The sequence below is a fragment of the Biomphalaria glabrata genome, chromosome 6 (assembly GCF_947242115.1).
Source record: "Biomphalaria glabrata chromosome 6, xgBioGlab47.1, whole genome shotgun sequence".
Taxonomy (NCBI): Eukaryota; Metazoa; Mollusca; class Gastropoda; family Planorbidae; genus Biomphalaria; species Biomphalaria glabrata.
Genome location: NC_074716.1, coordinates 16,534,932 through 16,679,110, shown reverse-complemented (window position 1 = coordinate 16,679,110; position 144,179 = coordinate 16,534,932). Strand labels below are relative to the sequence as shown.

The following is a 144,179-nucleotide window of genomic DNA, read 5'->3' as shown; positions in this document are numbered from 1 at the left end:
CATAACGCGAGTAATTTCCTGCAGACAATTGAAAGCTGTGTTGATTCATAATGGGATGTAGTTTATAACTGTCAATAAAAAAAAAATATACAAATGTCAACAGATTCTAGCATATTATATTTAAAAAAAGGATAAGTGTATTCTATTAAACATCTAATTCAATGCTAATCATTGTGTGTACATAATGTATTGAGACACCTAGTACATATTGACTCACTGCTATAAAATATTTAGCATCCAATCTGCTCCGTGGAACAATCGATGAGCTTCCTTAACGATTGATCTTTCTTTGGTCTACTTTCAACTCACCATTAGCAGCTCATGTTATACTTCTGTGTTGCATTGAACCTGTTGTTTGAAACGCTTTATAAAGATTGGGTCCCGGTATTTGAAGACACCTATTCAGCAAGAAATTAGCAAAATATCTAGATTATCTTTTTGGTTCTCTGATGAGATTATTGACTACCGAAGTTAACTAAAATTTAGATTATCTTGGATATGCCAGTTGTCTCTCTCTTTCTCTCAGACACGTAGGTTATCTTTCTTTGTGTGTATGTGTCTCTCTCTCTAAGACACATTGGTTATCTTTCTTTGTGTGAATGTGTCTCTCTCTCAGACACGTAGGTTATCTTTCTTTGTGTGTATGTGTCTCTCTCTCTCTCAGACACGTAGGTTATCTTTCTTTGTGTGTATGTGTCTCTTTCTCTCTCTCAGTCACGTAGGTTATCTTTCTTTGTGTGTATGTGTCTCTCTCTCAGACACGTAGGTTATCTTTCTTTGTGTGTATGTGTCTCTCTCTTTCTCAGACACGTAGGTTATCTTTCTTTGTGTGTATGTGTCTCTCTCTCAGACACGTAGGTTATCTTTCTTTGTGTGTATGTGTCTCTCTCTCTCTCTCAGACACGTAGGTTATCTTTCTTTGTGTGTATGTGTGTCTCTCTCTCTCTCAGACACGTAGGTTATCTTTCTTTGTGTGTATGTGTCTCTCTCAGACACGTAGGTTATCTTTCTTTGTGTGTATGTCTGTCTCTCTCAGACACGTAGGTTATCTTTCTTTGTGTGTATGTGTGTCTCTCTCTCTCTCAGACTCGTAGGCTATCTTTCTTTGTGTGTATGTGTCTCTCTCAGACACGTAGGTTATCTTTCTTTGTGTGTATGTCTGTCTCTCTCAGACACGTAGGTTATCTTTCTTTGTGTGTGAGTGTCTATCTCTTTGACACGTAGGTTATCTTTCTTTGTGTGTGTGTGTCTATCTCTTTGACACGTAGGTTATCTTTCTTTGTGTGTGTGTGTGTCTATCTCTTTGACACGTAGGTTATCTTTCTTTATGTGTATGTGTGTGTCTATCTCTCAGACACGTAGGTTATCTTTCTTTTTGCGTTTCTCCCATCCTCCCTGTGTGTGTGTCTCCCCCCTCCCTCTGTCAGATATGTCTTTCTTTGAGTGCTCCTCTTCCAATGTCCATCTCTGACATGTCATTTTTTATTTTGTGCCACTCTCTGTTTCTGCATGGTCATGATAATGCATTATGGAAATCCAGATTGAGCGCAACTTCTATACAAAGTGCATTGCATGAGGACCTTCACATGCTCTGAATGAGATACCCCCCCCCCCCCAGGGCCGGTCCTAAAATATCGCATGCTTTTAGATATGAGTAGGCTATTTCAATAATAAGTGGATCCTTATTAAATCTTTAGAAAAAGTGTAGGGGCATCCGCAAAAATCCTGCCTCAGGGCCTCAACATACTTAAATCCGGCCCTATCTCTAGATCTAAATATGGAAATAAAAAAAATAGTTTTTGATTTTTGTAACACAGCGGTTCTCAACCTTTTTAGTACCGCGACCCCTTTTTACAGCTGGTCACTATGCGGCGAGCCCCAAACCGTATTTTCTTTTGGGGGGGGGGATGTCAAATATAATATCAAAATCAAAATGTAAATAACTGATATGAGTTGCCAAAGCTGTATGTTTAATCCAGAAGTACTAAATATTTCTGCTTATAGCTAAATAGCAAATAAATGAGGTTGTACCTTTATGACTATTTAACTTTTCAATTGCGTATTCACTATATTCATGATTTTATAATTATGTGACAATTTGGAAAACATGGTAATAAACTCCAGCCATTGAGTCCTACATTGCTACAAAAGTGTTGCGATAATTTGTGAAAAATGCCTCAACGTCTTTTCGATGGTTGAGTCTTTGTTTCTGCTTGACAAGATCAGGAAATTTAGGGCAGTCTTTGCAAGCCCAGAACAAATGTCATCTTCTGCATCAAACTCTACTTCTGTATTCAACAAGTTTAAAAATACTGTTTCGCAAAGAACTTTAAACCCGTTGCTCTAGTTCACATACACCGTTACAGAGCGCTTCAACCTTCCAATTTGTTTTCTTATTTAAAACTAAAACAAAAATCGTTTTCGAACTTGACCTCAGCTAACTTGAGTGTGAAATAGCAGAAACATTTTTGGATTCATCAAATTCATTTAAACACTTTGACAACAATCGAATGTTTTTTTAAAACACTGGAATTTACAACATTCAAAGGGCTAACGTATTAGTGTGGAAATCACTAACATACGTCGATGAGTTAAATATGTTCCGGTGACTTCTGGGTGATCATTCCATATCAAAAGTTGAACACCCTAACTAAGGACCAAGCATACTTTGAACAGCATCTTTGCACAGTGGCGTAGCAAGGTACCCGTGGGCCCGGGTTCAAGAACATCTTGGTGGGCCCCCCCTCCAGTCAATAAGACAAATTTAGTGTGTGACAAAAATGAGTAATCTAAATGCAAAGACATTCCAATGTAAAGATCGTACTTTGAAAAAAAAAAAGTTATTCGAATTGATGGTTTTAAGGTCATACGATGTGAATGAGTGGGCATTGCATCGTATTGGTTTCAAAATCAACCACCGCAAGAAAACAAAGAAGCAAACTTCGAATGGATGGTTTGGAGGTCATACGATGAGAATGTATGGGCATTGGCATCGTATTGGTTTCAAAATCAACCACCGCTTGGAATCCGCTGCGGAATAGTTTAAATAGGCATTCGCTGAACCTCCAAGAAAACATTTAACATCTATATTTCATTTAGTATGGGGATCCAACCCAGGACTTGTGTGACAGGCTCGAGCTAAATGGGAGATGGCATAAACACGGCTTGGTGTTGGACCGAATTGATGTTGGAAATCAAGTGCCAGTGCTTCTTGTGACTGAATTAGAGACAGTATTATAAGCGAACATTCCTAAAAGCACGGGATAAAACGATATTATTAATTAATATCTATTCGTTTTAAAACACATTAGGAAGTAATATTTAAGCATGTAGTTTAAATATTGGACTATTAGTGTTAAGTTAAATATTAATTTAGGTGATGGCCAGAGACTGTAGATGTATATGACGTAACCCCTGCCTGCTACACAAGTAAAAATCACACCAGTACTGCGAGGACTACAGGACGTCACCATGCACTGCCTGCTACACAAGTAAATATCACACTAGTACTCCGGGTTCAAGAACATCTTGATGGGCTCATCTCCAGCCAATAAGACAAATTTAGTGTGTGACAAAAAAAGAGTAAACAAAATGTAAAGACATTCCAATGTAAAGATCGTACCTTTTTCTTAAAAAAAAGTAATTATGTCATAACGTCTGATTCAGTAATAGTGTCTTAAAAGTCAATGTTTTTACAGATTCTTTTACAACAGAGTTAAACTACTTAAAAGTGTTTCAAATGAACAAACAAATGTTCTCTCAAAGTTCTAATGTGGGCTCCAGCTGGCCTTGAGGCATGGGCCCAATTTAAGCGTAACGAGCTCCTTCGCGCCATGGTTGCTACGCCACAGCGTGTGGGCCCCTATTGCTTGTGGGCCCGGGTTCATTGAACCCCTTCGCGCCATGGATGCTACGCCACTGTCTTTACAGACACTACACATTTTTTGGATGAGATTTTATTTTTTTTTCCAGAAAAAGTAACGTAGTCAAGTGCTGTAGTAGTCAAGTGCTGTAGTAGTCAAGTGCTGTAGTAGTCAAGTGCTGTAGTAGTCAAGTGCTGTAGTAGACGTTTCAACAGGTTTACAAAGAAAGAACTGGTTTGTAAAATCGCCATCATTTCTATACCCTGGCTTTCTTGTCATCTTTACAACTAGACTACTGTATGTCCTTGTAGGAAAAACTGGGAGTGTTGGTAAACAAAATGACGTTTCAGTGTGTATGGCCTTATTGACTTTGAAAAAAGAAATTCGTTACAAATGAGGCCTTAAGTTTTTTTCAATGCCTGCTTCAAGTATTGAAGTCAAACAATAGAATAAGAAATCCTCAATATATTTTCTTTTCTTGACGTTCTTTTGTTCGAGGTCCATTTTGATGATTTGTTCCATTATGAAAATATTTCCTTCAACAACATAATGGCGTATTGCTAATTATAAACTGATGTGCTTCTCGTTAATTTTCACCCCTATAAATAATTGAAAAAAAAATATTACTCAATGTTTATGCTGCGACATTATAATGTTTAAAATGATTTAGATTAAGTTGTTTTTCAACATCTATCCTTGAATAAGCCTACAATAATAGTTTTTTTTTTTTAAAGTAAATAATTTTTTTTTTAAATGTGTACAATGTCGCTTTTCTAGAAGAAAAATGTATTTTTCTAATGGTCTTAGGCGACCTCTGGTAAATCGCCAATCGACCCCCGGGGGTCGCGACCCACAGGTTGAGAACCCCTGTTGTAAGAGATCAAGATAGATTTAGATCTATATTTATATGCCAGTGACTATTAAAGTAAATGAAGTACTGGAACTTTCGGTATTGGTTAAAATTCGCCCAATTATTATATTTTTTTTTAATGAAAGTTGACAATTCCATTTTTTTTATCATGCGTAGGATTAGAGTTTCCTATATTGAATATCTCCCCAAAAGGACAATTTTGTCTATTTTTCAGGAGATTTGTATGAGTTTTCAGAAGATTTTAATCATTTAAGATTTCTAGGACTTTTTCATATATTTTGCAATTTTCAGGAGATTTCCAGGAACTCATTTATAATAGTTTCATTTAACTGTTTACACTTAGCATTAGCGAGGGGCCTATGAAAGTGCGGGGCCCACTGCGGCCGCATAGGTTGCAGTGGCCTAAGGCTGGCCCTGTCCCCCCCCCCCCGAGACAGTCTATTCTCTGTTCGAGACTGGCGTTCCCAAGCAGCCTTTCAGACTTAACGGAGTGGCTCTCAGCATGAAGAAGCTACTCCAAGTAGGGTACATTGAGACCACTTTAAAAAGTAAAGTAAAAATATGTGAGCACCTCTAGGAAAGTTACAAGAAAGGCCTCGGGAAAATTTTGCATCGTGCGGAAGCTGGCATCCACGAAGTGGGGAGCCCGAGCAAACATAGTACGATCACTGTATTTAGGAGCAATCCGATCACATGACGACTACAGTCTAATTGTGCTAATCTATGGCTCTAGGACGGCTCTCAAACAGCTTGATAAAATGCAATAAAGTTTGTCTGTGGAACTTTCAGAACAAACATGTCGCTGGAATAATAACAAATGAAGGCCCAGTAAACTTAAGAAGGAAGCGGTTGGAACTAACTTGCTCTAAACGGTGTACACGACTTAATGAATACCCTCCAGCTAGAAAGCTATCAGGTGGTTGCAGAAGAGTTTTCCAATGCAGTCTTGTATGCATCATGCCACTAGACTGTCTGATAAAGCTGGCCTCTCCACCAACAAACAAAACATTCAACGTTTTCACCACCTTCCCCCTTGGTGCCGACCAACGTCCCTAGACATAAGCTTGGAACTAGTTGACCCTAATGTCATCAAGCTAAGGCATTCATAACCAGACCTGCACACATGATTACGTTGGAAACCATCAATGTCTTCCTGCGCAGTGATATATTTTTTTGCATACCGTATATGTACTAAGCAGGCTATAAAGTCTACATTGGATTTAGCGGCTCCGATTTAGTAAAATGTTTCGTCCATGTGCCTATTTGCAGTTTCGATGCGGAGGCCATGCGATGGACACACATGGTCGTGGTCACCGAATCGTAACCTGTATTACACACTTTGCAAATGCCTAGACTGTGCCCCCCCCCCTGCCCCCAATATTGACAATGTCATCATACCTCACATGAATGATGATAAAAGCCAACACTCTTGAAACAATGGTAACAATGCAGTGAGTACCAGGGCACTTACATGAATGGTGTGACAGCAACATTATTGCAGGCTCCGAGGAGAGTAGCTCCACCTAACGAGAAGCCTCCTTGATTTACCAGGGAGTGCTAACTCCACCTAACGAGAAGCCTCTTTGACTCACCAGGGAGAGAATTCCACCTAACGAGAAGTCTTCAGACTCACCAGGTAGTGTAACTCCACCTAACGAGAAGTCTTCAGACTCACCAAGTAGTGTAACTCCACCTAACGAGAAGTCTTCAGACTCACCAGGTAGTGTAACTCCACCTAACGAGAAGCCTCTTTGAATCACCAGGGAGAGAATTCCACCTAACGAGAAGTCTTCAGACTCACCAGGTAGTGTAACTCCACCTAACGAGAAGTCTTCAGACTCACCAGGTAGTGTAACTCCACCTAACGAGAAGCCTTCAGACTCACCAGGTAGTGTAACTCCACCTAACGAGAAGCCTTCAGACTCACCAGGTAGTGTAACTCCACCTAACGAGAAGCCTCTTTGACTCACCAGGTAGTGTAACTCCACCTAACGAGAAGCCTCTTTGACTCACCAGGGAGAGAATTCCACCTAACGAGAAGCCTTCAGACTCACCAGGGAGTGTAACTCCACCTAACGAGAAGCCTTCAGACTCACCAGGTAGTGTAACTCCACCTAACGAGAAGCCTCTTTGACTCACCAGGTAGTGTAACTCCACCTAACGAGAAGCCTCTTTGACTCACCAGGGAGAGAATTCCACCTAACGAGAAGCCTTCAGACTCACCAGGGAGTGTAACTCCACCTAACGAGAAGCCTCTTTGACTCACCAGGTAGTGTAACTCCACCTAACGAGAAGCCTTCAGACTCACCAGGTAGTGTAACTCCACCTAACGAGAAGCCTCTTTGACTCACCAGGTAGTGTAACTCCACCTAACGAGAAGCCTCTTTGACTCACCAGGGAGTGTAACTCCACCTAACGAGAAGTCTTCAGACTCACCAGGTAGTGTAACTCCACCTAACGAGAAGCCTTCAGACTCACCAGGTAGTGTAACTCCACCTAACAAGAAGCCTTCAGACTCACCAGGGAGTGTAACTCCACCTAACGAGAAGCCTCTTTGACTCACCAGGGAGTGTAACTCCACCTAACGAGAAGCCTTCAGACTCACCAGGTAGTGTAACTCCACCTAATGAGAAGCCTCTTTGACTCACCAGGTAGTTAACTCCACCTAACGAGAAGCCTCTTTGACTCACCAGGGAGAGAATTCCACCTAACGAGAAGCCTTCAGACTCACCAGGGAGTGTAACTCCACCTAACAAGAAGCCTCTTTGACTCACCAGGGAGTGTAACTCCACCTAACGAGAAGCCTTCAGACTCACCAGGTAGTGTAACTCCACCTAACGAGAAGCCTCTTTGACTCACCAGGTAGTGTAACTCCACCTAACGAGAAGTCTTCAGACTCACCAGGGAGTGTAACTCCACCTAACGAGAAGTCTTCAGACTCACCAGGTAGTGTAACTCCACCTAACGAGAAGTCTTCAGACTCACCAGGGAGTGTAACTCCACCTAACGAGAAGTCTTCAGACTCACCAGGTAGTGTAACTCCACCTAACGAGAAGCCTTCAGACTCACCAGGGAGTGTAACTCCACCTAACGAGCAGTCTTCAGACTCACCAGGTAGTGTAACTCCACCTAACGAGAAGTCTTCAGACTCACCAGGGAGTGTAACTCCACCTAACGAGAAGTCTTCAGACTCACCAGGTAGTGTAACTCCACCTAACGAGAAGCCTTCAGACTCACCAGGTAGTGTAACTCCACCTAACAAGAAGCCTTCAGACTCACCAGGGAGTGTAACTCCACCTAACGAGAAGCCTCTTTGACTCACCAGGGAGTGTAACTCCACCTAACGAGAAGCCTCTTTGACTCACCAGGTAGTTAACTCCACCTAACGAGAAGCCTCTTTGACTCACCAGGGAGAGAATTCCACCTAACGAGAAGCCTTCAGACTCACCAGGGAGTGTAACTCCACCTAACAAGAAGCCTCTTTGACTCACCAGGGAGTGTAACTCCACCTAACGAGAAGCCTTCAGACTCACCAGGTAGTGTAACTCCACCTAACGAGAAGCCTCTTTGACTCACCAGGTAGTGTAACTCCACCTAACGAGAAGCCTCTTTGACTCACCAGGGAGAGAATTCCACCTAACGAGAAGCCTTCAGACTCACCAGGGAGTGTAACTCCACCTAACGAGAAGCCTCTTTGACTCACCAGGGAGAGAATTCCACCTAACGAGAAGCCTTCAGACTCACCAGGGAGTGTAACTCCACCTAACGAGAAGATTCTTTGACTCACCAGGGAGTGTAACTCCACCTAACGAGAAGCCTCTTTGACTCACCAGGGAGTGTAACTCCACCTAACGAGAAGCCCGAGTTTTCATCTTGCTCTGGCAACCATCCAAACGATAGAAATGAAATTTAGTTTGAGTGCTGGGACAAGTCCTAAAAAAGCTGTCAAAGTTTGACAGTACGTACCCCCCAAAGTGGATAACTGTCAAGGCATGCACAAGTTATTATATAATAGCACAGTTTAGGAGGGGTGACTGTCCAGTTGGTTTCATATTTCTCAAAGTTTATCCAAAACTTGGACACACGGTGTTCCAATGCTGGGAGGAAGAAAACGTTTGTTTTCTTAATGTTTTAATGGCTCATCTACTATTAAGCTCCACTGCTTTAATGGCTCATCTACCACTAAGCACCACTGCTTTAATGGCTCATCGTCCACTAAGCTCCACTGCTTTAATGGCTCATCTACCACTAACCTCCACTACTTTAATGGTTTATCTACCACTAATTAATGGCTCATCTTTCACTAAGCTCCACTGCTTTAATGGCTCATCTACCACTAACCTCCACCAGTTTAATGGCTCATCTACCACTAAGCTCCACTACTTTAATGGCTCATCTACCACTAAGCTCCACTGCTTTTATCTATTTTCTTCTAGATAAAAAAAAATAATCATTTTTTAATCATTAATCAAACTTGCTTTACCATTTAACCACTTTCCTAGGGTAATATGTATGTAATAATGAAAATGAGGTAACAATTTTATTTCAAACTTTCTAGTCTTTTGACTGACAGACTTCGTGTAATTATTAGCAACAAGAAAATGAAATAAATTTTGGATGACACTTGCAGGATTAGAAACAATTTCCTATTTCTCACCACAGATAAACAAGATTTTTACAGAATTTATCAATCATAATACTAGTACCCAACTCGAAAGCAACTTTAGAACTTACAGAATTAAACAAAAAAAATGTTCCTGATGTTTTAAAACATTTTGTGTTCTTCTACTGCCCAAACATTTTTGGAATAAAAACAAAAATTTGAAATAAACTATGTAATAATAAATCATGTTTAATATACCAGGTAATTACAAACTTGTCACAGGATCATTCACATATAAATAATAGTCTATAGCCATTCAGAAATTTTCTACTTTATAACCACTGTTAGAAATCTGAACAATTCTACAAAAAAAAAAAAAGTCACAAGTCAATAGACTTCTTTGAATGATCCATTGAGATAAAGTTCAAACAGTTTGACATTATCTTCAACAAAAAGCACTTTGTCTAGTAGAAAAATTTGTCTTTTCTGTCTTTATACATCACTTCACCATTTCTGTACATCTTTTCTTTTTCATCCTGTCCAGATAGAACATAATAGAAATGTAAGTGGAGTTGAAAATATTTACTAAATAACTGACAAGCACTAACATTTGTTTAAATAGATAAATGTTTGTTTATTAATGGCTTGCATGAGAAAAAAATACTCCACAAATGTCATGGCCAAAGAAAGTGTCAGGAGGGCAGGTTTTGAACATAAAATTTCATATAAAAATAAAAAATATTCCAGATGACCAGGGAAGCTTCAAGTTGAAACTATGACAAGTTGTTTTGAAAATATATATACAACAGTGAAGTACAAAAAAATATTCAAAGAAAAGGTCAAGAGTTCAGGCGGTTTTTAGAAAGTCTGTTTAAAATATAAGAAAAAAAAAAGACTGAGGTGTATGTGTGTCAGGGTCATTGTTCATCAGTTTAATCAGTTGAACTTCATAATCAGTTAATATAGATACTTAAACAGTTCATATTGCATTGATCATTGTGATTTCAAATTCATTTCACTTTCAGATTTGTAATTGTATTCTGTGGATTGAGTTGGAAAAGTTTTAACTCTTATCAACCTGATAAAAGGTCACTTTAGAATTCCATGGATCTCCATGTGTGCAGTTGTACTGAGAGATACAATGCTTCAACTTTCAAAGAAATAATGCCAATGGAAGTAATAACTAATTTTTGCTACTTCATGTGATCTTTCATTTACCGGTACTATTGGTAACAAGAGATTTTGTTCTTATATGTAATATACATTCAATGAATTGATAAAAGAATATTAAAGGTCTTTCTCTAGATATCTTTTTCAAATATCTCAACTCTCAGAAAGTACCGGTAATAACTGTTAGCAACTCCAAGTGATCTACCATTTACTTACCACCACAACTAGAAATAAGGTTTCAATTTGCAATATATATATATCCTCCTTCATGATCAAAGATGAGGACATTTCTCATATCCTACAAACTCCAAGATTTGCAATTTGCAATATATATTTGTTAAATTTGTTTGCTGTTGACAGCACATATTAAAATAAAATTGTGATATAACAGACATAAGTGCAATCCAGTAACCAAATAGACACACAGTCAAGTAAATTGATACAAGAATGTACATATGTCTTTCTCTAAGTATGCTTTTTGTAACAAGTAAATTGATACAAGAATGTACATGTCTTTCTCTAAGTATGCTTTTTGTTGTGTACAATAATGTCAACGTCTATTTTTATACATATCAAATTTGTAATTTAAGAATTGATTTCAACATCATTTCTATATGATCTCTGGATTGTCTGGTTTTACAACTTTTTGTACAAATAAAGTTAGCTGTATTAGCCTGCGCAAGCCAAAATCACAATAAAATTACTCAGCCAAGGAGTAAGTTTGAAATTGTCAGCAAGTTGAAAAGTGTAAAACAACAGACTGGCTAAAGCTAACATGCTTTTAGCTGCCTCTAAATGAGTACAATGGAATATATCGTTTAGACTGCAAATCAAAATCTTTGTATAATAAACAGTGATTCTAATCTTCTGTCTGGCTGAATGATAAACAAGAAATAATCACCATGAAGAACATATGATGGAATGACCTTAATAGCATAACAAATGGCAATATTCTGGTGCAAGCCAGTGAGTGCAATATAGAGATGCTGCTTATTGTTTGACAACTTCACTGGACAAGGCATCTATTTCATTTGGAGACAATCTTTTTTTTTTTGTCAAGTTTAAAGGAGGACGACATAACAGAGTTGCCATTATAAAAGCTATACCAGCTCAGAAACCAGCTTGACTGAACTCCCAAAGATAAAACACCTGGCAGATGATGACTTCTGTTATAGACTACTTGCAGGAGACACATTTTTTTACAACAAACGTGAGACCAAAAGGAAAGCTAACACCAAAGACAGGCATAGACGATGAAAAGAGCACTTAAATCAGACACAAGCTGACAATAGTTTTGTCTGCAATGAGTGTGGCAAAATATGTAGGTCCCAGCTATGTCTGGGGTGGTGACATGACTTACAGCCCTCCTCCTTTATCTTCAGACATGATGAGAAGTCTTATTTAAGGACAAAGTTAAAACATCAAGTTAAATCTGAACAGTAAATGTACAAGTCATCAAGGCATACACTTATTAATTGAAGTACCCACTACTGACCCTATTTTTAATGGCAGCATAACAAAGTACACCCACAGGTACTATAAAGAGACCCACAGCAGCAACAATAGATTTGAAAGATCCTTTAAACCGCTCAGCTTGAGTTGCTTTCAAGGAAATGAACCTCTGGACAGCTGGGTCAAACTGTAACAAAAGAAAATATTTTATTTCATTGAAGTACATAGTTCTGTAATATTTCTTACAAATAAAATTATTTAAAAGCAAGAACTGATTTAAATCCTTCAATATGTTAATAAACAGTTTAGCTCTCTTGTAAGAAAATGAAGTTAAAATGTTGATTAAGGTGTAAGCTTTAACTAGCAGTAGTGCCAACAGGGAATGTGCAGGATTTAAACTGTGGACCTTTGTTATGACAGTCGTATAGCTAGTAGTCTCTTAAAACTTACAGCATGTGGTCTTTTTGATTACATTGGCCAAGGGTCCCTATTACCAGTGTTTCCCAAACTGTGTTCCTTTTCTGCGAATCTTGAATAGGTCTTCTATTAACTATTACAACAATTACAGGCTTAGACATGAATTGATTTTAATAGTTCTAAGTAACAAATACAACGGCATGACTATAAACTTCCAACTGATCTAGATTCTGTTTTTAGTTTGAAACAAAGATGCAAAGATCAACCTTTAAATTTTTCATTGACTTTATCTGAAGAGCACTTTAATATTTGAAAACAAGCTTTTATGTTATTTTACTTCTTTTTCCAACAATCATTTGTGAAAAGCAGGATTTTTTTTATTATGTTCCAAAAAAGTCAAAGTACAGATCTAGAAACAGCTTTGATGCCACAACAGATATTAGAATATAATTGATTTACATCGTGTCTGATGTCAAGATTTTAAGTTTTTCAAGAACATAATACCATCAGTCACTGAAGCTTAATTTTTTCTGATGCATATATATGTCTCAGACCTGCCTACCAAAAAAGTCCAAATGTGTAACGCTGATGATCAAAATGCGTATTTTGGCACCAGAATGCGTAACACTTACGCGATCTACTATTTTGTCATATATATATATATATATATATATATATATATATATATAATATATATATAAATATTAGATGTCATGATTAGATCTACAATCTAAATCTAGATCAATAGAGATGATATCTAGACTAGATCTGGATCTATGTCTATATAATGAATATAATATACTCTAGATCTGGGCTAAAGAGTGTTACAGATGCCGTGGATCCGCTACAAACGTAGGTCTACTCCAAACTTTCGTAGGCCTACCTTCATCCTTGATCTATTCTATACTAAAACTTATAATCTAGTCTAGATATAGACTAGATGGTAGTAGATGTTATCGATACAGATCTAGTCAATCTAAATCATACTATAACTAAATTGGATCTAGATTGTATAGTTATGTAGAGAATCATGACATAACGTAATGACTAGCTAGACTCTAGCTAGATCTATTCCAGTATAACAAGTTGTCTAGATTCTAGATCTAGAATGTCACTCAATGTGTTTTGAATCGATAGCACTTCAATATTTTTTTCATTACAAATGAATACGGGAATCAGGGATTCAACATTTAATTAATTTCTACTAATGAACTTACAAAAACAAAAGTCACGTTGGTGTATCAGCTAACTGATGGTACCAACCTGCCACTTCCTCATTCTCAATTTCTAGACTTAATCTAATTGCTATTAAGAACCAATCAACGTATAGATCTGGACACAATGTGCCTCTCCCCCCCCCCCCCAACAGGATGGCTTAGCGTGACCTCTGTGATCACTCGTAAGCTAGTCAAGAGAGGGAAAAAAAAAGGATACGAAATGCGTAACGCGATGGATTAAATTCGTATTTGCGTACTGACGGTCATTTTTGGGAGATTTTGCATAACGAATACACTTTTTGCGTAACGGTAGGCAGGTCTGATGTCTGTCTATCTTAGTACAGTTTTCTACTGAAAATAAAAGAAAGATAACAAGATTTTTTTGTTTATGTTGGCCACTTTTGTGTTTGTTAAAAACTGCTGCTTTTTAATTTAATTTTTTATTTCCTGTTGTGAGGGGAGAAAAAGAATATTAATTTGTTTTTTATTATAACGTATTATTATATAGTATTTTGGTAGCATTGTTTCCTTTCACAGCCTGGCATAGAATACACAAACTTAAATCTACATTCATAATGCTAGTTTATGGGACTAAAAGTGCTATTTAATGTTTTCAAAAAAAAAAAAAAAGATAAATTTATTTTTTATATCATCTTGCAGAATTTGCCTTTAAATCTTGGTCTAAAGCAATAAAAAAAATTCATTTTGGAAAACTTGACCATTGAAGTCATTTCTAGTAGCCCATGAGAGTTGTCTGGTTATTCCAAGTAATTCTTGATTCTCTCACTGAAGACTTAGTGAGTGCATCAAGAAGAGAATCAAGGTTTACTGGTCTGTTTCGTTTTTCAATATTAGATTAAAAATATGACACTTAGCCTGACTGAGGCCTGTGACAACTAGTTTTAGTTTTAACTTGGAGTGTAGAGCTATCCATTTTAGGAGGTGCAAACTATTTAAGTCCTAAGGAGGAGGTATGGACTAGATGGTAAGGGGAAACTGCAGGACTTCATGGTAAATGTAGGAAATATATAAATATAATGGATTTAGGATTATGTGTTCGGACATGTATATATAAAGAGGGATCTAATGTTCAGCAGTTTCAGACTTTTGATGGTTATGTGTGAAGATTAAATAAAAAAAAACTTGGTGTAAACTGAAGCTAAGCATGGCGTGCGATGTAAACACCACCACCACGTGACTTTGGTAGAAATCCGGAACAACCCCCTGGCCATTGTCACATGGATCATCATCTCTAGTCTAGATAGATTCTTCTACTAGCTAGATCCATCATCTATTTTGAAGACACATTTTAGAAACATAAGATTTAATAAGATAATTTACTGAATTTACTATTTAGACAGTCTAAGTTTAGATATAGAATATACTAATATAGATCTAATTAATTACTGGTGTTACTTCAAGAAAGATGATTATGAATCATTATCAGTATCATTATGTCCTGCCTATGGCTATGCGTCATATACTCAGGTGGTTATCTTTAAAAATAGATCTAGATTAGATATCTAGAGTCTAGTCTCACTCTATCTAGTTCTAGATCTAGTTTAATTCATTATGTTTTTTAATTTCCTTTTTATTTTACCAAAAAACCTCCACTCTCTGGCGATGCAAACGGATTTGTTGACTTTTTTATCCATTCAGCTTTTAGCGTCTGTCGCATTTTAGCTCTTTCTTTTATAGCTTTCAACTCTTCTGGAGAGACATCGTACATTTTCCAAGGGTCCCATAATTTAGGCATTTTTCTTGTTCTGGAGTCTGGTTTTATTAATAATCTAGAATCTAGATCTAGACTAGAGTATTATTATTATTCACCTAACTCCTTGGTTTACAAATACCAGGGTCAAACCAACGGAAGTAGATCTTTTCATTTGGTGAATAACAAAAGTTAAAGAAAAAATTGTTGTACACTTTCTTTAGGTACAATAAAAAATTAAAAAAACAGCATAAAGAATACAATAATTATTACTGAGGAATCACATAAAACCCATCATACTGATATAAAGCTTTTTGCGCAGGGTATACTAAAATACTAACGGTATATATATACTATGACTACGCGCCCATGATATATATATATATATTGTTACGAATCTCCTTATCCAGGCTCGCTGCAAATGGTACCAAACGACACCACCAACTTAAAGAACTCGACAACTCTGGGCTTCAAAGTAACGTAATAGTTTAATGTCAATAAATAACAGCCAACACTGTACAATTGGCAGCACGTAACACAAGACTGTACAAATATCTCTCCGCCGTATCAACTCTTGCACTGGTCTCTCTGTCTCGTCTCTCACTGGCCTTGTACTGAGCCGTTGTAACGAACTGTAGATCGGGAAGTTGTGACTGACTGGTCTCTGATACCTTCGCTCTTTATATAGGGTCCCTACTGGCCTTCTCGAATCGGACAGAACGTCGCTCGACCATTCTGGGTGGTCAGATGACTACAATTCTCGTGACGCTCTTGAGCTGTGTTCACGACGCCGATCCTTCCCGAACCGTCATGTTGAAACTCGTCTCGGCTGACCGTCGTAACTCGTCACGCTCGACCGCTCATCTAGCGCTGACCTGGGGCGATTGGCGTTGGCTGACTACACACACACACACCACCCCCGTCTGTGCCACCACCAGGTTTATAACACTGCCCCCTCCTTAGATCTGTCCGTCCCGGGCAGATCCGGCTTCACCATGGTACTTGTGGAGTCTGTCGATGTGGACGACCTTCAGTTTGGACCTTGGGCTCTTTTGTATTCGATACACGACATCGTTGATTCTTGTTACCACGCGGTAGGGTCCTTCCCAGTCTGTTTGAAGTTTTGGGGACTTGCCTTTTCGTCTTTGTGGGTTGTACAACCAAACTAGATCGTTCTCATGAAACCCAGCGGCATTGGCCCGTTTGTCGTACCTTGTCTTCACCTGGTCACTGTTGATCTTGATGTTTCTGCGGGCTAGAGCGTGAGTTTTCTCCATCCGTTTTCGGAGATTTGCGACATAGTCTGTCGAAGAGGCTGGCACATTTCCCGGAATCCCGAATAACAAGTCACATGGTAGTTGCAGCTCTCGGCCGAACAACATCTTTGCTGGAGTGTAACCGGTGGTGCTGTGAATCGATCCTCTATATGCCATAAGGAACATTGGGATATAGGTGTCCCAGTCATGTTGATGTTCATCGACGACTTTCGACAGGTGTTGTTCCAGTGTTCGGTTAAATCGTTCTACCATTCCGTCTGACTGGGGGTGAAGAGGAGTTGTGCGTGTCTTTTCGATGCCGAGTACCTGGCACATTTCTTGGAATATCTTGGATTCGAAGTTTCGGCCTTGGTCGGAGTGTAATTCTCTAGGAGCACCAAAACGGCTAATCCAATTCTCCACGAGTGTTTCCGCTATGGTGGTGGCTTCTTGGTTTTGTATTGCATATGCTTCGGGCCACTTAGTAAAATAATCTATCACTACTAGAATGTACTTGTTTCCTTTCTGGGACTCAGGAAATGGTCCGGCTACATCGATCGCTATTCTTTCAAAGGGATTTCCGACGTTGTATTGCTGCATACGTCCCCTCGTTCTCCTGTGTGGGCCTTTTGCTGCTGCACATGTGTCGCACCTTTGGCACCATTCTTCTACATCATCTCGGTAGCCGAACCAGTAAAACCGCTGGCGTACTTTTTCAAAGGTCTTGTTGACGCCTAGATGTGACCCACTGGAATTATTATGGATTTCTTGCAGCACCTCAGCAACTCTCACTTTGGGCAGCAACATCTGTAAGCGATTGCATGTTCCATCTGCCGTTTCCCAGACTCTCTTGAGAACTCCATTGTCGATTGTCAGTGAGTCCCATTGCGCCCAATATGCCTTGGTTGCAGTTCCCTTATCAGAAAGGTGATGCCATTCCGGTCTTTGCCCGTCTTCCTTCATAAGCAGAATGGGAGCCAGATCTTCATCTTTTAACTGGTCTTCTCGAATTCTTTCGTCGGACCATGACTCGGAAGCTTGTACCCCAAGACGTTGGCAATCAATGATAAATCCCTTCTCTTCAACCTTGCTGCAGTGTTTACATTCCATTCTGCAAGGTCGTCGAGACAGCGCGTCAGCATTCTGGTGAATTAGTCCTTTTCGGTGCTGTGTCTCGAAGTCATAGGTTTGCAAACGTTCAATCCACCTGGCGACTTGACCTTCAGGATTTTTAAATGACAACAGCCATTGAAGAGCAGCGTGATCTGTCCTAAGGATAAATTTTTGCCCATATAAGTATTTGTGGAAATGTTGTATGGCATCCACAACTGCCAGTAGCTCACGCCTTGTGACACAGTAGTTTCTCTCGGCGTTGGACGAGCTCCGACTAAAGTAAGCTATAACCCTCTCAGTTCCATCTATCTTTTGGGATAAGACAGCACCTATTCCAGTATTGCTCGCATCGGTGTCAAGTATGAACGTCCCGCCTGGTATCGGGTAGGCCAGAATGGGTGATGAAACAAGAGCCTTTTTAAGTCGCTCAAAGGCCTCCTGACATTCCGTTGTCCAAATAAACGGCCGCTTCGGTTCAGTCAATTGATGAAGGGCGCTACAGAGGCTGGAGAAGTTTGGTACGAAACGTCTGTAGTACGTGCAGAGTCCAAGAAAGCTTCTTAACTCCTGGATATTAGCGGGGATCGGCCATCCCTTTACAGCTTCAACTTTATCCGGGTCTGTGCTGACTCCTTCCTTCGACACGATGTGCCCAAGGTACTTGACGCTCCTTCTGAACAAGAAGCACTTCTTTGGATTCAATTTCATTCCAGCGTTTCTGATTCGTTCGAATACTTCCTTCAGGTTTGCGATATGTTCCTCGAAGGTTCTGCCTATGACGATAATGTCATCTAAGTACACAAGACACGTGGTCCAGTTAAGTCCTCTTAGCACATGCTCCATAAGTCTTTCAAAGGTTGCAGGGGCGTTGCAGAGTCCAAAAGGCATAACGGTAAATTGCCAGAGACCATTACCAGCAGAGAAGGCTGTTTTATCTCTGTCCTCGGGGTGTAGTCCCACCTGCCAGTAACCGCTCTTCAGGTCAAGGGTGGAAAAGATCTGTGACCCAGCAAGTGTGTCCAATGTGTCGTCGATCCTAGGAAGCGGGTAGCTGTCCTTGTGTGTGGCGTCGTTTAATAATCTATAGTCGACACAAAATCTCGTGGATCCATCTTTCTTCTTTACCAAGACGATGGGTGAACACCATGGACTGTTGGATGGTTCAACAACCCCTTGCTGCCTCATTCGTTCTATGATATCCATAGCTTCTTGGTGTTTTGCTAGCGGCAGGCGACGTGGTTGCTGTCGTATAGGCCTAGTGTTTCCTGTGTCTATTCGATGCTGGATTAGATTTGTTCGCCCGAAGTCCATTTCATCAGATGGCAATATGTCAGAAAACTCTCTGAGGAATTGTTCTGCCTTGGTGTACTGTTCTTTTGACAAGATCGTTTTGACTTCTGTCAGAAGTTTAGTAACCTGCGGTTCACTGGACTTGAGTCTTTCGTCGGGGTTTTCACTGCTACAGTTTCTTATCATCTCAAGAGCATGGCAGCCAGCGATGGTGCTACCTTCCCGCAAATGTTTCTCTACTGTACTGAGGTTCATAATTCTTACGGGCACCATTAGGTCTTTCCCAATCCTGACTAGTGTCTTTCCTACTGCTATCCCGTTGGGGTTGGTGTCCAAGCTTTCTACCAGCGCTGTTCCTGTCGTGGGATAGCCGTCCTCAATTTTCCCCCAAATGATCATTTCTGACTTAGCAGGCAAGGTTGTATTTTCTACCAACTTAATCCTTCTGACACGGCCATCTTCTTCATTCTCGTCGCCAAGCAAGGGTACTTCGAGGTCTCCACATTGTAAAGTGCCTCCGCCGATATTTAAGGAAATGCCATATTTCAGCATGAAGTCGAGCCCTATTATGCAGTCATCTGTGACGTCAGCAATCAGGAATTCGTGTTTGAATGACTGATTTCCGATCTCGACTGTTGTGTCGATCAGGCCTTTTATGGGCATCAGTTCTCCACTGGCTGTTTTCAACGAGTAGGCCCTAACTGGCGTTTTCTTGCTACTGTCCACTTTATCCGTCCGTATGACTGATCGTGAAGCACCAGTATCTAGGAGGAAGTGATAATTTTGACATCCAATTTTTCCATTGATTTTCAGACTCTTACTCTGCCCTAGCACGGCGACCGGGATGATGGTTGCGGGGGCTCTCATTGTCTGTGTCGCCGGGTTCCGCCCCTTGAAGCCGGCGCGTGCTAGTTTCCCTGGTAGCCCCGGGAACTTGGTCGTGCATACCTTTCTGATCTGTAATGGGTTCCAGTTTGTGGGAATCTTCTAGTGCAGCTTCTTTGTATATGACCAAGTTCACCACAATTCCAGCATCGTACAGGAGCCCTAGGTTGATTTTCTGGTATCTGGTTTGTTCGTCGTTCATCTAGTGCCTCTGTCACCCTTCTCACAAGTTGTGCAAATTCTTCCTCTTTGACTTCCAACTTTCGGCCTTGATGAGTGCTCCCTGATGCGTCTTTGGCGGCTTCATATGAGAGAGCGTATACGAGGGCTTCACTGGCCTTACGTCTACCACTAACTCTGGTGGCTTTCTTCAACTCGGGGTCTCGAAGCGCATCAATGAAGGCGTCTGTAATAATGACTTCCAGAAAATCTTGTGCGGCTGTTGGGTAGGCCAAATGTGCGAGACGTTCGATGTCTGTCTCTAGCTCCTGTAGTGTTTCATCGAGGCGCTGTTGTCTGGTCTTTAGTTGCACACGATATACTTCTTGCAGATGTTCATCCCCGTATCGGAGTTCCATAGCCTGGACAAGGGCGGCGAAGTCTTGCTGGTTCGGTAGAGACTGTAGCAATTCGGAGGCTTTTCCTCTTAGGGATAACACGAGGGCTGTTGCTTTCTCCTCCTCACTGTTCCAATTGTTAACTTTGGCTGCTGCGTCAAATTGCTTCTTGTATACTGACCAGGACACGGAACCATCAAATACGGGGGGCTTCATTTTCGCGGAGACTTCAGTTACAAATGCTGTCATATCTGCTTCTGGTACATTGGTGTGCTTGCGTTGGGCTTGTAGCTTCATTTCGTCGATGGCCTTCTCCACTGCGTCGACCCTCTGATTCATCTGCTCGTCAATGTTGGTGATTCTCTCCTCCACAGCATGTATGCGTTGGTTCATTGCCAATAACTCCGTTTTGATTCCCGAGTCCATCGTGTCTATCTTGGAATTGGTGTTTTCTAGCCCCGAGTTCATCTGTTCTCGCATAGAACCGATCTCCTCACGAACAGCTGCCATCTGCTCCTGTTTGCTACTGGCGATCTGTCCCAGCAAGTCCGGTTCGACTTCAAAAAGGTATGTGTCCGGATCTTCTTTTTCCTTCACCAGTTCTTCCCGAAGGCGTTCTTGTAAGGTTTCTTTGTTTCCGCTCGTCTTCAGATCTCGATTACGGAGCTCTTGCCTCAGTTCCTTCACAAGGAGTTGGTCTAGCGTTTTCGTAGTAGCCATTGCAGATCCCACTTCTGACACCAGTGTTACGAATCTCCTTATCCAGGCTCGCTGCAAATGGTACCAAACGACACCACCAACTTAAAGAACTCGACAACTCTGGGCTTCAAAGTAACGTAATAGTTTAATGTCAATAAATAACAGCCAACACTGTACAATTGGCAGCACGTAACACAAGACTGTACAAATATCTCTCCGCCGTATCAACTCTTGCACTGGTCTCTCTGTCTCGTCTCTCACTGGCCTTGTACTGAGCCGTTGTAACGAACTGTAGATCGGGAAGTTGTGACTGACTGGTCTCTGATACCTTCGCTCTTTATATAGGGTCCCTACTGGCCTTCTCGAATCGGACAGAACGTCGCTCGACCATTCTGGGTGGTCAGATGACTACAATTCTCGTGACGCTCTTGAGCTGTGTTCACGACGCCGATCCTTCCCGAACCGTCATGTTGAAACTCATCTCGGCTGACCGTCGTAACTCGTCACGCTCGACCGCTCATCTAGCGCTGACCTGGGGCGATTGGCGTTGGCTGACTACACACACACACACCACCCCCGTCTGTGCCACCACCAGGTTTATAACAATATATATATATATCATGGGCGCGTAGTCAGGATTTTTTTCGGGGGGGGGGGGGTAAAGATTTATTATGTACACACACACACACATATATATATATAATTTTTTTCCTCCCGGGGGGGGGGAGGGGGAATCCCGCCACCCCCTCCCCCCGGAGGAAAATAATTATATATATATATATATATGTGTGTGTGTGTGTGTGTGTACATAATTAATCTTTATTACATTCTTACCCTTTCGTTTGAACCCCTCGGAAGACGTTTACTGTGCCCAAGAATAAGTTCTTCCTGGAATTAGTGGAAAACTTGTAAACTCCCCGCCCTTGCTAGCAAGGGGGTCCCGCGCGGGGCTTCGCCCCGCCGCCGAGCACTATTTCTGGTATTGAAAGCCAACAAAATGCATATTCTGAGGTATCTACAGTGCATTATCTTGCTATTAAAAAGTTTTATTTCAAAAACCTAATATGCTATTCTTACTGACTTAGACCCTCTCGCGCCGTTCGGCGCATTTTCCGGCAAGCTGTTTCCGCAACTCTTATTATGCGTGATACATTTTGTCGGAAAACATGTCCCGCAAAACCTCATGCGACGCTCTGTCACAACCTTACTAAGGGTTCGACTCCCAGTTCGACATATGATTTCTTTGATTTAGACCCGATTTCTATAACTGACTCCTAAAAACCGTCTTAGCCATCTTTGTTGAGACACATTTATTGTTCTTCAATTTCGGCAGATGACTATTCACACTTTATTAATGGAGCCAAGCCACTGGTAGAAATTTGTAACCTCTCTTGACTACGCTCTTGGAATTACATGACTGTATTTCGCTTTAGATTTTATATCGAAAAGGAAAGTTTTTATCGTCAAAATCATCTGTTGAGGGGTTTTAAACTAAAAAATCTCTGGAGTTTTTTTTTTTTAATTCAAAACCACATTTAGCTACGGTCATAGAATTTGGTGACTAGTTTGCTTTAAAATAATATTGAAGAGAAAGGTTTTCAACTCAAAACGCTCTGTAGAGGAATTTTAAACTCAAAACCTTCCGGAGGGGTTTTAAATTAAAAGCCATCTGGAGGATGTAGATTTAAACTCAAAACCCCTCATTAGCTTAGCTACGCTCAAAGAATTTTAGTGTAATTTACTTTTTTTTATATTGAAGAAGTATTTTTTAGTATCAAAACCCTTAAACTCAAACCCCCCTTTGGCTACACTCAGCATTTTGAGTGCGTAATTTGCTTTTTTTTTTTTTTTAAATATTGAAGAGGTATTTTTCAGCTTCAAGCCCCGCTGGCTGGGGTTTTTTAAACTCAAAACCCCTTTGGCTACGCTCATAGAATTTATAGTGTGTAGTTTGCTTTTTTTTTTATATTAAAGAGGTACTTTTTAGCTTCAAACTCCAACTGGAGGTGGGTGGGGGTTAATCTCAAAACCCCTTTGGTTACGCTCATATAATTTTGAGTGTGTAATTTGCTTTTTTTATATTGAGAGGGGGGTTTATCGTAATTTTTGGAGGCGGTTTTAAAGTCAAAATCTTCCTTAGCTGTTTCCTTGGAATTTGGGGATTGTCGTTTGCATTTTTAAAAATTTTGTTTATAGAAGAGGGGGATTTAACTGCAAAACCCCTGGTAGTGGGTTTTAAACTCAAAACCCTCTGGTAGGGGGGTGTAAACTCAAAGCCCCTGGTAGAGGGTTTCTAACTCAAAACCCCCATCGGCTGTGCTGTGGTGAATGATGATTTAGCATTAAAATCTCACCTAAAATAAACAAAATGAAAGCAAAAAATCAGTCACTGAATTCCGTTTCCATTTCATTTCAGAGTGTTCCCCTTCCCCTGGCTACGTCCATTATATATATATATATATATATATATATATATATATATGTGTATTAGTTCGTCCATTGTGGTTCGATGATGACCTCTTTAAAGTTGTCATCCAGGGGGCTGAGTGCTTTGCGCTGGGGTTTTGTGACTCCTCATGTGGCTAGTGAGACCTATGTGAGCCAGAATGTTCGGCTGCACACTGGGCAGGTTATTCCAGCTGGAGCTAGTGTCAATTGCCTTTGCTTTTTTTTCTCTGGCAGCGCTGTTTTCTTGTCCTCAGCAATTTATGCGCCAGTTTCCACAGCGCTACTCCATGATGCTGTGTCATGTGCTTTTGTCTGCCGGGTGCTGGGCTAATGCTGAAGGTTTTCAGAGAAGCTTTGAGGTTGCCCCTAAAGCGTTTTCTTTGTCCACCTTGTGAGCACTTTCATTCCCTTTATTGGCCATACAGGAGTAGTTTAGGTATTCGCCGGTCTTCCACTCTGCAGATGTTTCCTGCACATCGCAGCTGGAACTGCATCAGGATTGTGTGGATGCTTTGCAGACACGCTCTTTGAATGACTTCGATATTTTTTCTTGCCATTTAACATTCAATATTTTTCTGAGACATGTCACGTGGAAGTGATTCATTTTTTTGGTATGTTTAGTTTATAAAATTAATTATGCAAATGATTTTTTTCATAAAAATACACCAATTATAAAACAATTACGTAAATGTAAGGGAGGCAATGTTACAATATGTTAACAAAGAAAGGTGATTTTTATGTATTTTCAGTATCACTAAGTCAAATATATTTATAAAATGTACAAGAAATGTTCACAACTAATATAAATATTAGTTAAAGGTGTTTTTTTCTGGTCAACTAGCTGTTAAAATTAAAAGAAAACATTTATTTTTGTTTATAAGGGCTAATAATACACTTTGTATGTAAATATCACACACATTTTTAGCGGCCCCCGAAAGGGGAAAAGACACTATTAGTTTTGTGCGAAATGTCTGTCCGTCTGTCCGTCCGTCCCGTTTAGATCTCTTAAACTAGAAAAGATATTGAAAATCCGACATCACAATATTTTCGACCATTCAAAGTTATGATGCAACGACAACTTTTTTTTTTTCTGAAAGCGAAAAATCTCATTTTTAAAATCAGTTATGCAAGTTTTTTAAGAGAAAAAGCTAATTAGTATGCATTATAAGTTAGACCTAATTTAAAACAAATAGTAATCTTGTAAAGTGAACTTTTTTTTTTTTGTTGTCCACATCACATTGCACAAATAGATCAATTTTAAGACATCAGTTAGGCCATGGGAGGCGCGGTGGCTGAGCGGTAAAGCGCTTGGCCCCTTCAGACCTTGTGGTCTATAGGGCAGATGATGTAAAGTTCATCTGTTTTTGTGGTCTACGGTTAACGAGGGTGTCATGTAGCCAGCACAACGACCAACCGCCGTTACTTTTCCCCAACTAATATCAGGTACCCATTGGAGCTGAGTGGACTCAGAGGCGCATAAAGATTCCAAAGTTGAAAATCCCAGTCTTCACCAGGATTCGAACCCGGGATCCCCGGTTCGGAAGCCAAGCGCCTTACCGCTCAGCTACCGCGCCTCTCCTGGCCTAACTGAAATCTTATAATAGATGTAATTGTTTTGCAAAGACTCAATCTCTTATTCAAATGCTCAACAAAAGAAAATTAGAGGACAATTCCGCAATAAAATTTGTTCACGAAAATGACATTTACAAGAATACTATTCGTTTTAACTTAGGTTAAACTTATAATGCATACTAATTAGCTTTTTCTCTTTAAAAAACTGCTTGCGTAACTGATTTTAAAAATTAGATTTTTTCGCTTTCCGAAAAAAAAATTAGCCGTTGCATCAGAGCTTTGAATTGTCTAAAATATTGTGATGTTGGATTTTCAATATCTTTTCTAGTTTAAGAGATCTTAACGGGACGGACGGACAGACGGACAGACATTTCGCACAAAACTAATAGCGTCTTTTCCCCTTTCGGGGGCCGCTAAAAATGGGCTAACAAAGAGATGTCTATTTATATTTCACATCTAATCGCCCTACACTATACATATAAATCGATTTGTTTATTTGGTTGTAATCTGCTATCTAAACTTTTATTTCACAAAGATTAGCGCTAGGTCCTGTTGTGTTGAAATCTTCTCAATTCGGCAATAAGCCGATATCTTAGTCGTGTAGAGAGAGATCATTTCAATCTAGATTACTGAAGATTGACTTTATGGAATTGGGTTTTATCTTAGCTGTTCAGTATGTACGAGTGATTCATGCCAATTCGGGTATGTACGAGTGATTCATGCCAATTCGTGTATGTACTATTTAATATAAGACTCAAACCTTGGTGTTTCTTTTAATATTCTCGGTGTTTTTTGTTTTTTATTTTGTGCATTTTTTATTTTGTTTAAAGTTTGAAATTATTTCTATTTCTCTTTTAAACCCAACTATCTAAAAGATTTTGATTCCTTTCTAAGCGTATCTAAAAATGTATGTCTCTACATAGTAATTTCATCATTTATCTATCTGAGGTTATGAAGTCATCTATCAGTAGCTTACTTGGACAAATGGAACCAACAAAAATATCTGCGTACGTCTCCGTTACTGCAATGGTGGAAACAGATAAACATAAATTGGTTTCCAGTTGAGATATTACGTACTACATTTGAACTATTCTCAAGCCTAACATTTTACATTCATGGCTTAAAAAATGTCCACAAGACAAATCATTTATTTAAACTTTGAAATCACCAGATCTGTTTCCTCCAGATAATAATTGGTACTTCCCCCTCGCCCCCCCCCCTAAAAAAAAATAAAAAAATTAATAAATAAAAAGGTAATATTTGGTAGGGTAATTTTTTATTACTTTTTAAAAGTTAAGCAATTTCAGTGTATTCATTTAGAAAAGAATAAAATCCTTATATTCAAACGTATGTGTACATTTATGCTTTGAAACGTTTGTGTTCAAAGTCAACTCGATGAAAAGTGAACATACATCAAGAACTTTATATGTGAATTTTAATTATAATACCAGAAGATGGGCTACCTAGTTTTCCGATATTTTTAGCGGCCTTCAAAAGGGGAATAGCCGCTATTAGTTTTGTGTGGTATGTCTGTCAGTCAGTCCGTCCGTATTGAAAATTCGATGTCGACCACGCTGCCCACACAAACCTTGTTACAAAACTTATTACGCTTTAACACGTTTTTTCTCCCACTTCTCATTCTCTCATCAAGATGTCTCATTCTCTCATCAAGATGTCCCATTCTCTCATCAAGATGTCCCATTCTCTCATTAAGATGTCCCATTCTCTCATCAAGATGTCTCATTCTCTCATCAAGATGTCCCACTCTCTCATCAAGATGTCACATTCTCTAATCAAGATGTCCCATTCTCTCATCAAGATGTCCCATTCTCTCATCAAGATGTCCAATTCTCTCATCAAGATGTCTCATTCTCTCATCAAGATGTCCCATTCTCTCATCAAGATGTCCCATTCTCTCATCAAGATGTCCCATTCTCTCATCAAGATGTCCCATTCTCTCATCAAGATGTCCCATTCTCTCATTAAGATGTCCCATTCTCTCACCAAGATGTCCCATTCTCTCATCAAGATGTCCCATTCTCTCATCAAGATGTCCCATTCTCTCATCAAGATGTCCCATTCTCTCATCAAGATGTCCCATTCTCTCATCAAGATGTCCCACTCTCTCATCAAGATGTCTCATTCTCTAATCAAGATGTCCCATTTTCTCATCAAGATGTCCCATTCTCTCATCAAGATGTCCAATTCTCTCATCAAGATGTCCCATTCTCTCATCAAGATGTCCCATTCTCTCATCAAGATGTCCCATTCTCTCATCAAGATGTCCCATTCTCTCATCAAGATGTCCCATTCTCTCATCAAGATGTCCCATTCTCTCATCAAGATGTCTCATTCTCTCATCAAGATGTCCCATTCTCTCATCAAGATGTCCCATTCTCTCATTAAGATGTCCCATTCTCTCATCAAGATGTCCCATTCTCTCATCAAGATGTCCCACTCTCTCATCAAGATGTCTCATTCTCTAATCAAGATGTCCCATTCTCATCAAGATGTCCCATTCTCTCATCAAGATGTCTCATTCTCTCATCAAGATGTCCCATTCTCTCATCAAGATGTCCCATTCTCTCATTAAGATGTCCCATTCTCTCATCAAGATGTCCCATTCTCTCATCAAGATGTCCCATTCTCATCAAGATGTCCCATTCTCTCATCAAGATGTCCAATTCTCTCATCAAGATGTCCCATTCTCTCATCAAGATGTCCCATTCTCTCATCAAGATGTCCCATTCTCTGATCAAGATGTCCCATTCTCTCATCAAGATGTCCCATTTTCTCATCAAGATGTCTCATTCTCTCATCAAGATGTCCCATTCTCTCATCAAGATGTCTCATTCTCTCATCAAGATGTCCCATTCTCTCATCTCATAATTATTTATAGGCGATGACTTAACCAATCAGTTAATCGATTAGTTAATTGTGTTATATAAAGCAGGCAGGAAGCTAAACCCTGCTATTTTCAGATAAATTAGCGGTTCTTTCCCTTAGATAAGCTTTGTTAAAAAAATCTTTTTTGTCTATTTCTTGTTTTTAAATGCTTTTATTTAACGCAGCTTTCATATTTATAGCTTGCTCACAGCTCTATGGTCCAATTTCATTTGCGAAGCAGTTGGGGGTGGGTTGGGAAAAAGCTGCCTTAGGTGCTCAGTAATCACATTTCTGCTCGACTCAAGTATCGAGTCTCAATTCCTCCTTGATTAGTAGCCTAATATACTTAGCCATATATCCCATTTCAACATACAGTCGCCTTTTTCATTAAAGAGCATTGTCATTGACATCAAATAGATAGATCTAATATATTTGTCCTCCAAAGTCATTTAACAATCTTCAACATATTTGTCCTCCAAAGTCATTTAACAATCTTCAACATATTTGTCCTCCAAAGTCATTTCAATATCTTCAACATATTTGTCCTGCAAAGTCATTTCAATATCTTCAACAGGTAAACTATTTATCAAGGCTAAAAATCTTTATACAGAAGGTACAATCGTCAGTGAGGATCGAGTTGCATCATGGGAACATTAATTGGTCATGTCATACCCGGAACATTTATGCTTTTTTGGGGTTGGTGGTGGGCCGTGGGTTGTATTCTGCGGTACTTCTCCTGCAAAAAGTCAGGCGCCAGATACGTTTCCACCCCTACCTTCCAGAATGTCTGCTGCAAAGGAATTATCAGTCGTCTGCCTGTGGAAAGCGTCATGAAGGTCATTTTGTCCGCTGTGGCGTCGCTCAACGAACTTATAGTTTTTCGACCTGTGTCTTCAATTTCTATAGGTAAATATGTTTGTGTTGTCAATGGTATAAATATATAGAAAAAAAAAGTTGATCTGAGAGACGATGACAAGAGAAGGACTAGGTGTAAGGTCTGAGAGACGATGACAAGAGAAGGACTGGGTGTAAGGTCTGAGTGACGATGACAAGAGAAGGACTAGGTGTAGGGTCTGATAGACGATGACAAGAGAAGGACTAGGTGTACGGTCTGAGAGACGATGACAAGAGAAGGACTAGGTGTAAGGTCTGAGAGACGATGACAAGAGAAGGACTGGGTGTAAGGTCTGAGTGACGATGACAAGAGAAGGACTAGGTGTAAGGTCTGAGAGACGATGACAAGAGAAGGACTAGGTGTAAGGTCTGAGAGACGATGACAAGAGAAGGACTGGGTGTATGGTCTGAGAGACGATGACAAGAGAAGGACTGGGTGTACAGTTGGAGGGGAAGATTCCGGAATACTTCAGGCAGATCATTTTGGATTATTTAAAAGTTTCAAAGGAAGAAAGAATGTTACAACCCATCGGGTCTGTCTTAGACCAGGGGTCGTCAACAAGTGGAACGCGGGTCATATGTGACCACAGAAGGTTCTCGTTTGCCCTAGAAAAAAAATTATCACACTTGACAGAAGTCGTACTTGACAGATGTGGTATAAGCTGGTATAACGATTGGTCTCGCTTTCAGACGCAGTGCCTGTATTTTCTGTAACGAACGTGATAATGAGACTATCGCCTGCGATGTTAAGCAAGACTATTTGAAGTGGGGCCTGTTTTGTTCACGCAAATGAAGCCATCAGGGGCTAGGTAACCGTATTTTTTGGAAAAATTAAATTCGTCATTGCGTGAAAAATATCGCGTTTACAATTGTCTTCCACTTGACAAAACATGAGCTGCTTGATCTGGACAAATAAAAATAAACAACAATAACCTGCTTTGGTTAGGCCGTGATTTCCTAACAACAAAACCTGTGCATACTTGTACTGGTTATATGTTGTATCCACAATACTTATTTATTGTATACTATCTCCACTTTATTTACACCTATTATATACTATGTTTAGTGCAGTTTTGTTAGTCTAAGAACATTTCCCATTCAATATGCCTTGATGAATTTGTACCAGTGCTCCTTCTTCCTTAGTGTCAAAACGAGTGACTCAGCAGAGTTGAAGTATCTTATTAACATGATACACTTAGGGCGTATTTATCCTGTTTCTTTTTAAGAAATGTCTGTAATTTATGAGATAAGAAGATACACTATACTACGTCAATTGTACTACTTATTAGCCAAGTCAGTAACAATAAGACCTGACAGCTCAACGTACACCACCTTTGAGATGTGCGAGTTTCAGTGGAGGTGGTCTAGCAATACTGTACAGAGATAGTCTAGCCAAGTCAGTAACAATAAGACCTGACAGCTCAACGTACACCACCTTTGAGATGTGCGAGCTTCGCCTTTCCCACCACAGTAGAACACTGACTTTTATTTGCCTGTACCGCCCACCACCAAGCAAGAGAAATACATTGACAACAAAAGTTTTCATCGAAGAATTTCAAGATCTCATTGACAGTCACATAGCAACAAAAGATCTTTTTGTCATAGGCGATGTGAACTTGCATTTTGACAGTGAAAATGAGACATACGCGATGTCGCTGAAAAATGCGCTAAACGATCGCAACTTAGACCAACTGATAAATGTTCCGACACACGTCAAAGGCCATACTCTTGACTGGATTGTTACAAATGCAAGTGAGCTTATAGCCAAACTCAGTGTCTCATACCGCGGCTTGTCAGATCATTTTCTTGAACACTTTGAAATGTGCCTATCAAAAGCAAAAAAGCCAAAGAAAAACGTGACTTACGTAAACTTAAAGCCATAGATTTGCCTCCTTCAAAATGGACGTGACCTCTTTGCTATTGAAACAGAGCAACACAGACGTTCTCAGCAATTACAATTCTTGCTTAAAAAAGTTGCTAGACAGCAATGCACCTCTTGTCACTCGTACAGTCTCAGTTAGGCCATCTGCACCCTGGTTGACGGAAGACATAAAGAATGCCAAACTTATTCGCCGACGTGCCGAACGTACATTTCAAAAGACAAGTCTGACGATACATCGACAAATATACATCCTAGAAAAAAACAAGGTTAACGGTATGATAAGAGACGCAAAAGCTAGTCATATTCGACACAAAATCGAAACTTCTGACTCATCAGAGGAGCTATTTAGGATCACCGCTGAAATGTTAGGGGGAGCTTATAACGAACGTTTGCCGTCATCTCTCCCAGTATCTGAACTCCCTGATTTCTACAATAGATTCTTCATTGGCAAGATTGAGCAGATCAGAAATGACATGCCATCCCTCTCATCACAGCTTGACCACTCTCCAATCTTTCAAAATTCTCTTTTTGCGAATATGTCAAAAGTACTATTTTAAAGATGCCAAATAAGTCATCTTACCTTGATCCCATTCCAACCTCCTTGCTCCTTGAATGTTTAGATGAGCTTGTACCCACAATTACTAACATTGTGAACTCTTCACTGACTTCAGGCATTGTACCACAGCAATTTAAGCATGCACTTGTCAGGCCCTTATTAAAGAAATCCAGTCTTGACCCGGAATGTCTAAGAAACTATCGCCCGATATCAAATCTTTCCTTCCTGTCAAAGCTTCTGGAGCGCATCGTGTTAGCGCAAATTCTTTCTCATCTTGAACAGTGCTATCTCTTGGAAGAATTTCAATCTGCATATAGGAAGTGCCGTAGCACAGAGACAGCAGCGGTCAGGGTACTAAACGACTTACTTTACAATTCCGACAAAGGCCACATATCAATTCTTTCCATGCTGGACTTGTCCGCAGCCTTTGATACGATAGACCATGAAATTATGATGGCCAGATTCTCTGCAACTTTTGGTTTAGCAGGAGTCGTCCTAAAGTGGCTTGGATCATACCTGACGGAACGCACACAAAGTGTCGTTGTTAGCGGGACAGAATCAACAAGCTTACTTTTGAAGTATGGAGTACCCCAAGGATCAGTTCTAGGCCCAGTACTGTTCACTATGTATACATATCCACTCAGCGGTGTCATACGGCCAACCGGCATCTTATACCATTTCTTTGCCGATGACTCACAGTTATACGATTCATCAGTACCCTCAGAGGTGTCGCATCTGGCAGAGAAAATCAGTGGTACCGTTAGAAGGGTGAGCGATTGGATGGTTGAAAATAAACTCAAGATGAACGAAGACAAGACAGTAATAATTAAGATTGGCACTAGGAACAATGTCTCAAAAGTTGAAAGCACAGATTCTCTCTTTATCACGAACTGCCATGTTCCTTTTGTCCATGTAGTGCGGAATCTTGGAGTTTTCTTCGACTCAACATTATCTTTCGACCCACACATAAGTCAGCTCTGCAAAGGTCTTTATCTGCAACTGCGCAGATTAGGCCAGATCCGACCATATTAAACAACGGAGTCAACAAAAACGCTAGCTGTGGCATTCATACTCTCCCGCCTTGACTACTGTAACGCCGTGCTCGCAAAATAGCCAAGCTGAAACGTATACAGAACAACGCCGCTCGAATAGTCCTTAAAAAACTAGTCAAGATTCTGCTACTACGCTCTTGCGCACGCTCCATTGGCTTCCCGTAAAAGCGAGAATCGATTACAAGGTCGCCACACTTTGTCATCAGTGTATATATAACAACGAGATGCCCTTGTTCCTTAGCGAACTGATTACTCCATATGTCCCCCAGAGAGCCCTGCGCTCAATGGACTCAAGGCTTTTAGTAGTTCCACGTTTCTCCCTCAAAAGCTACGGTCTGCGGGCTTTTTCAGTTCACGGACCAAAGGTTTGGAACTCACTCCCCATTGATCTCAGACAGACAACATGCTACACCACTTTTAAGAAGAACATTAAGACCTATCTGTTTAAAACTTTTTTAGATTAACTGTCATTTTAGCTGTCGTGTTTGTGTTTGTAATGTTATTACAGCGCCTTGAGCCTACATTTTGTTTGTTAACAGCGCTTTATAAATAAAATTATTATTATTATTATTATTACATACTATATCTACAGAACAACATGCTACAATGTACTTGTTTTTTCTACTGTCTGGCGTTGTCGACCTTTGCATTTACTACGGCCTGCATCTGCCAAGTGGCTCTAGCTATGGCGCCATGGTGCTTGCTTTTGTCATGGAAGGGCTCTTGTTCACCAGTCACGTGCATGGAAGACCTGAACTGGACGCTTACATACACCAGCTGCTAGTCTATATCATATTCCTAACTGCCCTGGTCATAGCACTTGAAATGAAGTAGGTCAATGCTTAGAAGGTAGAAGGTATTACTTTCAAATAGGAAGTACTACTTTAGAATAAGAAGAATTACTTTAGAATGGAAGCATAACTTAAGAATAGAAAGCTTACTTTAGAACAGTAAGGTAGCATTACTTGAGAATAGGAAGCAATGTTTTTAGAATAGGAAACATTACTTTAGAATAGGTAGCATTACTTGAGAATAGGAAGCATTACTTTAGAATAGGAAGCTATGTTTTTAGAATAGGAAACATTACTTTAGAACAGGAAGCATTACTTAAGAATAGGAAGCATTACTTTAGAATAGGAAACATTACTTGAGAATAGGAAGCATTACTTGAGAATAGGAAGCTATGTTTTTAGAATAGGAAACATTACTTTAGAACAGGAAGCATTACTTAAGAATAGGAAGCATTACTTTAGAATAGGAAGCATTGTTATTATAAGAGGAAACATTACTTTAGAATAGGAAGCATTACTTTATAATAGGAAGCATTACTTGAGAATAGGAACTATTGCTTTAGAATAGGAACTATTACTTTAAAATAGGAAGAATTACTTTAGAATACTAAGCATTTCTTTAGAAAAAAAAAGCATTACTTTAAGAAAATGATATTTTGAAAAGTGCAGTGTGTACTGAAGTAGAATAAACGCAGAAGATGGGATCTATCTATCTATCATCTATCTATCTATCTATCTATCTATCTATCTATCTATCTATCTATCTATCTATCTATTTATCTATCTATCTATCTATCTATCTATCTATCTATCTATCTATCTATCTATCTATCTTTCTATCTTTCTATTTATCTATCTTTCTTTTAAAGAAGTAAGAACATGGAGATATGGAGAAGGTCCAATCCTATTAAAAAGCAATAAAGTGGTTCTCAAACTTTTTTTTCTCGTAGACCCCCCTTACAATGTTTTCTGATCTACGGTAGCCCCCCCTTCCCCCCCCCCCGCCCTGCTTAATTTATATTGCATTTTTTGCAAATTTACCTATTCCATTTTTTAAAACTTATTTCTAACTGAAGTGAGTCGAAGTATGAACAAGCAATTTAAAGCTACATTTGAAGTAAGAGAGCTCTACCTTTAATAATTGATAAGATTCAAATTTAAACCAATAAAATTATACGGATATCATGTTTCATATAGGAATTTGTTGTTCTATGAAGAAGTCTTTAAACATTATATAATAATTAATTTATTAATTAGCCTGAGGTATCATTGTTAATATTTTCGCAAAGAGCAGTTTCTCGTGCATTTCTTGATCTTTCACGTCTGGCTCAAATATTGGGTCCACACCCCTTCGTCCGGGTGAATGCAAGAGGCAAGTAACAGTCGACCAAACCATTAAGCTTCGAGCAGGAAGGGCTCATTAGCCTTCACTTGCAGCCACCTAGCAGATGGAAAACTGAATTCAAACATCTGCTGCCTTGCAGCTATACTTAAACGTGGGAAAGGATTCGTGGGTCGACCCTGAGGAAAAATAAGAAGCTGGCGTTCTTTAGGCAGTTTTCAGCACGCAGAGCTACACCCTGTGAGAGCCTGTGATGCCGCTGATCCCAAACTGAATATGTCGTTTGCAAAGAATTACATAAGAAGCTTTTAATGTTATAACTAATGTCATCGATGTGCCCTTGAACTGCATTGTTTCTTAAATAATACTATCAGAAGTAGGTTTGTGTAAAACATTATTTAAACTACTTCAACGGCTGGTAAAATCAATGTTTTATCTATGGTGTTTTCTGTATTGGTTATAAGTAAAGAGATATCGTAAGACGCTACAAACCATCACCTTCTCTATATGATGTTGAATAGAGATTTTATGGTGTTTATTCTGAACTTTATCTTTGAGATTTCGAAATTTGTTCAAACCTTTATCTTTTTATCAGGGTGGCATCATCTCAAATGATCCTCCAATGTAATTAGTTTCATATTGGCATAAAAGACACATAAACAACCGCTTGTTTGACAAGGAAGGAATGAATCCCAATTTGAAATTATTAACGCTGTACAGTCTACGTTTCTTTGTGTTAAAAATTAGTTACAAGTAGACAAAATTAAGCTTCTTAAATCAGTATTAAAATTAAATACAACAGTTTTTTTTATTCATTTGCAGGACAAATATTTTAGGTACAAATCATACATAAGTATACGAAAGAATTACATGGGGTCTGAAAATTAAAGTCACGGCCTGTTGAAATGACATCCATGATTACAGACCCCCGTGGACATCTCACAGACCCCCCCCCCCCCCCCCAATTTATTTTTTAACTTTCGTAGACCCCATGGAAGTATTCGTAGACTCCTGGGGGTCTATATAAACCATTGTGGGGATCACTGATCTAGATAAAGAAAAATGTGAATGTTTAGAACAATGAGAGAGAGAGAGAGAGAGAGAGAGAAAGAGAGAGAAAAAGAGAAAAAAAAGATGGAGCTGTGGAATAGAAAGAGATACAAAATCCCTTCTCTTCCCTCCCCTCCCCCCCCCCACACAAAAAAATAAAACCTACTTACAGATGTTGTGCTTTAGGTTTAAAACGTCGATCCTGCTTGGAATTACGAGATCATATCTAACCATGTTACAAGGAAGCTGGTTCTTTGGAGTTGGCATCATTTTATATGGACATAAGCAACCGAGCTTCTGGGATCATGAAAGTCACACTCTTATAATGTACGCCACTCTCTACTTTTGGTAAGTCTTCATTCGTTCTGTTGGCTTTCAAACAAACATTTTCTAGCATAAAAGAACAAGTATCAAACGTTAAAGAAAAACAATTAAAAAATTCTCTTTCATTATCTTAGAAGTAGTTGTAAGAGTGACTTCCTTGCTTTTAATAGCTAATGAAGAATAGATTTAAACAAGCAATAGCAAAAAAAAAGACAACTTAAAAAAAAAAGGTCATCTAAGGGAAAGAACTGCTAATTGCTGCCATTTAGTGGAAATTACAGGGTCTAGCTCTTTTTTTTTTCCTACATAAAACAAAAATAATTAATCAGAGCAAAATGATTATATAATTGATTATTTCTTTGGATTTATTCCTGTGTTGATTGATTTATGTCTTTTCAGGTTCAATGAATAATTGTGCAAGTTTTAACTTAATCAGAGAAAGGGAAATGGGAGAAAAACATGCTCAAACTTTTTAGAATACAGACAGACAGGCAGACAGATTGAATTGATATAACCTGCCTGGTCGTGCGGTTTTCGCGCTGGACTGTCGTTAGATTTATCGATGGTCCAGGGTTCAAACCATGCCCGCTCCCATCCCCTGTCGTCCTGCGGGAGGTTTGGACTAGGAAGTAAATTATCTTCAACTCTGAAGGAACATCCGAAACATGTAAAACATTTTACAAACAACCTTAGTAAAAAAAAAGAACATTTTTACCTGTCCGGGATTCCCCCTCTCTCGTCAAAAATAAATCCTGGTTGAGCACATGTGTAAATAAATATATACTAGTCAGAGTATATTCTTATGATAGGTCAATAGATTTAGACGTGTCGCAAAATGTATTTATTTATTTACCTCTTTAATGATGCAAGCGTCCGGGAATACCCGCTGACATATGTATGTTTAAGATATGGAATCAACAGACTACCAGACCAAATTAAATTAAATTTTTAATAATACATAGAAAAATTATAACAGGTAGCCCTGTGTGGCCAGTTAGCTACTTGGCTACTCAGTCTCAGCTGTGATCTAAATATTTTCTACACCGAAGGCAGATTTCTCGATTGTAGCTCTTTTCCCACCATCTACTGTTTCTGACAACAGCTTTATTTCTGGTCTCACATGTGTTACTTATGTGTAACTTGTGTGTTACTTATGTGTTACTTATGTGTTACTTATGTGTTACTTGTGTGTTACTTATGTGTTTCTTGTGTGTTACTTGTGTGTTACGTATGTGTTACTTATGTGTTACTTGTGTGTTACTTATGTGTTACTTGTGTGTTACTTGTGTTTTACTTATGTGTTACTTATGTGTTACTTATGTGTTACTTGTGTGTTACTTATGTGTTACTTATGTGTTACTTTTGTGTAACTTGTGTGTTACTTGTGTGTTACTTGTGTGTTACTTGTGTGTTACTAGTGTGTTACTTGTGTGTTACTTATGTGTTACTTGTGTGTTACTTGTGTGTTACTTATGTGTTACTTATGTGTTACTTATGTGTTACTTATGTGTTACTTTTGTGTTACTTGTGTGTTACTTTTGTGTTACTTGTGTGTTACTTATGTGTTACTTATGTGCTACTTATGTGTTACTTGTGTGTTACTTGTGTGTTACTTATGTGTTACTTATGTGTTACTTGTGTGTTACTTATGTGTTACTTATGTGTTACTTTTGTGTTACTTGTGTTACTTGTGTGTTACTTGTGTGTTACTTGTGTGTTACTTATGTGTTACTTGTGTGTTACTTGTGTGTTACTTATGTGTTACTTGTTTCCTGCCAGGTATTCACTTTTATGTCATTTATAGGGCAAACTGTGGACAGAATTGTTTTTTTTTAAAGATGGCTTGCCTAACTATAAAAGCTTGACCCTAAACCAGGAAAATCTTACATCTAAAATCGAATTATATTCTACAATTAAAATTTAAATATTCAATTATCTACAAAAAATAAATAAAAAAAAAATAAATAAATAAAAAAAGGGTAACATAAAAAAAAGTTGATGGTCTAATCATTTCTCTTTCTATTTCTTTCTTGCTTCATTATTGCAAAAAGTCTTTCCAGTGATCTTTGGATAATCAACTTATTATAACGTACATTTCCATCTACTATTCATTCATTCAATCTACATTGAATATACAGAAACATTTGTGCCGAGTGCGGTAATTCCCGCTCAATCTGTGCTTAAAAAAAGATGTAAGACTTATTGAATTTTAAGATGATTATTTTTTGAATTTACTTTTAACGTATTTAGCGACAGTTTGCATTGCTTCGTTACAAAACTAGAATGTAGAACTGTTTCCGTAGAAAGCTCTTGTAGGTCAAACTTAGAAAAGATACAGACATGTTTATGTTAACAGACCTATTTTTACTTTTAATGACCTTACATTCCATGTTATATCTTTGGATAAATGGATAGAATGTACAATCACGTCAAAAAGTAACATGATCTCAGTGTGTTAGGGCTCAACGAGAGAGGAAACCAAAAAGGACTATATTTTTAGGGGGGGGGGGGCGGGAAAAAGTGGGCATCCTTACATGACCGCACCGACTGACACCCATCCTAGTGACAACACTTGCTCACGATATTCGCTTTATTGGCACACCACGCTCTATCAAAGTTACTACCCAGCCTTAATTCTATGTTCTACATTTTAGCTTGGAGAAATGATTCAAGATTTTGACTTATGTCTTCTAATTATCTTCCGCGCACCATCCATCCACAACAAAAGTGTTTGCTAATAGTACGAACTGAAAAAAAACAACAACTTCCCTATTGTCCTGAGAAGCCAGAGAGTCCCCAGAGGGAAACATCAACCTCGCTTGTTAGTGGCTCCAAGAAGGATTTTAAAAAAATAGTTAGGCTACAGTTATATCTAGAGCCATGTTTCTCAAGCTGTGCGCCTAACCCCCCCCCCCCCCAGCCTAACCAAATTAAACGTATATAAGATTTAGGTCTAACTTAAACTCTACTGTGGACTTTTAATGCTTTCAGCTGGCACTGTGCAGTTCATTTGATTCTTCTCGTCCTGTTTACACTGGGCGTGTGGTACTACAACAGGAAACATGGCGACTTGGAGTATACATCCCATGATGCCACAGAGGACGTTGAACAAAACGCTTCACTTTTGGAGAGCTCAACCAAAGAAGAGGATTCAGAGCTTAAAGTTCATTAAAACAAGACTTCATTACTACATTGGCTTGAAGCTTTTCAATGTTACAAGAAAACGTTTTTAAAATCCGTTTAATGAATATTTTTTTTTACTAGATTGTTATAGATTTTAGATCTACTGGAAAAAACTTAATCCACGCTAGTAGTAAAGTAGAATTCCCTTTTCATACCTTGCGATCTATAGAGCAGACGATGTTAATGTCATATGTTTTTTTGGTCAACGGTTAACGTGTGACCAGCACAACCACCAACCGCCTTTACTTTCCTCAAGTCTAGTACCCAGCCTTCACCGAGATTCGAACCCATGAACCCAAGCGCTTAACCACTCAGCCACACCTTCTGATCTATGATAGTGATCATTTTTAGGTAGATCTAAATAAATACGTAATCGTGTGTTCTTGTTTACTTTTTAAAAAGTTTGGCCTATTAGACATGTTATACTAGTAGAATTACAATAAGCTTGAGAATAATCTGTAGATTAGGCCAACATTGGTTTCATTTTTTTTTTATTTCTCAATTAGAAAGAAGCATTTTGGCCAAGCTTCTATCCACTAACTCTGCTGTCTGTGTCTGGTACACATTTTCTACACGTTATTTCTCCCACTTCCCATTTGCGCAATTATTCATTGTTTTTAACAAAACATGAATCAATAAATATATTATTTAATTAAATAGTGGTAATAATTAATTAATTTGTTTTATATCGTAAAAGGAAAATATATCATACATTATTGAGAGAAATAGCTGCAATTTGGGGGATATTTCCCACAGATATTTTCTTCTAAAGTATTTGTATTTAACTTGTTTATTTTAGAGTAATAATATTTTTGGAACATTTGAAGAAAATAGAATAGGATATTGTTTACTAAATATAAATAGATTTTTATCGTAAGTAGTTGCTAAGAGAGTTAATTAGTAATTGATTTTTTTTTTCAGTTTTCTAAATTACTATGTCAATTTGATTTTTTCTATCTGATTAGGTTTCCATAAGTCTATATTGTTGTCAATTTTCATTTTTGCTAATAGCTATATCTTGAAGACTATTTAAGAAAGAAAGTACCAAACTTTTAACTCATGAAGAAATTTACGCTTGAAAATACGGTAAAATATTTTAAAATGGCAAATGTAAAGGACTGTTGTGCATTCGACAGAGTTGTGATTTAACTACGTTGTCTATAGACATTATTCCTAAGTTGAAACTCTTTATGTGTCGTGCCCCTGGATGAATGGTGCTGCTCAATGCCAATACTTCAATGCTCAAACAGGTAGGAGGGGAAGGGACGGGCTCTTGTAGATTGGACCTGGTCAAAAGGTCAAGGATCTGGAAGCGTATACCATTATTCCAGATAAAAAAAAGAATGAAAGATTTTTTACGTTGCTGAAGGCGACAGGGCTATCTCAATCACATCTTGGGAAAGAAGAAGGTCTGAGAAATTGTAAAAGAGCTTCTGGTTGGTACCTTGAGAGTGTTTATCTTATACCTCCATAACGGATTGGTTTCAGTGCTGGAATGTCTGCAGTAGACCAAGTCAACAGTTTGGTAGAGATGGACTCCAAAGTACTGAACAGGATATGATGACGTAGGGTCACAACAACATTGTTTGTATTTAGTCCACAAGTAATGTTTATATTTAGGAGGAGTAACTCTCACCAAATAAGATTCAATAGCTGAAACAGTTTTTAAATATCTGATATATACATTTTTGTCTAACCTTCAATATCAAGGTTGGTAACGTTTCTAATAAGAAGGGAGCAGACCTAAGACAATGTTTCTCAAACTTTGAATAGTGGCATTACTCCTACCCAAATGTTTCTCAAACTTTGAATAGTGGCATTACCCCTACCCCTCCAAACAAAATGTACGTTCACGCCTTCCTTCTCTCTTCCTCAGCTAGTGGGTCTGTAAGCTACGAGACCAAGCGTTTTCTTGCATTGTAAACTTCCGAAATGTACAATCTTTTGGTCTATTCCACATTTAACTCTAAGAAAAGCGCAAAAGTGAAATGAAAGGAATTTTAACATTTACGTTCGGAAATGACCAGTTAGAGCCCAAGCTTGCATGTGTCTGCTAACGTTCAAGTCCGAGAGTTTTTGTATCATGAGGTGTGGTTGAATGGTGTTGAAAGCTGAGGAGAAGTCAACGGATAGAACTTTAACATAGTGATTCTAAACAACTCTAACATAGTGATTCTAAACAACTCTAGCATAGTGATTCTAAACAACTCTAACATAGTGATTCTAAACAACTCTAACATAGTGATTCTAAACAACTCTAACATAGTGATTCTAAACAACTCTAACATAGTGATTCTAAACAACTCTAGCATAGTGATTCTAAACAACTCTAACATAGTGATTCTAAACAACTCTAACATAGTGATTCTAAACAACTCTAACATAGTGATTCTAAACAACTCTAGCATAGTGATTCTAAACAACTCTAACATAGTGATTCTAAACAACTCTAACATAGTGATTCTAAACAACTTTAACATAGTGATTCTAAACAACTCTAGCATAGTGATTCTAAACAACTCTAACATAGTGATTCTAAACAACTCTAACATAGTGATTCTAAACAACTCTAGCATAGTGATTCTAAACAACTCTAACATAGTGATTCTAAACAACTCTAACATAGTGATTCTAAACAACTTTAACATAGTGATTCTAAACAACTCTAACATAGTGATTCTAAACAACTCTAACATAGTGATTCTAAACAACTCTAACATAGTGATTCTAAACAACTCTAACATAGTGATTCTAAACAACTCTAACATAGTGATTCTAAACAACTCTAACATAGTGATTCTAAACAACTCTAGCATAGTGATTATAAACAACTCTAGCATAGTGATTCTAAACAACTTTAACATAGTGATTCTAAACAACTCTAGCATAGTGATTCTAAACAACTCTAACATAGTGATTCTAAACAACTCTAACATAGTGATTCTAAACAACTCTAACATAGTGATTCTAAACAACTCTAACATAGTGATTCTAAACAACTCTAACATAGTGATTCTAAACAACTCTAACATAGTGATTCTAAACAACTCTAGCATAGTGATTATAAACAACTCTAGCATAGTGATTCTAAACAACTCTAACATAGTGATTCTAAACAACTCTAACATAGTGATTCTAAACAACTCTAACATAGTGATTCTAAACAACTCTTAACATAGTGATTCTAAACAACTCTAACATAGTGATTCTAAACAACTCTAACATAGTGATTATAAACAACTCTAGCATAGTGATTATAAACAACTCTAGCATAGTGATTATAAACAACTCTAGCATAGTGTATCTGAGTATCAAGATGACGGTACAGACTATCCAGCATGAATAGTTTTGCATCTTCAATACATCTTGAAGGTTTGTGTGCAAACTGGTGTTTCCACTTCTTTCAAAAAATGTTTCAGATTCATTTTTCCAAGCACTTCACGGTACGTAGGTCTTTGTAAGAAGCTTTGAACTTCTTTTTGAGTACTTGTATTATCTCTGGTGTCTTCCGAATGGTAGGTATGCTGTGCGTTTGCCAGGACTTGTTGAATATAGCACAGAAGAGAGAAGACATTTGTTCCGCACATAGTTTTACAAGCGTTCCACTTAATTTGAATACATGCGGAATTACCAGCTGACGTCAAACAAGATTGTCTGGATCATTGGTAAAAAAGAAAGTCGGCATCTGGAGAGGTTTCTGTGCTGCCTTTTTAAAAGCTAAATTTAAAAACATTGCGTGAGTCTAAATTTAAACTGTATATTTCGAACATATATAATGGAAGTCTAACATTTGAGTTTTTATGACAATGAATAGAGTTATGGTCTTAAAGGTTATATGGTCTAAAAAGGTTTACAGGCTAAAAGCTTTTATGGTCTAAAAGGTTTTATAGTCTAAAAAGGCTTATAATTTAAAACTTTTAGGAAATAGCCTAATTCTATACAAGATTTACTTAACTTACTTAATCCTGTGTACTCCCAGGGGAGCATAGGGCCGCAATCACACCTCTCTAGCAAACTCGGTTCTGAGCAGCTTTCTTCATCTGCTCCCATGTCATTCCAAGACTTAGTACGTTTTTATTTAAATCATAATTAATTAATTACGATCGTCTTACTTCTTTATCATCTGCAAATTAAAATCATTCATCTTTTACCTTGGTCCCTTGATGAATTGCCCCCTTACAATATTTTAAATAGATATCCACCAGAATGACTGCGACTCATATAGATAAATTACAGTAGTGAAGTACAGTCTCCCTCCTACAATGTGCTGCCACCTTGATGACACCGAAACATAAGGCTAAGCCGGACATCAACTGTTTTTTTAAACAGAGAAAGAATCTCAAGCTTGGGCAGTGACAATGATCCCATTGAGTTCAACGTCGAAGTCTTGTAGATCTAGATCTAGTTGAGAAATAAGTCCAAAAGTGGCAACAGAAAAAAACTTTTGGGAAGGCGATCAACAAATTGTGATGTAAATATATGCAACAATACCAAGTAGAAGAGCTCAGATCTATCCCAGGTGAATTATTCACATTTGCCTAGAATAACACTATTTGTAAAATCACAAATCTTCGAGAAAATACAGGATAGACGACACAAAAAAATGACTTAACGGCAGGGTCAGATTCGAAAGTAGGGAGGGTGGGGCTACCCCATGGGAATCATCGAAAGCCTAGCTGGCCATAATGTGTACGACTCTAAACTATAAGTTACAAATTAAACAAGGTTACAATAGACAGTTTGTGTGGAAACGCAAACTCAAAATTGGCCCCCGAAGTGGTCCACCCAGGCAAGTTTCAATATTTTCAGAAAGAATATCAGAATACAATTCTATCAAAGACTAATGACAGAGAAGAATGGAGAAAGAAGGTTGACAGATCTTGTGTGGTGCCCAAATCGTGCAGCAGACCAAGCGATAGGTGAACGTGAAGTTAGATGTAAACCTGGCCTAACTAATTTCATAAAATGATTATCTTATTGATCTAATTGTTTTGTATAGGGTCAATCCTTTATTCCAAGCCTCGTATAAAATATTTCGTAAAAAAAAATATACATAAAATTCTTATTTAAATGTACCTGCGATATCACTGCCCTGCGGTTCACGCGATAATGTGAAAAAAACTACTTATTAATTATTGTTTTAAATTATGATCCACTTATATGCATATAAAAAGATTTTTCTCTTTGAAATAATAGTAACCATTTTTTATGTAGCAGTTAGTAACAGCACTTACTAAACTTAACAATACATTTGTAAAAAAAATATTTTTTAAAAATCTAAAACCGTTTGTGTTACAAATATGGATTTAAAAAAAATAAATTTTTCACTTTCAGAAAAGAAAAAAGTAGTTGCTGCATCGAAACTTTGAAAGGTAAAAAATATCACTATGTCAGATTTTCAATATCTTTTCTAGTTTACGAGATCTAAACGGGAAAGACGGACAGACATTCCACACAAAACTAATAGCGTCTTTTCCCCTTTCTGTGGCCGCAAAAAATACAACGTAATTTTAAAATACTCTGAGAGACACAAAAAAGATAAAGTCACACTGTATGCTAGGACAAAATCTTACATGTTCTCTTTCTTTCCTAGCGCTATTAGAGCATGGAATGGGTTGGCTGAGCTAGCCAGGAAAACCAGTGACTTGGCAGAATTTAAGTCATTTAAGTTATTGGTTAATATGCTTGACTCAATGCATGACGTATAGAAGGTAATTATCTGCCTCTTTGATCACGTCTATGTTTAAGCCTAATAGATAACTTATTGGTAGTCTAACTAGCCTCTATTGTATAGTTTGTATTGTATGATAATTTTATTTAAATAGCCTGATTTATATAGTCGTTTATACTTTATTATTATTAAATGGTTGCGGATATAACTGCTTCATATCTCAGCTTTTAGATCTACATACTTTACTGATGGTTGATCTCCTTGACTCATATCTTGAAACTCCGAAACTCTGGACCTCACGACACGAGGAGCGATCGAGAGCTAGAGTTTTCCCAGCCGGGAATGTCGATATCACACTCCTCAATGAGCCCTTAAGGGCGACACGACCGCCCACCCGAGAGCGCTTTTCTGTAACAGCTCCCCATAAAAAATATTTTGGAGAGGCGATTTTAAGGCATACCAACTACATCCGACTATATCGTAAATGGGAACCTTTTGCAACCTTTTGGGCCCGTCTATTTACAGCGAGTTTTTCATCCCAGAGCCATCTTCAAATTCATAAAAAAGAGAAATGAGCATATCTTCCATTACGAAGGAGGGAACTAGATATTTAAACATTTCTAGCAGTCGCTTTTAATTTCCAAATTGCACAGAGCTGTGCACCTTGTCTCAATCAATATCAATGTTAAGCCTTTGATTGTGCGTGCTTGTGTGGGTGAGGGAATACAGAAATAATGCAGGCATTGTTGTTAGAGTGCAGAGAGGGTCATTGGTTTGATGATCTGCAAGTCCTGGTCCAGTCAGCGATCAAGTTCGGACTTCTTAATGGCACGTCTTTGTATGTAGAGCCGTGACGTCACTTACAAAGTTGTCGTGTGTGTGCATGCCTGTGCTCGTTTCTGTGTTCATGGGTATAAAGAGATAACCTTCGAAGTCGTCTGCTGAGGTTTACACAAACGATAAGCAAAATATTGAAAATACCTTTAGAAAAAGGTTTATATTGAATTGAGGGATACCGCGGCTACAAGCGCCCTTTATTTAGGGATTGCCTTGGGTGATCGTACCGGTTTAGGGGTTGGGTCAATGGTGAGCCACTCTAAGCCCAAATTTAGTCTTAGCCAACATCCATTAGAGATTCTTCTCTCAAGGCCCAGTACTCTCTCTCTCTCTTTCCCTCTATCTCTTTCTCTCTCTTAAAGAAAAGAATTACTTATTTATTAAGGGAAATAACTGTACATTTATAGCTATTTCTATTAGTTCTGTAAGATTTACTTCCCTTAATAAGTAGAAATCGAAATAAGTTCATTAATTAATTGGTTAATTTTTCTGACAGATTAACGTTTTGTTGTGATGTCCTATCCTAGGAAAACATGATTTAATTTATCAAGTGGAACAATGCTTCAGTACCGTTCATTTTTGGTCTGAAATATTTTTACAAATTTCAGCACGAAACAAATCTTTAAAGTTTATCCAAGCGGAACAACTCAACAATTATAACTGTATATTTATGTACTGTATGACTCAGTTCTCTATTTTCGATATCAAGATAAATAATCAATTACCACCAAATAATTGGTTACTTGATTATTTATTTTTTGATTATTTATATCTTGTCATGTACAGTAAATGTGTACAAATTCAAATTGATTAGACATTGTGTGTGGGAGAAATAACATTTACTAACTTTTTACCAGATAGAGTGAGTCGATATAACCTTTGTAAAAATAGATACCATTGGTTATAATTAGCATATTCCGGAGGTGTGTCTTGTTTTGTTCGTTTCAAACGTACTGCTACGGCCTCACGTGCTTTACGTTTGGTAAATTTAAAAGTAATGAAAAAATCGACCAGGAAACAAATTGATACGGAAACAAATCTTAACAGCTTTTCACTTTGGATCAACTAATATCAGTTACATTTGACACAGAAATAAACTAATTTGGAGACTGAACATTTTATTATAAAAGTCTATTGAAACGTTCGTACACTCACACGCACCAACTGTTCTCAATTTTTAGCAGTAATATCATTTGTACATATATAAGTATCGTCGTATTAATCCAATTAGTACAGAATGTTTTGTTGTTATATGTTTCTACATAAAAAAACATGTCTATTAGTCTATAGTTAGGTCAATACACTGCTATACTTCAACTACATTTCATTCTCCAGTTCAATCATTGTCAAGACAACTCTAACATTCACATACGATACCGAACACAGGCATATTTTACTTCATTGTCAATCAACAAAATCTGGACAAAAAATGTCTATATGTACAAGTACATGTCAGTCTTAGAACTTCTTTTCCTCATTTTAAATCTAATTTACATTTAGAATCACTCGTGCTGTTTGCTACTTATTAATGACGATATTTTCATAACCAGAGTTAGTTAAATCTTCATTTGTGTAGTCAGTTATGATAGACACTTTAGTGCCAGGTTTAACATTGTCGGGTGCCTCCAAAGGTTCACTAGAAAGAATTATAGGCAGCTCCATGGAAATGTTTTTCTCTTGTTGATTCTGCCTTACTGGATGTTGTTCTATAGGAAATATTTCAAGAAGAGACGTGAGCTTTTCTAATGATATCTCATGTTGATCGCAAAGAGATAGGGGATGTTCTGATGGTATCTCAGATTGATTATTAAGAGATGTGGCCTGTTCTAATTGTTTATCATATTGATCTGTGGGCTGTTCTAATGGTATCTGAAGCTGAGTGCAAACTGTGGGATGTTCTGATGGTATCTGAAGCTGAGTGCAAACTGTGGGATGTTGTGATGGTATCTGAAGCTGAGTGCAAACTGTGGGATGTTCTGATGGTATCTCGATTTGATTGCCAGGATCTGTGGTCAGCACTTGACAAGCTACAAGTTCAGAAAGACGCTCTTCAGTGAAATGTTTATTCTGAACATTTCGATTTTTGACCTCTGATATTTTCTCATTAAGATTTTCTGAGATCTTGAAATCTGATTTAATCAAGACATAAAAAAATATAATACAATAGCAAAATGGAATGAAACGACATAGACTTAACTACTAAGTAACTCAGTCAATAAGTCTTTGTAATTTACAAGCTTGGCTTTTTAAGTCCTATTGTCCAGAGGACACTCAGTTTTAAATGTAAAAATGATATTAACACGTAATGCCATGACAACATTAATTTTTGTATACCCCATTTATATTTATCAAACCCCTCCCTTCCCACTCCTAACATGATTTGTTATAGATTCGTATCATTTACACTAAATACTTTTATATTTATAATGTTGAGTAAAACTAAAGTTCTGCTTTCAGACTATGCGATCTATAGGGCTGATGATGAACAGGTCATCTGTTTCTGTAGGCGCGGTTCACGAGAATGTCGTGTGACCAGCACAACAACCAGTCGCCTTTATCTCCCCCCAACTTCAGTAATGTCAGGTTAGGGTTAGGGGTTAGGGTGGAATCAGAAGCGCCCTAAAGATCCCGAAATTAAAAAATCTCAGTCTTCACCAGGATTCAAACCCGGGACCACGGTTAGGAAGCCAAGCGTTTTACAACTCAGCCACCGCGCCTCCCAAACTATTAATGAGTGCTGTAGAATAATGCAATTTTTTTGTTCTTTTACTTATGCTCCCTCCTGCAAGAATATTTTACTTAAACTGAATGTAAAACAAACTTTGAAAAGGTTTAATGAATAGTAAAGTGATCAATATATTCAAAGTAGTAACACGCAGAACTATTTACATTTTCTTGTCTGTGTTTGTGTGTGCATAAGTGTATACAACGTACCTCTATCTGGGGGCGTGTCGTATACGGATTCTCTTTTAGCCCCGTATTTTAGTTTACCTAGCTTTACAGGAAGTTCAGGGGTGGTATCCATGGTTACATCAAACAAAAGATGCGGGAGATGGGCTGAAATAATGGCGTCATCGTTGCAGTCAGCCAGATCTGTCATTAATCAATAAATATAGTGTATAATAAATGTATATATAATTATGAACGAATGTATTTTATATTTTAGGCAAAAAGCGTGACAACCCTGCTTAGAGAGCAAGAGATAATTGACATAATTAGGTGCTTTAGTGGGCACTGGCAGTAAATGTATTGAATTTAAGTCACACATTTTAAAGTTTTCCTATTGTACGATTTTTTTTTGATGTATAATAAATATAGAACTTAAAAGCTGCATCAGCGTGCCACCGACACTGTCTGGGATGTTTCCATTCTATTTGTAGGTGATCAGTTGGATCTCTACTCTACTTAGGCCTATTCCAGAAGAGTTAGAAAAGTCTTATCAAAAGACGAAGTGTTGTCCTGTTTGCTCTTATGTGAAAAAAACATCAAATGATTTTTTAAAAATTGTATTAATTAAAAAGATCAAAAGAAGACTATTGCTTATATATTCATGGTCCATTGGTCAATTGGTAACTTCGATGGAGTCCGCCTCTGAGTTTGTGTGATAACACAAACTCTCATCAAACAAACTCTCTTTGAAATCTTGTTAGTTTTCCTATTGTACGATTTTATTTATGTATAATAAACATATAACTTAAAAGCTGCATCAGCTTACAATTAATCACCATGATTATACATCCTTTATTTTAGAACTAAAATGCAGTTTCCATTCATTAGTATTAACTCATTACCTTATCAGCAATTTCACGCTAGAAAAGTTAATTCACATTTCATGACTTGTTTATATTTAGATTACAATCTCGCTATCACCAATCGACTCTTGTCTACAAAGCTTATATCAACTCACCCCTACATGTTCACACTAGTTAAACAGTTACTTAAAATTACCCGAGGAAACAGAATGATGTCCGGGTCTGATTTGTTGACGTCTTGAGTATTGCCTGTTGGTTACGGTATTTCCAGGCATGTACAAGTCGGGCAAAGACCAACTTCTCCCACTGCCTGGTAAGCGAGATGATGTTGTGTCTTTCTCTTGGTCTGTACTTTTGATGCCGACCTGACAATTTGTGTCTGCGAGACGATAAGCTTTCGTTCTGATCTGTCTGTTGGCACTGTCTTGCGAGTAGCGGTCTCTGACTGAAGCTCGCCGCTTTCTACGAGTGCTAGATCTGATGATTAGCACAATAACTGCCGTAAAGACAGCAATACTGACGAGTCCAATGGAAACTGACAGTCCAATGACTAATGGCAGGATGACTTCATCATCAGTGTCTGTGGAGAACAAATAAAAAATTGATAACTGTTGCGATTGGAATACATCGTGATGTGAAAATAAGATGATATAAATGTAAGATGATGTGAATGTAAGATGATGTGAATGTAAGATGATGTAAATGTAAGATGATGTAATTGTAAGATGATGTAAATATAAAATGATGCGAATGTAAAATGATGTAAATGTAAAATGATGTTAATATAAAATGGAGTGCATGTAGAATGGTGAAAATGCTTCTGTAGAATGGAAATGGCCTTCAGACGACAGAAAGCTAGAAAATTGTATGTTTTTGAAAATATAATAATTTTTTTTTTTTTTTTTTTTTTTTTAAATTTGTAACGTGATTAAAACAAAAAAAGAATGTACTAGAAATAGGTGTTGATTTACTGATACGGAATCTCCTGCACTGACAGCTACCATGTAGGACTAATAGATTGTATTGACTCTTGTTGCTACTTCTTTACGAAAGGATCAATTAGTTGCAGTTCTTATTTAGAACATCAGTTATTTCTTTATGTAATAAAACATATTATTGCACCACTTCATCTTACGATCAGAAGCAACCAATGATGGAGTTGCGACTTTTGATTAATCACTTTTTATAGTTCCTTATTCCTCTTCCTGAATATTATCGTAGACATATTTGCAATATAGAGATGTATGGAGAGTATGTATAGTATATACAGTTTTGTTATACAGTTTACTCCTGAAACATAGAGAATTTATATATAATGCCTTTGAACAGGTTTATCATATTTTTCTAAACTTTCTCCGCCTTTGTAAAATCAATTGTTCTAGCACTTCTACTTGTAGCACAAAGAATTTTTTCTCCTTATTTTATTATTATAATAATAATTGAATATTACATGCTCTATAGTATGTATTTTTCTTAATTAAAAAAAAGTCTCATTCATCTCCCTTCTTCATAAGTTTTTATTTGGTTAGCCTTCATTGAATTTTGATTGTAAATGTAATAAATTGAGTTGAAAAAAAAATTAAACCTCTTGTACTAACTAGTAAACAGAGACAGCAATGTGAACTCTAATAATGATATAGTTCTAGATCGAGACCTAGGATAAGTACGAATTTAAAGTTAGAGTTGAGAATAAAGAGGAAAAAAAATAACCTTTTGTTCTCGCTAGAGAGAAATCATATTTCAAACTTGTATTTGACTCGTTGCTCAAAACTAATGTATAATTAGTGAAATAGTCGTCGGTCAGTGGACCTATGCTCAGCTCAATAGTCGCTTCTGTTATCTCTGCAAACCTCGGGTCGTTGCACAAAGCAAGATCGCCGGACGAGACTTTCAAATAACAAGATATATTGTGTCTCATTGGGTCTACTGGATGACCGTTGGTCACGACACTTAAATGGCTTGGCTGTGGACATCCAGTGACTTGTAGCGTGTGATAAAACATTGAGTTGAGTGTCATGTAGAATGTTGTTGTTAGGTTTGGGTTTGACATCCGTAGAGGTGCTGCAAGGAGAAGAGTACTTCAAGAGTATTTGAGGCATGGAGACATACAATTAGAACCTTACCTAAGTGAACAGCGCCATACAAGTTTATCTGATTGACAGTTTTGTTTATTTACGTGACGGAATATTTGTTGGAACGTAAACATTTCTCAAGACTTTCATTTCTACAACTGAAACTTATCACAAGTCACAAGATGTAATAAAGGTAGTCTAAATAAGATAAGTTAAAATAAGATAATTTATAATGATTGTGACCCCCCCCCCCACTTTACCCATAAACCAACATCCCCCTTTCTTTAATGCAGACTTGTCTCGCGATAAAAAAAAAATGGAAAAAATTAGAATTTTATGCCATTCTGTTATCATAAGAAGAGACAAAACATAAAATCTACATACTTCCATTGTTATATGAGATTTTTTTTTGTACATAGTGTAATTAAAAGTCTTGGATGGTAAAGCAAGAGTGATAGAAGGGATGTGAAATCTTTCGAAAGTTCGTGAATCTTTTTTGAATATTAATAACCTTTTGTCATTAAAAAAAAGAATCCTTATGCATACTAGAAATAAACCAGCTAATAATTGTATTTCATTAATTATTCAAATCTGAATCCTGAGGAAAACTGTGATATGGAACTTTGATGCTACGATTTGGAAAAAAACTAAATAATAATGATAGTTGTAATAATAATTTTAGTTATGAGAACAAGAAGTGGAGTTGCAAGGCTTCTTGTGTCACTATAATTTCTTGTCACGTTTTGTTAGGGAGGTTTACCAAGACTTCTGTCACTTCATTCTTCTTCTTTTATTCCTGTCATTATGTAAAACAAAATGTAGGCACCTACTTGTTACACTGAATGTTACGGATGAAGCTAATTGGTAACATCCGGTTCCTTGCTTGGCCCGGCACGAGCAGACGGTGGAGCAGCCAATAGTCGCAAGTGTTACATTGTCTCTGCTTCTTACTGGTCTATTCTCTAACACACCTTCGCAGGACAAGAGGACTTCGTCAATGGACAGGAATTCCTCTTCTATCGCACAGGACAGATTATGGTGGCTAGTAGATGAGAGTGACACCACGGACCCGTTGTAGTACTGCTTATTGTTGACTGTTAGCACTGGATCTGTTCATGGAGTCAAGGGGAGGTCATCAAACACAAAGAATCACATATGAATCAACTTCAATGGTCCTTCGGTTAATCGAAGTTGTTGTTCATTTGGGTCACTAAATTGTCTACTACATTTAGAGATAATTTTCTCGCACATATTTTCCGTAAGCTGCATACATCAGAAGTGAGTAGTGTCGTACCCTTATAAAATGGGCTCTTTTTTACTCAAGCGATTTAATCATAACAAAACATCTTCATCAGCATGTGAGCTGATTAAGCGTAAGTCACAAGAACATCTTTACAACTGAACGCATTATAAATTCCTAGTATTAGTTCGCCCTTTCGTCATTTTCATATGAGTGACATTTCACCCCTTTACATTTGACTAACGTTCATGTACGATCAATTTGTTTTTAGTCTTTTTATAAGATCAAGAATAAAAACATTTGTTACATTCGAGGCAATGGAAGCGATTGAGTTTTTACCTTTAGTTTATTTTCACTCCATCAAATCATTGGTTCCTTAGATTTCCAATTATTTCGTGTGCAATCTACCTGGTAGCGAATGCTCTGAGACACTAAGATGTTTTGACTGGTTCGCATTTTTACCAGATGGTAATAGAGGTTATTTATTAAGCCATGATTGCGTTTATTGTATGATGCCAATGTAGTCATTTTTTCTCTGCTCTTTTTTCACAAATTCAGCTATGATGCTTTTGAAAAGTAGCCTCTATTGCAATACGCTGTACTGCACCACTATGCAGAGTGTTGAGATATGGGTGGCTTTAGCTCTGTATGAGGTAGATTAAATGGAGGTATTCTAAAAGCCTATCATTGACAGTTTCCTTTGAGTGGGAGGGGTAGAAGAGGGGTGTTTTAAATGGAAAATCAGCTGCGAAAAAAACAACAAAAGAAAATCTACCGTGAAAAGAAAAAGAAACAGTCTTAGTAACTTCAAGAGACTCCTCCATTGCGTTGAAGGCTGTGCACGTGACGTTGACCTGTCCGGCCTGTGACGGACATAATGTCCAGGTGGAGTTTCGCACGTTTCGACTGACCAGAGAGGGTCAATATGGAGTCTGACTCTGGCCGGATGTGGCCGAACGTGAACGGGTTCACATGACACTACTATTGCACCTTCTGAAACTGAGCATGAGTGGAGGATTGAGCTGCTAGATAATACTGACACATTGACATCCAACGGGCCAACTGGGAACAATGTGTGTAAAAATATCTGTGTTGTCAAACTTTAGAGACAATATGTGTACACATGTCTTGGTATTTCTATTCAAAATTCAGCGACAATATGTATACAGATGTCTTGGTATTTCTATTCAAAATTACGTGATAATATGTGGACAGATGTCTTGGTATTTCTATTTAGAATTTAGCGACAATATGTGTACAGATTGTACTACAGATGACTTGGTATTTAGCGACAACAAGCGTACAAATATATTTCTATTTCTAGTCAAACTTTAGCGATGAATTTGTAAAAAAAAATCCTTTTAGAAAAACAAATGTACAAAGAAAAATGAAAAATCGTGACGTGGCTAAACAAATAAAAGAGATTGTAAGGTTTATTTTTATTTATATTTTAATTTGAAACCAACTGCTTTCACTTTCAGAGAGTAGTGTCACTTGGTCTACGCGGCAAGGTTACAAGAGAGTTACAACATGTACAATTTTACACAGAATAGTAAACATGTAATTAGAAAAAAAATCTATTCCATTTCTACTACTAGAAGTTTCGGATCGAAAGTCTATTTATAGAGGAGTCGAGAGTGTTTTCAAAGTCTATTAATAATTCTGTTCAGCCAATAATTTTCAAGCTTTATATTAAGTTGTTTTTTTAAATTAATTATTGAATTTAATTAGAATATGCATTATTGTTTGATATGTAGTATGTGTTTAATGTTTTCATGATTTCTAGACTTCAAGCACTAGCTGACCTACATCTATACTTTAGTGTTAAGTCTTTCCAAAGTGTGTCTACTTACATGCAAATAGTGATGTGAATGTCTCATTACAGACGTCTAGTCCAGTCTCTGAATCATTCACGCAACATGTAAATGTGAGGTCAGAATCTTTAAGGATAAAAACAAAATTGGCATTTATGGTCATTTTCTTATACATATTCAAATGTAAGTCAATGAAATTAGCGGATAATTAATTATACATTGTAATTTGGGAAAACAAAGATTAATGAAATAAGATTAACGACAGCTACAGTCACCATTGGTTAGTATTAAGTAGAAAGAGAAGCAGGTCAAAAGAATGTTTGTTTGAAGAACTAGAACGATGGAAGTTTTGACAGATAGATAGATAGATAGATATGTAGATAGATAGATAGATAGATAGATAGATATGTAGATAAATATGTAGATAGACAGAGAAAGAAATATAGATAGATAGATAGATAGATAGATAGATAGATAGATAAATATGTAGATAGACAGATAAATATGTAGATAGACAGATAAATATATATATATATATATATATATATATATATATATATATATATATATATATATATATATATATATATATATATATAGATAGATAGATAGAGATAGTTGATTGATAGATAGATAGATAGATAGATAGATAGATAGATAGATAGATAGATAGATAGATAGATAGATAGATAGATAGATAGACAGACAGATAGATAGATAGATAGACAGATAGATAGATAGATAGACAGATAGATAGATAGATAGATAGATAGATAGATAGATAGATAGATAGATAGACAGATAGATAGATAGATAGATAGATAGATAGATAGATAGATAGATAGATAGATAGATAGATAGATAGATAGACAGACAGACAGACAGATAGATAGATAGATAGATAGATAGATAGATAGATAGATAGATAGATAGATAGATAGAGAGATAGACAGACAGATAGATAGATAGATAGATAGATAGATAGATAGATAGATAGATAGATAGATAGATAGATAGATAGACAGATAGATAGATAGATAGATAGATAGATAGATAGATAGACAGATAGATAGATAGATAGATAGATAGATAGATAGATAGATAGATAGATAGATAGATAGATAGATAGATAGTGTTATACCGTTGCTATTACAAACAAGTACAATCTCCACACTGCTATTGGAATGTTTGATTTGATTCACATAGTGATCGCCTTCCTTTTCCCAGCGTGGATTTGTCCCATTACAAAAGCAACTAGATGTTCCATTCACTAGATACTTGTCTTCAGGACAAACCATCAGGGCTTTGTGGGGAAACAGAGAACGAAATGTTTGTCATTCAGATTATCTCACAAAATTATACAATATGCTAAACGCAATATTCCTGCGTGCTTGTAAAATATTTTGTAAAATGTTTTACATTCTTCGGATGTTCCTTCAGAGTTGAAGATAATTTATTTCCTAGCCTGAGCCACGTGCAAGACGATGGGGGATGGCAGCGGGTAGGCTATGAACCCGGGACCATCGAGAACCACAATCCAGCGCGCATACTGCACGACCAGGCAGTACGCTAAATGTGTGTGTGTGTGTGTCTGGTGTCAGACAGTAGAGCCGAAACTCTTTTCTTTACATTGTCGTGTTTTATTGCTCTTTTTATTCTTACAATCTAGATTCTATTTAAAATGTACATTTGAATTTATCTTTATTAGAGAAGCCAGGTGGCCGAATGGTAAAGCGCTTGGCTTCCAAGTCGAGTTGTCGGGTTCTTATCCTGGTGAAGACTGACGTGTCTCGCACGATTAGCCAAGTAAAAAAAAAAAAGAAAATGGCAGCGGCTCCGGGTGTACACGACCTTCGGCCTCGTCTCTTGTCCGCGAGTCCAAAGTGACCATTTCACTGGAAATGACAGCGTCAACATAGACACTTGTAAGTCCCTCTGCCAGACAGAAAAGACTGTTCAATTAGGCCGGTTCGCTTTTGTTCTAAAGTTTCAAAAGCCTATGGCTCAACTCTATTTCACTGTTTCAAATTTGGTGAAGTCTGGGGCTTATAACTTCAGGATTTTCAGCACGCCTCTGAGTCCACCCAACTCCAATGGGTACTTGACATTAGTGAAAGTAAATGCAAGTGGTCGTTGTGCTGACCCTCATAACACTCTTTTTTAACCGTGTGCCAGAGAAACAAATGACCTTGACATCATCTACCCTATAGATCGCGATGTCTGAAAGGGAAACTTTACTAATTTAAAATCTAAATTCATTCAGCATTAAGTCATATATATAGTCTACATTGCCTTAATGCCGTCCCTTTATGTATAGATAACTTACCCAGGTGTTCATAAGACATAGTTACAATGACAAAAACTGTGAACAGTTGATGCATTGTGATCAACTGCAAGGAATTTCATTTGTATAGAATGCTTCGATGTCTATACATTCAAGACTTTTTTTTTAGGTGTTATCTTTAATGCTTTTCAGTGACAGTCCTTGAGGAAATAGAATGTAAATATAAATGAAAATAGCGGATTCACCGAACACAACAAACAGGTTTAAGCCAGGAAGTTATATTTTATGCTAATATCTCAGAATTATAATAATTAAATTTACGCCATGCAATAATGACAGCGCCAAATACAGTAGTTACCATACATATAAACATTTTCTTAGGCTTTCTTCAAGTTTAAATGAAAATGACTAATTAGTAAGTTGTTTTTTTTTTCTTATAACTTTCCTGAAGTGAAGAAAGACAGCCCTGTACTAACTATATAAAAAATCTTGTTTCACTGCAAATACATTTTGAAGCTTTTTGAATGCACAGATAAATGATCGTCTTGTCAAATTGTATAAAAGATTACGGACGTGCCATTAGAGTTAGATCAGGTGTCTTATTTCGTTTATAACTGACAAGAAGATCATGTAGGTTTGAACATACGGAGAACGTGGGTGTTACGTTGTCAGTCCACAGAACACTGGAACGTGGGTGTTACGTTGTCAGTCCACAGATCACTGGAACGTGGGTGTCACGTTGTCAGTCCACAGAACACTGGAACGTGGGTGTCACGTTGTCAGTCCACAGAACACTGGAACGTGGGTGTCACGTTGTCAGTCCATAGAACACTGGAACGTGGGTGTCACCTTGTCAGTCCACAGAACACTGGAACGTGGGTGTCACGTTGTCAGTCCTCAGAACACTGGAACGTGGGTGTCACGTTGTCAGTCCACAGAACACTGGAACGTGGGTGTCACGTTGTCATTCCACAGAACACTGGAACGTGGGTGTCACCTTGTCAGTCCACAGAACACTGGAACGTGGGTGTCACCTTGTCAGTCCACAGAACACTGGAACGTGGGTGTCACGTTGTCAGTCCACAGAACACTGGAACGTTGGTGTCACATTGTAAGTCCACAGAACACTGGAACGTGGGTGTCACCTTGTCAGTCCACAGAACACTGGAACGTGGGTGTCACGTTGTCAGTCCACAGAACACTGGAACGTGGGTGTCACGTTGTCAGTCCACAGAACACTGGAACGTGGGTGTCACGTTGTCAGTCCACAGAACACTGGAACGTGGGTGTCACGTTGTCAGTCCACAGAACACTGGAACGTGGGTGTCACGTTGTCAGTCCTCAGAACACTGGAACGTGGGTGTCATGTTGTCAGTCCACAGAACACTGGAACGTGGGTGTCACGTTGTCAGTCCACAGAACACTGGAACGTGGGTGTCACGTTGTCATTCCACAGAACACTGGAACGTGGGTGTCACCTTGTCAGTCCACAGAACACTGGAACGTGGGTGTCACCTTGTCAGTCCACAGAACACTGGAACGTGGGTGTCACGTTGTCAGTCCACAGAACACTGGAACGTTGGTGTCACCTTGTAAGTCCACAGAACACTGGAACGTGGGTGTTACGTTGTCAGTCCACAGAACACTGGAACGTGGGTGTCACCTTGTTAGTCCACAGAACACTGGAACGTGGGTGTCACCTTGTCAGTCCACAGAACACTGGAACGTGGGTGTCACGTTGTCAGTCTACAGAACAGTGGAACGTGGGTGTCACCTTGTCAGTCCACAGAACACTGGAACGTGGGTGTCACATTGTCAGTTTACAGAACAGTGGAACGTGGGTGTCACGTTGTCAGTCCACAGAACACTGGAACGTGGGTGTCACGTTGTCAGTCAACAGAACACTGGAACGTGGGTGTCACCTTGTCAGTCCACAGAACACTGGAACGTGGGTGTCACGTTGTCAGTCTACAGAACAGTGGAACGTGGGTGTCACGTTGTCAGTCCACAGAACACTAGAACGTGGGTGTTACGTGTCAGTCTACAGAACAATGGAACGTGGGTTTCACGTTGTCAGTCCACAGAACACCTAAACGTGGGTGTCAGGTTTTCAGTTCACTGAACACTGAAACGTGGGTGTCACGTTGTCAGTCCACTGAACACTGAAACGTGGGTGTCACGTTGTCAGTCCACTGAACACTGGAACGTGGGTGTCACGTTGTCAGTCCACTGAACACTGGAATGTGGGTGTCACGTTGTCAGTTTACAGAACACTGGAAATCTAATTCATCCTCGAGTTTCCTTTATAAAAATCTGTTGTCTTTCTTTCTCGCTCTCGTGCAGACACATACAGACTTTTTTCTCACACAAACCTTCACACAGTTAATGATATAGAAACGCTTTAAGTAGTAGTTTGCTTTTACTAGGGGAATTTCTTTAAATTTACACTTCTTTGTTGGTAATTGACTTGAGCTTATTACTGCCACTGGATCAACTCATCAATTAAATGACTACACTTTACATGGGCGTAACTTGTTAGCAGGAAACATTAGCTATTGATCCTTTACAATTGTGTAGTTTGTCCAAAAAGCCTTTTTTTACAAAGCTTATATCAACTCACTCTGTCTGTCTGTCTATCTGTCTGATAAAAAAGTGTGAATACGTTTTTTCTCCCACACCTATTCTCGAATCATGTTGAAACTTCGCACATTCATTCATTGACATAAACAACACTTATATCAATTTAAAAAAAAAAGATTATTACTGATAAATAATTTTTTTTTCTGATAACAACAAGGAAAACTAATACTTTAGTCTTCACAGATAGGGCTAAATTTGTTGGGTTTATGCCCTTTACACTGTAACCGCTACTTCTCTCTCACGTATTATCCAATCAAGTTGAAATTTTAAACAGTTATTGTACCTAACTAAACATGAATCAATAAGCAACAAGGTTACAAAGACAGTTTGTGTGGAAACACAAACTCAAAATCGGCCCCAAAGTGGTCCACCCAGGCAGATAGGATATCAGAGGCAAATAACAGAGAAGAATGGAGAAAGAAGCTTGACAGATCTTGTGTGGTGTCCGAACGGTCCAGCAGACCAAGGTATAGGTTAAAGTGAAGGTAAAGTGAGATGTGAACCTGGTATCTTATAAGATAAGAACTAACATAAAAAGATTAATTATACATACATTACCTATACACGCATTACTCACATATACATTACTCATATATACATTACCCACGTATACATTATATACATACATACATTATATACACACATACATTACCACACATACATTACCCCCACATTATCTTTAATACATTACCCACAAATATATTGCCAACACATACAAAACTCACACATACACTGCCCACACATACAATTCATTAACTAGCCACTTTTGATACTAGCCTGCTTTAACTGTGTCTGAATGAATAAAATGCAATCCACTTTACAAAAGAATTAGACTTACAAGTGTTTTCAATTTATCTCTTCCTTTTATTTCAGTATGAGCTCTTGATTGTTTTTCTCTTATTATTCATCTTTAAAAATAACAAGAAAAACTGTGAATCCAAACATGAGAAATTTTCCGAGAGACAACCCTGAGAAAATAATACAACTGGCAGAAGCTGCGAAGTTACTGATCCGTAACTGCATCGGATATTCGTCGTTCCTTTTGACATATTGGCTGCGGGGAGATTGACATTGGTTGTACAATAGTATAGGTAGTGGTGTTCTCACTTCAGGCAATAATTATATTGCAGAGCCTCTAAAATAATTAGTTACTTACATTTTTATGTGATTCTTTATGCCTCACGGTGACTCAGTACTTCAATAACTATAGAGCTAATTGAGTGAGTCTGGTGTGAATGTTCATTTTGGTTTCTTATAGTTATAATGTTTTGTCTGGTGTAATGCACAAATTGGAAGACAAATTTCCTTACGGACAATAAACATTATTATTATTATTATTATTATTATTATTATTATTATTATTATCATTATTATAACAAAACAATAGTAAGTATATTCAAAATTCGTAGCTAAAAAAATAGCAGCCTATTTAATTGTAATCATAATTGACATAAGCATATTAATAACAATCCCGTAATCTTTATGTTCTTATCATTGTGGCTTATATAAATTAAGATGACACATAATTCAAGACCTACCGTAGAAGCGCTGAACTACACAACTCAATTCAATGTCGCTAAAAATGTATGACCTCAATTCCAAGAAGAGATTTATAAAAAGTCAGAACAGATCGAACACGGAAAGGCGCGACTAGTTTGAACATTGAGTTTCCTTGTTGTAGAAACCAAAAAAAGATTTAGTGTGATTTGTGTTATACGTATAGAAAATCTGTTTTACTTCTTGGTTCACTCCATAATATCTAAGGTATAGTAGCGTCAAGTGATAGTACTGTCAAGTCATATTAGCGTCAAGTCATAGTAGCGTCAAGTCATAATAGCGTCAAGTCATAGTAGCGTCAAGTCATAATATTGTCAAGTCATAGTAGCGTCAAGTCATAGTACTGTCAAGTCATAGTAGCGTCAAGTCATAGTAGCGTCAAGTCATAGTACTGTCAAGTCATATTAGCGTCAAGTCATATTAGCGTCAAGTCATAGTAGCGTCAAGTCATAGTATGTCAAGTCATAGTAGCGTCAAGTCACAGTACTGTCAAGTCATAGTAGCGTCAAGTCATAGTAGCATCAAGTCATAGTAGCGTCAAGTCATATTAGCGTCAAGTCATAGAAGTATATAAGCCATACTAGTATGCAAATTAAAATAATTAATAAAAAGAGAAAAAATATAAATTATCTTTGAGGAAATCATTTAAGTCTTATTAACATTTAAGTCATATTACTATTTAAGTCATATGGGTATTAAAAGCATATTAATATTAAGTCATATTTATGTCATATAATAATTTAGGACATAAAAATTTTAGTCATATTAGTATTTATGTCTTATTACTTTTTAAGTTATATTAGTAAAATAATAGTGATGAAAACACCGGAACAAGTTATTCTGACTAAAAACTAGGACAAAATTAATGTATAATACCGAAGGTGCGGAAACTTGGGTAAGTCCATTGAGCTGCCTATCTAGGTCGCCATAATCAATTTGCAAAAATAATCTGTCAGTAGTTAGCCTTCATGCATGATCTAATTGGAATAAAATACACCCCGTGACTACACCACTGGAGGATGTTCAATCAACCAATACAGGTGTAGACCTACTTTAACTAACAAGAGGGGAATTCTAATCGAAAAGGTTTAGTTTTTATTGACACAAAAATATGCAATGGTCATCGCGGTCCCACTGTCATACTTTATAAGAAAAAATGGACAATGAAAAAAATAGCAAAATATGAAAATCTAAGCTTAGTGATAAACTGACTGTGAAAGTTATTTAAAATAACAATACACCCTGTTGTTATGTCAACGGAGGGGGTGATATTGACAACTGACCTGACAACCACGTTCGAGGCCCTAAACATTCTTGAAGATTCTTGTTACCTGTCAGACGGCAGCACAGGTACAGACCTGCCACATCACCTGAACATTTCTCAGTGGACAGTGTTAAAGGGAGACTACAATGAATTTTATTTTCTTTTAACGAATCTAGACCATGGCAGTGAAAGGGAATGAACATTTATTTCTATAATAATAATCATAATTCTGTATTATCTTTATAAAAATTCATCTTACAGTTGTGGATTAATTATAATAATAAGGCTTGTCTAGTGAGTCCAAAGATTAATGAGGAATGCTGTATTTCCCGTGGCTACGCAGTCCCAGCTGTGACCTACATATTTTGCCACATCCAGGGCAAGCATAACCATTGTACATCGGTGGTCGAGATGGTCGCGAACTTTGTAAGTGACCATCATCTCTCTTGTTCTGAAGCCGCATGCATTACATATTATAGAATTTAAGAAATGTTGGTATTTATATTTTCTTTGTACTTATAGCAGTAGTCATATTAATAACTAATTAATTTTTAACTCATTGTTGATAAGTAATGCTGTTGATCTTTGAGTGTGTTATTCGCAATGTTTACGATAGTTCACACGTCACTAGTTCCAATGTCCCAAGTCAAATTTATAAGCGCATTTTGAAGGGCCTGGTAGAAAAAAACAACAACTCTATTGTCTTTGTGCTGTTCGTCTCTCCGTCTCTGTCGTTAAGTTCCTCAAAACTAAAACCCACTCTAGAAAATGTTCATTTGTTTGTAATTCTCTGAAGTATCTCAAACCTGCAGTCAACGAGTTCATGAGAAGAAGTCGAACTAATTTGTTTTCTTTGTCTGTTATTTCTTTTCTTATAATTTAAAGTGTGTATTTTGTTTTTCGTTGACGTGCGTATCATGACCCTGAGGGTAGATACATGATTCAGAGATTTGATATAGGATTAGCATTAGGCTTAGAGAAGTAGATTAAAAATACGATTCCGAAGGTCAATGTCAAACGTAATTTAGAGAGTAGATTAGAAACAAGATTCAGAGACAGATTTGAGCAGGATTCGGAAAGTGAATTAGAAATATGATTCAGAGAGTAGACTAGAAATACCGAAATAGGATTCAGAGTAGAATAAAAATATGATCCTAAGAGTAGATAGAAACGATTCAGATTAGACAGGATTTGAACATTTGTTCATTCCCTAAACATGAGGGCAGTCTAAATATTTGGGCAGTCTATTACAACGATTTAAAAAATTGATAATTCAATTTATTATTTCAGTTGGCTGGATGGCAGGCCACTGTCACCTGTGAAAATTGCAAGAAACACTTGAGAAATATAATAAAGGATTAGACAATCACAATTACATAAACAAACAAACAAGTTCAAACTAAAAGTACATTCAAAGACACAAACTTGTGAAGTAGTGCCATTATCTGAAGTGATATACAGAACACTTTGCCTTTCTAAAGAACAATCTTACAAGTGATACGTTTAAACTACACATGTCTCTGATGGCCTCACAGCAGCTATATCCCTGGTCAAACTGAAAAGTAAAAGCATGATTTTTTTGTCGATTGTCCCATTTGACCGCACATCGGAGCTAACCAAGCGTGAGAGAACTGACTAAACTAGAGGTCAAGCTGTATATGTGTTAAAGACTGATAAATATACAGGGAAAAAGTTTTAATTATTTTTTGTTTAGGTTCAGACAAAAACGTTTAAGAAATTCTTGTAAATATATTTATATTAATCTGTAGCGTCATTAGGGTCGGTGTCACCTGGTGCGATAGCTCAGGATGTCACCCTCGCCCAGTCAATCAACTTTCTTCTAATATTTACCAATAAACACTTGTAAAATCAGTCTTAATTCTAGTATAAAATCCCATTTTGTTAACATCTTTTCAATAGTTTTTGCATATTTTACAATGTAAGTTTCTTGCAATTAGATACAGACATCACTTAGACATGTTTTCTTTTGCTTAAAACTTTTAAATGCCTTTGGGGTTAAATCAGAATTTTTTCGGAGGTGGAAGAAGGGGGGTTTACCTTTTTTTTTCTAGCATTCATTAAGTCTTTTAAGAACGAAGTAATTGATCTTATTGTAATTGATCAGCTTTAAAAACAGGAAAAAGCCTTAAAACATCTTATGTTACTTGTTGAATTGAGTTTAAAAATATCAATTGTATTCGACACTGTGTTTCCTTAGTGTATTGCAATAGAAGCACCTCCGAACCTGCAAATGTTACGTTGACAAAGTCTAATTAACAGTTTCAATAGCACAACTCTAATATAAATATTTAACATCCACATGCATGTTATTGTGAATATCTCTTTCAATGTTATTTTTAGGGATCTTTATGTGGTTGCAAAGTGCTCATAATGAGTCTGCTGTACTAAGGTGTACATGTTTATGTTAGTTTATCTGTTGGCAGGCTGTTTTGGGTGTTTAAGACATGAAAATTCCAACCATATATTCTGATATCTCTGTATTGACTTGTCTGTTAAATTATAACTTTATACTAAATGGAATTCCGCTTTACATAACACAAAACCCGGAAATTGTGAATAATTATACAGACATTATACAGCAAAGAAACTGAAAAGATCAGGAAGGGTTATGGTTCTTATATTAAATGTAATAAAAAATTGAGAAAAAGAAGACATTCATATTGAGTTGAGACGGGTTGTTCTCATCTATAGAATTAAAGAAATGACATGGAGGTTTTAGGTATAATAGTCAATGTACGTTTTTTTTTTTTTTGTTTTGTTTTACAGAGCTTAAGAATTGCCAGACGTTTTCTATGGAGAATGAATAGTGACACGCTTTTCGTCCATTTCTATATGTTACACAAAAATTACTGCTTTCAAATTCTATTTGTATCAGTTACATTTTGAAACCGGTATTGAAGTCTCTGATTAACAAACACATTAACTTTTATCAATCATTTTATTTCAGATACTAGAGTTTCTGAAGTCTTTTTTATTTTTTGAGGCAGATCTTGAACTGAGCCTTGCAGCCTTTCATAGACCACGCAGAATTTTTCAGGTAGCCATAGCTGACGCCTCGCTTGCACATCTTGGAGTCATTTAAATGTTTAATGAGACTCATTCTATAAATCTTGCCCTTCTTGAAGACAATCTTGCTGGGTTCATGCCATTTACTGGACAATGTTACTACACGACAACCTGGTAAAACAATACATTAACATTTTAGATATTTGGATTCTCTCAAAAATCAAAAGTGGTCTAAATAAGCCGCAGCACAAAAACATTTTTGACATTTGATATTAGGAAATCGGATGCCAATATATATATTGTAGACCATGCCAGCGGAATCGAGCAGTAAGGCTGGACCTGTCGCCCATGGTATTAGTTTCATCCTTAACAGTGAATGCTCAAGAGAACTTCTATGTCAAACAGTTGGGCAAATATTGTGTGGGTTTATTTTATTCTACTTATACATATGAGCAGAAATGTTCAACTGAATTCATTGTTTACAACCCTAGCCTCCACTTCTATGGCATGTATTCTGACCTCCATATATTTACCTATATCAACTTGTTGGATGTAGCACACCTTCATAATAGCTTTGCAGCCTTTGGTGTAGATGTAGGCTCCATAGAATCCATAGCTCTTTCTGAGAACACACTTGTGTTTGGACAGAGTCTTCAAAATTCTCACGTCAGTGATCTTCAGGTTGTCATGGCGATTGGTTTTGATTGACACCTTGGTGTAGGCGTTGTTTATGGTCTTAGTGACACACACTGTGTAAGAGAGAAATACATAAATACAAATGACACATTTTTTCCATATGCTAGGACAAATTTGTACAAGTGCTCAATCATCCCTAGTGCCATTAGAGCATGAGATGGTTTGCCTGAATCAGCCAGGAAAACCAAAGACTTAGCAGAGTTTCAGTCTCTTATTTACATTATGACTAGATTAGCACACGAATATACGTAGGTCTTAATTATCTTATTTTTTTGAATAAACATTTGTAGTTTATAAGATAAGATAGAACAAGATACAGACTGACACAAAACGTTTACAAAAGAACAAGTTTACAAAGACTGTTTGTGTGGAAACACAAACTCATACTCGGCCTTCGAAGTGGTCCATCAGGCAGATAAAAATGCAGGTGTCAATATTTTCAACATGAATATCAGAAACCATGATCTACAAATTATTAACAATCACAATCCTCTCTGTCGACACCAAAAGAAGAGGTGTGTGCTTGTCAAAAGTGTTGCCGATACTTTTGTATTGTTATTGGAGATTTATGAATGTTATCATTATTACATTGTTCAAATTCATATTTATTTAATGAAATTATAGTTATAAGGATGAAGTTAAAAGTGAACCTGGCCTAAGTGATGTTATTGAATGATTATCTAATTTATTTGAATATTTTGTAAAGGGCCAATCTTTTATTGAAGGACGAATTTGTTTCCTTTAGTCAAAATGTAAATGTACATCTACTGTTATACAGTGCACTGTTACTTCTGTACTATGAAACACTGCTTATTTATTGTTGTTTTAAATGATATTCGACTTATATGCAAACTTAATGGATTCTTTTGTATAAAAGAAAAGTAAACATTTTGTTTAAAATAAAAGTATCTCATATAACAGAAAATACTTAATTTACTAATTCAATTTAAAAAAAAACATTTTGTTATTTTAAAAAATCTGTTCATATATAAGTTTAAAATAAACATTGTCTCCCTTATTCAAACTCTCCAGTTTTTAACTTTAACCGAAAAGAAAATTACAGCAATTGAAATACTAGTACAAAATAAATACCATAACATTATCATAATATTTAGAATGCAAAGTACCTTTCTTAGACGAGGGGTAGCCATCCGTGACCACAACAGCAGTGATTCCCTGTTCAAATATCAAGAAAATGTTCAAAAGGTGTTTACGCAGAGTACAACTTTGGATACAAGAAAAAGGCGTGTATACCTAAACATCGACAGTCTTTCTAATACGTTTTAAAAGCATTTAGGAGTAACATTTGTTTTAGCCAAATAAAACAGGTACATCGAAATCTTTAAATCTGAGATTTAGTTCCTTAGATTTTAAATTCAAATGCCATGGATATGTTTCGTATACTTATCGTTTTAAATAGTAAATTGTTGTCAAAATAAATAGGTGAAAAAACATTTAGTTACCAAAAAGAACACAAGACTGACACAGCTTGTAATGGTCATCTTAGTGAATGGTGACTGAACACAAATCATTAGATCGACTGAAATTATATTGTGGCTCTACTTGTGTGTTAACATCGATTTAGCAGTTTTAATTACACCACTCTTGAAGTCATGATCGGACTAGGGTTAGTTAGTTTAGTAGTTGATTTGTAATTAACCAGAGTGGACAACCAATAGCACAAAAGAGTGTCATGTGACGTTTTTATTCCGCTACCCAGTTTATCAAACCGAAAATATTTCTGTATGTTAAAGGTATTTTGCATTTATAACATCATTGTAAAATAACAAACCAATTGGTCGATACTGCTATACTCCCATTTTCTCTTGGAATAATAAATTATTGGGCAGAACTGTGTTCTCTTTATATGTGATTTACATTTTTTTAAGGTTTCTTTTTAAATTGAAAATACACCATTAAGTTTTAAGTCTCAGTTTATTTTATAGAAACAAATAAAGATGTACCAAAAATACGAAAAGTTGGAATCAAAACCTCGACTGGCAATAAAATGAAAACACACGAAACGTAGCATGTGAAACCAGTGAGACCTGTGTCCTTTTTATTTTTTTTTACCTGCTTAGATTTTATCGTACTAGATTTCATTAAAAAAATATAATTTATAGAAAATGAAAGGTTTTTAAAGAATATAACCAAAGATAAAAACAAGTAAATCAGAAGTCATGGCATGGCATGTTTTATAAGTCTACCACTGATTCTTTCCGCATTGTTCCTCATATTGCTTAAACTGTTTTCTACCAGAGACTTTGGTATAAAAATTGTTAACTATTTTTATGGTTATGATTAAATATAATCTTACGACTGTATTATAATCCAATGTGTTAGCTAAAGATATGTTTTATATTATTATACCCTATATTGAAACAAAATAAATCATCGCAGAAATTGACGTGATTTTATTAAATATCATAATTCTTTCTTTCCTAAAATCGTTATTATATAACACGTTATGCAAAAAACGCACCATAGGAGACTGACCTTCAACTCGACTAATACTGACGTCACAATAGGCTTGAGACAACAGAGAGTGTCGAAACAAGCTAGGGTAGAACCTTCACACGGTAAACATCTCTTAGTAAAGGAGACTAACATCTCATAGTGAATGAGACTAACATCTCATAGTGAATGAGACTAACATCTCATAGTGAAGGAGACTAACATCTCATAGTGAAGGAGACTAACATCTCAGAGTGAAGGAGACTAACATCTCAGAGTGAAGGAGACTAACATTTTATAGTGAAGGAGACTAACATCTCATAGTGAAGGAGACTAACATCTCATAGTGAAGGAGACTAACATCTTAGAGTGAAGGAGACTAACATTTTATAGTGAAGGAGACTAACATCTCATAGTGAAGGAGACTAACATCTCATAGTAAAGGAGACTAACATCTCATAGTGAATGAGACTAACATCTCATAGTGAATGAGACTAACATCTCATAGTGAAAGAGACTAACATCTCATAGTGAAGGAGACTAACATCTCATAGTGAAGGAGACTAACATCTCATAGTGAAGGAGACTAACATCTCAGAGTGAAGGAGACTAACATCTCAGAGTGAAGGAGACTAACATTTTATAGTGAAGGAGACTAACATCTCATAGTGAAGGAGACTAACATCTCATAGTGAAGGAGACTAACATCTTAGAGTGAAGGAGACTAACATTTTATAGTGAAGGAGACTAACATCTCATAGTGAAGGAGACTAACATCTCATAGTAAAGGAGACTAACATCTCATAGTGAATGAGACTAACATCTCATAGTGAAAGAGACTAACATCTCATAGTGAAGGAGACTAACATCTCATAGTGAAGGAGACTAACATCTCATAGTGAAGGAGACTAGCATCTCAGAGTGAAGGAGACTAACATCTCATAGTGAAGGAGACTAACATCTCATAGTGAAGGAGACTAACATCTCATAGTGAAGAAGGCTAACATCTTAGAGTGAAGGAGACTAACATCTCAGAGTGAAGGAGACTAACATCTTAGAGTGAAGGAGACTAACATCTCATAGTGAAGGAGACTAACATCTCATAGTGAAGGAGACTAACATCTCATAGTGAAGGAGACTAACATCTCATAGTGAAGGAGACTAACATCTCATAGTGAAGGAGACTAACATCTCATAGTGAAGGAGACTAACATCTCAGAGTGAAGGAGACTAACATCTCAGAGTGAAGGAGACTAACATCTCAGAGTGAAGGAGACTAACATCTCATAGTGAGGGAGACTAACATCTCATAGTGAAGGAGACTAACATCTTAGAGTGAAGGAGACTAACATCTCAGAGTGAAGGAGACTAACATCTCAGAGTGAAGGAGACTAACATCTCATAGTGAAGGAGACTAACATCTCATAGTGAAGGAGACTAACATCTCATTGTGAAGGAGACTTACATCTCATAGTGAAGGAGACTAACATCTCATAGTGAAGGAGACTAACATCTCAGAGTGAAGGAGACTAACATCTCAGAGTGAAGGAGACTAACATCTTATAGTGAAGGAGACTAACATCTCATAGTGAAGGAGACTAACATCTCATAGTGAAGGAGACTAACATCTTAGAGTGAAGGAGACTAATATCTTATAGTGAAGGAGACTAACATCTCAGAGTGAAGGAGACTAACATCTCATAGTGAAGGAGACTAACATCTCAGAGTGAAGGAGACTAACATCTCATAGTGAGGGAGACTAACATCTCATAGTGAAGGAGACTAACATCTCAGAGTGAAGGAGACTAACATCTCAGAGTGAAGGAGACTAACATCTCATAGTGAAGGAGACTAACATCTCAGAGTGAAGGAGACTAACATCTCAGAGTGAAGGAGACTAACATCTCAGAGTGAAGGAGACTAACATCTCATAGTGAAGGAGACTAACATCTCAGAGTGAAGGAGACTAACATCTCATAGTGAGGGAGACTAAACTGTTGCCGTCCTGTATTCAAATTATATTCATTGTTTACCTGTGCTGGACTTAAACTAATTTTACCTTTTCCATTTGAATGTTTTTGTTGCATTTTTGGAGTGTACCGAACTCCTTACGTTGTACCTAAATACGCCCTCACAGTTATACAGCACTAAGTAACAACTAGTTCTAATTCTGGACGAAATGAATAAAGGCTAATAACACCTCCATTTCAAATAAATGAACACTATAGCCTTTGATCAAGGATTTGATGCAGTCATTGTGTAGCCTTTGATCGAGGATATCTTGATACCTGTCCTATATGAACATAAAAAAAAGCTGCTAGCATCTATAAACGCTTATGTTCTTAGGACTGTTTTCACGATGACCCAGAGGCTTAGCTAGCGGGTAGTGCGGGCCGCACGGGACATCAGGCTGTGAGGGGCATCAGTTTGTATAAGGTTCCTATTCCCTTGAGCTTTTCGGTTAAAAAAAACAGGATAATAATCTGTAGACCTGACGACATTGGCGACTTTTCAGATGATGTTCGAATACTGATATTTTTGTTAGCAAGAAGAAAACACGTAAGATTTATTTGTAATCTCTTTTTTGTCTAATAGCTATTTTGTGTGCTAGCAATACTCTAACAATGAATACATGTTATTTTGGAAAAAAGCAAGTTATTTTAAAGTCTTATTTCGATTTTTTTCGGGAGGGCATCATAAGAAGCCACCGCACCGGGCATCCTATAGGCTACCTTAGCTACGCCACTGCGACTACCCCAAAGTTCGAATCATACTTTTCATCATCCCCTGACTTCCTGCTTGGGCTATCACCTAATAATATTCATCTCTAATGAGACGAAAGTAAAATTGAAAATAATATTATATAAAGTGTCTTAGCAGAATTCAGGTCATTGGTTTCTATACATGACTAAATGCATGTCGCGTAGGACGTAATCATATTCTTTTTTGAAGTAACGTCTGCATTATATAAGATAAGACAAGTCTTTGGCTTCTCCTTGGCTGTATTGACACAAGATCCAGTTAATGAACACGACTTGATGCTACTATCTTTTAATCACGCCTTTCTTTTCAATGGGTTGACTATTGATGTTTATATTGGCCAGTAGGTCGATAGGCAATTAGCCTCTGTGAGTGTACCTTGCCCCGAAACGACTGATTCCTATGAACAAGCTGAGTAAGTCAAAGGCTATACATATAAAGAAGATCTACAAGCTTATATCAAGAGATGTGTCTCTTTATAAATATGTACATTTTTAGTATAATAATTATTATTTGCTGCTATTCTTTTTAAAATTCTTTTTAAGATGTTTTATAAATAAATGCTTGTATGAAACTATTTGGTACTTTTAAAATATGTTTTTTGTGTTTAAAATAAATCTCAGATATTTAAAATTTTGAGCACGAGTAGGGAGGTGGTTGTGGTGTGCAGCTATGTACCATAAAGCAATATATAAGATTTGAAAAATTGTATTAATTGTGGTGGCATTTAAATTGCATGTACCTATATCTATAATAATAATTTAAAAAACACAAATTTTTTTTTTTGGGGGGGGGGGGCGTCATTATTGATACGATTTCAGCTTTGTATTCATTTCGCTGGACTGAAGATTATCGTCAACTGTGAAAATAGCAGGAAACCAAAACTTATGACAGACACACTAACATTCAATGGTGACTTAAATCCAGGTAATTTCGTTCAAAAGAAAAAAATAAAGATAAAAATAATACTGTGTAAATGTTCTGTTTCAAGAGACGCAGCTCTAACACGACTCTACCCCATACTAGAGACTGGCCTGGGGTGGGGGGAGGGACGAATACAGAAGACGTGGAGTTGACATTGTTAGAATGAGGCGCTTAGCTGAAATATGGAAATAAAATATGATATAAAAATATATAATACTGCGAAATGCAGTCATTCTATAGAATGCTATGAATGCCTGGCGGTTTAGGGCTAATTACAAAATAATTATCTATAGATTCCATAGAATGATTAGATCCGTATCTAATAAACTATAAAATATCTTTTTCTAGAACATATTTATAAATAAAACATAAAATATATGACATGACAATGAAGAAGTGGATTTCTTTGGACAAAAAGTATATTCCTAGACTCATTTGTATTTAGATAAAACTAAGTGCAAGTGCAATTACAATTTTCAAATTATTTTTAATAATTCTGTAGATCAACGGATCATATTGCTATTACAATAATGATCTACTAATGGAATATTGAATTAAATCTAATGGAGGTAACTCCACGAAGACATTCTACTTAGGTCCTAGGCTTATACGGTACCCTCTTGTTAATTCCCTTGTTTTCTTCTCTAATGTCACCATTCATGGTTCATCTCTCGACTGTTCATGTCTTGCGAGCTCATCTAACAGCAGAGTTATTACAGTAAAGTTAGTTAATAATTAAAAAAAAGAGTAAAGTACCTGTTTCAGACCTTACCATCAATAGGGCAGAAGAAGGTTAACGAGGTAGTTATTGGCCAGCACAATGACCAACCGCCTCTACCTTTCCCAACTATTGTCCCAATTCGGTTGACTCACTAGCGGTCCTAAAAATGCCGAAATTTTGTAGTCCTGTCACCACCGAGATTCAAAAGTCAAGCGCTGAACCACTCAGCCACTACACATCATTAGTGGATAATTGGCTGTACAATTACATAGTAAGTTTACACCAGCTTAACATTCAAGCAAAAAAAAAAAGAGCTTATGGAACTCTATGCCTGACATTTTCTTCCAATAGTAGGCTACTACGGTATGTGCAGAATTCAAGCAGTCTTTGTCCGTTCTCATTCATCTTTCCGATTCCAAAAAGCCCTAGACAGTCTGGCCAGGTAGTGTGATCTGATCCTACTCTGTCATTGAAGTCACCTAGAAGGATCATATGTTCTTTTTGAGGAATATTTGCAATGGCTTCTTTGAGGTCTTCATAGAACTTGTCTTTGTCCTCCTGAAGCGAGCTTAGTGTGGGGGCATAGGCACTAATTAGAGTGACTTTTCCAGATGCTGTCATCATACTTATGCTTAGTAGCCGTTCCGAGCCACCAACTGGAGGGACTATCATGGGAAGAAGACTGTTCTTGACAGCAAAGCCCACACCATGTATTCGAGTCTCATCCTGTGCTTTCCCTTTCCAAAAGAAAGTGTAGTCAGTCTCGCGGAGCATGCCGTTTTCGGCCAGTCGGGTTTCTTGCAGGGCTGCAATGTCGATATGTAGCCTTTTTAGCTCGTTGTTTATAACTGCCGTCTTCCTTGCATCGTAAGCTCATACCATAAGCTCTGAATTACCAACACATACTTCAGAACAAAACCACAGCACTGTGTCTCATGGAGGCACCCTAGGTCTGGGCACTGGCACCAGCTGGATATGATACTGACACGAAAAAAAGGACATTGGAAATATACTGCTGACACGTAGCTACCAAAGCGCGGATTGTGATACTGATCATACTTTAGTGTCCTGCCGGACAAGACTGCTGCCAACTAAGATCCACACATCACAGGGAAAAAGAAAATCACGCCTGAATACTACTAGCACAAAAAATCCTGATCTTTGCACCGAATTTGAGAACAAATTAGAGGAAGCTTTTAAAAACTTCTCTGTGACTGAGGTAGAAAAAAGCTGGACGTTTATGCGTGATACAATCTACCAAACATCATCACTGGTCTTTGGAAACAAAACCAAGAAAAGCGAAGACTGGTTTGAAGCTAGTCTACCAGAAATGGAAACTGCCACTACGAACAAGAGAGCAGCCATGCTAATCTACAAGAAGGATCCCACCCCAAGCAACTTAAAAAGGCTCAGAGCTGCACGTAACAATGCCCAACGAGTAGCGAGACAATGTGCTAACAAATACTGGCAGGAGCTATGCGAAGATATTCAATCTTGTGCCGACTGTGGTAACATAAGAGGACTATATGAGGGCATGAGAAAAGCCTTTGGACCTCACACCAGCAAGTGTGCTCCGCTCAAGTTAAAAGATGGCTCAATCATCAGCGATCGTGCGCTGCAAATGGAACGATGGGTTGAACACTATGCAGAACTCTACCAGATTGAAAACACCATCTCACCAAATGCTGTTTCCAACTTCCCATCACTTCCAGTTTTGACGGAATTAGACGAAACGCCCTCAGTAAAGGAGCTGAGCATTGCCATTGACATGCTTGCACATGGGAAAACACCCGGAGGAGATGGCATTCCTGCTGAAGTAATTCAGGCTGGAAAACATGCCCTAATCAAACCACTCCATGAAATGCTAAGCTTGTGCTGGGAACAAGGAATGGTCCCCCAGGAATTGAAAGACTCCAACATTGTTACAATTTATAAAAATAAAGGCGACCGCTCTGATTGTAACAATTACAGAGGCATCTCACTGCTTAGCATAGTCGGAAAGGCTTTTGCTAGAGTATTACTAAAGCGATTACAGATCCTGGCAGATCGTGTTTATCCAGAGTCGCAGTGTGGCTTTAGGGCAGGTAGATCTACAACAGATATGATTTTCTCTCTTCGGCAGCTACAGGAGAAGAGCAGAGAACAAAAGCAGCCCCTCTTCATAGCATTTATTTTGTATTAATTTGACCAAGGCCTTTGACCTTGTTAGCAGAAGCGGTCTGTTTGCTGTACTAGAGAGAATCGGCTGCCCAAATAAGTTAAGAAAACTAGTGTCAGCTTTTCACGAAAATATGCAGGGCACCGTTCAGTTTGAAAGTTCTTCCTCCAGGCCATTCTCCATTAAGAGCGGTGTAAAACAAGGATGTGTACTGGCCCCTACACTATTTGGCATCTTCTTCTCAGTTGTACTATCCAGTGCTTTTAAATCCCTGGAAGACGGAATATACATCCATAGCAGATCCGATGGAAGGCTCTTTAACCTGGCACGTCTTAAAGCCAAAACGAAAAGGCGTCGTATCTTGATAAGGGAGCTGCTGTTTGCCGATGACGCGGCACTCGTATCTCACTCACAAGGAGGTCTACAGAAGCTAGTGAACGCCTTAGCAGCTGCTTGTCAAGAGTTTAGCCTTACTATAAGTCTCTCCAAGACCGAAATCCTGGCACAAGACGTCGCAGAAATACCTATAATACAAATTGGGAACCACACCCTTTCAGTGGTGCAGGAATTTACCTACTTGGGTTCAACAATTGTCAGTAACCTAGACTTAGACATCGAGCTGACAAAAAGGATAGGAAAAGCTACCACAGCATTGGCAAAACTCTCCAAGCGCGTCTGGGAAAATGGTAAATTGACCACAGCGACCAAAATCCTAGTCTACAACGCCTGTGTTGTGAGCACTCTCCTTTAGGGCAGTGAGAGCTGGTCAACATACATGTACCAAGAGCACAGATTGAATAGCTTCCACTTGCGCTGCCTGAGACGCATAATGGGCATCTCTTGGAGGAACCATGTCTCCAATCAGGAAGTTTTAAGATTGGCCAATATGAACAGCATGTATGCTCTCCTGACACAAAGAAGATTACGCAGGCTCGGACATGTCACCCGCATGCCAGATGGCAGAATCCCGAAAGATATCTTATATGCTGAGCTTGTGGAAGGAGTCAGACCCAAGGGCCGCCCAAGACTAACATATAGAGATGTCTGCAAGCGAGACATGAGAGCCTCAGGCATCAGCGAAAGTATGTGGGAAAACATAGCCAAAGACCGGAGTGCATGGAGACAGACTGTGCGTGCTGGGACAACCCTTGCTGAGAACAAAAGAATTGAAGCGGCTTTAATCAAGAGGGTTAAAAAGAAAGCTGCCCTGTCTGCTAGCCCTAAATCAGAGGCATACACATGTACGAATTGTGGCAAAGTCTGCCGTTCTAGAATTGGCTTGATTAGCCACACCAGATTCTGCCCCGTCTCAAGATTAAGCTAAAACCAGTGACTCATTTGGGCGCATCCACTGCCTTTCGAGACAAAAGGAGCCATATATAGGCTACTACGGAAAGTAATTAACTTCTTTTTTATTTGTATCTGTATGATCTTTAGTCAATAACCTCAACCTGAGGTCAAGATTTTAATGGAGAAAATACTTTATGATTACACAGTTGAGTGTCAAGTCAAGTTTTTGTATACGGGCACACGCCTTTTTTTTAATAGAGAAATCTATGTCAATTTTTTAGAGACAAAATGAACTTGACTGCCACCTTGTTGAACATGTGAGATTATCACGTGTTAGGTTTTGCTAGGTATTCTATAGAGTTTCTGATTTCCTTCTTTGCCGGCAACATAGGCACAGAGATGGAGTATCATGATTTTGTTGAAATGGCCGCAGTCAAACCGCACGGTTACATTTGAATAGTAAAGTAAAGTGAACCTTAATAAAAGCACAATAATACTTATCAGTGACTTAGTCTCGGTTCATTTCGTAGATTTATCTAATACTGACTTAATCTTGGGTCATAGTTGATAAAAAAACACTATTTTTTAATATAAGCAAACTACTATTTAACAAGGATTTCATCTCAGATCTTTATTCAGCATTTGTTACGTTTATAGTATCCAGTTCTAACAGATTAAAAGGCTCCATCCTTACTGTTGAATTATACAATAATCACAGTCGTTTCTGCTTTTGTGGTTTCCAGAACTGAGGAAATGAACAGAGTGTAAATAATTCAGTTATAACATCCAAAGATATTACTTACTGAAAATGAATATATTAACCTCTGATATTTGATTTTTTAAAATGTTTCATTTCATAAACACGTGTTACAAAGCTTAGATGCTCACACTGTCTGTGTGGTAACACATTTATACACGTTATTTATTTCACACCCAATCTCGGATAAGTTGGAAAAAAAAGCAATTAACTTTTGGTACTAAATATTTTCTTTGGTATCTCGAACAAGGAATAGAAATTGTATTTGACAGATGTGTTGGTATAAATTGAATCAGTGCCCTTGTTGGAGGCTTGAGATCGAAATAAAGTCGTGAAACTTTCCTACACGCATTTACAAATGCGCTCACGGTGACATTTACGCACGGTGTAACACCTTTAGAGTAACTCCTTCATAGTAACACCTTCAGAGTAACACCTTCATAGTAACACCTTCAGAGTAACACCTTCATAGTAACACCTTCAGAGTAACACCTTCAGAGTAACACCTTCAGAGTAACACCTTCAGAGTAACACCTTCAGAGTAACACATTTAGTAAAATTTTTAAATTTAGAGACCCTTCAGGATAGACAATTTAAAAGTAACGTAGCGATTGTACATAAAACACTGAACCATAATCTTTAAATACAAAAACACAACCTAACAAAATGATCAAAAAGTAATAAGGAGAGTCCATATATACATCCACATCTCTCATTAAGTAGCATTTCCCCTTATTTCGATATCAAACTAAATATTTTTTATTGATTCATGTTTTGTCATGTACAATGAATAATTGTGCAAAGTTTCAACTTGATCCAAGAATGAGAAGTGTCAGAACAAAAAAAAACATGTTCAAACTTTTTGACCTGACGGACAGACAAAGTGAGTTGATACAAGCTTTGTAAAAACTGTTTGTGACTAACTCACAAAAAATGTTTTACTCTTTCAGACGTTTTTGTTCTGACACATTTTGAACATCTACAAGAGACAGCATTCATTTTATATTTTGTTTTTCTTCTACACTTCCAAGAGGCTGTTGGGACAGACGGTTCTATTTATAGTAACACGATTCAATGCCGCTACCAAGATTAAGTAGTTAGCAGATTTACATTAAGTTAAGTGAATTTGAATGTATGAGCGAATGTCTATATGATTCTATATTTAGCTCTTACTTCTTTTTGATGCAGACTTTGAACTGAGCCTTACAGCCTTTCATGGACCACGCAGAATTTCTCAAGTAGTCAAAGCTGAAGCCTCGCTTGCACATCTTAGAGTCTTGTAAATGTCTTAAGAGCTCCATCTTATAAATCTTGCCCTTCTTGAAGACAATCTTGTTTGGTTCATGGGATGTGCTGGACAGTGTTACTACACGACAACCTGGTAAAGCAACAAACATTTTGGATGGATGTCTGGTCGTGTGGTATGTGTTCTGGACTGTCGTTCAAAGGTCTCGATGGTCCCGGTTTCAAACTGGGCCCACCGCCATTCCCCGTCAACCTGATGTTGGTTTGGACGTAGTGCTCTTAAAATCTAAATGAAAATCCGAAAAATGTAAAACACTTTGTACAAAACGTTGACTATTAAAACTTATGTAGTTTTTTTTTATTTCGTAATACATTGAAGCTGTGAATAACATTTAATAGTTTAGATCATTTAATATAATTAGTAACTAAAAACATTTAGAGATCGTCAGTTTTGTTTCTGAAATATCCTCGCAATGCTAAACACTTGCTACATAAACTAGACAAGTAAATATTGAAATACATATATATATATATACCCATGGGCGTAGCGAGGGGGGTAGGTTCAACCCCCCCCAAATGAAATCCCCCCCTCCGAAAGGGGGGGATCGGAATTTAGTCACTGATTTTTTGCTTTCATTTTGTTTATTTTAGGTAAGATTTCAATACTAAACCATCACTTGCCCCAGCACAACCAAAGGGGTTTTGAGTTTTAAACCCCCTACCTTTTTTTTGCAGTTAACTCCATCTCTTCTATAAAACAAAAAAAATGCAAACGAATATCCCCTAATTAGAAGAGCACAGTTAAGGAAGATTTTGATTTTTAAACCCCCCTCTCAAATTTACGATAAACCCCCTCTTCAATATAAAAAAAAGCTAATCACGCACTCAAAATGTTATGGGTTTTGGCTCAGTTTTGAGTTTAAACCCCCCCTTCAGTAGGGTTTGAAGGTAAAAAATACCTCTTTAATAATAAAAACAAAGCAAATTATACACTCAAAATGTTATGAGTGTAGTCAAAGGGGTTTTGAGTTTAAACTCCCCTCCAGTGGAGTTTGAAGCTAAAAAGTACATCTTCAATATAAATAAAAGCAAATTACTCACTCTAAAATCTATAAGCGTAGCCAAAGGGATTTTGAGTTTAAACCCCCCGCCAGGGGGGATTGAGGCTAAAATGTACATCTTCAGTGTAAGAAAAAAGCAAATTACGCATTCAAAATGCTATGAGCGTTGCCAAAAGGGGTTCTGAGTTTAAACCCCCATTCAGAGGGGTTTGATGCTAAAAATACCTCTTCAATGTTAAAAAAAAAGCAAATTACACACTAAAATTATTTCAGTGTAGCCAATCCAATCGGGGGTTTTGAGTTTAAACCCCTCTTCTACAGATGCATTTTTTTTAAAGTTTAAAACCCCGAAATTGAAAAACACTAAATGTGGCTCAACAAAAATGGCCAAGAGATTTTAGGAGTCAGTTTTAGAGATCGGGTCTAAATCAAGGAAATCCTATGCCGAACTGGGAGTCGACCCCTTAGTAAGATTGTGAGAGAGCGACGCATGAGGTTTGTGGGACATGTTCTCCGACAAAATGAATTACGCATAAGAAGAATTGCAATGATATCCTAGTACAACTTGACGCCACTCATTCATGGAGGTCGTCATGGCAGGTGGAAAGAGGCTTCAGACATTACCAGTAACAGATTTTTATGGAAACAACTTGACGTCAAATGCTCCGAACGGCGCGGGAGGGTCTAAGTCAGTAAGAATAGCACATTAGGTTTTTGAAATAAAACTTTTTAATAGCAGGAAAATGCACTGTAGATACCTCAGAATATGCATTTTGTTGGCTTTCAATACCAGAAATAGTAAAGCGAATGTGTCAATGTAAAAATAGTGTGAATGAAGCTATGAAATCAAAATAGCTAATAGGCTTTGTAGTGTAACTGAGTTGATTTTCTGCATGCGTCCAGCGTGTCTGAAGGTCATGGCCATTGTGTGTGTTTCATGTCCAGTGTGTGTGTGTATAGACTGCATCAGTGGTATGCTAGACGTGCTGGTTTCATTCACTGTTTACTGTTGTCTAATTTTGTCGAATAAAGCCTTGTTATTGGTATTCTAGTCATTACAGGCTTAAATCCATTTTTTTCAAATTAAAACATTTGCTTTTAGGCCTACATATATTTGATTTAAATTTGAGATGAATAGACTTAATTTTGTATGTTCATGTGTTAAAGTATAAAGTAGATCTTGAGGTAGACATAGATCTAAATCTACACTAATCTAGAGTTAAAAATTGGCTTTTATAGAGTTCATTCAGTGTTGCGCATGCGTGACCTTTTTTCATTAATGAATATAGGCCTATCTCAATACGGCTACGCAACTTAAGCGAACAGCGAACGAATGTATTAAAAATGCTTTAGAAAAACAAATTTGAATGTTAAATTGATTAAAATATCAAATGAATGGACAATAATTAGTATGTTTATGTGTTAAAGCACAAAACTATCTTTGCGAAAAGAAGTTTTATCATCTTAGAGTTCAATAAGAGTGGCTGCCTGGTCGTGCGGTTTGCACGCTGGACTGTCGTTCGGATTTATCGATGGTCGAGGGTTCAAATCCTGCCCGCTCCCATCCCCCGTCGTCCTGCGGGAGGTTTGGACTAGGAAGTAAACTATCTTCAACTCTGAAGGAACATCCGAAACATGTAAAACATTTTACAAACAAACAAGAGTTTTAGACCTAGACCTAGGAATAGACTCAGTAGAGAGATGTGTTAATGTGTAACCAATTGGTATTGTCTAATGAAAGAATGTTCGCCAGGAAATCTGTAGTCAAAGATATCAGGAATGTAAAAAATGCTTTTGAAACACAAAATTGAAGGTTAATTTTATTATATAATGAAATCAATGGATCTTCTTTTGTATTTTCATGTGTCAAAGTAAAAGACTATCTGCGCAAAGTGTATTTCTTAAAATTAGACCTAGGTCTAAATCCTTTCGATCTTTTCTCATGTCAACATTGTTAACCATGGTCTAGATCCATAAATACTATAGCTTTAATAGAGTCGGACAACTTTATTTTTTTTTATGGCCATAAGTTTGTTTTAGGGCTACAATACATACACTACGGTCTAAGTTAGTACCCAAGGAACATTCCTGCCTAGTTTTATCAAGATTGGTTTTGATGTCTATAAGTAACACACATACATACATACATACATACATACATACATACATACACCTCACATTCTACTTTATAATATAGATATATATATTATAAAAATTTTCGCTGTATTATTTTAAAGAATTTCTTGCCTTCCACCCCACCCCCGCCCCTTTTCACTTTTAGTTTCCTGTATTATTCTATGCAGTTACCTATGTCAATTAGCTTGCGGTAGCACACCTTCAACTTTGCTTTGCAGTCTTTAGTGTAGACGTGAGAGCCGTAAAATCCGTAGTTCCAATTCAGAATACACTTCTGCTTGGAGTAAGTCTGCAGGACCGACACCTCAGTGACATTGACCTGGTCATCGTGTTTGTTTTTGATGGAGACTTTGCTGTGGCTGTTCAAAATCTTGGTAAAACACACTGCAGGTAGATATAGAATTCAAATACACATACTGTATAGCTCAGATAAATTGATATCAATAAGATTTTAACTCTCTAAAATTAATTGTCACATTTGCCGTAGGTCAAAGTTCATGGATCAGGGATTATTTAAAATCTCTTCTTTTCGATTTGAATAAATAACTTTTTTTTTTCAGATGCTTAGAAAAAGAAGACGAGATTCTGCTACTACGCTCTTGCGCACGCACGTGAAAGCATGAATCGACTACAAGGTCCCTACACTTTGTCATCAGTGTATATATAACAATGAGATGCCCTTGTACCTTAGTGAACTGATTACTCCGTATTTCCACCAGAGGGCCCTGCGCTTAATGGACTCAACACTTCTAGTAGTGCCAAATTTCTCCCTCAAAAGCTACGGTCTGAGGGCACGGACCAAAGGCTTGGAACTCACTCCCCATTGATCTCAGACAGACAACATGCTACACCACTTTTAAGAAGAACATAAGGACCTATCTGTTTTTAGATTAATTGCCAGTTTGTGTTTGTAATGTTTTTACAGCGCCTTGAGCCTACAGTTCATGTATTCATGTCACTCCTTCAGGGATGGTGCTGATTTCAAATATTGCTCTAGCCAATTTAGAAGATGCGGATTTTCAACTTCAAGGCAATTAGCAGCTAACGGTGTCACGGGTGGATAACAGAATTGAATAAAATAATGTTTTTATTATGTTTTAAAATTATTTTATTATGCTTGAAGATTAAATAAAAAAAAAATGTTGTTCTTGTTCCCCTCTGAATTTATGTTTAGGGCTATTTACCATTTCAACACATCCTTGCCAATTATCGCTTACCTGTTGGGCAATTAGTCAATTGTTTGGTCAATAAAGTTTTCTATGCTTAAGTCAGTTCTCCTTCACCTTTGTGTTTTAGCAGATATCTTTTTTTTTTTTGTTATGTCTGGCCAGTCTCTGTTTGGTCAATTAGCACAATTTAAATGTTATCTTATCTTATATAATGCAGACGTTACTTCAAAAAAGATGCATATTAACCAATGACTTAAATTCTGCCAAGTCACTGGTTTTCCTGGCTAGCTCAGGCAACCCATTCCATGCTCTAATAGCGCTAGGGAAGAAGGAGCATTTGTACAAATTTGTCCTAGCATATGGGACGAGGAATGTGCCTTTATCTTTGTGTCTTTGTGTCAATTCGCCATATTTTTGCTTTTGGATCAGATTGTTTATTTTATTGTTTGGAGCAATATTTTTTAATATTGTCAATTTCACATTTTTATTTCAGTCACTGACGTTTTTTCTTATAAGGTCAATTTGTCTGGTAAAATGGATAACAGCAGGTCATAGTTGTGATTATGATTATTTTAATTTCAAATATTTTTTTTTTAGTATTGAAAGCTTATTATTTTTGTTAATTACATACTTAAAGTCTGCTGAGTCATTGAATTTCCTGGCTGATTCAGGCAACCCGTTACATGCTCAAATGGCACTATTGAAGAAACAACGCTTGTAAAATTAGTCTTGGCATATGGAATATGAAATGTGTCTTTATCGCTCTGTGTATTTTATTTGTTTTTTGTTGTTGTAATTGTAAAGTATGGTTCAGTTTTTTATATTATTATTGTTACTTTAATTCTAAGTCTTTTATCCTGAAGTGTCCAAATTTTGTGATTTTACTAATGATTTTACTCTAGTCAAATATGAATATTAATTTGTTATAAATCTTACGGCTCTATTTTGCGTCTATTCTAGCTTCTTTATATTTTCTTGAGTTGAGTAGTCAAAAACAGAGAATACTTCCTATAATATTTTTTTGACCATGGTTAAATATTGTTTTACTTTAATGTTCTTGTTTGATTAGTAAAAAAAAAAAGTTTTCTAACAAACCCTAATGCTTTGTTTCTTTTTTAATAACTTCATTATCATGGGAATTCTTGGATAACTTTTTACACATAACATCTATATAATATCTTCTATTTTGAAAAGTTTTGAAACATTTTTATATTTGGTACATTGCTTGATATTTTGTATTTGCTCAATTTATCTAATTTACTTTAGTGTCTTCTATAATGTCAATTGCTACATCTTTTTGTTTACATACATGTTCTGTTTCTCAACATGAACTTAATTAAAAGCTAGATTTGAAAAACAGAAATAGCGTTCACATGGCAAAATTCAACATGAAAACATTTCTAAAATGTAAATTACCTTTTCTAGTTGGGGGATGGCCATGAGTAACTACCACAGCAGTGATTCCCTGTTTAAAAATTAAGTAGGTATCGGTCAGTTTACATAATTGCACAGTACAACTTGGACATGTAAGTGAAGAGAGATACAATTACCATGAAATGCAAGAGGAGATATGGACTGACAGTCATTCTAGGAATCATCTTCACAATTAGAAATTTCTTTGAAAAATGAGTTGAACATATGCATAAAGTTTTAAACAAAGCCTATCGAGGAAGCCTATTGATAAAGCCTATCGAGGAAGTCAATCAAGAAAGTCTATCGAGAAAGTCTTTCAAGAAAGTCTATCGAGGAAGTCTTTCAAGATAGTCTATCGAGGAAGCCTATCGAGAAAGTCTTTCAAGAAAGTCTATCGAGGAAGTCTATCGAGAAAGTCTATCAAGGAAGTCCATCAAGAAAGTCTATCGAGAAAGACTTTCAAGAAAGTCTATCGAGGAAGTCCATCAAGAAAGTCTATCGAGGAAGTCTATCGAGAAAGTCTATCGAGGAAGTCCATCAAGAAAGTCTATCGAGGAAGTCTATCGAGAAAGTCTATCGAGGAAGTCCATCAAGAAAGTCTATCGAGGAAGTCTATCGAGAAAGTCTATCAAGGAAGTCCATCAAGAAAGTCTATCGAGAAAGACTTTCAAGAAAGTCTATCGAGGAAGTCCATCAAGAAAGTCTATCGAGAAAGACTTTCAAGAAAGTCTATCGAGGAAGTCCATCAAGAAAGTCTATCGAGGAAGTCTATCGAGAAAGTCTATCAAGGAAGTCCATCAAGAAAGTCTATCGAGGAAGTCTATCGAGAAAGTCTATCGAGGAAGTCTATCGAGAAAGTCTATCGAGAAAGTCTTTCAAGAAAGTCTATCGAGGAAGTCTATCGAGAAAGTCTATCGAGGAAGTCTATCGAGAAAGTCTATCGAGGAAGTCCATCAAGAAAGTCTATCGAGGAAGTCTATCGAGAAAGTCTATCAAGGAAGTCCATCAAGAAAGTCTATCGAGAAAGACTTTCAAGAAAGTCTATCGAGGAAGTCCATCAAGAAAGTCTATCGAGGAAGTCTATCGAGAAAGTCTATCGACGAAGTCCATCAAGAAAGTCTATCGAGAAAGTCTATCGAAAAAGTCTATCGAGAAAGAAATAGTCTTTTGCAATAAAATAATTTGAAGACGTTTAACTAATTTCATATATAAAACAAGCGAATGAAATGACCAGCGTCAATTTCTTTATCAACATATTCGAAACTTCTAGATTAATCTAGATGATGTAATCAGCAAAATCACTTGGTTGAGACGGCAGAGATATACGGCCATTCAAAAACGAATTCTACTGGATACAGCCGAAATAGAGATTTATAATTACCAAGCTTGGTGATTTACATTTCTTTTATCTGAATAATGAATTATGATTACTGTTTTGAATATTAAGTTTTTGTCAAAGTGAGTGAAACATAGACATGTGCTTACCAAACAGAACCAGAAACAAACACGACTTGTTAAGTTCATCTTTGCAAATGACGACGGAATGAGCCCATCAGATCGACTGACATTATATGAGCTTTGATCGAGTGCTCACATTGATTTCACACTTCTAATTACTCCTAGATCTATATTGTCAAAGTGATCGCGTCATCGTGAGCTAGTTTAGTTGTTATTTAATTAACAAGAATGGATAATGTAGCAACCAATCGTAAACAAGATTGATTCATGTCTCTTACTGGTTGGCGACTTTTACCTTTACCTGTTGGACCATTGGGGCACCATGGAAGATTCGTCGACGTTTTTCTCCATTCCTTTCTGTCCTTTGTCTTAGTTAGAACCTCTTTCAATGACAGGCCCCTCCATTCTTTTATGTTGTCCTCTCATCGATTTCTCTTTCTGCCTCTTCTTCCCTTTCCGGGTACTGTTCTCTTAAGGAAAGGCTTTGCGAGCCTCAAAGGTCTTGTAATATGGCCATAGATGTATAGCTTCCCTTTTTTACGATACTTAGCAGGTCATCAAGGGTCCAATCGAGGAAGTAACCCTCTCACTAATCTCTTGGTTTGTGATGCGATCTTTGAATGTGATACCTAGGATCCTTCTGTAGCATCTCAGTGCCATTGCTAGGATCTTCCTCTCCAAGACTCACAAGCATATAAAAGCATATATATGCTTGTGTTTGGCTATACTGACTATCAAAACAAATTTAATAAGCTCTAGATGTTTTTAAATTTTGCGTTGTTGACAAAAGTCCAGCCTCACTTTTGAAATTCATATACAATCAAATGTACACATGTGTATGAATATTCATGATATTACATCCTCCATTCGAATGTTTCAATCTCTACATTAAAGCCCAGGCATCGTAATGTTTTATGTTTCCAACTGAAACCAATAGTTAAAGTAGGATACAACTATGACGTCGCAACCGGTGGGCAGTGGAGACCAATAGCTTGTTGCCACGTCACAGGTGTGTACGTTTCAACTGCCCACAGGTTGCGACGTTGCAGTTCTATGTTCAGGCCTTCTCTGATGATTGGTCTCGGTCAAACATTTGTGCGCTTCACGGATCAGGATTCCTGACAACAGAAACAGCTGGCCAAGAAAATATATGAACATGAACACTGTAGTTTTGAAAAATAGGAGCATTCAATCTAGTTAATATCAACTGTATGAAAACTGTGACAAGTCAATAACTCGCTGTCAGAGTCACTCAAATTTATCACAGCATTAATTATTATTTTTCATTATTTATTTATTTTATTTTAATTATTTCCCCATCCTACCCCCAATTTCTCCACCCGCCCCACCTTTTCCTCTCCAGGCTAGACTTAGTTGACCACATTGGAGATAGCTAGGCCGCGTCTTTCGACTTATCTGCCCTTAACCGGGGGAAAGATAGACACATTCTCTTTGATCGTACCGGCCGGATGTCTGACGGGCGCAGTTGACACAACCTTGTGTCACTCGCAAGTCACTCGTTCTCTCCCCCCTCTCTCTCCCACGTCTCTCTTTGAACTAAGAGATTACTTGGGTCAACACACCGCGTGATACTCCAGTTTGCGACTCTTGTCGGACTTCACCCACGTGTAAGATAATTCTAAGCCTAGGACATTTCCTGTTTCCGCCCGCCTTCTCCAGGCCTAAATAAAGTAGATCCAAATCAAATCAGACCCTCTTATTTCTCATTGTCGTTGAGCTATCGAGTCTGGACTACTTCATACATTCTTACTCCTAGAGGAATAGCTGGTGCCTCCCTCAGGTGTCTGCCTATTTATTTGCTATCAAGAATCACCTATTGCCTATTTATGTGCTTAGTGCTATTCAGCACTGCACTTTCCTACTGAGATCTGCCTATTTGCCATTTGCTGTTCAGTGTCTACTCGACACTACTCAACTACACCACTTGGCGCTATCGGCCTTGCCCGCCTATCCGACAGCCCACCTGTCAACTTGTTAGGTGCGACGTCCCTATAGACCCAGATCTGTGTGAGACGTCATAGCTACGCCAACCCTCTGCAACTCTCTGGACATATCCTGTCAACTACGCTGCCCACAGCAGATCAGCTCTGCCCGCAGTACACTTCTGCCCACGGTAGCCGGCCACCCGCCCTACTGTGCCCACTACAGACATCAGAACTTTGGATTGAGACTCCACAAGAACTGAATCACCGGCGTCCCTCTATCCGCTAGAGCGCCACCTCCAGCTGCAGAACCTCAAGCCAGGACACAGCCAGCTGCGACATCAACAGGACAACCAGCTAAGTCAGAGGACAAAGTGACATACTCTCTTATTAAATGCAAGAGTGATGATTAAAGCTAGTATTATTTAGAGATAGAAGCAAACCCTCCCCCTTTTTATTCTTATATGTATATTTATGTAAATAAATATTCTTCATTTTTAACTTTTGTATCTATCTTTCATTGCTTTGTCTCGTTGCGTGTCTGCTCCCGATTCATATGCTGATAGGTTGGTGTGTGATAGCTTTAAAAATAATCATCCCCTAGACATTAAACGCGCCAAACACACATCACATTTCCCCACCTGTCACAAAAACGACGTTCCTAAGCTTCAGGATATCTGAAATAAAAAAAAAACAACAAGGTTTACAAAGACAGTTTGTGTGGAAATACAAACTCAGAATCGGCCTCCGAAGTGGTCCACCCAGGCAGGTAAAAAAGGCAAGTATCAATATTATCAGAAAGAATATCAGAATTAAATTCTATCAAAGACAAATGACAGAGAAGAATGGAGACAGAAGGTTGATAGATCTTGTGTGGTGCCCCAGCGTTCCAGCAGACCAAAGGATAGTTGAAAGTGAATGTGAAGTTAAATGCGAACCTGGCCTAACTGATGTCTTATAATAAATATCTAATTGATCTAATTGTTTTGTAAAGGGTCAATCTCTTATTCAAATCCACAAAAAGCAAATAAATTCCGTTTTTGTACAGAAGTGCACGTCACTTGATAATATGAATATCTACTTATTAATTGTTATTTTAAATTATGTCCAACTTATATACATACAAAATAGATTTTTTTTCTCTTAAAGAAAAGTAAACATTATTTTTGGGTAAATGTAGTACAGTGATTCCCAAAGTGGTCTATATAGACACCCAGGGGTCTACGAAGACTTCCAGGGGGTCTACGAAAGTGAAAAAATAAATTGGGGGTCTATGAGCTGTCCAAGGGGGTCTAGCTCGAAGCTTAGGCTACAGGTTTAGGTGGCACTCGCCTTCTCCTCTTTCTCCTGTAAGTGAAAACAGTTGTGCCACACGTGAAAGATAAATACAAGAGAAACTGCTCTTTCCAAAAACTTTTACAATGAAACTTAACGCAAATTAATTAATATTCAATGTTTGAAGGACTACTTCATTGAACAACAAATTCCTAAATGAAACATAACATCCATTGCAATTTAACGGATGATAAACAAGCAAAAAAAAAAAATATTTCTTGTGTGTTTGGTGATTCTAGCAATACGTATTAGCCTAATTGTTATTTTAATTGGTTTAAATTTGAATTTAATCAATAAAAAAGGTAGATTTCTATAACTCGGTATTTCGTTCTACAATAATTTTTTTTACTCTTCTATTGCTTTATTTTAAAAAATGTGCAAATTAAGAAGGGGTCTATTGAAAACCAGAAAATATGGCAAGGGGCCTACGAGACAAAAAAGTTTGGGAACCACTGATCTAGTAGTTAGTAGGATAGAACTTACATAACGTAGCATTAGAAATGTAAAAAAAAAAAATATCTTTTTAAGAAAACGTCTAAAACCATTTGCATAATTGTGTTAAAAATATGGTGAATAGTAGTCTACCCTACTAAAGAGACTCCCGTGTTTTTTACTATTAATAGAGAATAGTTGTAAAAGTGGTGTATTTTTATGAAAAAAACTGCTTGCATAAGTGATTTAAAAAATAGATATTTCGCTTTTAGAAAAGAAAAAATAGTTGCATTAGAACTTTGAATGGACTAAAATATTATTATGTCGGATTTTCACTAGAGATCTAAACGGGACGGACAGATGGACAGATATTTCACACAAAACTATTAGCTCCTTTTACCCTTTTGGGGGGCCGCTAAAAATCTTGAACAAATCAAAGTAATTTTTTTTCTTGCAATAATTCTAAAAATAGATTCTCATTTAGTGGGACTCAACTGCTTCACCATAGTGACCTTGTTGCTGTCTGATGTAAAAATAAAGCTGTGATGTTCTAAAGAATGAAACGAAACATAAGCCCCCTCAAAATCTACGACTTTTAAAAATAGAAATAGCGTTTTCGCTTTTAAATGCCCATGTTCATTAAATTATAAGTCTAGTTTTTAAAGTATTTTTTTTTTTTGTTTTCCTATATAGTCTTTGTCCTCCTTTCTATCCTCATTTGTGTCCTCCTTACTGTATTTGTGTCCTCCTTTCTGTATTTGTGTCCTCCTTTCTGTATTTGTGTCATCCTTTCTGTCTTTGTGTCATTCTTTTTGTCTTTGTGCCCTCCTTTCTGTCTTTCTGCCCTCCTATCTGTCTTTCTGTCCTCCTTTCTGTCTTTCTGTCCTCCTTTCTGTCCTCCTTTCTGTCTTTCTGTTCTCCTTTCTGTCTTTCTGTCATCCTTTTTGTCTTTCTGTCCTCCTTTCTATTCTCCTTTGTGTATTTCTTTCTGTCATTCTTTCCTCCTTTCTGTCTTTCTGTCCTCCTTTCTGTCTTTCTGTCCTCCTTTCCATTCTCCTTTGTGTCTTTGTGTCATCCTTTTTGTCTTCCTGTCCTCCTTTCCATTCTCCTTTGTGTCTTTGTGTCATCCTTTTTGTCTTCCTGTCCTCCTTTCCATTCTCCTTTGTGTCTTTCTTTCTGTCATTCTGTCCTCCTTTCTGTCTTTCTGTCCTCCTTTCTGTCTTTCTGTCCTCCTTTCTGTCTTTCTGTCCTCCTTTCTGTCTTTCTGTCCTCCTTTCCATTCTCCTTTGTGTCTTTCTTTCTGTCATTCTTTCCTCCTTTCTGTCTTTCTGTCCTAATTTCTGTCTTTCTGTCCTCCTTTCTGTCTTTCTGTCCTCCTTTCCATTCTTCTTTGTGTCTTTCTTTCTGTTATTCTGTCCTCCTTTCTGTCTTTCTGTTCTCCTTTCTGTCTTTCTGTCCTCCTTTCCGTCTTTGTGTCATCCTTTTTGTCTTTCTGTCCTTCTTTCTATTCTGCTTTGTGTATTTCTTTCTGTCATTCTGTCCTCCTTTCTGTCTTTCTGTTCTCCTTTCTGTCTTTCTTTCCTCCTTTCTGTCATTCTGTTCTCCTTTCTGTCTTTCTTTCCTCCTTTCTGTCTTTCTGTTCTCCTTTCTGTCTTTCTTTCCTCCTTTCTGTCTTTCTTTCCTCCTTTCTGTCTTTCTGTTCTCCTTTCTGTCATTCTGTCCTCCTTTCTGTCTTTCTGTTCTCCTTTCTGTCTTTCTTTCCTCCTTTCTGTCTTTCTGTTCTCCTTTCTGTCATTCTGTTCTCCTTTCTGTCTTTCTTTTCTCCTTTTAGTCATTCTGTTCTCCTTTCTGTCTTTCTGTTCTCCTTTCTGTCATTCTGTTCTCCTTTCTGTCTTTCTGTCCTCCTTTCTGTCTTTCTGTTCTCCTTTCTGTCTTTCTGTTCTCCTTTCTGTCTTTCTGTTCTCCTTTCTGTCATTCTGTTCTCCTTTCTGTCTTTCTTTCCTCCTTTCTGTCTTTCTGTCCTCCTTTCTGTCCTCCTTTCTGTCTTTCTGTTCTCCTTTCTGTCTTTCTGTCATCCTTTTTGTCTTTCTGTCCTCCTTTCTATTCTCCTTTGTGTATTTCTTCCTGTCATTCTTTCCTCCTTTCTGTCTTTCTGTCCTCCTTTCTGTCTTTCTGTCCTCCTTTCCATTCTCCTTTGTGTCTTTGTGTCATCCTTTTTGTCTTCCTGTCCTCCTTTCCATTCTCCTTTGTGTCTTTCTTTCTGTCATTCTGTCCTCCTTTCTGTCTTTCTGTCCTCCTTTCTGTCTTTCTGTCCTCCTTTCTGTCTTTCTGTCCTCCTTTCTGTCTTTCTGTCCTTTTTTCTGTCTTTCTGTCCTCCTTTCCGTCTTTGTGTCATCCTTTTTGTCTTTCTGTCCTTCTTTCTATTCTGCTTTGTGTATTTCTTTCTGTCATTCTGTCCTCCTTTCTGTCTTTCAGTCCTAATTTCTGTCTTTCTGTCCTCCTTTCTGTCTTTCTGTCCTCCTTTCCATTCTTCTTTGTGTCTTTCTTTCTGTTATTCTGTCCTCCTTTCTGTCTTTCTGTTCTCCTTTCTGTCTTTCTGTCCTCCTTTCCGTCTTTGTGTCATCCTTTTTGTCTTTCTGTCCTTCTTTCTATTCTGCTTTGTGTATTTTTTTCTGTCATTCTGTCCTCCTTTCTGTCTTTCTGTTCTCCTTTCTGTCTTTCTTTCCTCCTTTCTGTCATTCTGTTCTCCTTTCTGTCTTTCTTTCCTCCTTTCTGTCTTTCTGTTCTCCTTTCTGTCTTTCTTTCCTCCTTTCTGTCTTTCTTTCCTCCTTTCTGTCTTTCTGTTCTCCTTTCTGTCACTCTGTCCTCCTTTCTGTCATTCTGTCCTCCTTTCTGTCTTTCTTTCCTTCTTTCTGTCTTTCTGTTCTCCTTTCTGTCATTCTGTTCTCCTTTCTGTCTTTCTTTTCTCCTTTCTGTCATTCTGTTCTCCTTTCTGTCTTTCTGTTCTCCTTTCTGTCATTCTGTTCTCCTTTCTGTCTTTCTGTCCTCCTTTCTGTCTTTCTGTTCTTCTTTCTGTCTTTCTGTTCTCCTTTCTGTCTTTCTGTTCTCCTTTCTGTCATTCTGTTCTCCTTTCTGTCTTTCTTTCCTCCTTTCTGTCTTTCTGTTCTACTTTCTGTCTTTCTGTTCTCCTTTCTGTCATTCTGTTCTCCTTTCTGTCTTTCTTTCCTCCTTTCTGTCTTTCTGTTCTCCTTTCTGTCTTTCTGTCCTCCTTTCCATTCTCCTTTGTGTCTTTCTTTCTGTCATTCTTTCCTCCTTTCTGTCTTTCTGTCCTCCTTTCTGTCCTCCTTTCTGTCTTTCTGTCCTCCTTTCTGTCTTTCTTTCCTCCTTTCTGTCTTTCTTTCTCCTCTTAATGTCCTCCTTTTTGTTTTTCTGTCCTCTTTTGGACGTGCAGATATCTGATAGCAGTAGAACAGACATTAAAACATCAAGTAAGTCATCTGTTATTCAAACTGTGGGGTTATCCAGACACTAGTTTTACTAGCAGCCTTTAAAGCATTAAAAAAAATAAGCCGTTTGAACCTCTCAAAGTTGTGTTTTCTATTAGTTGTGTCGAATCAATGCTATCAACTAATTCCACCCAATGTATTATATTGTGTAAGACCATCTCATTTTCTATAGGGACGTGGAGGGCTACGGAAGTGTAGGCTTAAGAGTCCCAGCATGCATTTATTAAGTATTTCATTAAGACCATTACCATTTTGGAATCTCTGTTTTTTTTTCTTACTTTTGTAAATAATAATTAAAGTTAGCTTTTCGTTTGCATCGGGATGTCTCACACTTACTAGCACTCAAAAGGATTCAACAAATCAACGAGTTCTTTAACTCTCTGACAAGTCTGAATAGGTTGTCTCCCATTTTAGTTGTAACTCTATAAACATAAAATTTAAACAAACGAAAGAAATACTGAAAAAAAAACCCGGCTTAAATTAAGCTTTGTTGTATCAATTAGTTTGTATTAGTCATGTAATGAAATTTGTAATACTACTAATATTACTAATTCTGTGCGGTTACAAAATATTTTTTAGCTATTGTTTTTGTTTAGCGCAATTTCATGCTTTTAGCTTTGTCAATACTCTATGATTCTATCCCTTGTTTGGACCAGTTGGGAAGGAGGGAGGGGAGAAAGAAGGGGATATCTGGGTGATCACTTTTTTTTTTACCATCACCTCACATTGACCTATCCCTTAGTCTGTTGGACCGTTGGGGCACAACACAAGATTTGGCAACTGTCTTTCTCAATTCCTCTCTCTCTCTCTCTTTTTTGTTTTCAAATCGCTTTATATTTCACACTCTTCTTTTTCCTGGTACTGTTCCCTGAAGAAAGGACTTTGCAAGCCCTGAAGACCTTGTAATATGATCAGAGAGTTTTAGCTTGCGTTTCTTTACAAAATTTACAGTTCATTGTGGGGTCTAATCTTTCTAGTAACACTGTCTCTAATTTTTTCGTTTGTGATGCAGTCTTTAAATGTGGTACCTAGGATCCTTCTGTAGCCATGCACTATTTCCGGTATTGAAAGCCAACAAAATACATATTCTGAGGTATCTACATGCATTATCCTGCTATTAAAAAGTTTTATTTCAAAAACATAATATATATTTTTCTTACTGACTTAGATCCTCCTGCGCCGTTCGGGGCATTGGGCGGAAAGCTGTTTCCACAAAAATCTGTCACTGGCAATTTATGAAGTCTCTTTACACCTGTTCTTCCTTAGTTATGCTCTTGGAATTTGGTGATTGTCGTTTGCATTATTGTTTGTTTTGTTTTATAGTAGAGATGGTTTAATTGCAAAACCCCCTGGTAGGGGTTTTTAAACTTAAACACCCCTTGGCTGCGCTGGGGCAAGTGATGGTTTAGTATTAAAATCTCACGTAAAATAAACAAAATCAAAGCAGAAAATCAGTTACTAAATTCCGACCCCCCCCCCCCCCGAGGGGGGATTTCATTTCGGGGGGGTTGGGCCCCTAGCTACGCACATGATATCTATCCTATCATTATGTAATCAAGAAGATGTGATTAGCATTTAATTAAAAGAAATCTGAAAACAAGTAGACTATTTTGCACACTGTTTTTTTTTTTTATCTTTCCAACTGAGTCTTTAAACTTTGACAAATCTTCTCTCACTCTGATCTTGACCATGACATTCAACAACATTTATGTTACGTTCATCTTACGAACACTTCAACTGTATTCATCTTTATGTTTCTTGTCATCTTTGTCATCATCATCGTCATCATCTTTAGGTTGATATTCATATTTATCATCGTACTTATCGTCATCTTGCTTGCCGTAGTCTTCGTAGCTATACGCAGGGGCGTAGTCCTTTTCAGCCTCTGTAGGAAGTGGGTTTAAAGTAAGAACATGTTTACAAAGTTATATCAACTAAATTTGTCTGTCTGTCCGTCTGTCTGTCTGTCTGGTAAAAAGTTTTTTTTTCTCCCAGTTCCCATTTTCAGTTTAAGTTAAGCCTTTGCTAAATTATTCATTAACCTGACAAGAAATGAATAAAAAATGAAACAATTAGTTAATTAATTGTTGGTGATTGATTACTTTATTTGATTTCGAAATAAAGGGAATAGATGCTACTTAATGAAAGGTAAGGATGTATATATATGGATTTAGTCCCATTATTACTTTTTGATACGTTTTTTCTCCCTTTTCCCACTCTAGCTTGATGTTGAAATTTTGCATAATGATTCATAGTCGATAACAATACTCAAATCAACCCAAAAATTAACTAATTAGTTAGTCATTTAGTAATAATTATTCAATGTTTTTTAATATAGCACAATGGGAGATAAACCCCGTAATTTTCAGATAAATAGGTTGTTGGAAAATATCTACTTGGATTATTTCTCGTTATTTAGACTCAAGACTTTACGTGACGTAATTCTTGGCTACAAACCAGCTCCGATGAAGATCGCTTGCTACCTGACAACTCGATCCGTTTAAATGTAAAAATAAAATGATCATAGTCTCAACGCCATTATTTGAGCTGTGCGTAAAAGACTTTGATAGAATTTTGCACTTTATTTATTGAAAGTGGGTATAAGGAAATAAAATATATTGCCTTTTTTAAAAACTAGAAAATAATACCAGCATAGCTTGAGAAAAGCGTTGTTATTTTTTTTATTAAATATTTCGGATTTTCCTTCAGATTTTGAAGTTAATTACACTCAAGTCTAAAACTCCCCCAGTACGACGGGGGAGGGCGGCAGGAAGAAATCAAACTCGTGATCATCGAGACCAGTGCGGTCAGTAATAGAGATTTTTCCTAACAAGCTGTTTTCTCTTTCCAGAACAAACATTTGAGTCGTTGGTTCATGCTATCACAAAAAAAGTAGGGAGCGGGGGGGGGGGGGGGGCGCGGGGAAGGCGGTTAACACAACTGAAATAGTAGGTGAAAAGTTCGACTGTGTCTAAAGTACTATCTGGGTAGGAGAGGACTGAACAAGAAGCAACGTGAAGTCCTATTTTTAAATTGCAAAGAAAATCATTTTTAATGTATCAATAAAATTAATATAATATTAGATGAGCCTCTTTTTTGTATTCAAAAATAAAACAACATTAGCGTTGTTTTGTATTTAAATACTCAGTGGGCCTAATGGTGTTTTGTATTTAAATACTCAGTGGGCCTAATGGTGTTTTGTATTTAAATACTCAGTGGGCCTAATGGTGTTTTGTATTTAAATACTCAGTGGGCTTAATGGTGTTTTGTACTTAAATACTCAGTGGGCCTAATGGTGTTTTGTATTTAAATACTCAGTGGGCCTAATGGTGTTTTGTACTTAAATACTCAGCGGGCCTAATGGTGTTTTGTATTTAAATACTCAGCGGGCCTAATGGTGTTTTGTATTTAAATACTCAGTGGCCCTAATGGTGTTTTGTATTTAAATACTCAGTGGGCCTAATGGTGTTTTTGTATTTAAATACTCAGCGGGCCTAATGGTGTTTTTTTTTAATACTCGGTGGGCCTAATGGTGTTTAGTATTTTAATACTTAGTGGGCCTAATGGTGTTTTGTATTTAAATACTCAGTGGACCTAATGGTGTTTTGTGTTTAAATACTCAGTGGGCCTAATCGTGTTTAGTATTTAAATACTCAGTGCGCCTAATGGTGTTTTGTATTTAAATACTCAGTGGGCCTAATCGTGTTTAGTATTTAAATACTAAGTGGGCCTAATCGTGTTTAGTATTTAAATACTAAGTGGGCATAATGGTGTTTTGTATTTAAATACTTTGCGGGCCTAATGGTGTTTTGTATTTAAATACTCAGCGGGCCTAATGGTGTTTTGTATTTAAATACTCAGAGGGCCTAATGGTGTTTTGTATTTAAATACTAAGTGGGCCTAATGGTGTTTTGTATTTAAATACTCAATGGGCCTAATGGTCTTTTGTATTTAAATACTCAGTGGGCCTAATGGTGTTTTCATCTGTTTAACGAGGAAAATAAATAAACGGATTTCTTTACCCTCTTAGTCTTATAACTAAAACGTCTTAAAGATGTATACTTCATTTGACTTACCTTTTTGGTAGGACTGGTCATAGTTCGCCGCAGGAAGATAAGGGCCGTCTTGACCATAGGTGCCCTGAGAGTGATGCTTGTGATATTTCTTCTTGTGGCCGCCGTAATGCTTTCTTCTCTTGTGCCTCAGTCTGTATTTTCGATTATATTTTTTGTCTTTATATGGCCGGTATTGATTGTTGTAGCCTTTGGGCTTGTATGACGGCTTGTACTGAGGGCGATACTTTGGTTTGTACTGCACTTTCTTGTGTGCTTTGTAGGTATTGTACGGTTTATAGTACGATCTCTGAGGTTTGTAGTAGGACTTAGCAGGCTGATAGCTGTGTTTCTGAGGCTTATAATTAGATTTCGCGGGCTTGTAGTGTGACTTTTGGGGCTTATACTCAGGCTCATGCTGCTTATAAGAATTATAAGAGGGATTATACTGATCCTTTTTATGGTCACCATACTCGGACTTTTCCGGCTTTTTGTAAGCAGGGGGCTTATATTGCGACTCATCGTCACTGTGCTTATCATACTGAGGCTGATGATCGTAGCTTTGCTTACCGTGGCCATATTCCTCATAGCTCTCTTCTGGCGCGTCTCGGCGTTTTCGGCTATAAACCTCATCCTTAGCTGGGCGGTAGGAATATTTCTTTGGTTGATAATAAGTTTTACTCGGCTTATAGTCGTCTTTGCCTGGGTGTTCATACGATTCTTCGTGACTTTCGTAGGTCTCCTGAGGAGGCTTATAATAAGATTTATGTTGAGGTTTATAGTAGGTTTGTGGAGGTTTGTAGTCATCCTTTGGTGGTTTATAGTACGAGTCTTTTGGTTTGTAATCATCTTTTGACGGCTTATAATAAGTGTCTGGTAGCTTATAATCATCTTTTGGAGGTTTGTAGTAGGTATCTGGAGGTTTATAATCATCTTTTGGGGGTTTGTAATAGGTGTCTGGAGGTTTATAATCATCTTTTGGGGGTTCGTAATAGGTGTCTGGAGGTTTATAATCATCTTTTGGAGGTTTATAATCATCTTTTGGAGGTTTGTAGTAGGTGTCTGGAGGTTTATAATCCTCTTTTGGAGGTTTGTAATCATCTTTAGGTGGTTTGTAATAGGTGTCTTTGGGCTTGTACTCATCTTTTTGAGGCTTATAATAGGTTTCTTGAGGTTTGTAATCATCTTTCTGTGGCTTGTAGTTAGATTGATAATATTTTTTCTGGGGTTTGTAATATTTTTGACGCTTGTTTTTATTGTACCTGTTTTTTTTTCTGTATTTGTTACGCCTCTTTTTCTGATGTTTGTAATAGGCTTTCTGGGGCTGGTAGGCGTCTTTCTCGGGAGGTTTATAATCTGATTTGTAAGGGGCGTATTCATTGTCGTATTTGGCTGGTTGATACTGGGGCTGGTAGTTCTGGGGCTCCTCCTTAGCCTCGTTGTGGTGATATTTTTCTTCTTCGTGCTCGTCTTTGCCTTGAGGAGCGTACTCGGTGTCTCTGCGTTTTCGGCTATAAACCTCATCCTTAGCTGGGCGGTAGGAATATTTCTTTGGTTGATAATAGGTTTTACTCGGCTTATAATCGTCGTTGGCTTGGTGTTCGTACGATTCTTCGTGACTTTCGTAGGTCTCCTGAGGAGGCTTATAATAAGATTTATGTTGAGGTTTATAGTAGGTTTGTGGAGGTTTGTAGTCATCCTTTGGTGGTTTATAGTATGAGTCTTTTGGTTTGTAATCATCTTTGGGCGGATGATAATAAGTGTCTGGGGGTTTGTAATCATCTTTTGGGGGCTTATAATAAGTGTCTGGGGGTTTGTAATCATCTTTTGGAGGTTTGTAATAGGTGTCTGGAGGTTTATAATCATCTTTTGGAGGTTTGTAATAGGTATCTGGAGGCTTATAATCATCTTTTGGAGGTTTGTAATAGGTGTCTGGAGGTTTATAATCATCTTTTGGAGGTTTGTAGTAGGTGTCTGGAGGTTTATAATCCTCTTTTGGAGGTTTGTAATCATCTTTAGGTGGTTTGTAGTAGGTGTCTTTGGGCTTGTACTCATCTTTTTGAGGCTTATAATAGGTTTCTGAAGGTTTGTAATCATCTTTCTGTGGCTTGTAGTTAGATTGATAATATTTTTTCTGGGGTTTGTAATATTTTTGACGCTTGTTTTTATTGTACCTGTTTTTCTTTCTGTATTTGTTACGCCTCTTTTTCTGATGTTTGTAATAGGCTTTCTGGGGCTGGTAGGCGTCTTTCTCGGGAGGTTTATAATCTGATTTGTAAGGGGCGTATTCATTGTCGTATTTGGCTGGTTGATAATGGGGCTGGTAGTTCTGAGGCTCCTCCTTAGCCTCGTTATGGTGATACTTTTCTTCTTCGTGCTCGTCTTTGCCTTGAGGAGCGTACTCGGTGTCTCTGCGTTTTCTGCCGTACACAGGGGAGTATTTAGGACCATGTCCATAGGGCTTGTGGGGATCATGTCCATAGGGCTTGTGAGGATTATGTCCATAGGGCTTGTGAGGATCATGTCCATAGGGCTTGTGAGGATCATGTCCATAGGGCTTGTGAGGATTATGTCCGTAGGGTTTGTGAGAATCATAAGGTCCATGGTGACTGGGGGCATAATGATCCCTGTGTGGTTGATAGTGAGGCTTTGGAGCATGATAACTAGGTTTATGGTAGACCTTTGGCGCATAGTGGGACGGTGCATGATGTGCTACAGGCTTGTAGTAGGTTTTGGGTTTATAGTAAGTTTTGGGTTTATAGTAAGTTTTGGGTTTATAGTAGGTTTGGGGTTTGTAATAGGTTTGGGGCTTATAATGGGTTTGGGGTTTATAGTAGGTTTGGGGCTTGTAATAGGTTTGGGGCTTATAATGGGTTTGGGGTTTATAATAGGTTTTGGGTTTGTTGTAGGATTGGGGCTTATAATAGGCTTGGGGTTTGTAATAGGTTTGGGGTTTGTAGTAGGTTTTAGGTTTGTAATAGGTTTTAGGTTTGTAATAGGATTTAGGTTTATAGTAAGATTTTGGTTTATAGTAAGATTTAGGTTTATAGTAAGATTTTGGTTTATAGTAAGATTTTGGTTTATAGTAAGATTTAGGTTTATAGTAAGATTTTGGTTTATAGTAAGATTTTGGTTTATAGTAAGATTTTGGTTTATAGTAGGACTTGGGCTTATAATAGGAATTCGGTTTATAGTAAGACTTTGGCTTGTAATAGGGTACAGGTTTATGATATCCCTTTGGCTTATACTGGTTATAACCGTTTTTAACGTCGTGTCCATAACTGGCATCATAGTGATCTCCATCAGTGCAGACCTTGAAGCTTCCCTTACAACCGTGCTTGGCATAGACCACGTCACCGCTGTAGCCGTAATCTGAGTTTTTCTTGCAGCCTTGAGAGCCATAGTCCTCGCTCAAGAGTTTGACACTGACTATATGGCCTTCACTGATGTGTTTTCTGTCTGGGTGATGATCCTTGCTTTTTAAGTGAACCACACGGCAATCTGGGTTAGACATTCAGTTATTATGTCAATCACGTAATATGTATGGTGAATGTTATAAAGTTGTTTTTTAAAACACACTAAATTATAATAACATTAATCAGTGTGAGTTACTTATGTCAAATTATTATGTATATATAAAAAAAAATGGCGAACAGATTGTTTGGAATGAATGAGGCTTAGTGAGCAAAGCGTGCGACCGGGACAAGTTACTTTATTGGCGCCCCTCCTACCACCACCAGTTTCCATGAACAGCACATAGAAATATAGGCTTATAAATACAAATTAAGTATAATTCATATAATACAAATAATCTTAGAATGTATTACTTAATTAAAATATCTACAATAATTTTTTTTGGGCGCCTCTCTGCATGTAACGCCAGCGTGGTGGTGGCACCTGGGGCATCGTAACCCGTTACCCCACCCATCACTACGCCCTAGAATGATTGAATCAATCTCAATACAAATGAATTGTAATGGCGGCTCCATGCAATTAGAGTATAAATTAGAATGTTAAATTTAATTCAACCAATCTAAATCATGAAATTATAAATCTAAGCTGAATGTATTTCATTAGATATAGGACAAAGCTTTGAATGTACATTGAATATAATTCAGATAAATACAGCATCGAATCAACATTTATTATTTAGAATTGTTCTATTGTTTCTAATAATCAGATTAATAACTATATTACTTTTTAATGAAATACTAGAAACAAAATCGAGTATTTAGTCAAATCTGCTATAAGTTTTATGTCAGTACGTCCATCCGTCCGTTTGTCAGTCTGTCATGTTTAAATCTCAAAAACTAGAAAAATTATTAAAAATTAACCATCATTTATGACTTGCAAAGCTAAGATTTATAAAATGTATAATGCTAGCCTTTTTTTTTCATAAATCTAAACCTCTTTTATAACCATACATATATGAGGAGATAGTTATGGTCATCTCTTTCTTGGTAAAATTTAAACATACAGTTTGTCAATTAATCAATAATGTTATAATTAAATTTGTTTTATATACTGATTACTGAGATTTAAAATGAATTAAATAATGTCCCAACATTTTTCTTTCTTAAAATAAAAAAGGTTACAAAGACTGTTTGTGTGGAAACACAAACTCAAAATCGACACCCCGAAGTGGTCCACCTAGAGTTTTCAGCAGGATTCGAACACGGGACTTCCGGTTCCAACTGCTTTACCCCTCAGCCACATCACCTCCATATATTCATTTAGCGTACACTTATATATTTTTTAAAATAATAATTATTAATCTTATCCATACATTCAAAATTAATAACATGTTACATGTAATAAAGAGAAACTAAAAAAAATTATTCTTCTAACTAAGATAAATTGGCATCAAGAAAAAAAAAATTCTTGACCTACTTTTTAATTGTGTACAAATGACTTGACACGACTTTCCCCTCGCAAATAAAATTTAATATCTCCATTGTTATACAAACTAGACAAAGATCTAGCTAGATCTAGACTTAGGTTTAGATCTAAATCTAAATTCACGATCTAAATCTAGGTCCAGAACTACATCTAAGTCTAGATCCAGAAATAGATCTAAGTCTAGATCTAGAGTTAGATATAATTCTATATCTAGATCTAAGTATAGATCTAGATTTATAACTAGATATAGGATCTTGATATAGAATTTACTATATCTAGACTAGAACTCGTATGAGTTTATACGTTTAATCTTACAATTACTAGGCCAATGTTATGATCATCAATAGTTGGCCTTTTGTTACCGGGTAATGGTATATGTAATATATATATATGTACTAGACATATGTTACCCGCGACCCGCGGGTCTTTATTTGCGCATTACTGTCGATATAGTCACTGAGAGTGTTTTGTAAACAATTAAACGAAATAATAATGTAATAAGTTAAGCGAATGTGTCAATGTAAAAATGGTGTGAATGAAGCTATCAAATCAAAATAGCTAATAGGCTTAAAAATCTTTTTTTTTTTTCAAATTAAAACATTTGCTTGTAGGCCTACATGTATTTGATTAAAATTTGAGATGAATAGACTAAATTTTGTATGTTCATGTGTATAAAGAATAAAGTAGATCTTGAGGTAGACATAGATCTAAATCTACACTAATCTAGAGCTTTAATAGACTATTGAGTTCATTCTGTGCTGCGCATGCGTGAACTTTTTTTCATGAATGAATATAGGCCTATCTCAACACGGCTACGCAGCTTTAGCGAACAGCGAACGAATATATTAAAAATGCTTTAGAAAAACAAATTTGAATGTTAATTGATTAAAATATGAAATGAATGGACAAAAATTAGTATGTTTATGTGTTAAAGCATAAAACTATCTTTGTGAAAAGAAGTTTTATCATCTTAGGATTCAATAAGAGTTTTAGATCTAGGCCTAGGAATAGACTCAGTAGAGAGATGTGTTAATGTGTAACCATTTGGTAATGTCTAATGAAATAATGTTCGCCAGGAAATCTGTAGTCACAGATATCAGGAACTAATTTATGTAAAAAATGCTTTTGGATAATCTAGTGGATTGGATTTAGATGTAAGTTAAACGTAGCTAATGATCCTTTCACGTTATTTCTCTTTCGCTATGAAAATAAAATTAGTTTTGAGAAAATGGGTTTACCCGAAGTCACTACATTCTTATCTATTAAAAACGAAAAGAGCGATAGCTTTGTTAAATGAATGGGATTATAAAGTAACAATTAAACGAAATAATTTTTAGTACGCGATTCATGAATGAATATAGATCTAGGCCTATCTCAACTCGGCTTCGCAGCTGTCGTAAACGAATGTAGCTTTAGAAAACCAAATTTGAATGTTTATTTGATCAAAATATGAAATGAATGGACTTTAATTAATATGTTTATGTGTTAAAGTATAAAACTATCTGTTCGAAGAGAAGTTTTATCATCTTAGAGTTGAATTAGAGTTTTAGATCTAGGGATGGGATTATAAAGTAAACAATTAAACGAATTAATATTTAGTACGCGATTCATTACGGAATTGTCTAATGAAAGAATGTTCGTCAGGAAATCTGTAATCACAGATATAAGGAACTAATTAATGTAAAAAATGCTTTTGAAACACAAAATTGAAGGTTAATTTTATTATATAATGAAATCAATGGATCTTCTTTTGTCTTTTCATGTGTCAAAGTAAAAAACTATCTGCGCAAAGTGTATTTCTTAAAATTAGATCTAGGTCTAAATCCTTTCTATCTTTTCTAATGTCAACATTGTAGACATGGCCTAGATCCATAAAAAACTATAGCTGTAATAGAGTCGGACAACTTTATTTTTTTTGAGGGTCTTAAGTTTGTTTTAGGGCTACTATACATACACTACGGTCTAAGTTGGTACCCAAGGAACATTCCTGCCTAGTTTTATCAAGATTGGTCAAGCGGTTTTGATGTCTATAAGTAACATACATCCATACATACATACATACATACATACATACCCCTCACATTCTACTTTATAATATAGATATATATAATAATCTTTATTGTCCGTTAGGAAATTTGTCTTACAATTTGTGCATTACACCAAACAAAAAACATTATAACTATAAGAAACCAAAGTGTACATTCAAATCAGACTCACTCATAATTTACATGTGACAAAGTTTATACCAGATTGTTCTTATTTAATGATTTGATTGCCAGGGGAACAAAAGAGTGTTTGTGTCTGTTTGTCTTTGCTTCTTTGTTTCTTTGGCCAACAGTTAACAACCAGGGTGTCATGTGGTCAGCGCAACGACCAACCAACTTTACGTTCCCCAACTAAAGTCGGACACTCTTTAGAGTTGGATGGACTCAACTAAATATCCCAAAATTCATAATCCCAAGTATTCACCGAGATTGAAACCCAGAACACCAGGTAAGGAAACAAAGCTTAACCACTCAGCCACAGGACTTCTGTTCAATTTGATTTTTATTTGAAGTAAGGACCCTGAATCCTTTGGGGCGAAAAAATACTGATATTCACTGATATTTAGTAGCTCATAAGCTAAGCATTTCATTTCATTTCCAAATAATAGGTTTAAAATGCCATCTGCTCATGCATGTTGTTAACGTATGTATACGTTTCTATAAAGTGTGTCTCCCATAGAGACACATGTGTCCAATGTTAAAGTGCATGTTACAAAATTAATTCTTACACCCCCCACCTTTTTTTTTCATGTCATTCCGAAATTCACAGTTGGGCGTCTTGGAATGATAAAATCTATGTCTGATCACACATTTAATGTACAAAGAGAAATGTCTTACCATGATTGGCACTAACCAATAGCACCGCCCACGCAACCTACAGCGAGGATGAAACATAAATATACATTTTAATCACGTTTGTACAAGTATATATATAGTGCTTTTTTTTGTGTAAAAAAACAAAATAGGTGCTGGTACTCAGTGATGGATTGCCTAACTTTTAACAACTAATAAATTAAGAATTAACGTTAAAATACAAGAAAAGTATTTTTTTCCCCACATAGAAAAAGGTGAGTTTACGAGTTGTTTTCGATGCCATAGTATACTATTTTTACTAGACTGGTTCTTTTAGTTTGTCTTTATTTATGTCTCTACAGGGAGTTAGTATGGGAGTGGAGTCCTACACTAAATACTAGATTCAGCAGTGTGTTTTGGTGTGATTGCGAGCATTTGTGTGTCACGTTGTCAGACAGCAAGGTGTAGGCAGACATCTCTATATGTTAGTCTTGGGCGGCCCTTGGGTCTGACTCCTTCTGACTCCTTTACAATATTATTATCTTTAAAAAAGTTCAATAATAATTGAGATAAACTACTAGTCATTAAAAAAGGAAACACAGCTCCAACAGTACTAGTGCAGGATTTAAGGAAATGGATGTCCCAATGAGAGATTTTTTTAGAAGACCGCTACACTTTTTCAAAAGTTTTAGTACAGATCCATTTATTACTAACTATTTAAATCTGTCATTTCCGATTAAAGTGTGACATAGAGAGTACTTGTACATTTAATCTCATTTTTCTTCTTTAAAAAAAAAGTATTTAAAATACTTATTTTAGTAAAATCGAAAATCGATATTTTTGACTTGTGGTGGGTGAGGACAGGATGTCCGCATTGCTGTAAATCCGGAGCTGTATTTCTATATCACGATCAAGCTAAGCGGACACTTCTTAACCCTTAAAACGCGTGTGGTAGTTTAGCCTCTAAACATCAGAATTGTGTATGCACTCATTGTAAAACAGTTCAGCACTTTAAGGGTTAACCAACAAAGTGGTGCCAACTGTAAGGTTGTCAGTAAAAATGCAAAGAATAATATCTGGATACTTTTTTATTTCTATTGTGGAGGCATTGAACAGTTGCCCTCCTGACCCTCCCTTAAATCCAGCCCTGAGTAGTACGATCACAACGCAACCTAGAAACGCGACATATTTTCGAATCGCAAAATTTAGATTGAGAAGAGCTCAAATCTCTCTTCAGAAATTATGGAAACCTGATGGAATTAGCAGTAACAGAGCGCACAAATTACATATTAACCGAATGAAGTCACGTTTTAAGTTTATCAGATAATAATAGAGCTTGAATAATCATAAAATAGTTTAATAGATTATACAATATATAAGGTGCAACTATTGCATGGGACCTTTTGTTCTCTGATATGTAACAAATGATTGACAGTAAAGTACGACATATAGTTGTCATTTTAAATTTTTAATTATTAATTAGATATTAATTAATTATTTTCAATGAAATAAAGATCTTCCTACCGTTAGGAGGCGAATAAAAAAACGCCTATCCATAGTATAGCGCAGCCCTCATTTACGGTATAGATCCAAATGGGCAGTGTTCATGGGGTCAATTATTTCCATTATAAATACCTACTTACCAATCGATGTCATGTTTATTTTCTTGTGACTTCAAAGGCGTTTCCCAGCGTACAAGATGAAGGGTGCCCTGAAACCTACCCGTGCATGTGTGTGTGTGTGTGTGTGAGAGAGAGAGGGTAAGGAGTGAGAGACATAGAACCAGAAAATACTCTTCAAACTTTTTCCTAAAGGTCTTCAGTAAACTTCTGAATTGATTCGTAACATTCTGATCCACATTTTTTTATGTTGTCCACTTAATTTAAGATTTTGCATTGAGTTAGCTAACGAGTGATAAATTTTGCGCTTGCATTGTAGTGTTTTAAAAAAGTACGGAAAGCCATTTGTGTTTTATTTCAACTATAGGAGTTAAAATAGATAGAAGTAGATTGTGTATTAAAATAGTGTCGTCAAATAAACAATAAAATAATTGTAACAATGATTTTCAAATGATTCGTTATTTTGAAACTTATTTCTTTATTATGGCAACTTAATTTGTGATTCATCATGACTAGGGTTATTTTTAATTTGCTTCCACTACAGTCGTATTGTATTGTATTGTTATGTTTTTGGTTTTAGGTATTACTGTGTTGTTGTTTATTTTTAAAACAAAGGTACTGCCGTAAGCGCTATAAAGATCAACTCAGTCGCCCTCACTGGAATGAAAGAAACTGACCTCAGATTGCCTCTGAAAGAGACGGAAAGCTCTAATGAAGACCGCAGGACCAAGAAGAGACAAGGTTTCGTAGAACTGTCAAAAAAAACAACTTTAAAAGACGCCCTGCCAACAAAAGCTTTGTCTACAATAAGTGTAGAAAAATAAGCAGGTCGCAGCTGTGTTTATGTATTCATTTGAAACCTTGCACTCATCTTTAATGCAGAGGCGTAGTGAGGGAAGACAAAGGAGAACGATGCCCCTGGTGCCACCCTCAGGGGGAGGTCACCCCAAGCAGAGAGGCGCCAAAAAATTATTGTACATATTTTATTAAGGTAATACATACTAAGGTTATTTGTATTATATATTTTCATAAGAAACATGTGATGTTCAAGGCAAGGGAGGGGGGGGGGCGCCAATAAAGCTTTAATGGTTCAGTTTATAATCTAAATGTGCAAGGATAAACTGTAGTTTACATCCAATACGCTTAAACGTATGTATATATATATATATATATATATATATATATATATATATATATATATATATATATATATATATATATATATATATATAAATTCGTGCATATTGTTGAAATGTGGAAATGTGGGTGACTCAATTGAACACATAATGGCAGGATGTTCAGCCATAACCAAGTTGCAAAGTTAATACACCAACACTTGGCTTTGACACACAATTTGATCGGTAAGGATACTCCTCCTTATTACAAAAACTCACCACAAAAGTTTCTCGAGTCTACGGATCATCTACTGTACTGGGATAGGCCTATTTTGACTGACAAAACGGTATATTTTAACCGCCCTGATTTGCTGCTCAACGATAAAAAAAAAAAGAAAAGGCCGCTACCATTATTGACATCGCCGTACCACTATCTCATAATTTAAAAAAAAACTGAGCTGGAAAAACAACGAAAATATGGGAACCTAGGCTTGGAGATTAAGCGTTTATGGAAATTATCTAAAACAACAATATACCCCATTGTCATATCAACCGAGGGGATAATAACAACTGCCATCGCAGATACCTTCAAGGCCCTTGGCATTCCTAGGAACATTCTCGTTGCCTGTTAGAGGGCGGTACTGCTGCAGACCTGCCACATCAACAGAAAATTATTCGGTGGAAACTAATAAAGGGACTACGATGAATTTTGTTTCCCGTTATCGAAACTCGATTCTGGCAGCGCCAGAGAATGATAATAATAATAATAATAATAATCTCTATTAGATATAACAGAATTGAAGATATGCTTGCATAATAACTAGCTGTATAGGCTATTATTTGCTACAATATGTGTGGGCTGCCCAGCCACAGGCGGATCAAAAAAAAAAGGGGGGGGGGAGGCGGTTAGGGAGATTTTAATTTAAAAAATCACGAATTCTTTACTTATGTTAATAATATATACTAAATATTTATATTTTAACCTATTTTTAGATTATGTCGCTCACCTCTAGTATGTTGGCCGATTTAGTGGGGTAAAGGTGGCAATTTCATGAACCCCGCCCCCCTTCTCGACCTTCAAGTGGAGGGGATGGTCTAATTTTTATGTAGAAATTATAGTTTGTGAAAAAATTAAATGATTATCTATCTATAAGCTACTTATTGATATTTGAACCCGTTTGTATATTATGTCGCACCAAACTCTAATCTCAAATTTTGTCATTGGTAAATATAAAATGAAAGAGAGTTATACCATAGGTGTGGGGAAGATAGATGCAGTCGCCCCCCACTCCCCACTAGACAAACAAATACTTTATCTTTCGTATTTTAGTTAAGAAATAACTATTTAAAAATATTAAATCTGTCACTAATATAAGTTATACATGCTATAAATCAAAATCTTATATTGAGTTGCCCCATCCATCATTCTTTATTGCCAAGTACAATCATTTGCAATAATTATACAATGGAGAGAGGATTCTTAAATGATTAAATCGTTTTCATTCTACGAACCCCCCATTTTCCGACAAAAACATGACGTTTTAAAACAGAACAGTCAAATATGAGGACAGGGTTAGGGTTAGGGTTTACTGAAACTTAAGGTTAGGGTTTACTAAAAGTTAAGGTTAGGGTTTGGAAAAAAATCGCCCCACCCCCTCAAAAGTTCTGGATCCGCTAGTGAGCCCAGAACTCGCAAGTTTACCGCCTAGGTTTTCCCCAAGCAATGGAAAGGTCACTCCATTTCTGACACAATAGTAGAAAGAAGGGTGAAATCACAAAAGCGCCTGGGGATCACAGATGTCCAACCTGTGACCGCAGCTGTGTATCAAGGATTGGTCTCTTTAGTCACACAAGAAGTTGCAAAGTCTGAAGATATCCTCTCCAGACGTAAAGTGCCACAGAGACAGATCAAACAATAATTTGAAACATTCATTATAGAATGCCTAACTTTCACTAGATGTTGCTGGTGTTGCAAAGGGATACCAATTTTAAATATATAGCTGAAATATAGCTAATTAGTCATTAATTATTTCATTTGGCGTCTTGAATAGGGAAAGAAATAGTTACTGACTGAAGTGGTTGTGCAAGCAGAATTAGTTCCCTTTATAGGTCGTCATCTGAGGCTTAGCGAACGCAAACATAAAATAGAAATAGTCTTCCATGTTCATACACTCTTCTCTAGCAGAGTGGTTACCGTGTTGGCTTGAGATGACTGAGAAGCCTTTAGCCCAAGAGTTCGAATTCAGGTCGATCATTTTTTAAAATAAAATAGATTAAAAAAAAAAAAAAGATAAATACTAAAATAAACGTAATATAAGAACATATAGATAATGCAATGAGATTTCATTGCCAACCGAATTCAATAAAAATGTCTGTTCAATATTCGTTGGTAGAATATTATTTCAACTAACCAGTGTTTTCCATGTTACATCAAAAGGCAACATTTTGTTTACTATTTCATACATTTAGTACAACGTCTACATTAGAGACCTGTCTGTGTCATCAAGGACATGAGTTTGTGTTTCTACGCGGCTTGATCTCCAGAATTAAATAGCGTTTTAATTGTTCCTTCGTGGGCTTCAACATCATTCAGTTTTCAGAGTCGTCTGTGTTAAACTGGTGAAGAATAGGTCGATACTTTCATTGCATTTCTTGACAGAGTATTCCAACAAATTTTTGCTTCTATCTCTCAATATTTCTTCTCCATTACGCTTATTATTGCCATCCACGTTTGGTCATATTTTATTTGTGACTTTTTGTGTGTGTGTGATATTTTTGTCAATGATTACGTTGTGTGAAAACACTACGACCAACCCAACTACTGATATGGAATGTGTGCGTGTGTGTGTGTTTCTATGGTGACGGTGGGAAGAGGTTAGCTATTGGTTGTGAATGATGCAACATAGGTAGCATTGTCATCATTTGGTCTTAGTTAGGGTTGAATTGTTGTCTTGTTGTAGTGAGTTAGATTTTGATAAAGGCATTATTACTAAAATGTACTACATTTGTTTTATTTGATCACCACAAGTTGATTCGTGTCTATATTATAAACAAGGTTACAAAAGACTGTTTGTGTGAAAACACAAACTCAAAATCGGCCCCGAAGTGGTCCACCCAGGCAGGCTTCAATAATTTTAGAAAGAACATCCGAATAAAATTATATCAAAGACAAATAAGGGATAAGAATGGAGAAAGAAGATTAACAGATCTTGTGTAGTGCCCCAAGATCAAAGGATAGGTGAAAGTGAATGTAAATTTAGATGTGAACCTGGCCTAACTAGTTCCCCTTTCAGACCTTGTGGTCTATAGGGCAGATGATGTAAAGTTCATCTATTTCTGTGGCCTACGGTTAACGAGGGTGTCATGTAGCCAGCACAACGACCAACCGCCGTTACTTTTCCCCTACTAATGTCAGGTACCCATTAGAGCGGAGTGGACTCAGAGGCGCCCAAAGATTCCAAAGTTGAAATCCCAGTCTTCACCAATATTCGAACCCGGGACCCCCGGTTCGGAAGCCAAGCGCTTTACTGCTCAGCCACCGCGCCTCCCCTGGCCTAACTTGTGTCTTATAATTGATCTAATTGTTTTGAAAAAGCTCAATCTCTTATTCGAATCCTCAAAAAAAAAAAATTAAAAAAAAAAAAAAAAGAATTTCGCAATAAAAAAAAAAGTTTGAAAAATGAAGTTTATAAGATTACTATTCGTTTTCAATTAGGTCAAACTTATAATGCATACTAATTAGCTTTTTCTCTTTAAAAAACTGCTTGCATAACTGATTTTAAAAATTAGATTTTTCGCTTTCAGAAAAAAAAGAGTAACCGTTGCATCAGAACTTTGAAAGGTCTAAAATATTATGATGTCGGATTTTCAATATCTTTTCTAGTTTACGAGATCTAAACGGGACGGACGGGCAGACATTTCGCTCAAAACTAATAGCGTCTTTTCCCCTTTCGGGGGCCGCTAATAAAGTGTTATTTAGTTTTGTTCACTAAGAATGTACTAAAGTTCTTTGAAGTTTTATTCGTTAGGATACATTACGCCTACACCGGTTTAGTTGTCTACCAGCAGTTTGGTGCTACAAGTCAACGACCGGTAACAACACCTACCCGATGATGTAATGCACACGTGACTGGACACGCAATGTACGAGTCAAGTCGAGACCAATCGTTACAGAAGGCCTCAACACTGACATGCAACGTCACAACCCGTGGGCAGTTTAGACCAATAGCTCGTTTACACGTCATAAGTCTGTATGAACTAACAGAAAATATAAATCTTTCGGATAAGAAGGTAGTTTCTCACTCTTATTTGTCGTCCTTACAAATTGTTTCCAAATTGAGCTTTGGGTCAATATTCACGTTTACAAATCATTCAACACAGGGATAATCGTTTCACGCTGACAGTAAAATTATATCAAGCTAATGTTTGAGCCCAACACTTCTGGAAATTGTATGTAACAACTCAGACCCTAATGCGACCAACAATTTCTGTATACAAAACCTTGTTGGCCGGGCTCTATGTAAGTAAATTAAATCAACAACATACTCTTTATATTAAACTTGTCAACTTTTGTCTCTATTGCCAAAACACTTTTAATTTATTCTTTTCTTGTCGTTGGATAAGCAATCAATATTCACATCTGAAAAAAAAATAAATAAAGAAAGTGTTTGTATATACCGGTGTATACCGGTTTTGTTTAGTGTAATGCACAAATTGTAAGACATATTTTATTATGAATAATAAAGATTATTATTATTATTATTATCATTATTATTAATACAATGAGTTTTTTTTTCTTTTCAAATCAAACTAGATCCAATCAAAGCAGAGAAATGTTAGAATATAAGAGAAAAGAAAATGTATTTATTATATAGTTATAACCCTTCCAGCGGAGGCGCGGTGACTGAGCAGTAAAGCGCTTGGCTTCCGAACCGGGGTTCGAATCTTGGTAAAGACTGTGATTTTTAATTTCGGGATCTTTGAGTACCTCTGAGTCCACCCAGCTCTAATGGTTATCTGACGTTAGGGAAAAATAAAGGCGGTTGGCTGTCGTTGTGCTGGCCACATGACACCCTTGTTAACCTTAGGCCACAGAAACAGATGACCTTAACATTAAGCTCTGCAAGTGGAACTTTACTTTACTTTTATAAATTACTATTAGGGACTAGACTGAGAAGGATGTTGACATTAGGGAGAAGAGAACAAAGTTCTGCTCTAGCTTATGAAGAGGCTGTGCTAAAGGCAGACGTTGTTTAGTGCGCACCTTCTGCACTAGCTTGGATGGCGGTGTGCAGGGCAGGGTTATAGCAATATTCTGACTTGGTTCTTATTCGTATTTAATTAAGCAACTAAATCTTTTTGCCTGGAAGTGTATCATGACTACTTTAAGTCATACATTAAGTCATGCGTTAAGTCATACATTAAGTCTACATTAAGTCATGTCAGGCTTGGCGACTGAGTGGTAAAGCGCTTGGCTTCCGAACCGAGAGTCCCGAGTTCGAATCCTGGTGAAGACTGGGATTTTCACTTTTTAGATCTTAAGGGCGCCTCTGAGTCCACCCAGCTCTAATGGGTACCTACCATTAGTTGGGTAAAGTAAAAGCGGTTGGTCGTTGTGCTGGCCACATGACACCCTTGTTAAACGTAGTCCACAGAAACAGATGACCTTTACATCGTCTTCCCCATAGATCACAAGGTCTGAACGGGGAACTTTACTTACTTTACTTGACATTAAGTCATGTAACTGTTGATTTGAAACATGTACCTAGCGTTCAAATATACTTCCATACCAAAGAAGCAGCTTTAATAACTTACACGGTGAGTGCCAAGGGACAAGTAGCACATGTGAAATGTCCCACGGCACCCGCTCCACGCGCGCACGGTGTCGCCCGAGAAGCTGTATGTGACGTTCTGGATGCAGTCATTGTCCGAGTCTTCCTCTGCCAGCACCAGCGACTTAATGGTCACCTCTTGGTGGTGTTGGTCAGTTATTCTCATCTCTACTGGACGGTTGATTCGACTCAGGAGTCTAATATTGGTACAAGTGAAAGGCTGTTTGTAATCATGCTGGGGCCTTCCTGCTCAAGTGAATACAAAATTAAACTTTTCACTATTTCTACTAAACTTTGCAATGGGAGGGAAAATTAAAATAATTGTAAAACGTAAAAAAAAATAATAGTTTGGTTTAAGTGAATGAATGAAGTATCTTTCTAGTAAAGTGTGGTTTTAAATGGCTCGAAGAAGTAATATATAAAACAAATACTTTTTAAAAAATAGCTTACATTGAGTGAAATTGCATCACAGAACAGAGTGAGTTAATATAAGCGAGGTAATAATGAATACATAAAAGAATATTATTGATATGTTTTAACTTCAAACAATAGGAAGGCATGTCTGGGGGGCAGGGCTTTATTATGCGGCTTAATCCTAATCAGATTGTTTATTCTTTAACTCTCGTTTTCTACAATAAAAGCACATGTAAAACAAAGTTAATTAATAACAACCTATTGATTAACTAATTGGTTTTTTTTTTTTTGATTGACTTATGTTTAGAAATCGATATTGAATAATTGTGCAAATTTTCAACTTGATTCGAAAAAAGGAAGTTGGAGAAATTAGGTGTAGACCAGACACACGTCGGACTGAGTTGAAATGAGCCCAATACAATGTCAGTATCTAGGTTGATTTCAAAGACTATTGGATAGTTTGTGATACTGACACATTAAGATAAGTAGTTTTAAAACATTTGGCAATGTATAAAAGTAGAAAGTCAAGTAGTTGAACAAAAAAGCAAGTTGTATTTTATTTCCCTTAAATTTGTTTCTATCTGACAGCTGAGTTTATTCATTTGTGTACACAGTCGTGTTTGTGTGTGTGGGTGGTGTGAATGCAAGTTTGGGAGCAACACTCAATTGAAAAACATCCATCTCTAATACAGCGAGACATTCAGTGGCAAAAATTTTTTTGTTTGAGTTCAACCTGTCTTCAGGAGTTTCTTTTCATCTCATCCTCTCATCTATCAACTCTTTGTTGCACAAACTTTCTGACCTTGAACCCAGCGCTGAGGTCAAAGGAAAAATTTGATTTTTGTAAAAAACAGAATGTGTGTGTGTGTGTGTGTTTGTATGTGTGTCTTTGTAGGTGTGTGTGTGTGTGATGTGTTAACAATACACAATGAAGGTATTGGTCTATCTAAACAAATATTTAGGAATCTGAAAGGTATCCAATAAAACACGTGGAGTTAGCTAAACGTTTCAAAAGAAAGTACAAACTGGTTGAACTGGTGTAAGTACTTGAAGTAAAGACAACGTTCCTATTATCTCATTAAAAGTTATCGAGCCTACAGTCTTCTCGTTTCTCATCCAAACTTTTCAAGTCAATTTTCATTGCGCGCTTTTTATTGAGCTCGTGTTCTCTCCAAGTCACGTGATGTTCTGGTTAAATTACTTTATGTAAATTGACCTTAGAGACAATTTCTGAATCAACGTCTAGTCTTGTGTTTCTGTAGTCTTGTTTTCTAGAAGAATCCTTCACAATGCTGCTACATCTAGTTTTGAAGTCTCCGACATATCTATGAGCTGATATCTGCTAATCAAAGCGAGCTGACATAGACGTTCAAACTCAAAAGAAGACATAATACTGAACAATGCGGAGATGGGGAAATCTTGCACTGGAGCCAACAGTGGAAAGAAAGTCTGGGAGACCAAAGCAAACAAGAAGCGAAGACGGCAGGATGGACTGAGAGAAATAGCCCAGAACAGGGTCCGATGGCAAAGTACTGTTGCAGCTCTATCCGTAGGCGAAGTACTGTTCCAGCTCTATCCGATGGCGAAGTATTGTTGCAGCTCTATCCGATGGCAAAGTATTGTTGCAGCTCTATCCGTAGGCGAAGTACTGTTCCAGCTCTATCCGATGGCGAAGTACTGTTCCAGCTCTATCCGATGGCAAAGTTCTGTTGCAGCTCTATCCGTAGGCGAAGTACTGTTCCAGCTCTATCCGTAGGCGAAGTACTGTTCCAGCTCTATCCGATGGCGAAGTATTGTTGCAGCTCTATCCGATGGCAAAGTACTGTTGCAGCTCTATCCGTAGGCGAAGTACTGTTGCAGCTCTATCTGATGGCAAAGTACTGTTGCAGCTCTATCCGTAGGCGAAGTACTGTTGCAGCTCTATCCGATGGCGAAGTATTGTTGCAGCTCTATCCGATGGCAAAGTACTGTTGCAGCTCTATCCGTAGGCGAAGTACTGTTCCAGCTCTATCCGATGGCAAAGTTCTGTTGCAGCTCTATCCGTAGGCGAAGTACTGTTCCAGCTCTATCCGATGGCGAAGTACTGTTCCAGCTCTATCCGATGGCAAAGTTCTGTTGCAGCTCTATCTGATGGCAAAGTTCTGTTGCAGCTCTATCTGATGGCAAAGTACTGTTGCAGCTCTATCCGATGGCGAAGTACTTTTTTGTAGTTTAACTTAGAGCGAATACCGGTGACGAGAATTTTTTGTTTTATGCATACATTGCATGAACTGTCCTTAAAAATAACAATAAGCCAGGCATGAAAACAGTTATTGAAAAAAATATATAATATTAAAACAAGAGTTTACCGAGGATAAATTAATGCTATCTAAAAAAGGTATAAACAAGCCAGAAGTGATGACAATCATACAGCCCACGAGCCATGTTCTGCAGAGAAGCAATGCTATCTGGTCCCTTGAATACACAGAGGCTGGGTTCTACTGGACTAGACCATTTTTGCTGGTGAGGCTGCTTGTCCAAATTCTGGCCTCCATGCCAAATAAGATTATGTACCACTATTCAAATGTATGTGTTCACTTTGTCGTATTGTTGATTTTAGACTTTAACTCTAGCCATTAGTTTTTCAGGCTGATTTAGGCAACCCATTTTATGCTTCAATGGTTCTAAGAAAGAAATACCCATTATACGAATTTTCCATAACAAATACAATAAGAAATATTCTTGTACCCTTGTGTCTGAGTAATAGAAAAGCCTTTGAGCATATAGTGTCAACTCTTTTTTTAGCTATGTTTGCAAAGCTTAAATCTGGAATACATTTTGCACACGTACATTCTCCAACTTCCCATTCTTGGAACATGTTGAAACTTTGCAAAGTTATTCATTTTGGTAGACAATACACGAATCAATCAGAGAATTAACCAATTACTAAATTAATTAGTATTAATAAATAAAATTGTTTTACATAGAAAAAGGGAGATAACTATTGCATTAGTGAGCCATTTCAAGTATTGTGTAGTTCATTTCCTAATATAAATTATGCCTTTAAAAAGTTTTTTTTTATTTTCCTTGTGAAGGGGTGAATTTACTTTCATAGCATAACAAGTATGTTATTAAAAAAACAACATAATCTAACAGTAAAAAAAAAATAAAAAAAAAAAAAATTCTCCATATGGCTTCTCGTGTGTTAAAATAAATTTGTTAAAAACATTTTTCAATAACAAATTTAATAGAACGAAAGAACAAACGATTTATTTTTTATAACCCATATATTACCTTTATAACGTTTGGTGTAGTTGTCATCCGAGGTCCCTGCAAAACAAATCTTAAAGCTGCCAGAACATCCCTTGCTAGTGTAGGCGTACCATTTGTAAAAGCCAAAAGTCTTTCCAGAGACGCACTTGTCGTTATTATACAATGATTCGCTGACAAAAGTCATTGATGAAATAACCTTGGACGTGTGGTCCACTGAAACAATGTTTAATGGACCTTCGTTCTTCAATTGTACAAACTTGCAGTCCCCTGAAGACAAATAGTGTCTGTTTACATTAATATAGAGCTCAATAACTTTGTTAGGTTTAAGCATAATACACAAAAACAAATTTTATGTACCAATAAAAAGTAAACTTAAATATTCATGTTTCATTGAAAGTAAGGAGAAACAGAATTGGCCAATAGGAACGCACGACACTTGCGTTATTAGCTTGAACAACTGAGCTCGTCATTCTACTAGATGTGACATATCAGTTCGAAATAGATGATTTAGTTTTGAGTTATGGACTTGTAGTTTTGTCTATGGAGATAAAGTGAGCTAATAGTATGAATCGAAAAAAAAAACATTAACAGTTGTTTGCTTTGTTAGTTCAAAATGATCACAGAGAAGACTATAGCGTGTAAGCCGTGTCAACAAATTCCCGAGATTTCGTGTCTATTTCTAGTCCTAATGCTATCTTACCTTCAGCACTGTTGAAGTCACGTGTGTCTCCGTAATGAAGATGTAAACAGACTTGAAGCTTGACGTCACATCCGGGCTGAGCAAAGAGACTTGTGGAATTGAACCAGATGGCAGTTCCCAGCGCACACTGAGCTCGACCAGCAGGTCCTCCCACCAGATTGACACTTGATATTTTCAGATTAGACTCTTCTCTATCAATTATGGTTTTCTGTAGGACTTGGCTGCCCATGTTCTCAATGTTCAGTTCTATGCATTGTTGACCTATGCGATAATACCAGTTCATTAGTTTTTCTAAAAGACAGTTTTAATGAATTATTTGATAACATTTGTCTGCACAGGTATGTTTGTCTGTGTTTAAAAAGAAATGTTGAAAGAGAAGAGATGCAGAGAGAGAAAAAAAAAGAGAGACAGAAAGAGAGAGAGAAAAAAGAGAGAAACAAAGAGAAATGGTTATACAAAATTTCTTAATATCTTTATGTCAATGTTGCCATGTAAAATTGTGTTAGACGTTTTTAATGCAATATTCTGAAGCAGCTAACCTTGACAAAGACCTTCATGAGACCTTGGCCTACATGATGTGGGAAGAGCACACTGGATGTCATCGTGACTGTCTGTGCAAGACTAGGTGTACAAAATTAAAAACATTCATCAAACAGCCATGTGTTGTTAAACAGACCAAGATTAAACTGTTATAAGAATATGCTACATTGCGCAGATATCAAACTACAATCGTGATATGAATAGTTGGAGATCATTTCGGGTCAAAGTGTGACACATTTAAAATGACATTATTAAACAAAAAAGGTAGTATACTTTAAAATAAATAATTGTGGTCTCTGAATGGGTGTATTTTAATGTCTTCTTAGTTCTTTCTTTATAGTTTTATCTAACTAGCAAGACAAAATCTAACAGGACAAACTTTCAAAAATGCAAAATTTCAAATGATAGTATTCTGAGATGTTTTAGTGTTGCTGATTATAACAAATAGAAGTCTACTTACCTGTTGACAGAGAAAACCTGAGACTGGGTCAGTAGTTATAAAGACTACAAATAGAAGTCAACTTATCTGTTGACAGAGAAAACCTGAGACTGGGTCAGTAGTTATAAAGACCACAAATAGAAGTCTACTTATCTGTTGACAGAGAAAACCTGAGACTGGGTCAGATAAAGACCACAAATAGAAGTCTACTTACCTGTTGACAGAGAAAACCTGAGACTGGGTCAGTAGTTATAAAGACTACAAATAGAAGTCTACTTACCTGTTGACAGAGAAAACCTGAGACTGGGTCAGTAGTTATAAAGACTACAAATAGAAGTCAACTTACCTGTTGACAGAGAAAACCTGAGACTGGGTCAGTAGTTATAAAGACTACAAATAGAAGTCAACTTACCTGTTGACAGAGAAAACCTGAGACTGGGTCAGTAGTTATAAAGACTACAAATAGAAGTCAACTTACCTGTTGACAGAGAAAACCTGAGACTGGGTCAGTAGTTATAAAGACTACAAATAGAAGTCAACTTACCTGTTGACAGAGAAAACCTGAGACTGGGTCAGTAGTTATAAAGACTACAAATAGAAGTCAACTTACCTGTTGACAGAGAAAACCTGAGACTGGGTCAGTAGTTATAAAGACTACAAATAGAAGTCAACTTACCTGTTGACAGAGAAAACCTGAGACTGGGTCAGTAGTTATAAAGACTACAAATAGAAGTCTACTTACCTGTTGACAGAGAAAACCTGAGACTGGGTCAGTAGTTATAAAGACTACAAATAGAAGGGTAATCTAAAACAAGAAAAACATTTTTTTTATTTTCAAAGACAATACCTCCATTATTAAGCTTCAAATATAATAAAATATTTAAAAAGTAATTAACAATTTTTTTTTAAAATAAATTCGAGCCCGTAACCTTCTATCTTCTATTTTTATAACTATTTGTATAGCTCAGTGGCTAGCATGTCGAACTTCCATCATTGGAGTTTGAGATCTTGAATTAGGGTAAACAAATGATCAAATGGCACAACATAGGAAAATGGCGGAGGTTCCCGGTGTACTCGGCCGTCGGCCATGCATTCTAGTCCATGCGCCCGGAGTGCCAGATATATTGGAAACAGCAATGCTCTACATAGGCATTGACTTGGATCTCTTCCAAACAGGACGGTTGTTCAAGCAGGCTTACATGCCTAGAGCTCGAAGAGCCTTCGGCTCAGCTCTTTTGACAATCGAACGGATCAGTCATGTAATTAAATTTGTAAAAAAAATCTACACTAACAATAAAAAAGCATTAATAAAAAGAAATGTTAAAAACAATGGAACGATCTGAATTCCACGCGGTAACCACTCTGCTAGCGAAGAGTCTATGAACATGGAAGATTGTATATTATCTATTATTTCTATTTCATGTTTGTGTTTACTAAGCTTTAGTCTGCAGCCTTATATAAAGGGGACTAATTCAGCTTATACCACCACTTCAGTCAAGTACTATTTTTTCCCTTGTTTGAAATACCATAAATTTATTTACAAATAGTTAATTAACTAATTGTTTCTTTTTTTTTTCAATTGATTCTTGTATTGTTAGGTAAAAGACAAAATTGTGAAAATTTTCAGCTTGATCCGAGATTGTTTGTCAGAGAAATCCAAGCCGAAATTGAGGCAATTACAATAGCACTACAGACAGTGGAAAACAAATTATATGAAGGAGTGCAACCACCATCAGATATTGTTGCCTTTACAGACTCCCTATCTACTCTGCAAGCACTTAACAGCAGCACCTCAAACAGCCCAAGAGAGTTGACAACACTAATTGTGATAATCCATCAGATGATATCAAAATTAAATATCAATATCACACTACAGTGGATCCCTGGACACATTGGCATCATGGGAAACGAAAAGACAGATAAGCTATCAAAGACAGGTTCATCTATGGAACAACCAGATAGACCTGTTAACTACCTCCCCCTAAGGTCAATGTTAGTCAACAATCAAAAAGAGGAGTGGCTCAACCAATGGGTCAGGAAACACAGGCAGAGCCATGTACAAAGAAATGACTACGCCTAACAAACTGGACAGTATTAACTTCCCCCCCCCGGCAAAGAACAATTTACGATTTTCCAACTAAGAACAGGACACACACCACTATTAAATTACCACCTGAACAAAATAATCTCCACACAACTCCCCCTTTGCAGACACTGCGCCCACCCCTTTGAAACCGTAAACCATATCCTCTTTGAATGCCCCTCCCTAATCCACCTTAGGCAGACCCTACACTACAGCCCAACATAACCAACACCCTGTACGGCAGTGCTGAACAACTGAAGAAAACAGCACACTTTTTTCCCTTGGCACAGTCTGCAAAAAAGCTCACAGCTCAGCAGCAATAAAGCTGGCTAGAAGAAGAAGAAGAAGAAGTCAGAGAAATAACGTGTACAGACTTTTGGCCAGACACACAGACATAAAGAGTTGATATAAGCTTTGTTAAAATATTGTTATGACTTTGCCATGCGCACCGCCATCCAAGATAGTGCAGAAAGAAGGTGCACACTATCAGTGACCAGACAAGTCGGATGTTGACATAAGAGACTAACGATTTCCGCCCAAGTCTAGAGCCAATATGGAGATGCTGTGCTCAAGGCAGATGTCCTTTGTGTTTGTCATGTCTCCGTGTAAATAAACGTCTATGTCTCGTTGAGTTGCCTCACTTAAGTTATTACAATTGGTGTCAGAAGTGGGATCATAGGCGACTCAACGAGAGGAGGTAGGATTCTAGCACAATGGCATCTTTGAAACAACTAGACCAGCTTTTAGTTAAAGAGCTAAGGCAGGAACATCGTTACAGACGTCTGAAGCTTGGTGGTAGCAAGGAGGTGCTTACAGCTCGTCTCCGGCAAGCCCTAATTGATTAAGACGAAGATCCGGAGACCTACCTATTTGAAATTGAACCGGAGATTTATGAGCTTATTGGCAATATATATGAATGTATTGATGCGATGTGTGAACAAATGAGCAGTATGGGGAACAAGGTAGATAAAATGGTGTCTCAGCTGAAAGAAGGAGTAGACTCGTTGGTAAAGGAGCAGTTGCCTGTAGACTCGTTGTTCAAGAAGTTGCGTGGTCAAGACTGTGGTTGCACAAACAGTGGTGACGGAGACGCTGGGGATTTGAGTGCCGTCTGTGCCTGTGTTGTGGGCAAGTCTTGTGGTTGTGACTTTCAAGACGAGAAACGTGATGGCGATTGCTGTGATGATCTCAACGGGATGTACCGAGTCGAACGGAAGGAGACAAATGAAGAAACTGAAGTCTGTTATGTGCCTGAAGCGTTTGTTCCTGTTGTACCTGTTACCAGTACCTCAATGAGCCGGACAGATCAAGACAACGTTGGGTCTGCGTTCGAGCCTGTTGCTGTGGACTTTAAAGACCTCTGCCTATCTTCCGTTGACTACGAAGGAAATTCGAAGCTCGACAACTGCATCCAGAAGTTTACCATGAATTGTACGTGCGGCGCTTCACACATAGAATTTAGATGCCAAGAAAACCACCAACAGGGCATATGTACTTCTACCATCATCATCGACACTGGCATAGACGAATGTCAATCGGACTACTCTAAATCTGAGCCGTCAAGAGGAAGACATTTTCCACTTGAAACTGAAGAGATCTGTATTCTGGACGTGAGACTGTTGTCTGAGGATGACTGCGGTGCATTGGACTTTGTTTGCAACGTGGCTTCATGTGAACCTGCAGCTCCCTTGAGCGGCGTCTGTCGGGAAGGTCTGCTGAGACAGCGTGTCCGATCAACGGCTGTGCTGAAGAAAACAGTGCTCGACCCTATCTCTTTGTGTGGCAAACGGCCACGTCATCGTCGCAACAACAGCCTGGTCAACTGGAGAAAGAGAAAGCGGCACTGGAGGAAAACAATGCGGATGGCCTCGTGGGGAACACGCTCCCTGCCGCCTGTGGCTCCCACTGATCGACCTCCACCTGAACTGTCAAACCTCAGCTGCAGTGTTTCTTTTCGGGACGAAAAGTGCTAAGACGGGGCAATGTTATGACTTTGCCATGCGCACCGCCATCCAAGATAGTGCAGAAAGAAGGTGCACACTGTCAGTGACCAGACAAGTCGGATGTTGACATAAGAGACTAACGATTTCCGCCCAAGTCTAGAGCCAATATGGAGATGCTGTGCTCAAGGCAGATGTCCTTTGTGTTTGTCATGTCTCCGTGTAAATAAACGTCTATGTCTCGTTGAGTTGCCTCACTTAAGTTATTACAATATATACTATGATTGATTCAAAATAATTGCAGCCATTTCCCTCATTAAAAGCTTTGTTTTTTGTTTCTTTTAATGTCTTTTAAATACTTTACTTGTTTCCCTTGAGAACCTCTTGTTCAATGTATATTTGTAAACTTTCTGATCTTCTAAGTCAATAAAAACGTAGTGTATACCTTTTACACTTTACAATCTATAGTGCAGATGATGCAAAGGTTATCTGTTTCTACGGACGACGGTTAAAGAGGGTGTCCTGTGGTCAGCACAGCATCCAACCGCCTTTCCTTTGGCAAGCTACAGGTACTCACACAAGTTTGGTGGACTGAAGGGCATGCTAAAATCCCGAAGTTTAAAATCCCAGTCTTCACTGAGATTAGAACTCGGTATTCCTCGGTTCGGAAGCCAAGCGCTCTATCACTCTACCACCACACCCTCCTGTCTTATACTTCGTGAGAAACAAAATAGTCATTTCTAAATGTATGTTTATGTGTTAGTCATGAGTATAAATGTATGTTTATGTGTTAGTCATGAGTATAAATGTATGTTTATGTGTTAGTCATGAGTATAAATGTATGTTTATGTGTTAGTCATGAGTATAAATGTATGTTTATGTGTAAGCATAACACCAGAAAGCCTTCTACCTATTGACATGAAAACTAGCACATGTGTCACGTGGCCATACAGAACACTACTTACCATCATCTTGGTCATTCACATATCAATAAAAGGACATTCACCAACCCACTTTGGTTCAGGCATTCAATTCGGCTAATATCGATTGTGACACAATATCCAAAGTATCCCGTCCCCAAAATTGTATTGACTATATTTAAACCTTGAATTATACTGTTAATTAATTTCACTCTCTATTATTTATTGAAAGTACAATTATGTTAATTTAACCCTTGTACAATGTAGTCTATCGGTCCTTTTACTGTAGTTGCGTAGGCAGAGACATAATAGATTAATGGGAGAACCCTTGCTGGTGTCGCTATTAGTAGTAACGGCAACCTCTGCTGTTCTCAGTCTTGCGATCTAATGATTTTACTAAGTTCACATATTTACACAAAAACTGCTGAAGTGGCGAAACGTGAACGGCTTGTAATTGAACTTTCTCTCCCCAGCTAATTGAATGCACGATTTATTAGAAAAGTCTGAAGATGGAGGGACAGTGTTGACGCGTCTATAAAGTCAATAGTTTGATGGTAGGAGCCACAGATTGGTTTTCAAAGATGGATCTAAATTATTTGACTGGAGGCTTCTCAACGAAGTCCATTTACGGTCCACCCTCCAACCCAACAGTATGAATCTATAAAGGCTAAACAAAACAAACTTACTTTAAGGGATAGGAGAAGGGAGGTTCTTTTTTTTTTTTTGTAACGCTAAAATTTGAATTCTATTATGTTTTTTTTTAACTAGACACGACAGTAGGTGAAGAGATTGTTTGATTGATTGATTGAATTCTGTTTCTTTGTCTTATATTAAATGTCTTTCTTTATTATGATTAAACTTTGTGATGCTATTTATTTATTAAAGTGTTCAGAATTTTCATTCTTGGATTTGGTTTGTGCTTTATTCGGGTGGGGGGGGAGGAGGTGCGGCACCTCTGTTACGCGGTCCTTCTTTACGCTCTGTTAACAAGGTAGATTAAAGGTGCTACAAAACTCCTAGAGTAACATTGTAACAAATCTAAATACAGTTTTAAACAGGGCTTGATGAAGTTCTTTAATGTGAGGAAGTATGTGGCTAACAGTGGTTTGGGTCTATTACTGGAAGTGAGTTGCGGGATGTCAACGGGGGACATAGGGACTGATCAGTTCACTCAAATACGAGGGCATGTCTTTGTTTCAGATGGCAAAGTGTGAATTCTCTCATATGAAATTTAAAAATTTAACCAAAAAGAGGGATGAGAGAGGTTAAGTTAGAAAACATTGATATAACGCAGAAAAAAAAAGCGAGACAATTAACTCTTTAACAATACTTAATAGAAATTAACTTTAACACATACACACAGCCGCGAAATTGCAAACCACCCAACTTATTCACAGCTCAATATGTTATAAAGCTCTACTTTCTGCGATTTGAAAAGAAAAAGTAAGTTTCATGTTGTTTATTTGTAATAACATAGATCTAAACATACTACACTTAAGGCTTACAAAAAAAAATGATTTAATTACAAAATGAATCTAGATCTAAATCAATTTTTTTAACTATTATAATTAATGGCAAACTTATGCTTAGTATGAAGTCATTAATGATAAAAATTATTACAATAATTACAATAATTCAGTAGGCCTATATGTTGTCACATCCGATATTTAATGAAAGGAGATTTATAACTGTATATATAATTCTCTTCTTCCCTCAACAGTTTAAACGAGAAGAAGAAGTAAAGGAAAGATCACTCTCTTATTTCTGCGGAGTCCACGAGAAAACAAGAGGGGGGAGAGAGAGAACACGTTGGTATTCACACGTCGCTACGGATGGCTGCGCGCTGGACTGTCAAACCCTGCCCGCTCCCACCCCCCTTCGTCTTGGGGGAGGTTTGGACTAAAAACTAAACTATCTTCAACTCTGAAGGAACATCTGAAAAATATAAAACATTTTACAAACACTAAATAGTAGGGCCGGACTTAACCATTGTTGGGCCATATGCGAAACGGATTTCGCTGGGCCAAGTTTGGGTAGGGAAGCGGATAATTTGTGAGATTTAAGAGTTTGTATTAGAAAATAAATTCGTCTATGTATTTTATTCATTCTTTACTACGTACAGAATTACTTTACGAGCCTTGCGTATAGCTAAGTCATAGAGTATATCATAATAATTCTGTTTCCTACATAGATCACGCTCAATAGCAAGAATTACCAAATGTTTCAATCTATCTTTGAGAATTGTTGACCTCAAGTAACTCTTCATTAGTTTGAGGCGCGAGAAGCTTCTTTCACCAGACTACACAATTACGGCTAATGCATAATGCCGTTTTTATTTATCGCGCGTAGGATTGGCGTTTTCCATTATTGAATGACACCCCAAAATGACAATTTTTTTCTATATATTTCCATATAGTTTAAGGACTTTCGTATATTTTGCAATTTCGGGAGATATCCAGGAGATCCTGGTAAATCGACAGGAGGGCGCGGGAAATCTGTTTTAATTTATAAAATGGTTTAATTTAATAATTTATACACCTTGAATTAGCGCGGGTCCTATGAAAGTGCGGATCATTTGAAAGTAGGAGCCCACTGCGGTCGTTTAGGTTGCAGTGGTCTAAGACCGGCCATGCAAAATAGCGGCGTATGCTACACCGCCGGTCGACTGGTTTTAAATAATGGGTCATAGTATATTCATATACAAATCGCGTTTTTTGAGAATGTACTAGGAGGAAGCAAGAGCTTTTTACATTAAGTAAGTGCCTCTCTAACCGTTCTGATTTTCTCCTATCTTTTAATAATAATAATAATAATAATAATAATAATAATCTTTATTATCCATAAGGAAATGGGTTGCCTAAGTCAGCCAGGAAAACCAATGATTTAGCATATTTTCAGTCACAGATCAACATGCATGACTAGATTGACACATGAAATGCTTAAGACGTAACAATCTTATTTTTTGAAGAAAAGTCTGTAATCTCTAAGTAATACCAAAAAGCTTCAAACTTATTAGGCTGCTATTGTATTGTTTATAGTTTTCAGACTACATACATGTATAAATAGAATACATTATGTAATCCTACGAATGCATACATCCAGTTTTCGATGCGTTATCAAACTTTATATATTTTATAGAGATTTAGGCTTACACCTATAATATAACACATGGGCGTAGCCGGGAGGGGAGGGTCTTCAAACCATCACTTGCCTCAGACCTCATTGTCTGAAAGGGAAACTTTACTTACTGCCCCATTTCAGCCAACTTAAGCAAACCACAGTCACCAAATTTCATGAGCGTAGCCAAAAGGGGCTTTGTGGTTTCCCTTCCCCCTCCAATAGAAAGGCTAAAGCAAAACTATAGTAACCATTTTCTACCAGTCGCTGGACTCCATTGAATAGCAGATTTGGTTTTTGATTTTTTTTATCGGAAGAGTAGCAAGCTAATTGCACTGTAGATACCTCAGAATAAGCATTTTTAAAGCTTAAAATAACGGAAATTATGCTTGTTTCCGAACCCACCGAGGGAGCTTGCAGCGCTCCCTCGGACTCCCTAGCTGCCCTTTGGCGGTATGTACTGTCTTTCTACTAATTATAGAAAGAGAGTATTCTAGGGTAGAAAAAACGTTTGAAAGAATGAAAGATCAGAATGTAATGAAGATTAATTAAATATACACACACACTAATATATATATATATATATATATATAAATTGCGGAGTGGGGTAACCCCCCCACACACACACACACACAACGAAAATATATGACATGCCATTTGTGGGCCGGTTTATATGGTAATGCCCGGGCCGATTTTGATACCCAGTCCGCCCCTGTGTGGGTCTCATCAGTTTGAGATACACTGTCATCCACTTCGATAGTACACAACTTACACACACTCAATATAACCTAAATACTAATAACGTTAAGTTGCAACGTCATGGATTATAGATTAAAGCAAAATACATATCTCTCTGACGAGTTATTGCTATAAATTGTAATTGAACTTTTGAGGTAAAATGAAAATAAAAGTAACAGACCAATCAATCAAATTTCAGCAGATATAGTTAACAAAAAAAGTAACAGACCAATCAATCAAATTTCAGCAGAACTAGTTAACAAAAAAAGTAACAGACCAATCAAGCAAATTTCAGCAAAACTAGTTAACAAGAAAAGTAACAGACAAATCAAGCAAATTTCAGCAAAACTAGTTAACAAGAAAAGTAACAGACAAATCAAGCAAATTTCAGCAGAACTAGTTGAATAAGAAAAGTGAAAAATAATTCTGCTTTAAATTGTATAGTTATTGTAAGAGATGTTTTTTATTCTGTGTACTTGTTAAGTTGCCTCATTACATTATCTGAGAACGGTGTTTGGCGGTTCAAGAAAACAGTCACACACAGAAAATGTAAAGAATGGAGACAGTGAATCCCCTCCTCCCTTTTTTTTTCAATTTAGTTTCGATTTTTAAAATAAATCTTTGGGAAAAAAAAGCACAACGTGATAAGACGTCGTCACCCAGTAAGAGCGTATCTAAGTGTCCTTAGTTCAGTGTGAACAGAAATTAACGTAAGAAATATCTAGTCCAACATATAAGGCACAATGTAAGGTCATATACAGTTACTTTAAAATATAGAATCAGGAGATAAAATCATTTATTAGTAGATAAAATGCTTTTATTAATTTAAAAAGCAAAACCTCTGCTGATAGAGCTAGAATTGATTCAGCTATTTACTCATTGGAACATGAAAATACATGTATTATTTGATGTATATAACTACATAGTTTTGTTTGAACATGGAGCAATTGCTGTCCGTCATTCATTTCAAATGGAATAATACTCCATGTACATAATAAGCATAAACTCTTTTAATCAGTGGTTTAGAATTTAACGTATAAATGTAATGTAGTGGTTGTGTTATTGTGGGATATATTTTTCTAATCGATATAAAATTAAATATTTTTTTAAGTTTACTGTTACAGCTTTCATGAGACCAGTGTTACTATTAGCAGTTATTTGAGCATTAACTCCCTTAGAAATTAACTTTTGTTTTGAATAAAAATAAATATTCTCAGAATGTGTAAATTCTGACAATGGAAAATTTTATATACATGTAGTACAATTTTATTGTAACAAAAGTTTGATAGATTACTTCTGATCACAAGACAGATATCTGCCTATCTAAATATTTAAATGTTATCATCTTGTACCTAGCATTCTACATTTATCCTATCGGCCAAGCCAACTGTAAACTGAATCTAATAAAATTAACAAGTTTTGAAACATTCTGAATACTTCAGGGTAACGCAGACGGAGCAGAATGAGGCGCCAGAAAAGAAGTTAGTTGGACTGGACCATGTCAAGGACCTGTCTCTTGATACGCCACTACATCGAAAAATGTTGAGAAACTTCGTTGCAAGCTCATGGACATGGTTCTACTGATCGTGATGTTCAGATATTTTCAAATCTACTGTAATTGCTTATTTGGTCCAAATAAAATTATTCTCTTACAGTCCTAGGTAACAATGTACAGGCAATAAAAAGTAAACTTTAGCAGGTTGAATAGACATAACATATCAGAAGTATGTGTAGCTATGACACATATACATTTTTACAACCCAAAACAAAATGATGTGTTTACTTTCTCACTGCATGCCGCACACAACAATTTTAACTTTGCAGTTTTATGACTGTATGACTTTGTGGAGTCACAAAGTGTGGTATTCGTTTAAGTTCCCTTCACTTCCTTTCAGAATGAGACAGGTCTAGAGATGGAAGGAAATTCACTGGACATAGACACAATATCACTGAAGAACAAACATCAACAGTTTATACATTATACACGTCTTTATAGACACAATATCTCTGAAGAACAAACATCAACAGTTTATGTCTTCTACACGTCTTTGTTTCCTTAGGATGGATTTATTTCTGATTGACACCGTGCTACGAATCTGAGTGTATGTGGTAGTGGTATATAGGTCAGTCCAAGATGGCCGTGAAGTTGGGGCAAGCCTTCCATCAAAGATGGTAGAATATGAAAATGTTGGACAATTGAAGTGATGAAGTGAAACAGTTCCAGTTTGGCTAAACTCTGACCAGGACACACTCGTTGGCCTGAAACACAAAGCATTGACAATTTATTGACATTTTATTGTCAATTCATTGACATTATCGAGGATATTTATTAAAGATGATCCATTCATTGTTCTTCTTCTTTCTTTTTACTCTCTCACATTCTCCGTGACCTCATGCTACCACTGTAAGGAAATAACAGCGTCCTGTATCTCTAGTTTGAAAAGCTTCTTTCAGGGAATCAGGGTAGTCAAGATTTTTGTTGGGTGACTATATTTCTGCTAGGCGATGTTTCCAGGTTCAAAGTTTGTGGCTTGACATTTTTTATATAAATGATGATACGTGTTTAATGTGTGTGAATTATGGGCCACATCATTTTGTGAGAGTCGTAAACTTATAGGCCAAATCATTATATAAGGGCCGTGAACTTAAAGGCCACATCATTTGTGAGGGCCGTAAACTTATAGGACACATCATTATATGAGAGTCATGAACTTATAGGGCACATCATTATGTGAGGGCCTTGAACTTAAAAGACACATCAGTATGTAGTATGGAAGGACCGTGAACTTAAAGGCCACACCAGTAATATGAGGGCTTCGGACCTAAAAGACACACTTAAAGGCCACACCAGTAATATAAGAGCTTATGAAGGAGGCTTGACCAGTAATATGAGGGCTTATGAAGAAGGCTTGACCAGTAATATGAGGGCTTATGAAGAAGGCTTGACCAGTAATATGAGGGCTTATGAAGAAGGCTTGACCAGTAATATGAGGGCTTATGAAGAAGGCTTGACCAGTAATATGAGGGCTTATGAAGAAGGCTTGACCAGTAATATGAGGGCTTATGAAGAAGGCTTGACCAGTAATATGAGGGCTTATGAAGAAGGCTTGACCAGTAATATGAGGGCTTATGAAGGAGGCTTGACTAGTAATATGAGAGCTTATGAAGGAGGCTTGACCTAATGAGCCAGCGAAATTTAATCCCATTTTTTTTTATTAAAAAAAAATCATCAAATTGGTAAGTTTTGGGTTTCTTCGTTGTGTTTGGAAAGAAACGTTTAGCCCACTCAGGTGATATACGCCCCTAAATATCCGGTGTGTGAGGATTTTACTGTCCACTCAATTCAATAGGGGAGGCGCGGTGGCGGAGCGCTTGGCTTTCGAACCGGGAACCGGGGTTCGAATCCTGGTGAGGACTATGGTTTTTAATTTCGGGATTTTCGGGTGCCTCTGATCTGAGTCCACCCAGCTCTATTGGGTACCTAACATTAGTTAACATCTGCCCTATAGAGAGGGGAACTTTACTTTACAATTCAATAGGAATCAGGTCACTTTTAGTTTTCTTTCTTTCCACAGCTATTGATTAGCGTCAATAAAAATTATTTTACTTGATACAAACATGGGAAACTAATCCTTCAGTATTCACATATGTGGTAGAATTTGTCGGGTTTTGTCCCCTTAATACATGTACACTTTATATCTCCCTCACCCTTTCTCTGATCAAATTGAAACTTCCAACTATTATTTATTATAACTTAAAAACACATTAATCAATAAAATATTGACTAATTAGTCATTTAATTATTGGTCATTTATTAATTTTTCGACGTCGAAAAAGAGCAAATATGTTTTACATTCTTGAGTTATATAGTTGTAAGTGCGGAGTTATTCCCCTAAGATAAGCTTTGTTTTCCGAAAAATAATTTTTTTTATTTCGCTCGTTAGATTAACCTATATATTTGGTTCCTATTCCAGCCAATGGATAAAACAATTTCTTGAACCCTACTCTTACACTATTGTCAACTTTTTGAAGTGAAATTTTATGTTCATATTTTTCTTAAAGCAGTAGAGCCTAAATCTAAATAATCTGTTATTTTTGTAGTGTGGCTAATTAGCTAAAAACATTTCCTGAAGAAAATTGTTGGATTACATTTTGAAAAATAATTCGTTTTAAAATTTCTTAGTTACTAGAATTAAAAGAATTTAGCTTCACGATAAGTTGTAATATATTTCAACGATCTAATAAAAGTACCTATGAAGAACGGCATGAGGGCTGAATTTTTCACCAATGAACCATCATCACTCAGAAATCTGTCTGGCCTGAACTCTGACGGATTGGCCCACAATTCAGGATCCAGATGAACTGAATTGACGTTAGGAATGACCAAAGTTCCAGCAGGAATGACGTATGAACCGATGCGGACAGGTTCTGTATTGGAGTGGGGTAAGGAGAATGGAGCGATGTCCCCAAGTCTCTGACTCTCCATGGTAACGGCGCTGGTGAAAGGCATCTGTCTCTGGTCAAGGACAGATAGCTGAGTCCGGCCGTTCAATGTGGTCATTATTTCAGAATATATTCTCTCCTGTACTTCCGGGTGATGCACCAAAAAGACCAGTGTCCACCTCAAGGTTGTCGCTGTAGTTTCAGTGCCGCCAACGAAGAGATCCCCGATCAGCTTCAGCAGTTGATCTTCTGTTGATGTTGAAATGGTAAATGTATCCAAAAAAAAAGTAAACATTTAAATTTAAAAGCCTTTGTATCCTTCTATTTACAACTCAAATTATTGGATATATATATAAACATTAAATCAAGGCAAAAACTACGCCAATCATATTAATAAATTGTATGTAAGTGGTAGAAGAAATATTGTGACCGATTACTTTGTTATTAATTGCTAAAGATAACTAATATTTGTTATTAATTGCTAAAGAGAAATAATATTTGTTAGTAATTGCTAAAGAGAAATAATATTTGTTATTAATTGCTAAAGAGAAATAATATTTGTTGGTAATTGCTAAAGAGAAATAATATTTGTTGGTAATTGCTAAAGAGAAATAATATTTGTTATTAATTGCTAAAGAGAAATAATATTTGTTAGTAATTGCTAAAGAGAAATAATATTTGTTGGTAATTGCTAAAGAGAAATAATATTTGTTGGTAATTGCTAAAGAGAAATAATATTTGTTAGTAATTGCTAACGAGAAATAATATTTGTTGGTAATTGCTAACAAGAAATAATATTTATTAGTAATTGCTAACGAGAAATAATATTTGTTAGTAATTGCTAATGAGAAATAATACTTTCTCTAGTTAGTAGCTTTGTGTTCATATAGAGTTGGCTACAAGTTTTGATTTAAGGAGGACAAATTTCTTTTTCAATTTGTTCCGAAAATGATTTAACATTACTGTATTTAATTTTTTTTAAAAGTCGACAATAAATAAGAACAGACAAGGCAGTAATGGAAAGACATGACATGAAGATATTTGGTTTGTTCAATCTGTTAAGTAGCAAGATACATTTAAAATTTAACAAAATTTGATACCAGCGCTATGGAAATTTGCAAAACGAAATTATGTCAGGTATTCATTAAAGAAGCCAGAATTTTCTGCAGGCAAACACATTTTGAAAAGAACATAAACTATAAATTCCTTGCAGTGGAGGAGTATATGTCTAGATTATAGGTAAACGGACGGATGGAATAAGAAATGCAATAGGTTTTAAAATGTAAAACAAATTACCACTCATGGAAGTATTTAAATTAGCCTGGACTTTCTGCTGCATGTCCAGCATATAAAGGTCAATAATGTCTCGTGGTTTGCTTGGCTCCAATGTCAGCTTATGTCGATCGATCCAAGTCTGGAGGATTCTCTGAACTTTGTCTACGTTATTCAAGCACTGCTTACATTTGAACATATCTCCTGGCAAGAACTCTAAAAAGGGGAAATAGTTGACGATGGCAGTGGCCCCTACCAGCTTCATGTTGGACTCGACAATCTCGAGAATGTCTTTGAAGTCGGGATCCTCGTAATCAAACCTCTTGCCGAAAGAGATGGAACAGATGATGTTGGAAGTGGCTGTCTGTAGACACAGCCTAGGGTCGAAGTCTTTCCCCTCGGTGGACGCTAGTAGCTGAAGGAAGGGCTGCAACTCTTCCAGGACGTTGGCTTCAAAGTTGATGTGGCTGATTCCTATCTCTTTCATATTGCTGACCAGAAATGTTCTATGTTCTCTCCAGACATGTCCAGAGGCGTTAACAACAGCTGGGAATGAAAGGTTTGGTTTGTTGAATCAAATGGAATTCCGTTCTCTGTCTGTCTGTTCACCTATCTGTCTGTTTGTTCTTCTTTCTGTCTGTCTGTTAGTTCATCTGTCTGTCATCTATTTATCTATAATCTGTCTATCTATTTTATCTATCTTATCTTATCCTATCTATCTGTCTATCCAGGGCCGCCGCGAGAGTAGTGGCCGCCTGAGTGCTAAAACAAATTATTTTATTTTTGTATATAGATGCAGTATGTAAAAGTGTGTTAACACTTACTGCTAATCATTTAATTAGTGTAACTATTGATCTATGTTTTCACAGCATAAATGTATTATCAAATCAAAATTTTAAAATAAAAAAATATATGTATATGGTTTGTCCATCGTGGTTCGATAATGACCACTTTTGTCATCCAGGGCTTTGCACAAGGGTTTTGTGCCTCCTCATGTCGCTGGTAAGACCTATGTGATCCTGAAATGTTCAGCTGCACACTGGGCAGCTTTCTAACAGCCTTTCTCTATTTGGGATGTAGTTTTCGTAAGTGATACCTAGGATCTCAATTTCATTGTTAGGATTTGCATACAATATGTTGGAAAGACTTGTCATCATCAAAACAATTGTACTTCTGTCCCTGCCAGACCATATATGTCGTCCGCAATATGCAAGTTTATAATTCTTCTTTCTCAAATGCTTATGGAACCTTCGTAGCCTCGAGAGCATTTTCCATATCCTTTGAAGTAAAATATCTCGAATCTCAATACCTCGAATCTCAATATCTCGAATCTCAGTATCTCGAATTTAATGCATCTATTGTTATATTAAGTATGGGATAGAAAAAGATTTCAAAATTGTTTTCAGTGTCATTAGCAGACAATGTCTTTAAATCCAAAGCTTAAGAATGAGAGCAATATCTCGGACAACCCGGCATGTAAACACAGTTGAGGTCAGCATTTCTCGCCACAACTAATATAGACTAAGCACTAGGCTATGGTACATTTAACTATAGGATTTTTTAAAGGAATATTTTTTTTCTTGAGGCTTTGAATAAGAGATTGACCCTTTTACAAAACATTAGATCAATTAGATACACATTGTAAGACACCAGTTAGGCCAGGTTCATATCTAATTTCACATTCACTTTCACCTATTCTTTGGTCTGCTGAACCGTTAGGGCACCACACAAGATCTGTCAACCTTATTTCTCCATTCTTCTCTGTCATTTGCATTTAACAGAATTTCATTCTGATATTCTTTCTGAAAATATTGAAACGTGCCTTTTTAATTGCCTGTGTGGACCGTCTGATAGAATTTCATTCTGATATTCTTTCTGTAAATATTGAAACCTTCCTATCTACCTGCCTAGGTGGACCACTTCAGGGGCCGATTTTGAGTTTGTGTTTCCACACAAACTGTCCTTGTAACCTTGTATTTTAAGTATAAGTTTTTTTTCATATTGTTTTGATCGCCCCTTAAAGTTGTGCCGCCTGAGTGCAATGCACACATCGCACAATAGGTAGCGGCGGCCCTGTATCTATCTATCTATCTATCTATCTATCTATTATCTATCTATCTATCTATCAATTTATCTATCCATCTATCCATCTACCCATCTATCTATCTATTATCTATCTATCTATCTATCTATCTATCTATCTATCTATCTATCTATCTATCTATCTATATAAATATATGTATCGTATCAACGTGACTTTAACAGATGTTTCACGTCAACAACGTATATGTGTCTATCTTGTTGCGCATTATATCACTTGCTGACTCTAACTGCTGATAGTGTAACTAATTGGCTCTGGAACCTTGAAAGAATAGCACCTGATTACCTACCTTTGCCCTGTCCTACCTTGACTGTTGTAAACATCTGAGGTCTCTTATCAAAATACTTTCCATGTTTGACGAAGACCTCGTGCAGCATGTCTAGTCCACTCACGACGAGAATGGATAGGCTTCCGAGCGATAAACTTACCAGATCGCCATATTGGGCTCTTAACTCACTATAAATAGACATATCAGGCTAAAGGTCAGATGATTGACGATAAAGTTTTAAATACATTAAGAAAATTAGTAAACTTTTATATTAGTTCTACTTTGAATTTCTCTGTTGCAGTAGGATATTTGAGAATAAAGTATACTTTTATTTCAACAAATAAGGCTTTTATTTCAGTTTGACCCAGCTGCGACCCACATATTTAGCCTCATGCAGCACAGGCATAACGTTGTCTGGCGATGGTCGATTTAGGTCATCTTTTTATATACGATGGCGAATCATAACAAAGCATTTTCTTCCACTTATTCTAATCCTAATGTAGTATACATCTTTTAACCAATCTGAACCAAGGTAAATGTACAGGTATCCTCTTACAGACCTGGCGATTATGAGGACAGATGAAGTAAAGCTCATCTGTTTCTGCTAACTAGTGCGTCATGTGGCCAGGACAACGACCAGTTGCATTTACTCACCCCCCCCCCCCACTTATGTCAGGTACCCATTAGAGTCGGGTGGACTCAGGGATGTACTGAAAATAACCAAGCCATAATCTCAGCTGTCATTGTGATTTGAGCTCGAAAACCCAAGCCTTTCTGACTGAACTACCACTGCCCAATTTTAGCCAAGAGAAACTAAAATGTCTGACAAAAAACAATGCCCAAACTATGAAGCGAAACAATGCAACTTTTACCGAAATGTGTTTCTCGTGTCTCCTTTGTTTAGCAGAAACAGGTGACCAATCCAAGGTAGTGACCAGGGTCCAGGTGGAGATTTCTTGGTCTGGAGATACTTTCTAAGTAAGACAAATACCAGGCTAGCTATGATGACTGACACGTAATGGTCAGCGATGAAGTGTTCAATGAGTGACATGATGATGTATTCTCCAGCACAATTATAATGCAGCTGAATTTCCTACAATAAAAAAATATGAAGTTATTAAAAGCTAAATGAAAAATTAATTTCCTGTTTTAATCGGATCCAGCACATAGAAAATCCTTGTATTTATGTGAATGAAGGGGCGGTGACTGAATGGCAAGGAGCTTGTGTTTCGGAGCCTGGATTCCCGGGTTAGAATCCTGGGGAAGCCTGGGATGTTTACTTTCGGGATCTTTAGGGCGCCTCTGTGTCTACCCATCTCTAATGGATACCTGGCATTAGTTGGAGAAACGTAGAAGCGGGCGGTCGTTGTGCTAGCCTCATGGCAATCACATAAACCGTGGGCCACAGAAACAGATGACATTTACATCATCTGACCCATATATCACAGTATCTGAATGTGGAACCTTTATTATCGTGGGTAAGGTATTATAATGGCCAGGTTTTTTTTTATGGTTATATGTGTCATGTATGTAGTATTTTATCAATTATCATTGAATTTGGACATCAGGGATAAGAGAATTGACAAAGGATTCTCTGTCCCAATGATAGCCAGGTGTAACATCATGGCTAGTTTAATCATCAATGTAACAGTTACATCACTTTAAAATGCCTAAAAGAAAAACATTTACGAGACTAAGCAGTGAGAAGTCTAACGTGTTAGTAGTAAATATGAGAAGCCATTGAATGTTGAAATAACAAATTAGAATACAAATTGTACACATACAAAATTTTAATAGGAAAAAAAAAAAACTACGTCCTCTTTCACTTTCTCTGAATGAAGAGCTCAACTGTTCAGCAAGAACCATAGACATAAAATATATTTATCGCAACAACTTAGGCATAATGAATAAAAACCTTCGCAGTTATCTCGCTTGCAATGACGGCACAGATTTCGGTATATATATACCAACATTTTATAACTGAAAATATTTTTAGCGACCCCCGAAATGGGAAAAGATGCTATTAGTTATATTTGGTTTGTCCGTCCGTCCGTCCCGTTTATTTCTCGTAAACTAGAAAAGATAGTGAAAATCCGACATCACAATATTTTTGACGATTCAAAGTTCTGATGCAACGTCTTCTTTTTCCTTTTCCTAAAGCAAAAATTATAATTTTTAAAATCAATTAATCAAGCAGTTTTTTCATGAAAATACACCATTTTTACAACTATTTACTATTGATAGTAACAAACACGGAAGGCTCATTAGTAGGGAGGATAAGTATGTAAAATTTTTAAAACACATTTGTGCAAACGGTTTTAGATTTTTTTGTCAATGTTTTTATAACATTTGTATTGCTAAGTTAAGTAAGTACTATCATACAAACTACTAGATTTACAAAACAATTAGATCAATTTGATAATCTATATAAGACATCAGTTAGGCCAGGTTCACAACTAACTTCACATTCACTTTCATCTATCCCTTGGTCTGCTGGACACCACACAAGATATGTCAATCTTTTTTATTCATTCTATTCTGTCATTTGCTTTGATAGAATTTCATTCTAATATTCTTTCTGAAAATATTAAAACCTTCCTTTTTACCTGCCTGAGTGGACCACTTCGGGGGTCGATTTTGAGTTTGAACTGTGTATGTAACCTTGTTTTATTTGAATTATAAATGACTGAAACACACTATGTATGTTAGCGGTGTGCGTGGGATGATCAATGACATGCGCTTTAAAAAATTCATTTTTCTTTGCAAGTGAGGTGAGTGCAATGCGGTTTAACCCTTTGAAGACAACAGAGTAGATAGGTTCAGAGCCCTTTGTAAGGGCAGCGGTTGACAATCTTAAGACAGGTTAAGTTAATGAACATGAGGATAGCTTGCAGATGGCAAACGCGAAATAACAAAATGTGCTAGTCTAGTAACATTTAGAATGCTAAACCATTATTAAATCCTATTTTCATTATCATGGAACCATTTAAGTCAAAAGGCTTATAGCAACAGTCCATTTCTTCATAACATGCCGACACTATCACGTCAATACTATTTAACGACGACTTTATGACCATGTTAAAGTCTTACATTACAGTTCTATATTAGCACACATTATTTATCAAAGTAATCCATGATCTTGAATGAAAGACATCTTTTGTATGAAATGAAGGAATTAGTTTTTACTCTATTACACAACTAGTTCAATTTCATGAAATTCTAAAGGCTAGTTTTTATTATTAGTGCATGAAAAACAACCACTTTATACCGTTTTATTATGAACAAAGTCGGCGAACTTAGTTTCGTAGTTAAATGAAAACTTAACAACGTATCTTTATGTCAGCTTCAAGCGTGCTGTAAGTGTATAGTGTAGTTGTTGTATTGTTAGTTTAAATAAGTCATATTATGTTATTGTTTGCTATTATTGTATAGAATAAATCTGAGTATATTATATAACTAATAACAGACTAACAAGACGATGTACGAGCTGAGCTGAATAAAAGTAAAACAGCAAGAACAAGAACATCAGCAAGCACACCCCACTTGGACACCTATTCGTGAATAACATTCCTAGAAAAGAAATACATTTGAAGCATTAAACAACGGCCTCTTGTTCAGGAATTCAACATTTTACAAATGAGATATAAGACAGCAATTTGCTCATGAACTGTATGTCAATAAACTCAGTTCTACACACATATGTTGAAAGTATAATCAAAATAAAATATTTTTTAAAATTCATACCTTCATAAAAATGAAAAAAAATAATAATTTCTGCTAGTTAATCAGAATCCTCAAAGAAAAAGGTACTTGCAGAAAATTTACATGTTCGACTTTTGGAAGCAAATGTTGGACATTTATATCTGGCAATCAAACCATCCTTAGTTTTATCAATGTAGCCATTTCTGAACGGAAATATCCTTGTTCCGGAGGGCGTGGCTTATCACCAACATAAAACTTTCGATTACAGTCGGCAGACGATGTTGAGACAAGCGTCGTCCGTCTCGTCTGAAAGGAAATGATAGTCAAGACGCATGCGCGTCGAGCAAACACTGAGCAGGAAGAGTGGTCTGAGCAAACAAAGAATGGTGGGTGCTTTCAGTTTGAATTGCATCAAACGTGACTGGACATAAATAAGAGGCCAATGTCGCACTATATTTTATCACTCAGCGGAGTGAAACGGCAGTTAGGCTGATGGGTGTTGGCAAAGATTTTTTTTTTTAAATTATAGGTGAGCCAATTTTTAACAAAGGTGGGGTACCTACATTTAAAAACAAACTGTTGCTTAATTGACATGAAACAAAACTTAATAATGCGGTTTAAAATCACTGTCTCCAATAAAAGTTCAGGAGGGCAGGATGAAGAATTCAAATGTGCGTGGTAAAAAAAAATAATCAGGAGTCCATGGTAAAAAAAAACTAAGAAGTGCATTGTTAAACAATATTTTTTTTTTAAAGCTTATATCAAGTCAGAGGCGTAGCTAGCGATTGGGGGGGGGGTACTGCGGGGCGTACGGCCATAAAGTGATGAGGGGCATCAAATTAAGGATAAACTTTCTCAGTAAAAACAACACATTGTCCATACATTAAATTTCGGCCATTGAAGTTTATTTTCAAAACTCAATCAATAGTTTACTCAATTTTGAAAAAAAAAACAACTTCAGTTGGTCTTCAACGAAGAAGTCTGTGACCTTTCGAAAAAAACAAACAACTTCAGTTGGTCTTCAACGAAGAAGTCTGTGACCTTTTCAAAACAAGACGTAGCTAGCAATAAGTTGTTTTATTTTATTATTTTTTTTTTTTTGTTTATTTCAAAATTGAGTTAGCCATTGATTTCGATAGTAGATGGCATTAAATTAGTTTCTAAAATTTGATATTTTAAAAAAGCGTATTTATATTAGAAAAAAATCTGCAGTCTGATTAAGTATAATGGGGTAACAAGTCTTGTGTCTTTGGGGGGGGGGGAACTGTTTAAAATTTGTTCGGTTGCAGTGTTGTACTCATAATAACAATCTGCTATGTTGCAATGTTGTTCTCACACTTAATGCGCATGCTATAAACCAAGCGGTCCTCCTAGAGACTTCACCAGGATTCTAACACTGGACTTCCGGTTCCAAGTGCTTTACCCCTCAGCCACAGCATCTCCATATATTAATTTAGCGTACACTTATATATTTTTTTTTAAATACTAATTATTAACCTTATCCATACATTCAAAATTAAGATTATGATACATGTTATTAAGAGAAACTAAAAAGATTTATTCTTCTACAAAATTAGATAAATTGGCAACACGAAAACAAAATAATTCTAGACCTACTTTTAACTACAATTGTGTACAAAGGACGACAAGACTTTCCTCTCGCAAAAAAATTAATATCTACTTTGTCATTTGTCATACAAACTAGACATATATCTACTAGATCTAGCTAGATTTAGACCTAGTTTTAGATAAAAATCTAGATTCAAGATATAAGTCTAGGTCTAGAAAGAGATCTAAGTCTAGATCTAGAGTTAGACCTAAGTCTATGTCTCGATCTAAGTCTAGATATAGAATCTTGATATAGAATTTACTATATCTAGCCTAGAACTCGTATAAAACACGTTCAATCTTGAAATTACTAGATCTATGCCAATGTTATGATCATGAATAGTAGGTCTTTTGTTACCGCATAATGGTGTATGCTATGCTATTAGTATCCGATTCATTTCTTAATGTGATACTATTGTTTACATAATAAATACATCTACACCACTAAGTTGTCAGAATATAAGTTACTGTCTTAATAATTACAATTTGGTTCAAATTATCAATACATTTATAATATATATATATATATTATAAATATATCTAGATCTGGGCTCTATTTAGTCTTATTTAGACTGTCAAGTGTAGGCTCCAATAATGAGGATATATCGAAACTGCGCGCTACAAAAGTAAATTGTTATTATTTAAACTTATAACTAAAACGAAGTTTGAATGATCTTTTTTAAAAACAACATTTGAATCAGTATTCTATTCATTGAGTAAGTTAATATATATAAAACTAGACATATCTTACCCGCGACCCGCAGGTCTTTATTTGCTCATTACTTTCGATATAGTCACTGAGAGTGTTTTGTAAACAATTAAAGGAATTAATAATGTAATAAGTAAAGCGAATGTGTCAATGTAAAAATAGTGTGAATGAAGCTATCAAATCAAAATAGCTAATAGGCTTGAATCCATTTTTTTTTTTCAAATTAAAACATTTGCTTGTAGGCCTACATATATTTGATTAAAATTTGAGATGAATAGACTAAATTTTGTATGTTCATGTGTATAAAGTATAAAGTAGATCTTGAGGTAGACATAGATCTAAATCTTCACTAATCTAATCTACACTAATCTAGAGTTAAAAATTGGCTTTTATAGAGTTCATTCTGTGCTCCGCATGCGTGATCTTTTTTTCATGAATGAATATAGGCCTTTTTCATGAATGAACATAGGCCTATCTCAACACGGCTACGCAGCTTTAGCGAACAGCGAACGAATGTATTAAAAATGCTTTAGAAAAACAAATTTGAATGTTAATTTGATTAAAATATGAAATGAATGGACAATAATTAGTATGTTTATGTGTAAAAGCATAAAACTATCTTTGCGAAAAGAAGTTTTATCATCTTAGAGATCAATAAGAGTTTTAGACCTAGGCCTAGGAATAGACTCAGTAGAGAGATGTGTTAATGTGTAACCATTTGGTAATGTGTAATGAAAGAATGTTCGCCAGGAAATCTGTAGTCACAGATATCAGGAACTAATTTATGTAAAAAATGCTTTTGAATAATCTAGTGGATTGGATTTAGATGTATGTTAAACGTAGCTAATGATCCTTTCACGTTATTTCTCTTTCGCTACGAAAATAAAATTAGTTTTGCGAAAATGGGTTTACCCGAAGTCGATACATTCTTATCTATTAAAAACGAAAAGAGCGATAGCTTTGTTCAATGAATGGGATTATAAAGTGAACAATTAAACGAAATAATTTTTAGTACGCGATTATCATTAAAAACGAAAAGAGCGATAGCTTTGTTCAATGAATGGGATTATAAAGTGAACAATTAAACGAAATAATTTTTAGTACGCGATTCATGAATGAATATAGATCTAGGCCTATCTCAACACAGCTTTCGTAAACGAATGTAGCTTTAGAAAACCAAATTTGAATGTTTATTTGATCAAAATATCAAATGAATGGACTTTAATTAATATGTTTATGTGTTAAAGTATAAAACTATCTGTGCGAAGAGAAGTTTTATCATCTTAGAGTTGAATTAGAGTTTTAGATCTAGGGATGGGATTATAAAGTAAACAATTAAACGAATTAATTTTTAGTACGCGATTCATTACGGTATTGTCTAATGAAAAAAAGTTCGCCAGGAAATCTGTAGTCACAGATATCAGTAACTAATTTATGTAAAAAATGCTTTTGAAACACAAAATTGAAGGTTAATTTTATTATATAATGAAAACAATGGACATTCCTTTGTATTTTCATGTGTCAAAGTAAAAAACTATCTGCGCAAAGTGTATTTCTTAAAATTAGATCTAGGTCTAAATCCTTTCGATCTTTTCTCATGTCAACATTGTAGACATGGCCTAGATCCATAAAATACTATAGCTGTAATAGAGTGGACAACTTTATTTTTTTTTAGGGTCTTAAGTTTGTTTTAGGGCTACAATACATACACTACGGTCTAAGTTGGTACCCAAGGAACATTCCTGCCTAGTTTTATCAAGATTGGTCAAGCGGTTTTGATGTCTATAAGTAACATACATCCATACATACATACATACATACACCAAACATTCTACTTTATAATATAGATATATTTTTTAATGATCCATTACACCATTGTGACCTTAGAATCCTTAGATGCACATTTTTTGTACCAATTCGTGAATCTATAAATGAAGCTTAAGTTATTAATGAAAAAGTCAATGACCTTTTTTAAAAACAAACTTACCTCCCCTGAAGTTTTTTTTTTATTGAAAATGAGTGTAATTTTTTGAAAAATCTGCTTACATATATAATTGTAAAAATTAGATGGTTCACTTTCGGAAAATAAAAAAGTAGCCGTTGCATCGGAACTTTGAATGATCTAAAATATCATGATGTCCGATTTTCATTTTTTCTTCTAGTTTCTGAGATCTAAAAGGGATGGACGAACGGACAGACGAACAGACAGGCCACACAAAACTAATGGCGCCGCTAAAAATTATATGAGTAAATTTTGTGCTTTGGAAAATACAAATATATAATTGATTTAGCAGGAAAGTACATAGATGATCGGCCTACACAGCTTCCAATAGACTTACTTTTCTTTAAAGATACAATTCCATGTAACTGTTAGAACGTAGAATGATCGTATAATTGGAACAAGTGCTTAACATCAACATATGAAATATAAAGTGAGCTAGTCCTCTCCTTGCTCTAACCAAATGTGAGATTTAATAGTCCAAGAGTGTGTCAAGCAGTGGTTCTTAAATCTTTGTTGTCCCATCTCATAGTTTTAACTCTTTCTATCCTAACTGACGATACCAGCGTTGACTCCACCAGAATGTGGTAAATAATTACGGAGAGAAAGTGTTAAGGCACAGGTTTTATCATTTTATTTCACCGAGCAATGCATAGCTCTAACTCTATTAGCTAGAAAGATGATGGAAGTTTTAGGTTTTTTATAGCTTTGACAACTAAATTTCCTGTCCCTTTTTTTTATTCCTCTGTTTATTGTAAACCACATTTTATTCAAATGTATTCAACCTAAATAGAAACGATGTCTTCCTTTGTCTTTCATTTATCAAACATACACAGTTCTAAGGGTTACGATTATTTAAATCCGACGAAAAGTCCAGGTCA

At 36.9% G+C, this 144,179-nt stretch overlaps 8 protein-coding genes across 13 annotated transcripts; 1 reads left to right on the top strand and 7 right to left on the bottom strand.

The window, feature by feature from the left end:
• Positions 1–9,563: 9,563 nt before the first annotated feature.
• On the bottom strand, positions 9,564–15,471 carry LOC106057641 (uncharacterized). The gene is made up of 3 exons (XM_013214943.2): positions 15,194–15,471; positions 12,003–12,146; positions 9,564–9,873 (listed from the first exon to the last, which is right to left on the bottom strand). The coding sequence occupies exons 1-3, from the start codon at positions 15,347–15,349 to the stop codon at positions 9,802–9,804; spliced, it is 372 nt and encodes a 123-aa protein (XP_013070397.2). The 5' UTR covers positions 15,350–15,471; the 3' UTR covers positions 9,564–9,801.
• A 10,180-nt stretch (positions 15,472–25,651) lies between these two features.
• On the top strand, positions 25,652–39,091 carry LOC106064268 (transmembrane protein 45B-like). 2 transcript variants are annotated; one of them, XM_056033992.1, is made up of 5 exons: positions 25,652–25,826; positions 28,585–28,916; positions 32,987–33,224; positions 35,764–35,925; positions 38,893–39,091. In XM_056033992.1, exons 2-5 carry the CDS (start codon positions 28,655–28,657, stop codon positions 39,071–39,073), a joined length of 843 nt encoding a protein of 280 aa, XP_055889967.1. In that variant the 5' UTR covers positions 25,652–25,826; positions 28,585–28,654; the 3' UTR covers positions 39,074–39,091. The 2 variants fall into 2 exon arrangements, with proteins under 2 accessions (XP_055889967.1, XP_055889968.1); XM_056033993.1 differs by having other exon boundaries at positions 25,652–25,855.
• Positions 39,092–46,407: 7,316 nt separating this feature from the next.
• On the bottom strand, positions 46,408–61,091 carry LOC106064267 (uncharacterized). Of its 4 annotated transcripts, XM_056034007.1 has the most exons (10): positions 60,933–61,048; positions 60,551–60,699; positions 56,797–56,954; positions 55,612–55,773; positions 54,510–54,596; positions 52,247–52,525; positions 51,055–51,405; positions 49,541–49,924; positions 48,527–48,685; positions 46,408–47,721 (listed from the first exon to the last, which is right to left on the bottom strand). In XM_056034007.1, the coding sequence occupies exons 3-10, from the start codon at positions 56,849–56,851 to the stop codon at positions 47,111–47,113; spliced, it is 2,088 nt and encodes a 695-aa protein (XP_055889982.1). In that variant the 5' UTR covers positions 56,852–56,954; positions 60,551–60,699; positions 60,933–61,048; the 3' UTR covers positions 46,408–47,110. The 4 variants fall into 4 exon arrangements, with proteins under 4 accessions (XP_055889982.1, XP_013078217.2, XP_055889984.1 ...); XM_013222763.2 differs by lacking the exon at positions 60,551–60,699 and having other exon boundaries at positions 60,933–61,091; XM_056034009.1 differs by lacking the exons at positions 51,055–51,405; positions 60,551–60,699 and having other exon boundaries at positions 60,933–61,091.
• Positions 61,092–65,160: 4,069 nt separating this feature from the next.
• Positions 65,161–67,557, bottom strand: LOC106064266 (lectin ADEL-like). The gene is made up of 4 exons (XM_056034199.1): positions 67,402–67,557; positions 67,066–67,114; positions 65,776–65,991; positions 65,161–65,413 (listed from the first exon to the last, which is right to left on the bottom strand). Exons 1-4 carry the CDS (start codon positions 67,468–67,470, stop codon positions 65,208–65,210), a joined length of 540 nt encoding a protein of 179 aa, XP_055890174.1. The 5' UTR covers positions 67,471–67,557; the 3' UTR covers positions 65,161–65,207.
• A 9,299-nt stretch (positions 67,558–76,856) lies between these two features.
• LOC106058656 (lectin ADEL-like) lies at positions 76,857–85,655 on the bottom strand. The gene is made up of 5 exons (XM_056034015.1): positions 85,512–85,655; positions 84,030–84,078; positions 81,616–81,828; positions 78,176–78,380; positions 76,857–76,990 (listed from the first exon to the last, which is right to left on the bottom strand). The coding sequence occupies exons 1-5, from the start codon at positions 85,548–85,550 to the stop codon at positions 76,936–76,938; spliced, it is 561 nt and encodes a 186-aa protein (XP_055889990.1). The 5' UTR covers positions 85,551–85,655; the 3' UTR covers positions 76,857–76,935.
• Positions 85,656–94,346: 8,691 nt separating this feature from the next.
• On the bottom strand, positions 94,347–106,134 carry LOC106057640 (adhesive plaque matrix protein-like). Its single transcript, XM_013214941.2, has 4 exons — positions 106,013–106,134; positions 104,534–104,570; positions 96,777–100,253; positions 94,347–94,585 (listed from the first exon to the last, which is right to left on the bottom strand). Exons 1-4 carry the CDS (start codon positions 106,043–106,045, stop codon positions 94,434–94,436), a joined length of 3,699 nt encoding a protein of 1,232 aa, XP_013070395.2. The 5' UTR covers positions 106,046–106,134; the 3' UTR covers positions 94,347–94,433.
• Positions 106,135–111,750: 5,616 nt separating this feature from the next.
• LOC106057639 (uncharacterized) lies at positions 111,751–123,731 on the bottom strand. Of its 2 annotated transcripts, XM_056031405.1 has the most exons (7): positions 123,387–123,731; positions 119,141–119,203; positions 117,959–118,040; positions 117,420–117,680; positions 116,741–116,986; positions 113,037–113,299; positions 111,751–111,861 (listed from the first exon to the last, which is right to left on the bottom strand). In XM_056031405.1, exons 1-7 carry the CDS (start codon positions 123,399–123,401, stop codon positions 111,856–111,858), a joined length of 936 nt encoding a protein of 311 aa, XP_055887380.1. In that variant the 5' UTR covers positions 123,402–123,731; the 3' UTR covers positions 111,751–111,855. The 2 variants fall into 2 exon arrangements, with proteins under 2 accessions (XP_055887380.1, XP_055887381.1); XM_056031406.1 differs by lacking the exon at positions 119,141–119,203 and having other exon boundaries at positions 123,387–123,728.
• A 3,992-nt stretch (positions 123,732–127,723) lies between these two features.
• Positions 127,724–139,285, bottom strand: LOC106057638 (cytochrome P450 2J4-like). Its single transcript, XM_056031450.1, has 6 exons — positions 139,025–139,285; positions 136,153–136,373; positions 135,302–135,468; positions 132,936–133,457; positions 131,448–131,888; positions 127,724–129,455 (listed from the first exon to the last, which is right to left on the bottom strand). The coding sequence occupies exons 1-6, from the start codon at positions 139,028–139,030 to the stop codon at positions 129,253–129,255; spliced, it is 1,560 nt and encodes a 519-aa protein (XP_055887425.1). The 5' UTR covers positions 139,031–139,285; the 3' UTR covers positions 127,724–129,252.
• Between the last annotated feature and the right edge of the window lie 4,894 nt (positions 139,286–144,179).

Coding starts and splice junctions, on each gene's coding strand:
- LOC106058656 (XM_056034015.1), bottom strand. CDS start 85,550: ATGAACTTAACAAGTCGTGTTTGTTTCTGGTTCTGTTTG. Junction 84,079..85,511: donor TTTGTTTCTGGTTCTGTTTG/GTAAGCACATGT, acceptor ATTTTTAAACAG/GGAATCACTGCTGTGGTAGT. Junction 81,829..84,029: donor CCATCCCCCAACTAGAAAAG/GTAATTTACATT, acceptor ATCTACCTGCAG/TGTGTTTTACCAAGATTTTG.
- LOC106064268 (XM_056033992.1), top strand. CDS start 28,655: ATGGGAACATTAATTGGTCATGTCATACCCGGAACATTTATGCTTTTT. Junction 33,225..35,763: donor GTCATAGCACTTGAAATGAA/GTAGGTCAATGC, acceptor GTTGTGCTTTAG/GTTTAAAACGTCGATCCTGC. Junction 35,926..38,892: donor TACGCCACTCTCTACTTTTG/GTAAGTCTTCAT, acceptor TAATGCTTTCAG/CTGGCACTGTGCAGTTCATT.
- LOC106057641 (XM_013214943.2), bottom strand. CDS start 15,349: ATGCCTAAATTATGGGACCCTTGGAAAATGTACGATGTCTCTCCAGAA. Junction 12,147..15,193: donor CAGAGAGTGGAGGTTTTTTG/GTAAAATAAAAA, acceptor CTTTTGTTACAG/TTTGACCCAGCTGTCCAGAG. Junction 9,874..12,002: donor ATGCTGCCATTAAAAATAGG/GTCAGTAGTGGG, acceptor CTATCTGGACAG/GATGAAAAAGAAAAGATGTA.
- LOC106057640 (XM_013214941.2), bottom strand. CDS start 106,045: ATGGATAGGCGTTTTTTTATTCGCCTCCTAACG. Junction 104,571..106,012: donor TTTTTATTCGCCTCCTAACG/GTAGGAAGATCT, acceptor TCCTCGCTGTAG/GTTGCGTGGGCGGTGCTATT. Junction 100,254..104,533: donor ATTGGTTAGTGCCAATCATG/GTAAGACATTTC, acceptor TGTCTAACCCAG/ATTGCCGTGTGGTTCACTTA.
- LOC106064266 (XM_056034199.1), bottom strand. CDS start 67,470: ATGATTTGTGTTCAGTCACCATTCACTAAGATGACCATTACAAGCTGT. Junction 67,115..67,401: donor TCAGTCTTGTGTTCTTTTTG/GTAACTAAATGT, acceptor ATATTTGAACAG/GGAATCACTGCTGTTGTGGT. Junction 65,992..67,065: donor CTACCCCTCGTCTAAGAAAG/GTACTTTGCATT, acceptor TCTCTTACACAG/TGTGTGTCACTAAGACCATA.
- LOC106057639 (XM_056031405.1), bottom strand. Junction 117,681..117,958: donor TCATGAAGGTCTTTGTCAAG/GTTAGCTGCTTC, acceptor ATTATCGCATAG/GTCAACAATGCATAGAACTG. Junction 113,300..116,740: donor CTACACCAAACGTTATAAAG/GTAATATATGGG, acceptor TCACTTGAGCAG/GAAGGCCCCAGCATGATTAC.
- LOC106057638 (XM_056031450.1), bottom strand. Junction 133,458..135,301: donor CAAGGTAGGACAGGGCAAAG/GTAGGTAATCAG, acceptor TTTCATTCCCAG/CTGTTGTTAACGCCTCTGGA. Junction 129,456..131,447: donor CCTCATGCCGTTCTTCATAG/GTACTTTTATTA, acceptor TTTGTGTTTCAG/GCCAACGAGTGTGTCCTGGT.
- LOC106064267 (XM_013222763.2), bottom strand. CDS start 56,851: ATGCATCAACTGTTCACAGTTTTTGTCATTGTAACTATGTCTTATGAA. Junction 49,925..51,054: donor CTCTCTAGCGAGAACAAAAG/GTTATTTTTTTT, acceptor TGTTCTCCACAG/ACACTGATGATGAAGTCATC. Junction 47,722..48,526: donor CGACACGCCCCCAGATAGAG/GTACGTTGTATA, acceptor TGATTAAATCAG/ATTTCAAGATCTCAGAAAAT.